Below are 106,631 nucleotides of genomic sequence, written 5' to 3'. Positions count from 1 at the left end.
TGATAAGGCTGCTGATGATGAGCTGCAGCTCCTATTGACCAATCTGCATTCACAATGATCATGTTACCACAGTAAATGTGTTAATGAAAACCAGCCCGTCCTGATAACTGTCTTTTCACACGGAAATGTATGTAGAAATCAAAATTCAGACCATGAGATAAAGTATCAACTGAGCAAATACAACAAAGCAAGGGCACTTTTTCCTGGATCTGACAGTCTTGCATTGGTAAAGATCTTACAGCATGTAATACACATTTTCTCCTTCAACAAATTGCAGGGGTTTTTCTTTTTCAAATTAGAATTTTTCTTTTATTTATCCTGGCTACCATGGCAGACATGGTAAAGAAATCACATTAGACAGTAGTACATGTGGTTGAGACAGGCAGTAATGTTTTGCTTTTATTTCAGGAATAACAATGCTAGAACATCCAGGAAAACAGCTCATACACGAACAGTTCAGTGGTTTGGAGATACCAACACTAACACGTCACATTGAACAATCAGCCTCACTATACTTGAACAGCATTCTGGCGTTCTGGACACATGTGGAACATGAGAGAAGTTACCTGCATTCACGTGCAAAACTTAAATGACACCATCAGAACAATTCTGAACTAAAAGAGAATTGTACATTCAGCAGAAGAGACATCAGCATCGTCAAAATGAGCCAGGCAGGTAATTCAAGTCAAAGGAAACATAAAATTTAGCTTAAGGATGCTTCCCATTAATCCTTAAATTTTAATTCCATGGTTTTTTATTACTTCCTAAAGAGAAGCATTTTCTGAAAAATCTACACTAAAGTGAAGGGATAATTCCAATGTTAAATCAGTGTAATACTAAATTGTAAACCAAAGCGAAATCATATTACTTCTATTGACTTCAGTAACTTGTTTACAAGTATTCTGTTTGGACAAATAGCAATGAGAAGTTTCTTCCACCAGTATTGTTTGAAAAATAATTGAAGTGCATTCTAAAAATGGATTTTCAGTTGTTTTTAATAGCTTCTATCACTGATTTCTCAGATTAGGCAATTTTATTTTGAGAGGGAGACAATTCTCTTTCATAATAGAAAACTTTGAGATCTATTGTTTTAAAAATTATTTGGAAAAGAAAACCCATACAATGTCTTCTATTAAAGGCTCAGATTTGTCAATAGCACTCTCTGTTATGGGAATACCGCAGGTTTTTTCCTATTTATTTATTATTATACAGTAATTATTTTTAAGTGCCCATTTTTTCAACTGAGACTTTGTTTTGTTGTTGTTGTTGTTACAATCCAGACACATAAAACCATCCCTATTATGAACACTACACCTCTGGGAAGAAAACAAAAGCTGACTTTTTTAATATAAGAAAACAACCCTGAGGCATGAAGATTCTGTTCTGTTGGTCACAACATTCAAAAGCATTAAGTAAACCAATAAGGTATGGGTACATGTTTCACAGTTTCTGAATTACAGATTCATGAGGTATGCACAAGCAGACATTAAGACTTACATACAGAAACGTTTGGAAACACAAGCCACAGGAAAGGAGGGTTCATCTCATGCAAGTAACTCCATGGAATTCCATAGGTCTTTCCAAATCTTGCACCAGTAGAACAAAGCAGTTGGGCTGTTGGATTGTCTCACTGCTATTAAAGCCCTTAACACATGGATCTAGAATCTGAATTCACAGAGTTGTAATGAAGTCATAACGAATGACTTCCTGGAAACAAAGGCTACTTAATCAGTAAGCACAACCTGCTGCCTTTCCCCTTCTTTGTCTCAGCTGTGTCCTGCAAAAGCCAAGAGCAAATGTGTGTTAATCACACCACAATATTTTGCTTTCAGGTGTTCTCCCCTCTCCTTACCTTTTCCCTGCTTTCAAAATACATCTGCAAGCTACTAATACTCCAGTAAAGAGATTTAACCAATGTTAGTCACCTTAAACACCATAATATCTTTATCTCCATGTACCGTATAAGGAGAGTTAGGCTGATCCTTCGAGTTTCTTATCTTTTCTTATTCATTAGGGGATTCACATTAGATGACATCTAGTCACTATTAGGTGGGTTTATTTCTAGCCAAAGGGGACAAATATATAGTAGAAAAATGCCATCTTGAGCCTACAGGGGTAAAAATTAACCAACATCCCACAAATACCCCCAAGCAATAGAATATAGGTTCTAATCCTGCAAACATATAGTTAACTCAAAACCAATAGTATTATTCAGAACATAAGAAAATAATGTGAAATGAAACTAAATAAAGCTTCATAAAAATGAACAACTCCTCTACTTTTTTGGATGGTTGGAATTCCTTGTCCAAAGGAGTGGATGTGTTAAGTAACCATTTCTAAGGAACAACTTTCCTTTTCTCTTTATCTGGCCTTTTTTCTTCCCTGGGGAATAATGAGTGTTAAGCCTCAGCACTCCAGAATGGAGGAACTGATTTTATTTGATTTTTTTTTTTTTTTTTAAGTTTTGATCCCTCCCCCTCCAATATGGAAAGAAAATTTGGAATACATGGTAAGCAGACTTTCAGGTTTTCTTTATTTGTTAAAGCCAATTCCTGTAATTTCTCCATAAAAATTACTCAGCTTGTGTCCATGGTATTCTTGCCCAAATTTCCAGTTGCTCTAAGCAGACATTAAAATCCAGACTGTCACCCCGTATGCTCTCCGTTAATACAGTCACCTTTGCCTCAGAACAGAAAACCTAAGATCTTAAAAAAATTAAACCCCTTAATCAGAGAAACATGATGACTTCTCCAATTCTCCATTCCCATCTTCAGAGTCGTTCTATTACTGTGGTACATAATAAAGAGGGTCAGGTCAGACTCTGCCAGCTCATTGTCTCACACATAATGGTTCCAGCCAACACCCTTATTTCAGATATTTCTCTTTTTGTCAAGCCTCCCACTGTTGCATCAGATATCTTCCAGTAATTCATTCAAACTCTTTCTCCTTCTGCCAATTTCTCCCTCTGCACTTTTTACAGCAGTCATTTTGCTGTCCTCTGCTGTTTCAGACATCAGGAAAAACGCACACTGAAAACACAGGAAGAGTCTCATTCCTCATTTTGGTGGCAGAGTAGCCAAGAGGAACAATTTCAGATGGACACCACCTCATCCCCCATAGGATTCTGTAACACACTGGTTTTCCAACTTTATTCAAAGACCAACCCATTAATGCATTTGTTACTAGAGACAAAATACCGTGAATTAAAACCTGACAACAGGCTTGAGCATCAAATGTATCTTGCAAGTTTCTCAGAAGCAGCTTAAGTTTCTTGCAGTGGGTCTGCGGATCACAAGCACAAACCTATCTGAGGTAGAGGGATGTTTAGGAGCTCCGCGTGTGCAATACATGTGTGGTCTCATTGGTGCCCTAGAGATTTGAGAGGAAAAAACCATTTGTCTCAGTGGAGACAAATCTTCAGAACACAGAACAAAACATGTAACAAAAGTCTTGTCTCCAACTCCAAGAGTGTTCCATTATATCCCTAACTCCAATTTTGAAACCAGAAGAGGCTCTTAATGAAATGTGTTCCCTAAATTCATTCTCATACACACATTGACAGTTTTACCAGAAACTTTACCAAATGAAAAGAAAGCCTGGCATACTTGGAGTCCAGAAGAAGGGAAGTTTGACAAGCTTTCAAGCAGCTGGAAACAGTTTTGCTTATGAACATCAGGTAATCGTAACTAAAACTTCAATACCAGCTCCACATCTGCATTAAGCAACTATTAAAGGCAGGTTTTAATGTTGAAGTTTTAAAAGGTTCTTAGGAAAGATTATTTACATAATTAAATTTGACACTTAATACTACCTTGTCCGTTCCTCAGTGGCAGTGATCGCTGTCAACCCCATAATATTGCGTATTCCAACACAATAAGCAGAGATGAAGTTAGTAACAAGAGCCCATGCTTTGTTTTGTAACCCATTATAAAACTACCATCCCACATGGAGTTGTAAACAATTTCATTTACAGAAAAAAATAAAAAGGTGCCCCCACAGGTGAAAAATAAACCCTTTTAGTAAAGACAACAAAGTACTCAAAATATAGCTACAGAATTTTGGCATGGGTCTACTTGCATGGTCCATGCCAAGAAACTGTACAGAGAGGATGTGAAAGATGGGTAGAAAAGAGAAGAACGGGGTAATACAGTTTGTTACAGGATTAAGCTAAGTGTTCAGAATTCCCCATACATATAGAAATACAGAAAGACACTCTACAGAGTGAGAGAGTAAAGAGCAATTCCATAATAGCTGGCCACAGTGCACCAAATTCCTTTTTTTCCTTAGCAGTTGCTTGAGAGATACATTAGGTAATAGCACTGCCACGCTGCTGGATAATACCGGAATTGTGGAATTTATCAGTACAGCAATTTTACTATTAGGAAAAACTGCTAATAAAGATCCTGATGAACAGAAGAGTTTTACCAATAGCATACAAAGTCATGTTACATTGATGCCATAGATATTATCTCTGTGCTTTAAAATCCTTTTAGTATTTCTAGATTCATTCCACTGGGGGGAAAAAAAAAATAAATCAAGATAAATCAAATACATACAGAAACACACTCACTCAAATGGCACTCATTGCTTTTTGTACAATTAAGCTTTAGTGAAAATATACATCTTAAAACAAATGAAGTACAAATGTACAAAAATCCTTGAACTCAGATAAAAAATATATATAATACACTTTGCTACAGAGATATAAAACATTTAAAGTTTGCTCATCCTTTCCGATGAGAGTAAAATGATTTAAAGTCGGGAGGACTCCTGCTCATCATCACTGCAATCAGATTTAAAGCAGACCTACAAGAGAAGACAAAAGAGACAATTTGGCTGCAGAACTGACACTGTCATTGGTTTGTGTGATTTAGGGGGCACACAAAGGCTGGGGGTGGGGTGGTGGATGGCTTTTTCCAGCACATTTTATTCCATACTAACTAAATACTTTGGTAATATCAAAGGAAACCACAACGCAATGCCGAATCTCAAGTCATTAAAGTTTCATTTAACCTTAAGTTTTTTCCTTCTTTTAACTTCACAGGACAATTAACTGCAGTCTTACTACTTCAAAACCAACTAAAGGCCCTCAAGCCGTATTAAGTTTTTTAGGACTCTTTCTCAATACATAGAACTATATCTTGGGACAGTATGAACTCTGCTGACTCAGTTGGAAAAAGACTACAGTAAGACACAAGCTTTCATTTCAGCTATGTGAGATTATTAGGACACTTAACCATTCCTTCTATTCCATTACTGTAAGTGGGGGAAAAGTGAATTTGAAAAGGTGGACTAAAAATGAGAGTACTATTATACATTCCATTAGCACTGTACCATTTTAGAGAGGTGAATTACCCAGCTGATGACAAAAAATATCATCATGCAATTTTAATACATGGCCCTGTTGTATGCTCCTAGCAATTTTAAAATTCCATTTCTGCTTGAAAGCAAAAGTAATTTCTCCAGAAGTGTTCTCTACTAGAACAGACTCATGCTTCTCAAAATAATTCTGCTCTAAGTGCCGGCATACTGAGCAAGCAGAATTGAGTTCAACATCTTCAACTGAAAACCTTTACAAATGGCCTATTTCTCCCAACCTAAAAACAAGCACAGTGTGCCACGCTTTTTAGGTGGTAAATACTCCATTCATATACCTCTAAATGTTTACTAAAGAGTAGAAGTTATGCATGTAAGAGAAGGCTGAGCATTATCAGTTGTGTAAACATGTATTATGTTGTTTTGGTAAAGGAATTAAACTACCTAAGATATTTTAACATTTGTTTCATGACACTTCATCTCTCTCATTCATTTAGGGGATGTTTTTACTCATTTGTGTAATACACTAAAATGATTGATTGGAGCCCAGCTTTCTGAAGGGTCAAGACCCAGGAGTTGCATTGCTCCACCACACTCCTGAGTCCATTAGTCAATGTCATTTAAGTTTTTACAGAGATGGCCTCAGTTATCTCTGAAGTCATCTCCCCAGAAGTTTTTATAAGAAACTGGCAAAATACATAAGGAGCAAGACCCAAATTAATTTATTTAGGAAAAAACAATCTATAGCGCAGCTGTTAATAGCACACACTACCTTCTCCCCAGGTAACAGCTAGCAGACACTAGAGGACGACAGATTGCTGAGGGAGGAAAAACTCATGGAGTTCTAGGGCTTGCCACTGTTTCTGAAACGCAGTGCAGGGGCAAAGCCATAATAAACCACAATTCATTAGTTTCAGCAGTATTCAGCAGACAATTTGTTTTTCCTATCACAAAATAATATAAAAGATTGAATGGATTTTAAGGCCTTACTGGTAATTTTCTTACGAAAGAAAAGAAATACCCTTACCTCTCCACTAAAAAGTCTGTGAAAAAAGCCTCTCTTTGGTTTAGGAGACCTCTCTCTGTCTGGTGACACAGTACCATCAGTTTCGTATGCATTGATATCTTCAAAGCATCCCGTTTCAATCATCTTTGAAACACATGAAATACAAATTAAATATCCACACAAGCCTCTCAGACAAGTTCCATGCATTATCTGTTCACTCTGGCTGGGTACAAACAACTTATAAATTCATCAGCCAGACTACACCACTCACAGAGCTCCATGAAGGAAGGAAGGAAGGCACAAATTCTGCATTAACTCTCCTTGTGCACTAAGCAAACTAAAGAACAGCAATTAGAGCACTGCCCTGCAGGTAAGTGCTTAGGTGCCCCTTGCTCTGGTAAGGCATTTCTTCTGCCTATGAAGCAGTAATGAGAAGTTTTTAGAACAAGAAATTGATTTTCCTTTCATCTATTCTACTCATTTCAGAGCAGTCAGCCTAACAAATATAGTATCTCTATACTCTGGACTGAACTGAATCAATCAACATGACATTGAGTAGGAAAAATGATTATTCTGTGCAGAATACTACTACCTGCATAGTACTGGGGGGATACTTTTTACCAAGGGGGTGAATTGCACTTTTGGGGGAAAAAGTAGCTGATGCCTGACCACAGTAATTTAAACATCATTCTGGTGTTCTGGGTAACCGTCAATCACGAGGAAAACACAACTAACATATACCATAATTAGAAATAAGGCAATGAGATAGAGAAGGTAATGCACAGAAAACAAAAGAATTAAAACACAGTTACTGGGTGCAGAAAGAGTGAAAGCCAAAGTGTAACAAACAGGCATGGGCAGGAGGGGGAGAGTAGCTAATGCCCACGTGTAGTTGGCATTTATTGGTGAGTGCCACTGATACACATCTATTGTAACAGGCAAGCAACCAAATGAGTATACCTCGTGAGGGAGAGAGACTATAAAGAGGACCAAGAAGAAATGTGGTCTGCTTTTGATGTAAATCAGGACATTAGGTAAATTACGGGAGGGAAGGAGGAATTCTTAAGAGTTTGAGAGTGAAGGCTTGAGGGAAATCTCAGTAACATGAACTAAAAAATAAGCACAAATGTGAAACAAAGCCTGCACAGTTATTCCTTGAAGAGAAGGAATTGCCATCACCAGAATCCCACAACTACTTTCAACTTCATCCCTCTATGTGGGGTTAGAGTTACTAAGCTGCAGTGCACTTCCTAATGACTGGATCATATGCTGAAGTTCAGAATTACAACACGGCAAAGGAAGTATGTATTTCTCCAACTGCCTAAGGTTTACCATTTCTTAGGGAAGACTTTCTATGCCAAATGACACCTTTCAAATCTCCTTCTTAACGTAATGGGGAAAAAAGCAAAAGGGAAACAAAAGGGAATGTACTTTTTTTCCTCCGAGTTGTTCAGAAATTGCTTCTCTTTTGTGTTTGAGCTTTAAATGAAATAAAAAATATACGGGGAAAGAAACTGCACAAGTAGAATTCAAGACAATACTGATTTCAGAAAGTTTTAAATATCTTATAATATTGGGAAGACACTCATAGCCAGAACTGCAATTTTAAATAATTGTTATTGAGTGTTCTTTGTGAAATAACAGAGAAGATTTGAATTTCCTAAATACAGACTGAACTGCACACAGAGGTAGTGAAATTCTAGTATGCTATGCAGAAAACTAGAATACTCCTTCACTAGGCAGATGAAAAAGCTTTAAGAGAAAGTCTGCCTCAAGCTGTATTGAACTGTTTGTTTTGAAACCTTGGAAAAGGTGAATCTGCAGTTCTGTGTTACCATTCACTCGGATACTCTATCGACACACAGGCAGGATACACAAACAGCTTGCACTGCACCCATTTGCTTTTGAACGTTTTGAATAGCATTCGTTCCCTCCTGTGAACAGCAGCATTGAATAACGTGATAGAACAACAAGGAAAATGTGGTCATACAGTTGCTAAATGCTGTTCCCTATGTGGCATCTATGATGACAAATGACATTCTGTTTGTGCAGATTTACCATAGATCTACATTTGTAGCAAGTTGTTTATGTTTTGGGAAAAACTTGTCTTTGAAGTCACTCAGCAAAGAAGTCTAAAGTAGACCTTTATTTACATCTTACAGAGAAAGTTAATCCTATAATTATATCCCTTATAAATCTTCTATATTGCTGTGCTAAAGAAAATAATTTTTAATGAAATATACAATACCTCATTTTGCCAAGGGATTGAGACACAACCCGTTACAAATTTGGAATAGAAGTCATCATCTGTAGTATCCAGGTTCACTCCTTTTACTGTTGAGAACTGCTCTATGTCCAGGACATCTTTACAATATACGGCACGTGGCTGCAGTACAAGACAAGATTGCTTCATTAAGGTTTTGGGGTTGGGGGTTTTTGTGGGTTGATTTGTTTGTTTCCCTAGATGAGCAAAGAGGGAGCAAAATGTCTGCATATATATATATATACACACACACACACACACACCAAATTACACAATACTACAAAACAGAAATGCAAAAACTTAAAAGACTCCCTTCATAAGGCACCTGAGCAATTCCATCCATCCTGCAAGTAACAGAAAAGAAACATCAAAACCAGCAACAGCATGCAACTTCTCTGGGTTTCTTAATGGTTGTCATAATTCACTCATCATCTGTCACCCTCCTTTCAACTCCAGAGTAATTTCTTCAAAGCTAATCTTCATTTGTTCAGCATCTGAGCTACAGAAGTAGACTTTTAAGGGCTAAGAAATCAGTTATTTACTGATTTATTGTAAATCGTGATCTCAGATGAAATTTGGATATAAGGAAGACGTTCTTCACTGTGAGGGTGGTGAGGCACTGGAACAGGTTTCCCAAAGAAGTGGTAAATGCTCCATCCCTGGCAGTGTTCAAGGCTGGGTTGGACAGAGCCTTGGATGACATGGTCTGGTGTGAGGCGTCCCTGTCCATGGCAGGGGGTTGGAACTAGATGATCTTAAGGTCCTTTCCAACCCAAACCATTCTATAATGATTATATGATGATTCTATGATGAAAACAATGACATTCTCCTGCCAATTTAACTAACTTCAAAGGTTTCTCTGGAGCCACATGATTGCTGACATAGAATTATGACAGTTCTTGCCTGTTTAGATACTAATCAAATCTGTCTCACCTACTTACATCTGGCAAGAATGGAGGTTCTAACATGTTAGCTTCCAGCCTCTTGAAGTTAATATTCTTGAAAATAGGATGTTGCTTTACAACAGCAGCTCCGTCTTCAGTGCAACCCAGTCGTTCCCCTGGATTTTTAGCAAGTAACTGCAAAGATACGGAAAAAAAAAAGACTGACGCAGTGATACAATCCCATAATAAAAAATAAATCAATAAATAAAGAAAATATATACAATGTCTTTAAAAATGTTTATTTTTTTTTCCACTTGGCTTTTTATTAGGTGAAATTTATCATGGTATAAAAATGAACTGGAAATCCAAACTACAACATTCTGGGAGCAAAAAGACTTTTAGTAGACAAAAGAATCCTTGAAAGCAGCCCATTTGAAGATAATACCCAAACTTATATAAAACATATTTTAATTGATGCCATACTGAATAGATTTTTCTATTGAGTACTTTTCTAAAAGTACAGACTTTGCTGTAGGCTTTACTTCCAGGAAATACAGATTTACTTTTTTTTTTCCCAATGGGCTTAGGTAATGCACATATTTTGCATAAACTACTCAAGAAAACTTAGCAGCTGTCTGTATGGCCATGCCTCTAACTAAATTTAAGAACATGCAAGATAAAAACAGCTCATCTCATACAGACTCTTTTAGGCAAGGGAACTAGTGTACTACTGCCATTTCTGCCCATGCAGTATCAAAGATAAGCATGCTAGTGTACTCCTTCTATAATTACATGTGATCCAAGGAGTTACTGGACCTTTTCATTCACATGATGAAAAATCAATTCATGCAGCCTTCCTTCCCCTTGAAAACAATTCTGATTTCTCAAAGTTTGGTAACTGAACAATTCATGGACAGTCACAAACGTCCATCTGAACGAGAGGAAGGTTTCAGAACTCCAGCTTTGAACAATTCTCAACAGAAAATGTTAAAGTAGTTCATCTCTTAAAAAGGATTAGAAATTTAATTTTCAAACCTCTATGTCTCTTCACCCACCATCCTGCAGATTGATTTTGCCTCCTCTGAGAACTTGTCTGAATATGTTTCCTGGTCTTCCTTTACTCTCCGGTCAATTTCATCCCGTTTGACCCTTTCCTTATGTTTCCTGAATGGAGACTGGCCTTCAATCATTTCATAAATCAAGCACCCGAGACCCCACCAATCCGGGCTGAATGTGTACTTCTCATTTTTCAGCACTTCTGGAGCTACAAAACACAAACAAAGAAACCCCCATGACAATTCCCTTTAAAGTGACTAATTGAATATTGGAAAAACTCTCAGGTACTCTTTTGGCTCTGTGCAGAGATCTCTGCATTATTCCTTTGTACTTTGAAGAAACATTCCTTTCTACAGTGAGGATTCTGTTTATATCCAATAGAAGCACTTCAGTTCTTTAACATTTAAGATCAGTATTGTTTACAAAATGAGAATGAGGATTTTTCAAAGCATGAAAAACCCCCGTTGTCACAGTAACTCATCTGCTTACCTTTGACCCTAAATCTCTTTGAGCCTCAGAAAAAAAATGAGATGCTTTCTTAAAGCTGTACCTAAAGCTAGAATTTCCAGAGTTAAGTTTTCAAGTTTATCAGTAGCTATCAGCAATTGACTACTAACATCTACCACCTCAGATTGTAACATTGCTTCCCGTGTCTAGTAACTAATCCGGGCCCAAAATAGTTCATTGAACAAGATATTCATATATCCACAGAAGCAAATTTTCTGCTAAAAACAGAAAGCAAAGGACACTTTACATACCCATGTAACCAACAGTCCCAACCCGTCCTCGGACCGTTTCTCCTTCTGGAATCTGCACGGCTAATCCAAGATCTGAAATTCTGATATGTCCTATTTACATTAAAATAAATTATACATAGTCAGCAAATAATACAATATTACCACTTTTAATACAAAAAATTTCTGTAGTATACCTCAAAAGCAGCCCACCCCAAAACATCAGAACATTCACATACTCACAGCACTAAGTTTATTTAACTTAACTAGAAAGGAGTGATTTATCATTATTCAGCTCTTCCTTAAATACATAAAGGAAGAGAGGCACAGATCTAACTGATTTCCTGAAGGTCATACAAAAAAGTTGCTGTTAAGCACTCTAATTCCTAGCTTTTGGCTTCCTACTCTAAGATAACTAGAAATGATGACCACTCATTTCAAATTCTGTATCTATATATCAGACACTAGTATTTTTCCGTTCTATATGCTCGCCATCACAACATCAGAATTTACTCCATTTATTCCAAATATGAGAAAACTGTATCCTGTATTGAGACACCAGGTTTTCCTCTAACAAAGGAATAATAATGCTAAGCACAAGGAATTGGAATTGCTATCTGCACTCCCACCCCGAAAGAAAAGTAGCCTGGCCATAACCTACTTAGAATTATTTGTATTCTAACATGTCAGTTCAATTTAGGGTTTCTCTTTCTCTTAGGGTTCAATTACGGTTTCTCTTTCTTAAGAATCAGTCCAATGTAGATAACAGCTTCTATGTGACTTTCTTAGCCAAACTTCCCAAGTTGACTGCCTTTCCTGTTACACATTTATGCTAGTCCCTCTAATCTAGTAGTCTGATTAGAAAAATCAGACTACTGATTTTCTAATCAGTAAATTAGATTTGTCATGATGGGGAAACAGTCCAAGAAGGGCAATGGGAGTAAGTTCACCTACCCTCCCTTAGATTCCCATGGACAGATAACAGTTTGCTGGACAGACTCAACAGCAAATGATTCAAGACATTTCAAGACAAGAATTGTATTGACATGATTCTAACTTAAAAATACATAAGGTATTTTCTTAAAAATATAAAAGGCTAGAGAGAAGAAAGGGTAACTATAATTGCAACTCAATTTTAGAACAGAAAATTGCCAATCATCTCTAGTAGAAAGGTTCAAGGAGAGAAAAAACAAAAGACAAGACATTTATTTCTAATACTGGATATAAGGACAGGGGGATACTGTCATTTACAAAACCAGCACAGGTTCACAGAATAATTCAGGCTGGATGGGACTTCAGAAGGTCTCATGTACAAACTCCTGAGCAAGCACAAAGTGTTCAAGGATTTTTAAATTCTTGTCTAGAAAACCTCCAAGAGTGGACACTGCATCACCTCTCTGGGGAGCCTATTCCACTGCCCGAGTGTCCTTTGTGCATATATTCTCTGTCATTCAAAAGCTCTGCAGCATCAGTGTTAGTTAATGGCATATTAATTTCAAGGGGTAGCGAGAGTGGAGAAAGTCAAGTGCCACTCTATATACTGGTTGGAAATAACTAAATACTCTTGAGCAGCAAATGCTATTTTAAATACATTCAGATGCTCTTCCATTCCCTGACATCTGATGAGCCCCTTTTCAAGTGCAGGATCTGAGCTCCTGAAGCGATTTTCTAATTAGTCCCCTCTGCTCTCTGGAACAAGATCAGAATATCCCCGGCAGAGAGAAAGCATTCTAGTGCAGTCCTGCAAGGCTACATTTTTTCCTCAAAGAAGCATTCAGTTTTTGCAAGACATTGCTGGAGAGAAGAATTAAAGAATGCATTTGATGTCTAAGCAAAGCTTTAGGTCTTGGAAAGTGACTTCTCCCAAGCATCACCTCTTAGAAATTTTAACAGTCAGAACATGCTGACTTGTAAAAAAACATTGTGCTAATGATCTCAAAAATGGGTTTTCTTTAACAAAAATACTCAGCAATTGCAAAAATAAGCTGGTAATATTAAATCACAGCTTAGAAGAAGGTAATTGCTGCACATATTCTACAGTGAATTCAAAAGATTCTGATAAATTTCATACAAAGCCATTAAAGAAAATAAATTGGGCTTTTGACAAACAAAAACTACAAACATTTCTTCATACTGTTTGTACTTTGGTGATTCCTTCCAGCCACAAATGCATCAGTGACCATCAGACCTGTTTTAGTTGAACTGTTAAATCATTTCAAGATGAAGATGATGTTTCAGATTTCTTTATTACTTAAACATTATTTTTACTAAGGAATATTCCAGCCCTGCATCTAACGAATCATTTTCCACAGCTGAAGATGACAAACAGAGAACAAATCTACATAAAAGTTTTAGCCATCTTGAATCAAGGGCAGGGGGGAAGAGGAACAGAAGGGGAAAAGTAGCCATTTTAAGGTGGGAAATTGACTCCTCAAACATCATAATTGATGTTCCCCAAAGACCCAGTATTTTCCCCTACTTTTAAAACACAAGGGCAGTTTTTCCTTTACTAATTAAAGCTAACATGTGTCAGTCAGGTCCCATTTATCATGAAGAAATCCTTTGATTTCTGGCAGAGTATTAATTAGATTTGCAATTCCCAGTTTAAAAATTAATTTTAATTTTTACTTACCACAGTCATCTAGGAGTATATTTTCAGGCTTCAAGTCTCTACAAAGTAAACAGAATAGAAATGTGAATTGTACAAAGGCAAAATTATTAGCCATCATCAAGTGCAACATCAGACTTCTTGGTTCTGATTCAAGTAATTTTTCCAGTTTCCATCTATATACAAAGAAAGTTGGGAAGTTGAGGACCTATAATACGAATTGAACCACAGAACTCAAAACCCACTTTTTCCCCAGCTCTCCACTCCATTTATATTAACGACAGCAATTCATATTTCACAGATGAAAAACTTTCTCTACATAACGCTAAAATCCTGATATGAAGAACCACCAATTTACACCCAAATTTGTGCTCATAAGTGAAAGGTATTTTCCTGAAAGTATCAGCCATACAACTCCACAGTGGTAAAACACATCAGTGCTTGCTGCAGTTTGATGCTCACTCCTTGTTATATTCCACCCCAGGGTGCCAGAATGTCAACAGAGAGTAATATTCCTAAGACTAAGCATGGGCTTGGCATCATCCATTCAAACTCCATTCCTTTATTTTGGACATATACCTTCTAAAGCTTACTAGACACTTCATTTAGTTAGGATTCTTTGCAATCAACTCTAACAGTCTGTACTAATTCTCTGTTAACATCAAAGTTTCACATGAAACATTTAGCTATTAAATGCTAGCAAGAATCAGGAAATACTAAAAGGGAAATCAATTCAGTGTGGAATCTTTTACATTTGTACTTTCAGAACAAAAGAAGAAACTCAATAGGATATTTGGATTTTCTCCCCACCCAAGGAAAATCTGGGGAGTCACTGAAGCTGAATCTGAAGCTGTTCAGAGATTACTTCAGGATCTATCGTCTGGCAAATTCTACTGAGAACATACATGGGTTTATGTACATAAAATATACATATGCATGAAATATATGTATAAATTTATATCTATATATATATAAAATCATGATTTGCATCAGAAAGTATGCAGACTGTAATACAGTCTCTTAGATTTATTCCGCCACCAAATATCATGAAGCCAGAAATAGACAAGCAAAAATCAGTACTAAAGATCCCGTTAGTATTGGAATAGATTGTTAAAAACCATATGTGCATATATGGGTATATGCACAGTTGTGAAAACAACAGTTATTCATATACTAGCAGAAAAGACTGAATAATGTAAAATGTTAGGAAGACCAACTCTAGAATTTACATTCAAAATTAGAGAGAAATATACACATGCACATTTGTTAACCAAGAAATCTGTATGCTCTTTTCCCAAATATTGATAACTTGATACTCTGAAGTATGTGTATTCATGTTAAAGTTTCATTATTGCATTATATTAACTGCATAAAGAAGTCAGCAAGATGCTTTGCTTCTAATACTTTGAAGTCTAGACAGTCTCCATAATGTTAATCAGTTGATGTTAAATATGAGATTACACCAGAGAGACCAGGAGAGATAAGAGTAAAGAAAAAAAATAAACCCCAAAAAACCCTAAGACAATAAATTCAGTTCAAACTTTATGTAGAAACACATCTATTTTAGAGCATATAATATATGCTCAGGTTAACTCAAGTAAACAAGTTCAAGAGTTCTATCTCCAAGGTGGCTGATTAAAACCTAACCTAAACCCCAAGGCTTAACTAGCAACATTTGCTGCTCAATAGAAGCTAATTCTGTTCTGACATGATTTTGGTTGGTCGATAGTCAAACTTGTTTCCAGCCAAAATTCCATCTCTTTAATGCAGTTAGTTTCTAGGCCTAGCAGTTCACAAAGAAGTCAGCTTCTGGAAGCATTCAGCTATAAATTCTAGCTCTGAGATGCTTGCTTTGGGGTATGAGCCTTCTCCCTCTTCCCTTCCTCCATCATGACAGACGTCAAAGTCACACCTTCTGTGACAGTTTTCTCTTATGAAGCAGAGAGGATTGCAAAACTCACAAAACTAAAAAAGAACATTACAAACAGTTAGATAAAAATATATACATTTAAATGGAACTAAACAATGACTAGTCCATTTGTGCTACAACTTACACCAGGCTTCCTACTGGTAAAATTTCTGGATAAAAATCCTTCATGGGATTTTACTGCCAACATGTCGACTCTGACCATATGTATGAGGCAGACAAGAACTACTTGGGTTTATCAGCTACAGCTTCAACAGGTCTTTGAGCCTGATCTTTGACCTTCCAGGCACATTCAGTGGCATTATGGGCACCTACATGAGTTTGTGAGGAAAATCGAGGTATTTGGTAAAAACCACTACTCCTTGAGGAGTCAGGTAACTCCTGCAGGAGAACTCCAGCAATCAAGTCCCTTTTGGAATGCAGGCACTGCTTCCCCACTCTGTCTTATGCAAATCCTGACTTTGCTCTCCGTATGATGAGACATTTTATGCAGCAGATGGATGAATAGCTCCACTACTGCCTGTTCCTGTCTGTTTGCTTATTTTTCTAATGTCAGCAACATATGGCAAGTTACAGAGAGTTTTACAAGCTTCCATTGAAGAAGCAAACTGGCTCAATCGCTCTCACAGGGAGCATAGGGCCCTCCTTCCAGCTCTGCACCTGCTCTTTTAACCCAGTGGGAACCACTGACTCTAGGGTCCTACCAACAGCACTAACGCCACTGCTTGACAGTCAGTAGTGACTGGCATAAAGATACATGAAACACACAGTAAAAATTGGTGCTAATGGAAAGTCAGGCCTAGTTTTTCCACTTATGAGGCATTTTGCTACTGATGGTGACACATCTCAAACACAGTAAGCTTAGAATACATTTTAACATGACTGGCCTACATTAAAACTGCCATTCTAGAACTGAACAAACTGACAAGATGAACTGATTTTACTGCTATCTGCTGACACCCATCTGCACCAAGGATTTCTATTTTCAGAAGTCCTGAATTTCCCTTCTTCCACTGCCTCTACAGTACACTTCACTGTGAATATACAGATGGATAGCTACAAAAACATGTTCTCCAGAAAATATAACAGTATGTAACAAAACTACAGTCTGCTTTGAACAGTTTCTGCTATTGGTCTAAAAGGACTTTAAAACTCTTCCTTTAAAGCTGGAGAACAAATGCAGTAATAGGTCCTGAGATATGGCAACAAGGGAAAGAACTAGCTCCAATTTCAGAAATACCAATATTAAATGCTTTCAAAATGACAGCAAAATAAAAACATTCCTTCTGTGTTTTCTTGCCCTGGCAAACAAAAAATAGAAACTACCATCATTTGGAAAAAATACATCACTGACTCATGAAAATGTGCTTCATGATGTTCTCCCCTGCAACACCAAGACTGGAGGTTGCCAGCATAACTTCTTTCGTAAGAATAAAATAATTATGGCAAACTTTCCCAAGCTTTGTTTCACTGATCGTATATAATCACTGAACTGCTGCTTAAATGCATCTCCATTAAGATGCCTGATACAGAATTTTGATCATCTAACACATCACTGTAACTGGTGACATACTGAAGGCTTCCATGACTACTCCAGAAGAAACCACAACCACTCCAAGAGCTAGAATTGGAGACAGAGAACACTAGGATTTGACATATGTGTTTGAAGGCCTTCTTGTAGGCAAACAGCTAACAAGCTGGGCTTAAACACAAGGGCTGGGGGTGGTGTGGTTGTGGTTTTGTTTTGTTTGGGGTTTTTTTGTTGTTGTATTGTATTTTAAACAGTCAGTTTTGTTTTCTCTTGGGCAATGTGAAACAAACTACTTGTAGCTGATCGAACCATTCATCTCTGCTTCCCTCCTACCATGGGTGCCAAAGCACACTGTGTAACATTGCAAGATGGGCCACATTCTTTAGGGAACCACATACAACATCCAGCATAAGCCTGATCTACTCGGTGGTCCTGCCACCTTGTGCTGTGTGTGTTAGTCTTCTGTACTGGCGAGTGAAAAGACTCACTCATTATATTAAAGTTATGCAGGATTATGCTTTAAATCTTCTTTGAAAACAAGTGGCACTTGGTGTTAACACCAGAAATATAAAGAAAGCATTCTTGGTCCACCACTAAGTTAATTTTGCTTCTGTAATATTAATGCCAGGGGTTAAATGAGGTATGTAGAGAGACAGAAGAGAGCAGTAAGACCATACAATCTCAATTACAATTAATAAGGCTTCTGATAGTTTCATTAATTAAAAAGGAATAAAGTGATTATTGAGGAACCTAAAATAAATACAGAATAAAGAGAGCAATGCAGATTATAACTGACTTTTTAACCTCTTGGGCACAACAAGCAACACAGCAAGGGACTTCTATAGCCTTCTATGAACTTCTACTTTTAGAGTGGGCAGGAATGCAGTGTTTACAGTTACTAATGAATTTGTTGTATAAATCGTAACTTACTTTCATTTTACAAACCAACCTTGAATCAACTTTATAATGCTTTAGAAATATAGCAACTATCTAGACTTAAATTAACAGTAAGAAGAACAAATAAGATCAGTAATTCTGAAGGACATGCTGTGAAAAGGACAACTAAATTCTTTTGCTTCTTTTACTATGAAGTATAAGCTTGTTTCAGTAGAAAACAATTAATACATGCAATGCTGAACAGACATGGAAAATTCAAGGTACAAGTGATTACAGATGACACTGACCTGTAAACAATTCTCTCCTTCTGTAAATCCTCCAGACCACAGCACAGTTCTGCAGCATAGAAAATAGCCCTTTCTTCATCAAAGCCAGGATTTCCCATGTTATATATGTGAAACTTCAAATCCCCTCCATTCATTATGGTTAATACTAAACACAGGGCATCTTTCGTCTCATATGTATAGGATAAACTAACCTAAAAATGGGGCAGGGGGAGAAGATGACCATTATTCATTCATAAACCCCAATACAATTCACAGCTCTTTTTTTCCCCAATGCAAGCAATGTATGAATCCTTTTTTCAAACAAAAAAGAACAAAACAGCCAAGTAGAGAATCATTCCTGCATATACTTGAAGACACAAAGGAATTCAGACTAATGTGCATGTATACACAAACCCTACATCACCGTGCAAGAGTTTAGCGACATATCTGTTTAGCTACCACAGAGCTCCATCCAGACAATACATTTGTTGAGGATGCCCCTCAGCTGCACATTATTTATATTACTTCTTTGTGAAGATAATGTGCACCTACACCTTATTTTATTAATACCTCAGGAATTCTGCATTATCCAACCATTTTCCTAAACTTCTACAAGATTCAAAGTTGCCCTACACTAAAGAAACTTAAAATGTTACTTAAGATCAAAGGTGTAGTTTCTATTCCTGCCCCCCCCCCCCCCCCCAATAACTGCATTTTTCCCTGGCTTAGAACTTGCCAACAGTCGAAACTTCTATAAAGCTCTTCATAATCTAAATAAGTTTAAAACAATGTAATATACTGCAAAATTTAACATGTTATTTAAGTTAAAAACCCAGTTTCAATAGAAAAAGCTAAGCTATGCTGATGATCATCTGGCAGAATCTTCAAAATACATCTTCACCTACAAAGATGAACTAAATTGTACTCTTACTTCAGAAGCATAAATCAAATACTAAATAATGAATTGAAATAAATATACAAATCAGCCTCCCAGGGCAAAGGTTCCTGTTTGAAGGTTTTAAACTGACTTCTCCATCTATTAATGACAAATTATCTACCCACTTCCAACCCAATATTACTGCAGATCCTACATCTAGATCTTCTCTGTTGCATTAAAGAAAAACATTGGATAGCAAGAGGAAAATAACTTCTGCTCAGTCCTCTAAAGTGATTTCAGATTCAACTTGGATCAATTATGGATTTATAGTATTTACATATGTTGAAAAAATATTACTCATAAATAGAAGTTTCACTGTTATCTCACATCTCTCTACAACTAGTAATTTCTGGATTCAATTTCAATGAAGTCAAGCCCATGATCCTTGTGAGAAAACAACATTAGCATATATATACAAAAATGTTATTTATAATCATTTAAAATATTAATGTACCTGGCCAGTAAATTCTAGTTTTTCTTTTAGCTGACTGTATTCTACAGGGGGTATTTTAATACAGAAAGCTTAGCAGAAAATACATACATACATATTTTATACATATATATATTTATAAATAACTTCACTGTCCTCTAACACAGGTACTTTAAACTCTCCTCTGAACAGCAATACTAAATTTATCACTAAATGGATTCAAAACCAAAGTGACGTTTATTTAAAATTAATATTTAGAGAACATAAATTCAATGAAAAGATAAGCATTACCTGGGGGAAAGTTCACTTGGTATATCTTTGATCATTCTAAGTTATTTCACTGCTTAGTAATTAGAGCTCCTAACAGACCATAATTTAAGTGATAGCATCAGGTTCAAGTATTAAGACTAAGATTTTCATTCTCTGGAATTTCTATTAAAAAGCTATGTTAATTGTTTCACACCCAAGATTCCTCTTTAAGCCTTAGTACACAGCAAAGCAATATAACTAACCTGAATTGACATAGCAGTCAGATTTCATGCTCACCTTGAAATGACTAAGCAATAGAGTAACAAATGCTATGAAAATACCTAAGGATATAAAAACTCTAATATTAGATATCACAGACATGAAGGATATGCAACTTTGATCTGCAATCAAATGGCAGACTCTCATGAAGTCACCCCTTTGTAAGTGCAGCTAGAAATGACCTCCAAAAATGAAATTAGCATTAATTATAAGAAAATAGGTGTATGTGAGGGAAGAAAGAAGGAACAGAAGAAAACATAGAGCATTGAATTGGAAGAAGAGACAGAGAAGAGAAACAGAAGGAAAAAATAGGATGGAATAAAGTATATAAAATATCCTCTTTACTAAACATGAACATTCTAAGTCATAGGCTGCAGCAGAAAGAATTTAAGCGATTATTCAAATCTGAGTACTACAGAATAGTTTAGTCACCTTTAAACAGATGACAGAGATTCAGTGGCATCAGCATGCTGAAACACAACCTGACGGTTTGGTTGTAAGTGAGAAATAAAGGAGGCAGACTAAAACCAATTCAATATTGCATAAAGTCCTGTGCACACAACTACTCCATCATACAAAACCCGTACTTCTCATCCTATCAATCATTTCCCTCAGCAGTCTGCACACTCTAAATCAATCAGAAAATGCCCTTTGCCCACAGGCTCCCAGACGAGACCGAAAGGAAGCAAACAAAGCAAGACAAACTTCTGCGAATCAGATCAGAAGCAGATACTTACTACAAACCTACTATTCACTTTTTCTAGAATTCTTTTTTCATTTAGAGCCATGGATTCTCCTTTCCTCTTCTTTATTCTCTTTTTTTCTAGCTTTTTACAAGCATACATTTTCCCTGTTGCCCGGACTTGACAGGCACACACCTGAAAAAGAAGGAAGGTGTGTCAGAGATGGGGGGGTGGGGAGCTGGGGTGTGTTTAGATTTGTTGTGGTTTGTTTGGGGTTTTTTATAAAGAAGATAAAATTTTATTTTCTGTTTTCAGACTCGTGAATGCTCTGAGAAATGAAGGTCTGTAAGTGTCAGTACAGGGCTTTCACCCAGGAAACAACTTTGAAGGGTCACGAAAGCTGTAACAGGAGTAGAAAAAGTGATTATACAGCAGCAAACCCATTTTTGTTGGGGTTGAATACTTCAGTAAAACTATGGATCTTGTGCTGGTGAAACACCTGACTGTGGTAACAGTATGTAGCTGGGCTAGCAGGACAGAGGACAAATATCCACTCCATAATTAAGCGGGAGAAAGATAATGTTAATTTAGCAGCCCTCCTTCCCCTTCAGTATAGGGCTCCAGTTAAAACATATGGAGGGAAAAAAAGCCCGATGAATTATAAACAGAATTAATAAAACCTACAGATTTTCCTATTAAGTAGAAACTACATTCTCATTGCCAAATGAAACTTCTGAATGGAGCAACTGTTGGCAGTCAGTGGAAGTTTTCTCCAGCTTTGTGCATGACCTAAAATACTGAAACTAACACATTAAAACAATTTGGATTGATGACAGTTTGCCCCATGATATGTCAAATGTAGATTGTTAGAGTTAAGAATTAAAAAACTGCTTCTCTCCTATATTAAACTCTTTTTTTCCCTTAAGGATTGCCTTGCAGAAAGATATTTCTGTACTCACCTCTCCAAATCCACCTTTGCCTAATACTCGGTAATGCCTGAACGTGTGTTTGGTTACTGGTTGCCTGATTAACAGAAAGAAACAATTACTGCAACAGGAATTACAAGAGTTAGTAATCTCCTCCCCCTCCCCAGGCCTGTCTGCATTTTCCCTTTCCTGTTCTGTGACATCTTACTGAACAACAGTTACCTTGACCTCATGAAGACAGTATTATAATAAGCTGAATTTAAAACGAAAGGAGTGTTCTGATAAGAGACATTGGCTCCCTCATGTGGTCATCGCACATTCACAATAGCAGGAAGAAAAGCTGATCAATTAGGCTCTTTGCTGTTTAGGGTTAGAGCCTTATCTGCTCTCCTCAGCAGTCAATTTTTCACCTCCAGTTGCCTCCCTCAGCTGCAGTATGTTGACACATGGGCTGCATTTCAATGAGATCATGCTTACAATGCAGCATTTAAAGGATAAACCATTTCTGATTTTGCTTAGCTGTTCTGCTGCTTCAAAACAGAAAGTGTTGTGGTATGCAACAGCAGCTCCAGAGCCACTGATTTAGTGGAAAAGATAACTGGAGGCAGTAAAGGAGTCACCTATTCTGTGCGAAACGACTCTTAAGCAAGTATCAGAGCAGGGCTATTTCATGGTGGTGGGTTTCATTGTTGTTTTTGTTTTAAAAGAGCATTCATTGTTAATAAAGCTTTGTTCTCAGGACAACAAATGGAGGTTCACTCGGTAGAGAATTTGGGTTGATTCCCAGGTTCTCTTCCTGGCTTTTACTATGAATTCAGTCAAATAAAGACACTGGATAACTGGAATTTACCACAAAATTAATACTCAATATGCGATCATGATACCCAGCAGTGCTGAATTAGAAAGAATTTGTACCAATTTGTACTAGACTTCTGAAAAAGTTTGGACACTCCTTTAGTATTGATTTAGAAGCCCAAGCTAGATTTTCATACATACATATATATCTTGGTGTCTTGTAATTACTAGATCTGTGTCTGTACCACCCTGAAAAACTGATTAGTTACAGTTTTAGAACACTGGGTTATAAAACTAGATTAATCTGCTTCTTAGCCGTTAATTACACCAAGTTTGAAACTAAAGGATGATACCATTCCCAAGAAAAACTGGTATCACTGCACACTCGACAGCCAAACATATATCCATAATAATAAATTTGCATTTACCTAATACAAATTTACCACTTGAGGACTACTGGACAGAGAGTGCTGTTGAAGTAGTGGCACTCTGACTGTCCCATCAACAACACCCTTTGCATCTTTCAGATCATAATTCTTAGACAGGCACTGTCATACATTAGGGCTCTACAGCATTTTTAGCATAACAAGCAGAACTGGCCACAAAGCAAAGAAAAATTATAACACAAACATTATAAATAAACTTACTTTTCCAGCCATTTCCACTGTAAAAAACGGGAAAAATACACACTTTCTTGGTAAGCTTCAAAAGGTCTCTTGCTTAGGTATTCATGGACAATTCTAGCAACAGGAAAATAAAATCAATCTTATACTGAAAAAACAACTAATAAGCAGGAGATGCTATCAATCTATTAAAATATACTTAAACATATCAACAAGGCTGTAGGCAGAAAAACATTGTCACTGTGCTCTACAATGGTTTTAACCTAGATGTCTCAAAGAGCGAGTGCCTGTCACAGAAAACTGTTCCTGTCAAAACACTAGTGAACTACTGTTACTTATAGTAACTAGAAAGTTTGACCTCTGCTTTCTCATTGTCTTCAAGCCCAGGTAAACATCAGGCTCTCAGTAGCTATGCAATACATGTATGACCCCACAAGTATGACCTCTGAAAGATATTTACAGGAAAGGACCTACAAGTTTTCATACATTGTCTGGAGTCTGGTATGTAAAATTTTATTCTGTTTATGCTATAACCAAACCTGAACACCAGGTGCCTTATTTCCCTTAAACTAAACACACCAAAGGGGTTGGGGAAGAAGTCATTCAAACTGTATTCGGATATTTATTGGGCAGAGGAAAGGGGATGACCTATATAACACATCTTCCATTCGAGACATGTTTTACTAGGTGTTCTCACACATCCCTTTCAATCTTATAATCTCAGGTTGTTATAAAGTATGCTTATTTTTGTTGCCAGGGAGATGACCCAAGCAATGACAAAACATGTTGTAATGCTTCAGACATGATCAAGCATGCCTTGAAGAACCAGTAATATTAGAAACATAATGGATTTAGAAAGACATGCAACACTGGTAAACATGTACCGTCCCTCCAAGAAAAGCCTTCCCTGTCTCTGCTGTGTGAAATATCACTTCATGACTTTAGAGCAAAAGCAATTTGGATTTGTTTGTGTTAACTCTCACAATCAATCCTCTAATCAGCCATTTTAATGAAATACAACTGTTGGCCTCAGTTCAGCCCGTTTTCAAGACCCATAAATTGTGTAACGTTGTTCAGAAACCTTTCAAGCTCCAGTTTATAACTTCAGATTTTTCTGAGTACCTTCATCATGGAAGAGAAGTCACTCAAAAGTTAAGAAGATAATAAAGATAAATACTATTCTAATTTACAGAATACTCGGTAGCAGGTTATAGTGTGACTTTATGCAAAAATAGCATTAGAGCTCTGCAAAAGTCAAACATCTGAGTCACATCAGAAGGAAATCTAGTCCTTCAATAAATCTGTTTCAAATTTCTTACTTGTACTTAGCTCAGACACCAAATACTCCTGGATATAATAATTTCACCTTTCATTTCTCTCAGAAACCCACAAATCTCTCTTCTGATACTCAAATTTAGCACCATGCATTTTTAACTTACCTCGTGCAGTCCATAAAAAGATCCTTAGAAGGGTTCTTTTCCAGTCTTGCTTTACATTCATTTACTGTTTCCTGAGGTATTTCTGGCAAGTGTGCTGCAGACTTTAAGTAATTAAAAACAGGTAACAATGAAAGCAATTTTGTAAATCAATAGAATGAGTCAAAGTTTTGTATTCAAAGTGAAATGAAATCTAATACAGGAAAATGAAAGGAATGGTTTGGCTAAAAAGAAAACCAACAAGCCATATTCAAGCAAAATTTGTGTTTGTTCCCTATTACACAGAAATGCATTGAAAGCTATTACAGTTATTTACTAGTTCAGTATCTGGGGAAACAAACTTGGCAATAAGTTAAATTTCTTCTTCTTTCCATAAATCTACCAGAATAAAAGCAAGTTATCTATTTGGCTTGGCAGGATGGAAGGAAAGGGAAAGAAACACACAAGTTGGGAAACTATTTCAAACCAGCCCAAGAAATGTTTTGGATTTTTTTTTTTCCTTTTGCAAAAAAATGCATGTGACTTATGGTAATCCCAAAGAAATAATCAGAAGAGATGCAGCAAGCTTGAAGTCTGTCTGCTTTTAAAGCATCTACAAGACCTTCATTTGGAATGAAATCTTCTCAGGATGGCCAAAGAGAAGCAGAAAGAGCATCTATTTATAGAAAGCAAATGTCTAATTATGCATCTACAGCTTCTACTGGGTACCAAAGAAGAGACTCTTAAAAATCGATCAGTGGAATCTAATATATGCAAAAGCTCAGCTATTAATGATCTCCATGCAAAATACAGAGATGCAGAACACTCTAGAACAAACCAAAACAAAACAGCATTTCACTTTGTGAAAACCTGCAGCAATTCCAGCCATTTACAGCAAACCAAGCAAGGCCACACAGGAGTCTGAAAGAAGCCTGAGAATTTCAACATCTTCAGACTACAAAACTCTGAATTAATTTTTTAATAAGTTTTCTTTAGATGCTAAATGAGTTTGTTCAAAATAAATCTTTACTTGAGACCAGTATTTTAATTAGAAAACATAGGAGAATAAATTGTCATGGTAGTAGTGTTATAAGCAGACATGAGTCAAGGCTTCTGCTCAAGTTGCTAAGTCTCACAACTTCAGAAGGCAGTACACCTTTCAGAAAGGCAAAAATGGGACTAATGAAGTTAATTTACTACAATGCAACCACTTAGATCTTTATTTGACATTTACAAAACACTTAAGACATATTTACCCCATTAGTGAAGTACGTCTCTAAAACTTTCAGGCCACAGTCTATGCGCTTTTCATCTGAAGATACGTCATATTCTGCCTAGGGGAATGGAATAGAAAATCAAGTTCTGTTTAGAGCTATTTGGCACTAGTGTCTTTGGTAGATAAACTTTATCATAACACAATGCTCCCAATATAAAAGAAACTGAAGGCTCTCATTTTTCAAAATATTCAAAATCTATTTAAAGACTTTTAGGCTACATAGTGAAATACGTATGAAGAACAGTCAAGAAAAAAAGCACATGGAATTTAACTTTTGGGAAACATACAGAAACTAACAGTTAATCTAAATGCAGTTACAGAAACTGCATCCTAGAGGTTAAATTAGATCAATTACAATGAAGTAGTATTTATGTAGTATTGTAGGACAGAATGATCCAGATGGGAAATAATTAAACAGAAGTACAATAATCAGCTTATTCTTCACTGGATTCTTTTTTCCTACAGTCTTGGGTAAAACCGGGATAAAGCTACTACCTTTCTACAAGGTCATGTTAACTAAGTTTTTGACTTAGTAATATATGGTATTGTGATGTAGGAAAAAAACATTGTGTTTTGCACATAAACAACCAGCAGCTTAGTAGAGCTCCAGAATTACTTCTGGAAAAAGACCCCAAAACAACAAACCATCAAATATTTACTAGTATCAAAAAACTCCAAGAACTACTTACAAATAATAATTTTATGAAATAATAAAGAAACAGACATCAGTAGTTACAGCACTTAAAGGTAACACAGAATCTGGGAAAACATGAGAAAAGAGCGATCTCAAACAGCAACCTGTATTAGCTTTACTAGCTGAGCTAACACAACAAACTTTGCCTTTCCCTTGACATCACTGCCTCACAAACAAAAAAGAGCTTGAACAAGTTTGCTGAAGTCCAGTCCAGAAAAAGGAATCAGGAACCATCTGTAAGAGATAGCAGGTATTTTATCCAACTTCCCTGATCAAGACAGCCTGCTAGCTTTCCGATCATGAGAGTCACAGATTAGAGATTATTTTAGCTTTTAAGAGCTCTTGCTCTTCTTAAGAGCTCTTGCTCTTCGAGAGACTTGATTCCCAAGCATACTTCGCCGTGTCTTTTCAAATGGGAGTTAAAGAAAAAAAAAAAAGAAAGTAGTAAATTGTGAAATCATGTCTTGCATCAGATGAGCTGAACTCTGACAGTCTCTAAGTCACAGAAGCGTTGCAATCTACATATCATAAGTTGCATATTTCAAAACAATTCAAAATTTTCAGTCAATTTAGTGTCAAACACAGTTACTTCTTAGAGACAATTTCACCTGAAAAAATGACATCTGTAAAGCAAAGACATACCTGCCTTACAGTCATGCCTAAGATTTTTTTTCTCCTTTGTGCTGCCAAAGATTCTGCTACTCCTTGTCTAAGCTTTTAAGGATTAAAAACGTGTGCTAGAACTTGTAACCATTAAGGGTACATCCACAGTTGTCAGTGGTCTCTCCATTGTGTGATGCTCATTAAAGGTTCTGGTTTACATTCACTTCAGGATATTTAGCTCCATTGTTCTGGATTTCCATTCAATCTATTCTATGTCTGCAACCGTCAAATTTGCCTCTGGAATTTGGTGCTAGAACAGCTCATAAGAGTCATAAAAGTATGAGTAAAAGCACCTGGGGAGTGAGCCTTATTGCACAAAGATTCATTGACAATTAAAAGGCAGTTCTACTTATCAGACATGAAAGTGAGTATCATAAGTAATATTCTTTGTATGCACATCCTTTTAGGCTCAAGAAGTGCCTCAGTTTATAGTCCCATAAAGGGAAGGAAGGTATGAAGTGGGGGGCACAGCAAGAATCCCATGTACTTCTTTACACCCTGCACCTTTCAGAGCCATCTTGCATTCTGATAGTGTATTTTGGGACACATGTAAGCAGCAGCACTACCCTACTTCTACCTTCTTTGGTCATTTGTTTCCTGAATATAAGAACAAAAATGGGGGGATGAGGAAAACTGTTCTTTTGGCAGCAGGCTCAGTTTAAAACTGTATTTTACTGTGCTTGGATTAACTATGAAGGACAAAGAATAAAAAGCTCTGAGCTATTATTCTCTCCTCTTAAGGACTGCTGTGTGCTTGCCTTCTTTTCTCATTACTTTCCCCCTCCCCATGAGGGTTTTGTCTGAGGATTTTTTACAAAAAATGGCTGTGGGCACATTTCCTTCCTCCCCTCATTTTTTAGCACTAGATGCCAAGATGCAAATGTATCAAGACAAAACACTTCCTTTCCTCTTGGTCTTTCAAATCTGGTTTCTTTCCTTCCATAGATGGTTCTCTAAATTTCCATCTCCATTGTATTTCTTTTAATTAGCACATTCTTTCTAGCCTAGGGCTTCCATGCGAGTTGCGACAATTTCAAGTCTATGTTTACAGCATTTTCAAGCCTGAGTATCATAAGTAATATTCCTTGTATGAACACCCTTTTAGGCTCAAGAAGTCAAGCAGCATGTCTCTCAAATTATCTCTCTCATTTCCATCGTAGCCATTTTTGTAGCTCTGAGCATACCAAGCAGCTTCTTCCCATCGGCAGGCAGATGCTCAGCCTTTTCCAGAGGAGCAGGGCTTCATCATCATGCATAATGGCTACTTGACGAGACAACAATTTAACTCTAATCTCCCTCTTTTCTCCTTCCTTCCCCCAGCTTTATATGCTGAGCATGACACCATGTGATATGGGATATCCCTTGGGTTACTTGGGGTCAGGTGTCCTGTGTGCCCTTCCAGCTCCTTGTGCATCCCCAGTCTACTTGCTGGTGGGGTGATGTGAGGAGCAGAAAAGGCCTTGATGCTGTGTAATCACTGTTCAGCAACAACTAAAATTTCCCTGTTATCAACACCATTTTAGTAAAAAATCCAAAACATAGCATAACATGACCTTCAATGTAGAAAATTAACTCTATCCAGCCAAAACCAGCACAAAAATCAAACTTTTTTTTACAAAAAGAAAATGTATAAGGTATTGCCTACTGATATCCACCTCCAACTGCTCACTGCTTACCACTGCATCCAGAAATTCAATGCATCTTTTCAAATCTGGTCTGGAATCACAGAACTGTCTGAAGAGAAGTCTTCCTATTGGCTGTTTGTCACAAAGCTGGTTATAGTCTCTTTCTGAGGAAGAAATAATAAATAAATATCTTTATTTCTTTTTATCTTTGTCATAGCATTGTCCTTACTCCCCTTTGAGACCAGGTCAGGAAAACATCACTAAAACATGAACATTAACATATTTAGCAAAGACATCTAAAACCTGCAATGATCCCAAGGAACAACGAAACACTTCCAGCCATATTTGTGTCTTACAGACTATCACACTTATTAAAAACAGATTGAATGACATGGTTAAGTTTCATTCAATCCAGGCCAGGGGGTGGAAAGCAACAATATTGTGAAATAGCAATCCCAAAGCAAACACGATTGTTTGGAAAGAAGGAATACAAGATAGTAATAGAAAATGTTAAAATATTATTACAAGACATTAAGAAAAAAAGGGAAATATGTTACCATGTCATTCAAATTACAACATGATTCCTTTTTGTAATTCATGGCTTTGTAAATTTATCCTTTAGGAGCAGTTTTCTTTAACAACCAAGGAGCTATGAAACAGCTTTTATCTCCTCATAAATCCTCCATCACATTAAAAGCGATTAATGCTAATGAGCATTCAGAAGCAAGACAGAATCCTTTCAGTTAACATCACCAAACTCTTATCCTTCCTTCTCAGGGAAATCAGACAGATCACTCTGCAGGACACCTACCGATTGAGCATCTAATACCTTCACAGTGACTAACAGGTGGCAACTTCAGCATCTCTTTCCATTTTTTACTGCGCCCACTCCGTTTGCCTAGAAAAAATACAGAGAGTAATGTAAACCACAGTGCTATGTCAGAATAAAATTAAATATAACAGTAACAGCATAAAGTCAGGTCACTTCTGCACAGATCTGCCGGGCTGCTTTTCATGCCTAGAAAGAAATCCATCTACAAGGATATCCACACCAGTAACAAATTTGAGATAGAACTTTTATATGAAACACCAAAAAATGCAGAAAATCTTTTGCAAGACAAATATTTCACATTTTGGCTGCACATACAGAATACCTTTTCAGAGACAAGGCAACTATTATATAGGTGTTCTGAAAACTGAAACATCAATGATAGAAACAAAAAAATAATTGAGAATTCTCTCTCAACCATAGTGAAGAATGGAAGACATTAAAGTTGAGTACCAAAATACATAGAACACACACATGTTTGGATAATCAAGTCATACATAAATATTCTCTTTCTTTTTTAAGGGCAGTACTAGTAATAAGAGTAGACTCCACTAATAAATGAGTGGGCACTGCTCAAATACAACACACCTATTGTAGACTATAGGTGGATACAGGACATCAGAGATAACTTAGCTGTTGTAGAACTCAGATATTTTCAATGCTTCACGTTTCACAGCACTAGTATTAAACTGATTTTTAAAAAGCTACTACAGTATTTCCCCCATTGTTTCTCAAAAACTGTATCTGTGCTCCATTTTCTATATTCAGTCGGAATTTTAGCACATTACTTTGGCCAGAAGCAGCCAATTCCATTTACAGAAGATATGAGTACTTATCAAAAAGGCAGAGCAACAGATAAAGTAGCATATGAATATATCTAATTGCAAAACATTTCAGCAGAAGAGTAATTTCTGTGCTGCAAAATATTGTAAAAGAAGATTTTACTGAGTGATACACCCAGATGCGTTTCCACATGAAAGAACAGTAGCAAAACTTCACAGAAACTTTCTAAGTGTACCAAAGCAGTACATACCGTTAACCACAATGGGAGAGAAAGGAAGGGAGTTACCCCATGTAACCCGAATAGAAACTAAGCAGCAAACAGTACTCAACTCTTTCAGAATTAAATCATTAGGGAAAAAGGAACTAAACACCTTCAGAATAATAAAATATGTTGTATAAAACCCTCTTCACTCAAACATACAGCTTTTTGAACAGTGCCACCATTGCAGCCAGAGCAGTTCCAGCTTAGTGTACCCTAGCTCAGACCAACTTTACATAATCACCACTACAGGACCAGACGTCTCACTGTACTGCTGCAACAAAACATTCTCAACTCTAATATGACTAGAAAAATAGACAAATAAGGAATATAAACCGTTAAAAAGTTGGCTTGCAGAGATTTTTTGGAACTGATACCTACTCTCTAAAAAACTCCTCTTCTGCACTGTGTTTCCTAATGTAGCTTAAGTCATTCACCTTCCAAAATGGTATAGAATACAAATATTTCAAATCTACTTCCCCCCCTCAATACTTCATGTGGTACCAGAACTAATCATGAAGCTGGAACTACCCAGCATCATTAAAACAAACTCCAACTATTTTAACAAAATATTTTTATGTTAAAAAGAAGTTGAATATATACTTGAAGAAAACCAAACCACACACAGCAAAGAGCATTTCTAGCAGAACTGAACACAAACAAAAATCAAGGAATACTAACACAGCAAGCCTGTACACATTCATGGAATAGAAAAGGACTGGATATAGATTGTGTGATCACGAAAAGCCATGGACAGAAGCATCAGCATAATTTTTCACCAGGTAACTGAAAAATACACTAAGCTGGAAGGTCCACAGAAGCTAATTTTTTTCTGTTAGAAACTGCTCAGAAACACTCCTTTGTGCGTGACACGGTGCAGTCAGTGCTGACCAGGAATGATAAACTGACCCAAATTCACACCACAATGCTGTCCAGCAAAAGTAAAACTGCACTGTGATATACAGCAAGTATATCATCTTCTGAAGCACAAAGGGAACAAAACCCAACCAAACAATACACAAACCTAACAAAAAAAAAAAAAACCCAAAACAATCCAGAAAGAGATTCTCACTGGTGCTTATACGCCAAGTCCAACACAAGAAAGTCTGCTGTATTTTGCCCCAGATATTTGGCCAGTTACTCAGGATGCGACCATTATGAACTTCATTTTACAAAGAGACCACATGCTAGAATGTAATTGAATTCACCATCCTATAGAAGTCAATAAAAACTACTCAGAATTTATTAATGTGCACAAGAATCAAGTGCTTAGGAGCATCAACTAAATCAACATGCTCTCTCTTCTCTGAGATTCTTGTATTTACAGCAAATGCAGAGTAAGTTTGCATGTCCCAATAACATAAAGAGAATGCATGACCTACCTCGTTTACAGATAAATCATCCATTTCTGGTAAAAGTTGTGGGAGGAGGCCAATTTGCTTGTCATATTATTCCCTAATTGCAAAATCTCTTCCCATTTCTGAGGCAGTTTAAAAGTATCAAATCGAATTATAATAGTTGCGGTTTATAAGTGTCTTAATATTGATTTCAGAGCTTCTATTCTGGATCCCATTCTAAAATACTTCAGATAAAATTCTTCCAGAAAGACCAACAGCTTACTTTGTAACAGAGCAGCAACAAAGCCATTAGATTAATCTGCTTTATGGTTGACCTATGTGGTTCAGATGAATTACCACTTTTGCCTCTTTCAGATGTAATTGCTGGCTAGAACGATGACCAACTTGAAGCGACTCATCTTCTTACAAAGGGAAGGGTGGATGCAGCAGTACACCATTACAGTGAGGAAACTGCGATTACATTTTCAGGTGCCTGAGAATCTTACCTTTTTCTCCTCCCCAAATTACTTCTCAGAGTTAGAATTTCAGCATTTACCTCTTTACATGTTTTTGCTTCTTAAAAAAGATACATACTCACTGGAGTTAGCCATTGCATTAGGATATGGCATGCACAAGATGTTTAGATGTTTTCATTTTTCAACTTTTCTTTTTTAAACTCCAGAGAAACATTCGAAATATGTAAGGCGAAGTGATTGGTTTATTCATGAGTAAAAACATGACTAGTTGCACAAAAAGAAACTGCTGTGTCAAAACAAAGCAATCTGGTTTAGAAACAGATTTAGACAAATATTTTTCGAGTCATCAGATGAACTTCCCACAGCCACAGTGATCTTCCTTAAGGGCAGGATTTGTAGCATGACTCTCATTTCACTGAGCACAGTGTTCACTGAACATTAGCAGTCAGTCTTCCTTGAGATAGAAAACTTGAACTGTCCTACAGAATGAAAATAGTGAGAAGCATTGTACTATCTGGTGAAGAAATGTACACAGGCTGTATGTGGTAAGATTCAGTGGCTACTACCCTGAGATCATGCCATTGAGTTCTTCAGGGACTTGCATGCTCCAGCTTTCTTGCCTGTAAAGGGCAAGAACATACCTCTGTGCTTGAGAAGCACGCAGCTATGAAGCACTACGGCTGCATGATTGCTACAACATCATTCTTGCAAAACTGATTCCACAAACCAGATTGTCAGATACCAACTGAGAAAGTCACACCAGACCACACCCAGATAAGCTCTGAAAGAATAAAACTGCAACAAGACAACGGCCTGCAGCGTGCCTGTAACTGTATAAATCAATCAATTGGGTCAGTGAAAAATGCAAAAGAATCAATGCAGAAGCTCCACATCATCTACAGTGAGATGCATGAGAATAATCTGGGTACATACAATGCATCTTTCCCACATCAGAAAAAGTTGCAGGCAAGTTTTCTAACAGATTTTAAATTCACTTGAATTCCCATGTTCTCCTACTTACACACATTTTTCTTCAAACTACTCACAATAAGGATTAAAACCTTTCATTGAAAAATCAACACATTCCTCTTTAACTGTGGCCTTATGCTACAAAGACATTTGTAAACACTGCCCACTGAGTAACAGATTTTGATGGTATCCCCTTACTGTACTTTGGGGAGGTCTCTGTGATGTTTTCCACTGTGCAGGTCAGATGTATTTTTTGACATCTCAGTTCCTTGAAAAACAAGCCTGGTCACAGCTTAATAACTAGATTTAACAGAGTGGCATCTATTTTATATGGAGAAAGCTTTTTTTCCACAAGTATGATACAAATAATCTGGCTGGCTCTCAGCAAGTTTGCCAGAAAGCTGAAAATTCAGGTTTCAGCACAAGGTAGGCACCAAACTCTCCAGCATTATAAAAGCCAAGGCATTTCTGAACACAAACAGAAGCAAAAACACAAGCAGCTCAATAAATAAATATGTAAGAGATAACTACAGATTGCAGATTGTTATGGCATTTTTAAGATAATATTCCTCACATTCCTGGATTCAGGTGCCTAAAGTTGGCCTTAAGCAAGGTAATGCTCGAGTCCTCTTGCTCATCTCACTGTTAAGAGCAGTAGCCCTGTAAGCAGTTAAAGCCCCAGGTATCTATGTGAACATTTGTGCAGCTTGTTTATATGCACAATCCTTTATTGTTCCCACAGCTATAACCACTTGAACAACTGGTTCTTCCCATCAGTTCTATATACATTTCCAGTAATCATGTACACATTTCGGAATGCTAGTGCATACATGCTGAACAGCTCACGCACTTCTTCAGAAATTCGGTCTGAAAGCCTTGTATCAGCTCAAGTTAATGTAACTAATCTAAGCCACAATTTGTTAAGCTAATCTTGCAGTCAAACAATGTAACATCTGCATACACATTCCTTTTGATACGTCTGTAACAACTTAATGAACAGAGTTTACTAGAGAAAACAAAACAAAAAACACATCAGTAAGAAAACTCCAATTTTACAGACAACTCCTTAGGAAGGATTTTTTTATCATGATGGTACATCAAGACTGCAACAGATAGAAAAGTAAAACTCCTTGGAGTAGATTGTGAAACCTCTACTTCCAATTGCCATGTTTGAAATAACCAAAGCAGCAGTGTGTATCAATAAGTAGACCTCTCGTGTTTATTTAGTAAATGTAATTATTTAGATTCCAACATGCCCACATGCATTCTTCTTACAGTTCATTAAATAAAGGACAAAAAGGCAGACATTGTGCATAATTCTGTACAAACACAGGAAGACATGTTTCCTGCCACAATGAGTTTACAGCAATTTAAAGCACAATGCAATAAGGGAGCGCAACAGAACATAGGAGGCAAAGAAGGGAAGAACAGACAAAAACAACAGCAACTGTGAAAATTCACAGCATGCTCACGTTAAAATCCCTGTTTGCTGCTGGTGAATGGACTTTCTGCTTTCTTTACACTGCAGAAGTTTTATGTGACGAAGAGTAAGTCACATATCAGAATGAGGCTCACGGGGTATGACTTGTGGTGATTATCCCAAATAATATTTGGTATAGATTTCTATTTTAGTAAGTACAGGTCGATAATACATTTGGCCTGTCATTTGTTTACTTAAATGAGATTTACATTAGTGTAAGACTGGCTACACCTATGTGATTCCACTGGCTTCAGTGCAGGATTTTGTAATTCTTATTGGTGTGAGGTCACAGTAGGGTCCACCTTTCTGGTCTTGGTTTCCCATTTGTCCATGCTCCTTCAATAATTCAAGATTTTAGTTCTGTTTCATAGCCAAACTGCAGTGAGCTGAGCAATCTTCTTCAAATTTTCTTCCTAATTACAAATACATTACAGGATAACTGCCTGCATATGGTCACCAATACCATACTGAATTATTACCTTATACTGCGAGCAAAAGTAGGATGTATTTCGCTTGCAGAATTAAGCCAGTTGGTTTTAAACTAGACAGATAAAACACACAGTTTGAGTGTTATTTTTTTTGTAAAGAGTGCTACACATATAATTTCAGTTCTGAAACAAGTATCTTCCAGCATTTGCTTAAGCCAAACTGTCATCATATTCTGTTACTGAAAGGTTCCTGCTAACTCCATCCTTGGGCTGCACCTAACAATTATCAAATCTGCAGGAGCTTGCTGATCCATCTGAAAACTAATTTTGGGAAGAAAACCCCAACCCCAAAGCAACCAACGACATAGGAAAAAACCCTACCACAACAACCCACAACCCCTAGGTTGGTTCTTAGATCCAACTAGAAACTGTCTGCAATCACAGGCTAGAACCAATACAATCAAGAGCTTGGGGAAGAGATTGCTTGAGGCATGATCTTAATTTAGCCTAAATCAATCATGACATAGAAGATATTATAAGCCTAACAGCAGACCCAATTCTCATTCAAAGTGCTCCTGCCAGAGCAGTACAAATGAACTTTAAAGTGGATGCAAATAGACCAGGTATGTTTAAAACATACTCTTGGCGTGGATCCTCAACTGGAGTAAACTGCCATTGACTTCAAAGGAACTAGATCTACCCTGTGGACATATATTTGGAGACTCTTACTTTAGGCAATGAAAAAAAAGGAAGGCTCCTAACCAGCTTAAAACATACAGCGATTAATTTCTTTCCTTCAAAAGATCACAGACTCTGTGTGGGATGCTGAAATGAATTTGGGGCTTACACATACTCAAAGGATTTCTTGAGAACCATTAAAATAACTATGAAAAACAGAAAATACAAATATAAAGAGAAAAGTGAATACAAAAATAGATTTTTGTGAAGTTTCAGATTTTTTTGCAAAATAACCAAGTTCATATTTATTATTTGTCCCCATTTATGGGATAAATTCTTCAATGTCTTTCAAGAGATACCCATTTCAAAGATACTTCTGCTAGGAGAAAATATGTTAATTACTCTGCTCTTACACAAAGCTAGAAGTCACACTGCTGTACATTGTTCTTTCACGCATAAAAATCCCTGCAAGTGAAAATCTGAGTAAAGAGATCATGAAATCATAAGCTTTCACACTATCTATCTCAACACTATCACTTAGCCCTTACCTGGTTTTCCATCTCAATTGCTGCACTTCAGTGCTCATAAGATCAACTTTGAGTTTGCTTTATAATCTCTTGTTTTTCTACTGAGTCACTTGTGCTTGTTCCACCACTGAGTTCACCTTAAGAGGAAGTTTTCCCTTCTCACATACAGGTTTCCCTCAAAAAGTAATATATGCACAGGAGGAAAGAGCTGGATTGGCACAGAAGGCCACTTATCCAAGAAAACTGGGACGAGGAATCCCAGAACACTTTGCACTACAGTTTTCACCCAGAGGCAAATCCCTCCATGGACAGGTTAGTTCAGCACGAGCTGGTCAACTGGAAAAGTGGACAAGGAAAGAAAAAACTTCCAATAGAGTTCCTGACTCCTTAATCTTTCATCCATAAAGTACCACGGGGTACTTTGTGTCATCACAGTATTTTCTAGTAGTAGGTACATACAAGAGTCATATTATGAGCCATCACTAACACCCACATGCGCGAAGAATTGGCATTTGATTATTTATGAAGTCGCATTAAAAGAAGATAAGGAATCCCCACAGCTTTCCTTCTTCACAGAAATATTGCAAATCTCTGCTGGAAAGAGACAGACTTCTATTAAGCTAATCCATTTTATGAAAAGGTTTGAAAAATCCTCTTAGAGAATAGCATAAGCATAATTTAAAGTTTTGAGGCTGAGGGGAAGCTGGGGTTTGATCTGGCCTGAAAAGGGGACTAGTAAACTCTTACAAGCTGGTGTTATCATCATGCAAATTTAATTAGAAGATTCACACCTCTAATGAAACAAATTAACAGTAAGACTATTAAGTGAGAAGGTAGTTAGAAATAGACAGCACTACCACTTTGGTTTTATTCTGTAGGAGAAGAAAGTAGCAATAAAAGATGCATTTTGCCTAAGCACACTAGTTAGCTCCTGGCTCTCTAAATTACATACTTCAAATTTACTTTCTACATATCAAATCAGATTTCAACAGTAGACATGAACCTTGCTGTTCAAGGTGTGCTAACTCTGCACACCTGCAAATGTAAAACCCAAATGATGTTCACATCCTAAAAATATTCACATTCGGAAGCATGAGCATGTAAAATGAGAGGCAAATTATGAGTACAGATCTGGGGTCACCATTTTGAGTGTTAGTTCTGGTTTATGTGCTCGGGTATGATTTGTTTAGACTTGGTGTTATTTACCAGGCATTTCTGTGTTCTCATTAAGCCTCTGCCATACCCTTTCACCAGGTGAGGACAAGTACACAACATCTTCAGTTCAGTGTCTACATTTGCAAAATGAAGATGTCCTATCTCTAGGGTTAAAAGACTGTAAAATGCTTTCAAGAGTACAACCTTTTTCTACTCTCACCTTCATCATGAAGGAATCTCAAGTTACACTGAGACTGACCCATGCAAGCCATTATTAAGCCTACACTGATTTCTTTCAACATGCCACTGAAAACTATAAAATAAGAGCACATTATTTTGCTTTCACAAGTGAAATATTTTCCAGATCAACACCTTCTCTTACCCAATCTTTAATACACCGAGGAATTGGAAAAAGGATTACTGTTGCTGCTCAGCCTATACATGAAAGTAAGTGAAGCTGCTATTTTATACCGCCTTCGGATTTTGCCTTCTTCTATGAGAAACAGTAATTCTGCACTTTTCCATGCTATCCCACCTCTCCATACACTACACAGTAAGATAATAGGAATGTGGGAAGGAAAAGGTCAATTGAAAGTCAGCTTTTCTGTCCCAGTGGTGAGGCCCTTTTAGCAAAGAATATATTTCAGTAAAGTATCTACCTCACAAACTAACTTTGCAAATTCCATTCCCTTGGAGTCTACTGGGAACATAAGAATAGAGCTGGGACAGGGATTTTATGGAATGGTCCTGACAGATGGAGTAAACCAGACATTCCCAGACCAGCCAGAGCATGCAACAGACAGAAAACACTTTCAGGGAGAGTTTTGAGAAATGCCATGTAAAAAGTACCCCATGCACAGAAACTGAGACCTGAAAAGGTTAGAGACCTTCTACCAGTTATCAACGGAGTTTTAGAGTTTCAAAGCCATAAATCAAATCTTTGTGCACACTTACACAACAGAGCCCAGGCCAATTGCAGGAACAAAAGAGTAACAGCTTATTACCACTACTTTCATAAGTTTCACATCAGGTACAACTGATCTTCACAGCAGCTGCTGTCAGACTTTCATTTAGTTCATTAAAATATCTTGTTTGGTCAGTTCTACCACTATAATTTATTTTAAACATAGTGAAACCTTAACTAAAGACGCAACCTGGCATTAAGCAGCCACTTAAAAGCCTTTCCAGATTACCACTCCACTCTTTGTGGTGAGGGTTTGGGCACAGTAAAGTTCTAAGCCAGATTCCACTTTCCCTTCGTTTCTCAGATCACTTCAATGCAAACTCCAAATACAGGCAGCACCACCACAGACATGTTACCGGCAGCAAAACCAGCCAAAACATGTCCTCTAGTTTGAGGTGGTCTTTTCAGCTATGGTTGGGAAATGGCCCAAAATTGTGATCACTGTTCTGGTTTTTAAACCCCACTTCAAAGTAAAAAAGCTGATTTTCCTCTCTCGCTGCTTAAGGCAAATTTAACTGGATACACATATGGCGTAAGTGCCAAACCCATTTAGAGTTGGAGGAACTTGCAAAACATACAGGGGCAGATTCTGTTGTTCTTACTCACTTTAAAGAGCTCCAGCTAAACTAATGGGACTTCTCAACACAATTAAGAAAAGAAGGATCCAATCCAAAAAGAATATGCACATTTCGTAGTTGAAAAACATAACTCTGCACTGAGTACAGTGGTAATCTGGGGAGGCTTTCAAGTGGCCATTTAATGGACAGTTATATACATGAAAAAGCAGCAGGACAATCTTATTTCAGGATTGTTTTTAAACAGCAGTTTTCTAAATTTCATTATCTATCCAAAATGTTTGTTAGTTGGGGGAGGAACCTTCAAGTTAAGATGTTCTGGGGAATCAAACTGGAAGTATTAACTTAATGGAATACAGCACAGTTTAATATTAGGTTAACATAAAACATTCAATTACAAAACACAGGTAGCATTCAACAGCTACGTTTTTCACAGGCAGGAATTTCAGCAAGATGGAGTGCAAGACTCTTCCAGAGATTTATGTCACTTCAGCCTTTATAGCCGCACGCATATATATTTGTAAATAAACTGAGAACTCCAGATTAAAGATCTTCTTAAAACATCCGGTAAAAACACCATGTGAACCAAGAGCCCGACGGGGGAAGGAGGAAAGGTTTGGTTGGGGTTTTTTTTCTCCACAAGAAACAATGCAGTAACTCCAAATCCAGCCCGCGGGAGGAGCGGGGCAGGTGCCTCAGGGCACTGCCCGGGACTCGCTGCCCGTCCCGGCACCACGGGGAGGGACCCCGCCGCCGCCCCGGAGGGGCTCCGCGCCCCGCCCGGACCCCCCTTGCCCGGCAGGCTCTCCTCCCTCCCCACCCTCTCCTCCTCCATCACTTCCTCTCCCCCCTTCCTCGCCGGCCCCTTTCCCCCTCACCTCAGACCCTTTTCCTCTCCCTCGGTACGTCCCCAGCCCGCCCCGCCTCGCCCTCTCGCTTCTCCTCCTCCCCCCTCGCCGCTCCCCCCCGCGGCTCTCACCCTCCCGGGCTTTCAGCAGCACCGTGTTGGCCACGATGTTCTCGATTTCCATGATCGGGGGCTCCTTCCCCTCAGGGCAGCCGGAGTGGAGGCCGCCCCTACTGCCTCCTTCGCCCCCTCCTCCAGCCCCGCCACCGCCGCGACGCCAAGCCTCCGCTCATCCGGCCCCGCAGGACCTCAGCGCTGCGCTCGCCTCTTCCCCATCACCCGCTGCTCGCCCCGGCACCGGCCTCCCCCTCCCCGAGGGCGGAGGCAAGGAGGAGGCTGCAACTGCCCGCCCCGACCATGGCTCTACCGCCCTCCTCCGCCCGCCTCAGCCAGCCCCGCCTCTGCGCCGCGAGGCCACCTCCCTCTCCCATCGCCCGGAACTACAACTCCCAGCAGGCCTCACGAGGCAGCGCCACTGTGTCCCCGGCGCACGCCGCGCATGGCTTGGTGGGAGTTGTAGTGCGTTGAACACTTCCCGGCTTCCCCCCCGGCGCGTCCCAAAGCGGGAGGGGAGAAGAGCGCCAAATCTCGCGATGGTTGGATGAATCTCGCGAGAGCTGTGGTGCTGCCGGTGAGCGTGTGGTGCTGTGGGGGTACGCCGGTGTGAGGGGACCGCTGCCCGCGATCCGCTCCCTCCTCCCCGCGCCTCCGCCGGCTCTTATGGGGTTTTAGGGGAGCTCTCGTACGTCTCAGCACCGTGTCGGAGGGCAGTAGCCGAGCCCAGAGGTATTTGGGGGGGTTTTGGGCCCCCTCCCGGCGCCATTTTGTTGGCCCTGTTTGCACCTCCCGCTCTGGCCCCGCACGGTGGGTGAGTACCGAGCCTGTCCTTCCCCACACGCATCCGCAGGCAGCCAGACCGAAAATGGGGAAGGCATCTAAGCGGAAGCGAAAGGTCTCGGCGCCATCCACAGCCAAGGGCCCTGTGAAGTCAGCTATGGCCGTGGTCAAGAGTAACCCCTTTGAGGTGAAAGTCAACAGGCAGAAGTTTAACATCTTGGGGAGAAAGACGAAGAATGATGTGGGGCTGCCTGGTGTCTCACGGTCCAAGGCCATCAAGAAGGTAAGAGGACATCAGAGGCTGGAAGGATGGCATCTCTAGACGTAGCTGTGGTGGAGAGGTGGCAAGCCTGGAGCCATCTCAGGCCAGCTGAGAGGCTGCCTCTGTTGTGCACAGAACACATTGTGCAGATGATGATGGAGAGCAAGGTGAAAATGTCTCCAGTGCATTCCACAAGGTTCACTAGTGGAAGTCTCCCTTATGGCATGTGTGGGAATGTTTCTCTTCAAACTGCTCAGAGCACAATGGCACACGTTGTATGCAGGCAGATACTGGAGCAGAGTCCAGGTGGTTGTCATTGTTCATTATGTTGGTCAGTTTTGGTCACTTCATGATGTTAAAATTCTTACAGTGATGCAACGTTGCTGTAATAGTGAAAGTTTGAAAGGGCACTAAGGTCTGAATGCAGTGAGAAATGTGTAGATACAGGGAAACTACCATTGATTTCGAAAACACGCAGATGACTTTTTGTGCAATCGTTAAATAATGTTGTAGAACTATGTTGGGATGCAAAATAATTCTCTGTCCTCATTGCTGATTAGAATGATTGTATAACTTAAGAGAGTAAATCTTCTATCTTTCATCCTTATACCATTTTAAAATCGCCTCTTTATCTCCTTGACATCACTAGCTACCTGACCAAATCTGTAATGCATGAGGGAGAACACTGTGTCATACTACACATCTGGGATTCCAGCAGCCTACCTTGTCCTTGAGTGGAGCACTGGAGTTTGTTATGATCTGTCCCTAGAGACAAGCCAGGAAAGAAAACCTCTGTCAATTCTGTTAAGGCTGGAAAAAGCAGGATTTGAAAGTATGCCCCTGAGATTCTCTCTGACATGTTACATACAAACTGTTGTTGAACAGAATTTAAAGCACTTAGTAAAAGGAGAAGCTCTTTTTTTAAAATAGTGCAGCAAAAGGAAATTGATAGTTCATCATTTTTGCATGCATTTAATATTTTATCGGTGAGAAAGGACATCAAATGAAAAACAAAAGTGCTTTTCTGTATCCAAGGTATTAAGAGATATTAAAGCTCAGGCACAGTGTTTAAGCTGCACGATAATTGATATGTTCTGTGCAAGAAGTAAATGCTGGGTAGAATTGGCACAGTGATAGTGGAACCTGAGTCCTGGTGTCACAGCAGCATCTGAATGTTGTGAATGCTCAGTGAGGCTGCAGAGGCCTGTTGTAGGAAATTTGGCCTTTTTCTTTAGTGCAGCAGTTTGTGAGTTCATGGTCATGTGAATAGCAACAGTACCTTTCTGTCAAATTCAGTTAATGTGTTTTAAATAAACATGGAGGGTTTTGGGTGTTTTTTCCAGGCTAAACACAGCCAGCCTTTTCTTCCTTTAGAAACTATGTAATATTTTCAGCATGAAGTTATAAATTAGCTTTCAGTCTTCATTAATATTTGTTCAGATTTTAGAAAATTTCGTGAATGTTTAATATCGTGTTTTAAGGTCTTGGGGTTTTAATAGTAATAAATCAGATGCTTGTTATGAGTTAGATCACTGGCATTGCAGAGTAAACCTGCTTCCTTACCCGCACCATAAGTACAGCACATAATACCTCATATATGTCTGCTAAACTTCCTTTTACTGCTTTGATGCATAACCTGCCTGTGCTCAACGCTAAAGCAGACAGTTAAATGCATGTACCTACGTGGGGTTTTATACATCTTAGATGACAAGACTGAAAGAGATTCAGCTGACACTGGGGCTTGTTTGCTTTCTTTAATATGTTATTCTTGGATGCTAAGCTTCAGACAAATCATAATTCTTCAGTGGCAATGCAGAGGTCTTGTTATGTGGTAAAATAAAGGTGAGGTACAGTACACCATATTTTGTCTTCATACGGGCAGCTTAGAAGATAACTTAATGACTCTGAGTATATTGTATGACCTTCCCATCTCTTTTCTCATTATTTTGTTTCTTCTCTTTCATTGCATTCTGATAAATTAGATTGTTGCCAGGATAACATGGAGCCTTTTTTGCCTTGGTTTTGAAAGTAATTATTCTCTCTGTCTTTTAACTTGATCTCCTTTTTTTTAATCTCTCTTTTTAATTTTTTTTTTCCTTCTAGCGTACCCAAACATTACTGAAAGAATATAAAGAAAGGGAAAAGACAAATGTGTTTCAAGATAAACGTTTTGGTGAATATAACACCAAAATAAGTCCAGAGGAGAAGATGATCAGACGGTTCACTTTGGAAAGACAGGTAAAGTATAGGAATTAAAAGAAATAACAAATCAAAGCCACAAGAAACACTTCACTTCTTAGGTTGGGTGCATCCCCCTTAACGGGGGGGCTGTAGGGTGATGCTTTCTTATTATTTTATATGCTTGAAATTTTTATGAAAAAGCAGTTTTTGTGGGAATCAAATTTTTCATGAAAACTTTTTGGTTTTACAAAACAGCTTCTCGAAGCAGAAACTTCTCTGAGCACTGATAGTCAAGAGAGCCAGTTTTAAGCAGATTCATTGATTGCTTGGATTTTTTCGACTGCTTTGGTTACTATGATTTGGGAATTGAATTAGGAAAATGCAACCAGCATCAAGTACACATTGAGATTCCAGTACAGCTGTGGAACAGCAGCCATTTCATTTGCTGACTAGGACTCTTGGTGTCATTCTGTTACGTGAATTGTATGTGCAGTAGTGTTCTTTCTGCCTCATTATGGTTAGTCTCTTGAATTGAGCAGTGTAATATCTTATTCTACTGATAATTTATATAGGTTAAACTCTGTTTCATTAGGCCTGAAATGTAGTAATTAAGAATTTGTTACTGATACATGAATAAGCCTCTTTAGGTTTTCTGACTTTCTTATACCAATGTACAAATAGAGTGAGACATCGTACTTCCTCTCTTTAAGTTTTAATATATTTGAAATGAAAGTATTGATCTGGTAGTGTTCCAGCAGAACATGGGAATAAGAATCTCTTCAACTAGCATTAAAAATACAGGCTTTCTTGTTTTGTTGTCTGAGAACTAAAAATCTTTTGGTGTTTAATTGGTTTGTTTTACTATTCTTAGCAAAATTACGGAAAGAAGAGTATCTATAATCTTAATGAAGATGAGGAACTGACTCATTATGGCCAGTCTTTGGCAGAAATTGAAAAACTAAATGATATTGTTGATAGTGACAGTGACACAGAAGAAAGAGGAACACTGTCAGGTAATATCCAACTGCTGGTTTTATTGTTGTACCTGTACATCATTCATTCAGTACTGTCTTTTAATGAGAAAGAATGTTACGTAATTGGTTTGGATGTATAAGACAGATTTGACTCCTTCTTAATCACACACAGAACAGCTGTCTGGATTTTAGCAGATATTGAGTTGCAACTCCCTACCTGGCTAGCTTCTTTCATCTGTGGGCTTTTCAGCACACACAAGTACCTTTATTTTGAGCCCTTTGGCCAGAATCTGAAGTGTGAGTTCTCTGATTGCTCTCTTGCTCCTCTGTACCTAAATGCTAGTAAAAATATTGGGGAAAAAAAACCCATATGCCTATCTCATACAAAATGTTTGTCAGTGTAAATTATGTGTCTAGCATCAATCTCTTTTGGTGTGGCCATTCACGTAGGGATGGGAGTAGTACATCATTGATGCAGTAGTTTTAATTGCTCCTATCCTCAAGGAATAGGAAGATACTGTCCCAGCAGCACTCCAGTGCTCATGTATGGATTTGAAAAGGATTCACAATCTCCTGTGGGTTTTTCTTTCCTAGCTGAGTTAACTGCTGCTCACTTTGGAGGGGGTGGAGGCCTCCTTCGTAAAAAGGCACCAAGTGGGCAGCAAGATAAAGAGGAGGAGAAACCTAAATCTAGGAAGGAACTCATAGAAGAGATGATAGCCAAGTCTAAACAAGAAAAGGTGAGTTTTTAGCTCTGAAGTATAAATACGCATGATTAAAAAGCTGTCACAATTTGTTTTTGCATAGTAGTGGCGTAGAAAACAAAGGAGATGGGTGTCTAGAAGAGTCCAAGGTCCTTGAATAAAGTCATTCTGACTTTGTAGGTGTTTTAAGATACAAAAGAATGGCAGATATTCAATGTGTATCTCCAAATCTCCCCTTCCTTGCTGTAGCAACCATTGTGCCATTCAGTGTAACTCTGTGCTGCATCTTTCACAATGGATGTTTACACCTTTAAAATAAATGTTAAATATTTAGAATTATTCATTTGCTAAAGACAGCATTTGATTTTACACTGCAGATACCATGTCATGTCCATCTGAACATAACTGGTGCATTTGGTTTGGCTCTTTTTTTTCCTAGCAAGAGAGACAAACTCGGAGAGAAAGTGCATTAGAACTCACAGAAAAGCTTGACAAAGACTGGAAGGAAATCCAAACTCTTATTGCTCGTAAAACTCCAAAGTCAGAGAGAAAGGACAAAGAAGTAGAAAAACCCAAGGTAAGGTTTTGGTTTGACTGTTTTCTTTTATTCTAATAACTTGTGGTTTTGCCTCGCAGTGGCTGAAGTATAAGGCTGAGTTTATCACTTTGTCAAATAAAATGTTGCCTGCAATTCACATTGAAGGAATGCTACAGTTTTAGGACAGGTTGGTTAGTTGGAGAAATACAGGGGTTTATCTCTTTCTTCTAATTTTAACTACCTATTGCTTTTATTAGTTAGAGGTTGCAGGTTGAACAACAGTGTTGGCTACAACTTATTTGTACAGCAAAACATTTTCTTGGAGAACAAAACTTGTTGAGAATGTTGACTTAGTTTGAATGCCTTTGCAGTGTTCCTTGGATAAAACATCTTGTATTTGGCAACAAACATTTCCTTGTTGTAAACTGGGTCCTGTATCTACAAAAAGACAACAAAAAAATTCACTTTTCAATAGATACCTTATGGCCTCAAAACTTTTTCTATCACTGGTATTTTATACTAAGGGAAATAAACTTTTAAATGTAAGCATAGGTGTTGTAATGCATTGCACAACTTGTTTTTCTTTTCTCTTGTAGAAATTTTGAATTATATTGCAGAACATTTGTAAATTTCCATTTATTCTTTGACAATAGAATTCAGGTTTTGAAAAATCAAACTAATGAACTGATCTTATGTTAAAGCTGATCTCAAATAATGACTAGAAGATACTGGATTAAAAGTTGATATTTTGATGTATCGATTTTTGGTTTTAAGATGTTTCGTAACATGCTAAATACTTGTAATATGTTGGTGATGTGCTATCTAGGCAAAAACTTTGTCATCATAATTTGCTGAAAAGGAAGATAAGATTCCTTTACTTCATGTGTGTGGATCCAGTTTAGGAATTATCAAGGACGCAAAGTGTGAATTAGTAGTGCTCTATAACATTGATGTTGAATTGGAGAAAATTACTTACTTGTGTGTAAGAAGAATTCCTAGAACTGAATTTTAGAGAAGCTGCAAGGTTTAGTGACTTAAACAGGTGTTAAGAATTCTCTATTCACAGGTCCAGGGTGATCTCTGCTAGTGACTGTTTTCCCAATTAGGAAAAAACCTTAATATCAGCATCCTTTTTGTTTTCTTTAAGATAGACACCTGTGTAACTAAGATAGCAAAGGCTTAGCTCATGTCTGACAGTATAAAGTGAAACATAAGCTACAAATTTATTAATTCTAGCTGCCTTTTGAGAAATAGTATTTTATTAATAAACAATATTTTAAAGTTTTTGAATTAATAACCAGTTTTTATTTAAGGATACTCTTGTTTTTCTGTTGTAACTTAAATAGGGAGGGGGAAATTCCAGGAGAATTTCCATTCAAGCGTTCATTCCATTTCTTGTCTTTATACTACAGAGTTGTATGTTCTTGCTTTGGAAACGGTCTTTTTTCTTACATCTTAACAGTCATTTCTTAGCTGTTAGTGTGGCAGAGGGGTGGCTGCAAAGCAGAATAATGAAACTTAAGATAATAAACAATTATATAAATATTCCTTTAGCCTGATGAATACGATATGATTGTTCGAGAACTTGGATTCGAGATGAAAGCAAAACCTTCAGAAAGGATGAAGACAGAAGAAGAATTGGCAAAGGAGGAGCAGGCACGACTCCAGAAGCTGGAGGTACACCAGTTATGGTTTTAGATTGTTTTGTGGCCTGTCTTTTGGGAGTGACCACTTATATTCATTGCTTGACCTTAGATTGAAAGTGGTTGTACTAAAGTGCAGTTTGTCAGAGGGTGAATTCAGGAAATCTGTTCGTGTTTTGGTTGCAATCTGATACTGCAACAAAAAACCATAGGCTTAGTACATGACTATTGAGGTTTATGGCATGAGTTGATTTTTCTTCAGTTTGCCTTTAAATGTTTTAAATTATTCAGAGTTGAGAGGTGCTTCTAAGTCAGTAAAGGAAATACCATGTTGCACAGCAGTTGAATTGCTGCACTGGCAAGTCGTTTATTGTTTTCTGGTGTTGCAAGAGTCTTCCAGCAATAGCATGTATATAGCTTTGTTTTGCAGAGGAATAGGCTTCTCCTGGGAAATGTTGCATGCTCCTTCTGTTGCATGGAGCTCCAAGTCTTATGGAAAGGTTGAATAATTTGGTAAATGTTTCTCTTTTATTTTTACTTTTTGTTGGGACACATTGAGGACTGCAGGGATCCAGTACCTTCAGGTTACCTCGGAACAGCTCAGTACCTGATAGCAGAACAGAAAGCAGGATTTATTTTCTGTTCTGTTCTTGTCATCTTGTGTGATGCACAGTCTATCTGGTTGCCCAGGTGGAAATCCTTTTGTAAATTATTGCTTCAGATGTTGCCCATTGAGTCTATTTAAAAACTTAGCATATCTTAAAAATCTTAGGATGTGGTTGTGGTTATTACAGACTTGTTACACATGTGGGAAACACAGATAAATACCGAAGAATCATAAAACACTTTAGAAGCTTACATTTTCTGGAATTGATGCACTGTCTCATAAGCAAAACAGATAAATTGTAAAGCAAGAGAACATAATGCTTCTGGTAAACCCAGTTTTAAAGCCGTCCACATAAGATAATAAAATTAACTCTGTGCTCTTATCAGATTGCACTCACCACAAAAAAATAAGGAATCATTAGCTTTTGCCGATAATTTCTTAAGTTGCTGGTTTTTCTCTTCATCCACTTGTTTAGTAATCCCAGTTAACTTTTTTCCTTTGATTTTCCTAGCTGTACTATTTGAGGGATCTTCCATTCTGGTGTAGTTACCTGACTGATGGCTCACATCTGTGTGTGGTATTTCTTCTAAAACACAGGCAGATCGACTACGTCGAATGCGTGGAATAGACGAACAGGAGAATAAAAAGAAACCCAGCCACGTGTCAGCTGATGATCTGGCTGATGGCTTTATTCTGGATAAAGATGACAGACATTTATTGTCTTACAAGGTAAGGTTTAAAACTTCATTTAGAGTTCTGAAAAGAAGATAGAAAAATCAGTTTGGAAATGACCTCTGTGGAGACCTTTAGTCCACCCTCGTGCTCAAAGCAGGGTTAACTGTGAAATCACCAGATTGCTCAGGGCTTTATCTAGTGTGTTCTTGGAAAATCTCCAAGAATGGAGGCTGCACACCTCTCTGGGCAGCCTGTTCCCCTGACTGTCCTTACTGTGAAAAAGTTTCCCTTTACATGGTCTCTCATGTAAGCATTGGAAGGTGGTTATTTGGTCCAGGCAGACTAAGCCCAGGTCTGCCTCTCATAGGGCAGTGCCCCAGCCCCGCAACAATCTTGGTGGCTTTCTGCTGAACTTGCTGCACTTTATAGATGTCTTTATTGTATTTGGTGGCCAAAAGTTTAATTACTGCTGTATTTAATACAGCTTCCACTAAATTTCAGCCTGAGGATGAGTGTGTTTCTGAAAAAACCCTTCCCCTGTGAAGTAGCTTTGATTAAGGTGGCAGAACGATATAATCCTAAAGCTGATGTAGTGAGTCATCCTGACTCTGCTGCACGTGTGTGCATGCTCATCCTCTGGTCCTCTCACATGTAAGTAGCAAGGGAACTGCTGCTGCACTCGAAGGGGAGAATAATTTTGTGAATGTGATTTGAAACTGATCATTAATAAGATCAGGATGGGAACAAATATTTCTAAGACGTTCTTTTAATACATAGAATTTAATACGTTTTTTTAAACCAGGAATGCTTCTGTAATTGGTGTTGATTTTCGTTTTTCATATCATCTGTCAGTACTTTTTACTTTTATGTTGATTATTCTGGTCCTCATACACTACCTCCTGTTCTTCCAGTTTCTTACAACCCCTTGGAAGTACCTTACTATTCTTATATCTGTATGCATGTTCTCTCCTTAAAATCCATCTTGACCGGCACTGCTTGGTCAGGGGTAGCAAGGCTCAGATCCTGTTCATGTGTATGTGATGATAGCTTTGGATGGTGATTCTGGTGAGGTGCTGTCACTTTATCGTGTTTTCACTGGCTTACTTTCTCTGCTTACAGGATGGAAAAATTAATATTGAAAATGAGGAGGAGGAGGAGGAAAAACAAGAGGAGGAAGAAGAGGAAGATGAGAAGGAAGACAATGAGAATGAAGAAGAAAGTGAGGAAGAATCTAACGAAGATGAGGAGGATGTTGCTGCGGATAGCCACTCTGATCTTGAATCTGACCTTGAGAGTGAAGAAGAAGCTGCAGGGAATACAGAACAGAAGAAACACAAGACAAATGAAAACGAATCACAGAATGTGGAGGAACTAGATCCAAAAATGAAAGCTGCTGAATCAGAGCTTCCCTATACATTTGCCGGTAAGCAAAGGACTGATCCAGAGATCCCTGTTGTCTTTAGGGGAGTTATATTTCTCTTCCGTGTGGGATCTTAATCTATTCCTGTTCATCCATTAAGTTTTGCTTCCTGGTTGTCTTCTATTCTTCCAGGTGTAGCCAGCAGCTGTTACTTAGCGATCAGCCCCAGTTATGCTTTGAGAGTGGGAACCAGACCTGTTTCATCCCAGTGCTGTTTCTGCAAATCCAGGCAGCCTTAGAATTGAAAAAGAAATATTGGGAAGAAAAATTCAAAGATCTGTACTCCTTTATGAACACATCCAAACCAAAGTTGCTAGTCTTTTGTATAAGAGAAGCCAGAATAGTGTTCTATTATCTATACTTAAATGAGAAAAGGTTACTTTCTCTGGCGTTTGAACTGGTATTTTTGACAGAGAAGCAGGATTCTGAGGTTTAATCTCTGTGATTGTAACATAACAGTGTTTTTAGAGACACTCAAAGTCTGCCTTCTTTTGGGTCTGTGCCTAGGAGGAAGGAGGAGGCACATATCAAGTAGTACACAAAACATCCATTAAGTACATAGTGCATCTAACTATTGTCCTAGTGTAGATTTCTTTAACAAAAGTATCTGTTGTGAGATTAAACAACCTTTCAAACAACTTCCTTAATTGCATTTTTCCATCGGAAAGAGATAACTTATTACACAAAGCCTTTTAAATTGCTTTCAGGTTTGGCTTTAACCAGAAAGCAGTCACGTTCAATTAACTCAAAAACCTGAACCAGTTAGGATGTTTTGTAGCATGTGGACTTCTGCAAAAGCGTAAATATATGCCAGGGTTGGTTTGGTTTGTTGGGGATTTCTTTTTGGGGGGCAGATGTTTGGTTGGGTTTTTGTTGGGTTTTTTGTTTGTTTAAATAGTGGCAAGTTTTTTTTAATATCCTGCCTACAGAAGCTAGTTAGGTGTGGATTAAAACAGAGATCTAATGTAATATGGTAAATTTTCCTTTAAATTTCAAGGATGAATGGAATGTTACTCATTGAAAAACATTTACATTGGTTTTTTACTTATGTTCATGTGTATAATGTTACATGTATGTTGATAGCTTATTAGTGCTTAAAAGGGGATTATTTAAAAGCTGCATGGTATCTCTTCTGAATAATAACTTATTAAAATTGGAAATTTGTTAGTTGTTGAATTCAACATGTTAAGTTTGATATTTTTCCCTGGTCAATTTTTGTTTTTACTTTCTAGTTCCTGAGTCCTATGAGACATTTAAGTCCTTATTGGCTGGAAGAACAGTAGAACAACAGCTTACAATACTGGAGAGAATTCAGAAATGCAATCATCCAAGCCTTGCAGTGGGAAACAAAGCAAAGTTGGAAGTATGGGGGTTTGTTATGCTTTGTTTTAAACTTAAAAATTAACTTTGAATTGCAGAGTAAGTTTAGTAAATATTCAGGAAGCAGAATAAAACATACGTGCTTCTGTGTTATGAGTAGCAGTAGAATCAACATACTACTCTTCATTTTCTAACTTCTTTATCACTGTTCTTTTGTGCTCTTTAAGGATATGTGCAATGAAGAAAAACCTAATAATTTTAACATATTATGCTTCTTGCAGAAATTGTTTGGCTTCCTTTTGGAGTATGTTGGGGAGTTAGCAACTCTGGATTTGCCAGAGCTCAGAACCATTGACAAACTGGTCCTGTAAGTAATAAATCCTTTGGACTTTTGCTCCTTTATGATTTGAATAGAAAAGCTACACAGGGCAAAGCATTTAGCATGTTGTTTGGTTTGAGTAGTTCCATAGGGATTGTAGGCAACTGGTAACTCTCCAGTTCTATAGTGGTTTAACTTTGTTTCATGTATTGCTTGAGCTATTATTTGTACCAAGACATGTTCAAAACCTCAGAATGTAATTTTTGCTCCACAAAATGCTTTTCATGGAGAGTGGATAAATAATACCATGTATGCAAGGAAGCTTCTGTGCATGAAGTTTGGACTGCTGACGAAGGGTTTCGGGCTTTGCAGTGGTAGCGTGCAGTTCCCTTTGCAATCTTTGGTTTTTCCATTGGTTTCTGTTCTGTGAATTCACTGGGGGAACTAGATGAAAATGGAATTAAAGAGTATTACAGTAAGCTAATACAAAAGTTCCAAGTAAACACTTTGCAGGAGGTTTTCAATTTGGCATTGTTGTCTTCAAATACCTTACAGGCAGTTACAGTGGCAAGAGAGCCAAATTTGTCTTGAGTTACAACAAAGGACAAGAGTCATTGGACACAGGCTGCAATAAGGGAGATTCCAATTAGATATGAGTTAAAAAATCTCCACAGCAAAAGTGCTGAATATTAAAGCAGGTTTCCCAGAGAGGTTGTGGAATCTCCACCCTTGAAGATACACAAAACTCAACAAAGCCATGAGCAACCTGATCCAGCTTTGACGTTAGCCATGGTTTGAGCAGTGAGTTGCGTAGAATGATCTCCAGAGGTCCCTTTCAACCAAAATTAGTCTGTGATTCCTATCTTGCCTTTGCAGGCTAATCAGCTTTCTTTCAGTGAGTTTATTTATATGTAGTTTTCAGCATATGTTTTTTATTTCATGCTGAAGTAAACAAGTTCTTAAAACCGTGTTGTGTGGAGCTTTCACATTCATTGCTGTGTTGCGTTCGTCAGCAGGAGCATTGACCCATTGATACTGTCACACGTGCTGCAGCCTTGTGAAAAACTGTAAACACATTTTGATTGTTTTCTAGAACTGGGATTTATTAATATCGCTACAGACATTTTTAACTGCAAATACTGGAAAAATTAAGCAAACAGATGCAGCCTCCTGACTGCATCTCCCTGTAGGCACTAACCATAGGCCAGGAGCTGACCTAACTTTGTGGGGATTTTTTGTTTAAGTAACAATTTTGCTAACCACATTGCTTCCTCATATGTTGTTTGACATTGCTTAAGAGTATTTAGAGTAATGACTGCCTAATATGTGCCAGCATACATAAGTGCAGCAAAATGTAGAGTTAGGAGATGCAGAAGCATATGTTTTAACCATAGCAGATGATTTGGGAATATATTTTCATGTTCTTCATTATTTTTTTTAATTTAAGATTTAGAAACCAACAAATCAAAGATTATCTCACAAGGCCCAATGAAAAATACCTGTGTCTGTAAACTAAAAGTATTACAGTAATAATTATAGAATCATAGAATGGGTTGGAAGGGACCTTTCTAAAAAAGAGTAATTTCAGGGAATTTCTTATTGTTGTAGTGTAGATGGAACACAAGAAGTCTTCCTACAGGTGCTTGAAAATGAGGTTTTAATTAACATCAATGGTGTAACTCGATTATGACTTACATTTCTTGTTACTAGGCCATTGTACAATCTTTGCCAGATGTTTCCTGAGGCAGCCAGTGACAGTATTAAGTTTATCCTTCGAGATGCTGCACATGATATGGAAGAAGTAATTGAAGTCAAAGGCCGTGCAACATTTCCAGGCTTGGACACGGTAACAAATGCATACTGCTAGGAGAAGCTCTTGTTCTTTCCGTTAGTACAGAAAGGCCAGTAAATGTGAGAAGACATTAAATCAAATTTTATATTTCAGTGTACATAATGAATTATTAGCATCTATGACTTTTTAGGTTTCTCTGTATTTTTAATGGCCTTGCTGGAGATGAGTTGTAACAAACACAACAACAAAAAAAACCCCTAAGAAACAAACCAACCACTGCACACACATTCTTCAGAATACAAGTGTGGCTCTAATATTACGAAGGGAAAGATACCTTGAAATTGCCACTCCAGCATCCATAGCAGAGCATTCTTTGTTTTCCTGATGAAATTCAAATGGGTAGTTAGGGGAAAAAGTGATATTGTCAGTTACGTCTTGATTTCTTTAATTGATTTGTGTTAAGTCCAAATAAGTGCTGTGTAGAAGTGCAGTATCTCCTAGGTTAATAAAAATAACAAGATACATTGTAAGTATAAAAATACAACATTTCTTAGCACTTTTTATATGATAATTGCTAAATCAATAACTCGGAAAGATTTGACCTTTCTTTTTTTTATATTAGTAATATTCCAAAATTCAGTGGCCATGCTAAATGTGAACAGACTCATTTTTCAGTATCTCTGTAAATGGCTGTTAGGGAATTACAGAATGGAGCACATGGAAAATGAGTGTTTGTTTATTGTTCTAAAAAGATTCAAAGACAAACTGTAAGTCAGTAATCCAAAGGGAGCTACTTGGTTTCTGTATTCCAGCTTGATAAAGCAGTGCTGCCTAATGGAAGAATTAGACTAATGAAAGAAAATAAGACTGAAGGATTTGCTTAGAAGACTTGGTTCTTGCAGCTTAGAAAATGTTTATGTTGAGTTCTTTTGAAGAGTCTTTATTCAGGATGTTTTTGGATTTGCAGGAAATGTGTTGTAGTGACATTTTAACTTCTATTTTTATTTTGCCACTGTCACCTTATGCCACCAACCACACTTCTGACTTTCATTCCCTTCAGTGGACTTCCCCAGGTTTCAAGCCATCATTATCTTTTAGGGTAGAATTATATCACTCTCTTATTCTCAATGCATTTGTTTGAATGAATGTTCCTTAGACCAGCTGTGTTAGTAGGTGTATGTGCCTGCTGTTAATCTAACCTGAAATTTGGACTGTGGTATTTGGTAACCAAAATAGTTCAGTAGAGTATTTGTTTATGACAAACTTCGTGGAGAGAAACAGAACTGAAACAATAAAACTTGCCTTGTGTCTAGTTTACCATCTAAATATCCACTTAGATAATTTCAGGCCACTTGCTCATGTGTTTGTGGTGTGAGAGTGTGACGGTGGTGGGCTGAAGGGAGTCAGAGATTCTCACGAAGCGAATGAGGTTGGGAGGCATAGTTCCTTCTTTGCTGTTCTTTCAGCTGCCTTGTTGAATTATTGCAGTGTTAGACCTATAATGGATATTCCATTTTCTCATGTAACTTAAACAGTCGTCTCAATAAATAAGTCATGTATTGTATCAGATTTCTCAAAATGATGTATGTTGTAGTATTTTTAGACTGCTATGTAGCAGTTACTCATTCATCAGTTACATATGTGGAAAGTCAAGATCCTGGGAATAATGTCTTAACTGTATTTTGCCTGGTTTGTGTATTCTCAGCTTATTTATTTGAAAATTACATCTCTGCTGTTTCCAACTTCTGACTTCTGGCATTCAGTTGTAACACCTGCTTTTGTGTACATGAGTCAGCTACTTACTAAGGTATGTCTGTGATCTTGCATCTCAGTATATAACTTCATTTCCTTGTTTCTTCCTAGGACTCCAAATACAGTGTTAGCATTAATGTATGTATTGGATATGTACGGAAAAGGCAGCTTTGTGTTTGGCGTAGTCACAGATAGTAATTGGAAGAAAAAGGGAAGAGGGAAAACCTCTTGCAGAGGAAAGTCCAACTCACAAAACCATATCTAATCATTTTTTCAAGCTGTCACACAGAATTCCTTATATGGCAAATTATAGAGGACTAATAGAACAGGCTGAATACAGTCTGAAATCATTCATTAGCGGTTTCTCTTCCATATATTGCATTTGTTCCTTCTTCAGAAAGATATTTACTTAAAAATTGGCAGTTTGTTTTCCTTGAAAATCCACCTAAGTGCATTGTAATGCATTTAGAATATGTCCTTATTTTTCTGTCCAAATACCCTGTTTGTATGTTTCAAAAGTCCTGAGCTAGTTCTGTTGCTGTCAGAAATCCAAGTTGCTCTGAGCCTTACATTTTCGTGGTTCATTTCTGAAGAACTTATTGGTTGTTGTTTAGCACCTTCTAGTGGCTAAACCAGTTGTGACAGACTTCTTACTCAGTTCTGCATATACTCTTTAGTGAGGGCAAGGGAAAGCTGATATACTTTTCATTTAAGTCCAAAGGGTGTAATTTTACATAATTTAAATGTGTACAGCTTGTTTAATATTTCTACTTTTTAGGAGATTCTGTACTGATGATAGATAGACTTCTAATGACAAATATTTTGTGCCCTTTTTTCATTTCTCTTTTAGTGTCGCATCACAACATTGCAAGATGTTATTAAAGGGCTATTTATATGCTGTTTGTTCCTGGAATATGTTTCTCTCTCCAGAAGATTTGTACCAGAACTCATCAATTTTCTTCTTGGAGTACTTCACATATCTCTGCCCAGAAAACAGGCCCAGGGTGAGTTTGTTTAGAGTAAATGAGTAATAAACTTAAGTCAATAAAAGTATTTCATACAGAATTTATCGTTTTGAACAAAAGACCAAAATAATCTGCTAATTTAGCCATACGCAACCTTGGGCATCTTATTAGGAACTAGATCCTCTGGTGGTATTGGCAGGAAGGAAACAACTGGAATTAGTAAAGGAAATGAAGTCATGTTGGCCACAGTGCAGTATTTTTACAATACTGTTGTTCTAAATAGACTGTGGTTGGACTATGCTCTGAAATCCAGTTTCTAATAGATTCCCAATGAGTACCCTGGATCTTCACAGTGAGGCAGCAGCTAATGCTGCAGGTACCCTCCCCCTTCAGCTAATAGCTGTGTCACAGAGATAAATGAGAGAAAGTGTATCACAAAGTTGGTATTTTTCTTTTTTTCTTTACTTGACGTGGATTTGTTGTAGTGGGCAGCTATCCCCACAAACAGGATTAGTCAGTGCTGTAACATAACTGTAAACTTAGCAATTTGCATAGACAACAGGAAGAATAAAACAATCTTTTCATTTGATCCATATGCTAGCAAATGATTTTTATTTATGAGTCTTCCTCTTCAGCATTTTCTTTTGGATTTGTTTCTAGCTTTAAAGTTATTCTAGATCTGGGGCTTTTTTTGTTGACTAGTGACAATAATTCACTTACTAGGAGCTTTGGCAGAGCACAGTAACTAATTCATGTGTTAGTATCTCTGTCTGGGTCACTCTGGGTCACTCTGAGTCACGTAGCACGCGGGAAGAGACTCTGCCAACAGGATATTCTCAAATGAAAAATTCAGTGATTTGTTGGCAAACCCACAAGACATCTGGGGTGTAATGAACTACAGGCTGTATATGAACATGCTCGTCACTCTTGATAAGACACCTGAAGAGTCTCTGTTCTCTAGGCAGTCATCTGTCTGATGAGGAAGGTTCAGCTTCTGTTGGTGCAGTGTTCCAGTACACCTTCAGTAGTACTGAGTGGTTGTCTTGCAGCTCCCCTTTCCTCCCTCACTTGAGGATTGTTTTTCCTTTTGAATTCTTGAGTTATTAACAATCCCTTTTCTCAACAAGCCTGGCACTGCAGTTTCACCTTTAGTAACTTGTATGGCTGTACCCTACAGACTTTCTCCCAGCTGCTTCTTACAGCTTAGCAGTTTCCTCTGAAGTGTGAGCCAAGGTTACACAGCTGGGCTGCATCAGAGCTGAGCCCTGGATTCTCAGAATACCAACAGCTGAACTCTTAGAAGGAGGTGGGAAGAGGTTATGGAGTGGGTGGGTTATGTAGTGCTTAAAGTATTTTCTCCTTGGTGTACTCTCTTAGGAATGTTTGATCTACAAAAGGGTTTTGGTACAGTCAAAATATAGGATTCTGCAAAATTAGATAAGAAACTCTTTTAAAATATGGAGTGGTAATTGATGCTGAAGTGTTAACTTTATTTTTTAATTTCCTTAGGATTTCTGTTCATGATTTTGCACTAGTTAAATCTGCATGATGTTGGTTTCTGGTAGCAAGGGAAAGCTCAATAAAGGATACCTCAGAGGCACACTGTTCTCTTTGAGAGTTTTTCAGTCAATATTGATGTTTGGAAGTTACCAAAGTATCCAGTCATGGTTTTAACTATTCGTGGTGGAGGTATTGCTGATAAAGTGATTAGGCTGTCAATACAGAGTATTTTAAAATGAGTGTACATCCAGTTCTCTGGAATGTTAATATATTGTCACACCAACAAATTTCTTGGGGTTCAATTTTGACAGTAAGTAGAATTAGAAAATAGAGCTCTTATTGTTTTAATTTTGAGCTTGATCCATAAATTTCTCACATGAAAAATTATATGGACTATAACTTCATAAAAGGCTGCAATACAGTCTGCTTTAGACTAAAAAAAACCCCAATTATTACCTTAAAAAAGAAGAAAAGCTGGAGGTGGAGGGAGTGGGAAGGAATTGTCATTGTTGATAGCCTCAGCTAATGGAATTGTTAATGAGATTTGCTACGCTCTCACAAGTAAAGCAGATAATAAAACTTAGGTATCTTGGTTCCTGATCTTGCATACGTATGTGTGTGTCAGAATCTCTCAACTTTTGGTCTCAAACTTCATGAATCTCTATCCAAACATACTGATTTCTGCCCTGTGTGTAAAGAGCTATGTGCAGGTTCTGGAGCATGTAAATAATCTTAACTTTCAGTTTGAATTTGAGGTAAGTTCCATTGCAAGCTTGCCAGGACATAAGGAAAACAAAGTTATTTAAAAAAACATCCAGCACAGACTGCAAATGGTTTTCTCCCTTAGCCATGAAATTTCTCAGATACTTCTTTCATGTTACTCTTTAAGTAGTGTTTCACAGAGCAGTTTGTGATCAGAAGCACTGTGATTCTTAAGCATTTTCTGTATGCTCTGCCCCACACAGTATATATTCTGTGTTCCCTGCTCTTGTTTTAAAATTACTTCGCTTGAGTGGGAGAGGACTCAGCAGTATGTATCCGAGGGCCCCTGCTGGACCAGGTTGCTCAAAGCTGCATCCAGTCTGGCAGTGAACACTTCCAGGTGTTCAGTGGATCCTCAACGTGGGCAACCTGATCCAATATCTCATTCACAGGAAAGAATTTTTTCCTAATGTCTAATATAAATCTCCCCTCTTTCAGCTTAGGCCATTCCCCCTTGCCTATCACTACATGCCCTTGTCAGAAGTCCCTCTCCAGCTTTCTTGAAGGCCCCTTTTAGAAGCTGGAAGCTGCTCTAAGGTCTCCCTGGAGCTTTCTCTTCTCCAGGCTGAACAGCTCCAGCTCTCAGCCTGTTCTTGTATGGGAGGTGCTCTGGCCACCTGATCATCTTCTATGATTGTACCCATGCTCCAGCGTTTCCCATTATTAGAATAACATAATGCTGATAAAGTATTCTTTAAGGCAGTATGATTAAAAACATAGAGTTGTTGGTTTTCTTCTTTCAGTAAGAATGGCTAGAATTCATCTTCTTTAATGATTATTGTTCTTGGTTTTTAGGCTATGCTGTTGTGCATCCTTTTACACCAGTGGGGAAAAATTCAGAACTGCTTTTGGTGTGTGATAAGAAGGATCTGGAAAGTTGGCAGAAGCAAAAGCTGCCATTGAGTGTTGTGAATAGATTAAAGGAAACCAGCAGAACAGAAATGAATCATATCAGGTACGTAGGAAATGTGAACAGAAGAAATATCAGATCATCTTTTGGGTAATCTTAGTGTCAGTGCTCCTTAGGAGTAGAAACAGAAGTAGTGAGTTGTTCTGACTTATTTTTATAGTACTACTCTGTAGCATATGAATTTGCTGATCATTTGCCACTTGCTGGAGTGCATAGACCTTCCATTCCTCTTCGGTACAGCTGTGAACTGATGATGTAGAGTTAGGGGAGGTGCTCAGTACTTTGAACTGTCAAGCTCTTCAGCAGAAAGTGACTGTATTTATATATAAACACTGTTAGAAAGTGTCAGTTAAGGAACAAAACACTGAAGTTAGGAAAGACCACAATTAAACATGTTTATTAACTGTGTTCAGCCTCGTTTTCCACCTTGCAGATGTGTTATAGTGTAACTTCAGAGATGAGTAAATATTTTGTTATGAAGTTCAGAAAGAAACGCCACACCCGGAATGACTAATTCTCTTTCAGTGATGTTTTAGAACTTCAGAACTAGTACCAGAACACTTTTAGAACTGGTATAAAAACTTTTTACTCCACATAAGTTGCAAAGACACAATACTAGCTTGTGCTCTATGCACTGACATATAGCTTTGTTGCGGATGGATTTCTTGGGTATTTGCTTTGGAGAGTGAAATTTTTAATCTGAATTAAATGCTAGAAACAGCCTTGTAACTTGTTTTGTCAAGCAGTCTTAATAAGAGATGCTGCTAACATTCCCAAATTTGGTTAACTTACTAATTTTATTTGAAAATCCATTAGATTTTGCAAGTGAAGTTGTTAATTCTGTGCATTAACAGGTTGTCATGTCTAGCCCTGTGTTTTGACCTTATTAAAAAATGTGCAGCTCTGTACGAATCTTTACCATCATTCCATGAAATAATGAATCCTGTGAGAATTCTCCTTACACAGCATGTGCCAGCGAATGAATATCCTGAAAAAATGCAGGTATGTATTCCTCAAGAATTAAATAATTGATATGTTTGTTTGATTAATAAATTCGGTGATCTTCATCTGTGCTTAAACAAAAACCAAGTATAAGCATCCGTGAGATTTTTTTTCAAGGGTCAGGCATCTGCCTTTTGTGCTCTTCAGAAATCATAATGATGTTTCTGTGGAAAAAACAGAAGAGCAGAGAATCATAGAATCACAGAATGGTTTGGGTTGGAAAGGACCTTAAGATCATCCAGTTCCAACCCCCCTGCCATGGGCAGGGATGCCTCACGCTAGACCACATCACCCAAGGCTCTGTCCAACCCAGCCTTGAACACTGCCAGAGATGGAGCATTTACCACTTCTTTGTGCAACCTGTTCCACTGCCTCACCACCCTCACAGTAAAGAACTTCTTCCTTATATCTAACCTGAACTTCCCCTGTTGAAGTTTAAACCCATTACCCCTTGTTCTGTCACTACAGTCAAGGTATTTTTTCATTGTATATCTTGACTCGCCCGTCTAATTGAAGAGAACAGCACTTGGCTGTAATAAAGTAACATTCCATCAGTGACCTCATTTATAAGAATAGTAGTCTGGTCATCCAGTTGCTCTTGTACTTTTGTAATGAATCTGTAAGATCTTGGCACAGCTAAAGAGGAGTATTAAATTGATGAGATCATCAGAAAACCTAAATAAAGATGCCTCGTCAGCTACCTTGAAACATGACAGTTGTGTATCTTCTAGCAGTGAGGTTTCAATTTTTAATCTGTCTCTTCTGAATGTTATCAGAAATGTCCTCCTCAAAGAGGCATCATGGATTATCGTAAGGAACACGTAAATGATGCAAAATAGCCTATATTTTTTGCTATCAAAATAAATAAAATGAACAATAACTCTTAAAATAACCCTGAAAAGCAGTCGCAGTTAGACTGGCTTTAGTCTTGCTTCCTTCTCTGTTAGGTAAAGCTACCTACAAATCTTTGTTACTGTCCATGATACCATCTTAATAGACTTCCAAAATGTTTAACAATTATCCAGCCTGGGAAGCTCACAACATTTTAGTGTTAGCAATGTCCTAATGAATAGCAGTGGCTTTACCCTAAAAAACAACATATGGGGAGAACATTGCTGTTGATTCAACTTACAATAGTTTGCGTCTTTGATATGCTTTTAAAATGGAATTTGACTTGCATTTTCAGGAATGGTACCACAGTGCTCTGAAAGAGCTGGAGAGCAAAGTAAAACGCTACACCCCACTGATATGTGAGAAGAGGAAGCCAGTGCCATTGAAGCAGTATACACCTAAAATTATGAAAGTGTAAGTAAAGCCACACTTGATGCAAAGGGAAGGTGTATTTAAACGCTAAGACTTTCAGAAATCTCAAAGGATTTGGAAAAGAGGACACAAAACAGATAACAACTGGTGTTTACACTAGATTTTTGTGCACAGATCTCAAGGGAACAGCTACTTGGATGGTAGGGAGGGAAAGAAAAAGGAAATACACGTTTATCCCCAAGTAACTGATCAGACTTTTTCTGTAGAACTCATCTGCAGAGGTCTGAAAAAACTTAAAATATATTGGGAGATTCCATTTTTCTCCAGTTTTCCATTTTTCTACTCTAGCTTTTTTTAGTCTGTTCAAAACACAAGGTCCATATGGGGGATTAAAGTGTACATGTCTGCTTGTCCTTTGCATGATGGTGATGTGCAGTTAGGTCTGGTGAGTGTCTTCTGATGTGTTTATTGGGCAGCTCCTCATTTTTGCCAGTTAATAATACATAGGAATTAAAATACTGAGCTAATGATCATAGTGAAACTCGCTCCTTTAAAACATGAGGAGGTTGTGTTTGTTAAGGGGTTTTGTGCTCACACGTACATTCTCTTTCCAGTTTGGAGTTTGGAAGAAAGCAGGCAGGCAGCAAACAGGAGCAAGAAAGAAAGCAGTTAATTCACAGGCATAAACGTGAACTGAAAGGAGCCATTCGGGAGATTCGGAAAGATAACCAGTTTCTGGCTAGAATGCAGCTCTCGGAAATCACGGAGAGGTAACGTAGCCTTTGTTTCAGCACCAGTTTGGGGGTTCTTCTGCTCTGTGTTCATTTCTTTGCTGCTTGCCAAGACAATAATGACGAACCATACTGAAATAAATCTGACAATTTGGGGAAAAGCAAACGTTTTCAATAGTGATGGTTTAAAGAGTTTTCAACTTTGCAGTTTCATTTCTCTAGTTTAAGAATATACAGAATGTTTTTATTTAAAGTGTGCGGAGGTGAAATTTAAGAGTTGGTGGCTTTTTATAAATTCATAATGATACTTGTTTTCCCTAATACAATATTTCTGAAATATTTTATATGTTGATTGTTTGTTTTGCAGAGATGCAGCCAGAAAAAGAAAAGTGAAAGAACTTCTCGGTAGCCTTGCTACACAGGAAGGTGAATGGAAAGCATTGAAAAGGAAAAAAGGGAAGAATTAATTGGGACTACAGCAGGAAACTCGTTTTACTGCCCATATAAAATAGCCCAGTCCTGGGGCTTTTGAACAGATTTTAATTGCATTCTTTGAATGCATTCCTTTTGAGGAGACAACATCATTGGATCTGTCTGAAAAAGTGAACCTGCGTGTTGGAAAAATCCACAGGTTTTCATAAAGAAAATAAAGTAACACTTTTGTATGTGGTATACTTCTGTTTATTTTAATAATAGAGAATATTTGGATGAATAATCAGAATTCTGAGGTGTGTGAGACCAGGTCTTAGTCTAACTTGAATTACACACACACACAAAATTGTACAGCAGAAACCTTTTGTTAATCTTTTTTAATCCTGAACAACAGCAGGCAGCTCTCACAGTGGTATATTTGCAAATTAAGCAGTTATGTTTTAATTAGTCCTATAGCATTGGGACATTCTAATTCATGTATTCAGTGGAGTAATGGAACTGGCTTTGAAGTAGAAGTCCTTTGTTAAAGCTGTAGGTCCATTCAGCTCTTCAGTAAGTCTTGAATTGAGCACAGCTCTGAAATTCTTAATATATAACTAAGAATTAATAATCTATTGTTATTAATAATAGGGTGGTTAACTAGGATTCCTCAGTGTATTCATAACTGTCTGAAGTGGACAGTGAAATCCTCTCAGTAAATCTGATTTAACACATAGGCCTGTTGTTTCAGACTGGCTTAGAATGTTTTCTTTGTTCTGTTTGTTTTCAAATGAGACTTGGAATGGAAGCAGGACTACAACTAGGAGGGCATGAGTTGAAACACTTAAGGCTTTACATTGAAACTAATGACAAAACTATCTTTGAAAGTTAAATCTTGTTAAAGGTTTGTCTATGTACTTAAAAGAGAAAAGCACTTTATTTGAAGGGCTTTCATTGAATCTTAGTGCACTGGTAGCAGTGAAAGTAATGTGTGATTATCATCAGCTTTTTTTGCTTGCAAAACCAGTTGTATTGAGTGTTAAAATAGGCTGGATACTACTTACATGTGGGGGAGATACTCACATCACATAAAAGTCAGTAAGATTTAGGTAAAACCATTCACGCTTCTGAAAAGAAATCTATTTTAACGTTTCTAAAATCAGTAAAGCCATCTTCTGAAACTTAAAAGGGATCTCAGCAGGTTAGTTATACCTCCTGGTTTGTTTCCATTTGACACAGTATGGACTTAAAAAAAAAAAAAAAAAAAAACACCAAAACTTTTTATACATTCAAGCCAAGAACTTAAGACTTGAATAATGAGGAAGGAGCGACTTCCTATTTCATGCTATAAATCAGCACTTTCAGTTCAGGGTTTTAGTCCCACTGTATTTCTCCTTTGCACAAATAAACTGTCAAAAAAGTATTATTATTTATCTGACTTTATTTTTCCAATAGCAAGTAGCTTCAGAGGATTTACCCAGCTGGGATTAGAATCACAGAGAGGCTGACAGCTACGCTTTGGTCCTGGGGCAGTGATTTTTGATACCACTTGCAGCTTCTTGTTATTCCTCAGTAAGGGACTTACTTAGAAAGAAATAAGGGAGAGATGCAAGTAAAATGGGATGATAGTGTTTAAGGGACAAGAGAATGAACAGGGATATTTTGCAATGCTGATGAACAAAGAAAAAGGACAGGGAAACAACATACCTGTTTAGGAATACCAGACTGAAAATCGTATTTGAAGTCATGTGGAATGAAAGTTGTTGCATGCACTTGTACAAATTGTATTGTCAATACTTAAAGTCAGATCTAATTTTACAAGCCTGGTACTAACAGCAGTGCATAACATAGAGTATTTAACATGACTGGGAAAGCAGTACTACCTAGTTTTGCCTCAGCTTAGTAATCAATATGGTCCAATAGTTTTGCCAATGCCTAACTACCATAGTAGCCATTGTAGTAGCTAGGCAGTGGTGGTGCTCTCATGTTGTAGAAGGTGGTAGGAAAGTCTGAACATTTGGACTAGAAAGGATGTGGGCAAGCTTAGAGGCAGCAAACCCTTTCTCATAGTTTCTTAAACACAATCACATTCATTATTATTCTCTTGTCTCTGTTGCTCTTCAACCAGAAATTGTAACAGGCGTTTTGACACATCTGTTAGCAATTATAAATCTGTTGTTACTTAGTGGAAAAGAAACCATTCTGTAACTAAATCAAGTCATCAGACACGAAAAAAGGAAAATTACTGTTTTGCCTTTAGTTCAGGTAATTACCTGTCAACTCCAGCTGTCCCAGAGAATAGCTATCCTGAATATGAATACTGTAAAGAATAGGGTAACAATAAAACTGTTCACCTAGAAATTGCATAAATTACCTTCTTTATGAAGCATGAAAAGCTTCCTTGTTTGTTTGGTCTTCTGGTTGTCAACTGAAAGCTGGTGTGAAGTGTGATATTCTCAGTCGCGCCTTGCAGAACTTATCACCTACTGTGGCGTAACCATATTCTGTGTAAGACACCACTTTTTGGCATCAGCTTCTGCTACATGGAGGTACTGAGGCTGCTCCTGAGCTCAGCAGGTGGGGTTTGGTGTGAAGCAGAAGCAAAGCTCTGTTGGGCAAAGGGTGGTGTTTGTGCTACGCAGCCTGTTCAGCCATGGGACCTGGCAGGGCTGCTTTCCTCTTAACGTGCCTTCTGGGCATTTGGAAAAGGGGAAAAACAAAAGCTGTGACGTAAAACATTTGCAGCTTTATCATGACTCTGGGACTGTGAGCTGTTAGGTATTGAAGGGGCCAAAACCTTCCCAGAAATGGGCTGCTTTTGATCTCTGAGTTTGTCACCCAAGCTAAATGGGTACATTCTCAGTCCTAGATGTATTGGCTATACCATCTTTCGCAGTTAAAATGACTGGTTATTTGTAAGGGGTTCTTTGGGGGCAGTTGGGGTTTGTTCGAGGAGTGGTTTTTCTTGGGGTTTTGGGGTGTTTCGGGGTTTTTTTTTGGTTGGTTGGGCTTGAGGTTTTTTTCCCTCTTCAATAAATGAAGTCTGCAGTGGACAACTAAAGCTTTTCATGCACTCTGAACATTGGCTAAGTATAAAATACTAAAATGAAGACCCTGTATGACATTAAATCCTTTAAAATATGAATGTTTGGGTCAATACTATTGCTTGTTAGTGATCAGGGAAGTAAAAGCCACAGTGGAAGAGGTGTTACTTGAATAAAAACCCAAGACTGACATAAAAAAATCAGTATCACTAAATGTAGTTTAAAACAAAAATTCAAGTTACTATCTATCAAACTTGTAAGGTTTTGGACTGGTGTTCCCCAGGGATCGGTGGGCAGTGACCTGTCCATCTAGTTCTAGAAGCAGTGCACTGTGTTTACATGTAGGACTGTATGACATGGTTGACTGCAGTAACAGCTGGGCTCAGGGATCTGCAAAAGCTTTAGGCTGGTGGGTTTAATGACAGGAAGAGCTGGATTTATTTATTTCAATTTTTTTTTTTTTTTTTTTTTTTTGTAACTGCATCTGAATTCAGATGGTGCCTGGTCAGTTACATACAGTAATTCAGAGCCAGAAGAATATATCTGCATCTATTTTTGAGACATTAAATGAAGCACCTCAGAGCAGAAGTTTGCTTCTGAGTCGGCAGCGACCCTTGCTTTGTAATTGGTTTTCAGACTATGTGCCATACCTATCAAATACTTTTTCTCACACCAAACTGAGGACATAAAATGCTCGGGTAAACATAAGAGTAGCAGCTCACTATTTGATCTAACTGGCACGTTAATCCTGATGTTACATTACATAAGCTCCTTGGGAATCCCTGACAGAGATGTCACTGGTCAGTGACAGGTCCTCATCTGAGAGCTAGTAACTATAAATCCACACCACCAACGGGATGACATTACTTTGAAGGGAACCAGAAGTCCTTTCAACACCTGCATCCATTTGCTTTGAACACTTTGTTGGCAGATCCTTGTGTATTTAAGACTACAAAGATACGTGTGCTTAGCCTACTTGTAACAGTATACTCGTGTTTTAATGAGGCAGCTTGGACACCAGACATGGCTGGACAAGAAAACAATGCTGTCAATATCTAATGCAAAAAGTGCTACCAATATCAAATCTTTCCATGTTTTCTGTGCTCATATAATCACTGTTTTAAGGGAGCAGCTTTGTTACGTCTTTTGTAACTACGCTTTTCTGTTTGTCAGATTCCAGGAAATACCGATTTATCAAACCCACAGCTAACTGCTGCTGGAACGTGGCTATGTAGCAACTAACAAAAGAAGATACCTCTCTTCTTGGAACAGATTTTTCACTAAACAAGATTTTTCACTAAAAAGATCTCTAGCGTAAGACGGAACCCTGGTCTGAGGTACGAGATACCCCATTAAGCTACTAATCTATCAGCAGCGGGGCTCTGTTGACGAGGCACGTCCCTCAGCCTGGGTTTTAAGTCCCCCTCGTCCCCGACTAGCGGCAGCTTCCCGCCTTCCTGAGGGGAGCCCGCCTGTGAGGGGATGGCGGCGGGAGCGGCTCCACCGCGGCCGGAAGAGGAAGGCCGCCGGTGCGCCGCGGAGCGCTGGGGAGGAGCCGCCGCCGCCCGCCCGCAGCATCCCCAAGGGACGGCTTCTTGGCAGGCGGCGGGGAGCCGCCCGTTCACCCTTGCGGGCCCGGCCCCCTGAGGAGCGGTAGGTGGCCCGCGGCGGGGCCGGCTCTGCTGGCGGCGGGGAGTGGGGGAGCGAGCGCGGCCGGGACCCCGGGGCTGGGCTGGGCACCGCTCGCCTCGGCGAGGCTACGGGACCCCGGGGCTCTGCCGGGCGGCGGCGGAGGGTGCTTGTATAGGGCATGGCGGGTCCTCGCCGCGGACTCCACTGTTCTCCAGCGCCGACACCTCTGCCCTCAGGTTTTGGCTGTTCTGGGAAATTGCCTTTTATTTTATCGTCTTTCTTTTATGTCTTTTTCTTCCCCATTGAAACTCGCGCTCTTGACCCGCATCAGGACTTTGGTAAGGAGCCAGCAGAGCCTTCTCAAGGCTCAGCAGGTAAAGCCAGGCCTAGGAAACTTCAGAGCAGGGGATGGGGTGGTAGGAAAACACCAGAAGGATGGAACTCTTCCTGCTGGCAGATGACAAATCTCTGTCTGCGCGTTAGGGCAGGGCCAGCTTTGCTGCTGATCCCTTCCCGAGAGGCACAGCATCAAAACCCAGCATCAAACCCGGCTGGTCAAAGGCAGAAGCGATGAGACACATCCTAAGGGGGGATGGCTGGGAAGAACCAGGGTAGAGCCAAGTGAGTGTCAGGGACACGAGTGTCCAGGCAAACAACATCCCTAAACTGAAAATCCTCCCCCCTCTTCAAACTCCTCTCACAGAAATCAAATGTCATGGTAGAGGTGAAGTGTTTTGTTTTTGCTGATGGGATGCCAGGGCTTATAAAATGTTTAGTGGTTTCCTGCCTAGCATAAAATATGGAGAGGTTTGAACAACAAAACTGATGGAGCACAAAGGCAGAAACATGTAGTACCTTGGGATATTGCGTAAGGGAAATTGCAACCACATAGCCAAAAGTGGAGCTAAATGAAAGGTCAGTGCTAGCATCAGTAGGTTCAAGCCGCACGCTAGCTGAAATGGCCATGAGGGTAACGTGTAAAGGATGTTACCCTGTGTAAATAGCCCTGGAATAAAGTTCAGCTTGGTCATACAATTCAGTGGATGAATAAACAAATTGTGAGAAAAAGCGAGATAGGATCTGTCACAATGAACCCATCCCTCAACTCTTAGACCTAGAGAGGATTTGGCTACAGGAATGGTTGGTTTTGGCTCCCGATGCTTTTATATCAGTTGGGTAAACAAATAATGCTAAATATTTATAGCGGTGATGATTTGCCATTTCATATAAAAGGATCCCAAACATAACCAAGCTGCTCTGTTCGCTAGCAGATTTAAGAGCATTATGGCAGGAGTTTAATAAATGGATTGCAGGTGTGTCCCCTTCCATGTTTACCTCATGGTGTTTGAACTTTAATAAGGCTTCAGTGCTAGTAAACAGAATGAACAGTAAAGAAATGTCACACTAATATTTATTGCTGAGCATAACAAAGTGTTACGGTCTTCAATTAGTGTAATACGATGTTAAATGCACAAGTGCCCTGCGTAGGTAATAATTTATATCAAGAATTGCTCAGTGGTTTCAATCCTGAGTCATCAAAGTCAATGGATATTTTGGTATAGATTGACTTTGTTAGATGAAATTCCATCTCATTTTTTACTCTTTCAGTGCAACTAAAGTTCAGGGGTTTTTGCAGTGGAAAGGACTGCAAATGTGATTGTTTTATTGCCAAGATACTGTAATGTTTTACAAGTCTGAACTTTTCAGTTTCATAGTGTGTGTATTACTCCTTGATTTTGATACTTGTTGAAACTGAGATTTTTTCCAGGATATGGGCTGACTTCTTTGATAAATACTGAACGTGAGATGGCCTAAATCCTTGTTTAGGACTTTTAAGACAGTTTTGGAGTATTATCAAAAAAACCTGATGGTTCTGATATTTCTGACAAACTAAAATGCTGCCTTGATCATTTGATGCCCCAAGTTTTTTAATTGTTATTGCTTTAGTCATTTCTAGTATACACTGAAGGCATTAAAAAAAATCATTAGTTACTTGAATGCAGATACTGAAGAGTGCCCTTTCTTATTTATTTTACTGTAATGCTGAGTTGAAAACATTTGGGAAAGTTGTATTAGCATTGCTCACATGTTAACCACCTTCAAATGATCCTTAATTCTGTGTTTTACTTGGGATGCTCCTATAATAGAGTTTGTTATCTTACTGCCCTCATAGCCTGTTCTTGAAGCAAGCAAACTTGTTGCTGAGCTAATAACCAAGACTAGAGAGTTGAAGTTCCTGTTCCCTTGAAAACCAAGTAGCTTAATATTGCTGTAGCTTATATTTATTTTTGCAAAGTCTGTAGAAAGTGAGAATGAATTAGCAAGATACTCTTATGAAACACCTGCAAAATGCTTCCTATTGACTGGCTATAAATGGAATTTTTTAGAAGCAGAGCACCTGGGAACATGGCCCCGCGAGAGAGAGGAACAAGCAGCAGCTCCATCAGTGACAAGCAAGAACATAACTCTAGTCGTGTTATTACAATTGTCTTCCTGGCACTCTTCATCGACTTGTTGGGATTTGCCCTCATCTTGCCACTGTTTCCTTCCATCCTTGATTATTACAGCCATACTGGGGTAAGCAACAGAGAAAGAAAGTCAGCCTGCTGAAAATGTTAGCTATGAGGTCTTTAGGGAAGTATGGAAGAAAAATCACTTGCCTTGGGGCAAACCAAATAGCTCTAGGCAGAATAATAATATCCAGTGCTTTTAAATGGTTCATGGACTGAATTTGTGACCCTGCATGAGACTCTTCCCTCTTGCTTTTTCAGTAAAACAAGGGATCTGTTCGGGGGAAAATTCAGGTACTTCCTAGGAGCTAATCCTTTTAATTACCAGTGCATTTGTGACTTGCACTAATGTTACTGCTGAGACAGAGTAAATGACAATCTGTAATGGATCTGCATACTGGGGATTATCTAAGAACCAAAGAGATGAGAGCTTTAACCCTACTGGAGTATTTCACACACTCGCTTGCTTCCACCCCAGCACCATGTTCACTATGTCTCAACTTCCATTCTTAGCAGGGAGCTAGCTGCTCCTCTGGGAACACAGGCCAGAAAGTTGTTTTGGTTCCTGGTTGTGCAGGTGCTCTCAGTTACCATTCTCAGGTGTTACTGAACAAAATGTTGTCATGGGAGAATTATTTTTGCAGCCCACACCTCCATCTTGCAACCCCTTTCTAACCCCACTCCAACTGCAGCTATAGGCTTTGTCTTTCTTGCAACCCTGTCTCTAACCCTAACGTGGGCTCTGATCTCCAGGATCTTCTCCCACTTCCAGTGTATTTCCTATAGCAAAGATCTTCACCTTCTTCTCAGGGCCCTCTTCTTCTTTTCAAGTCCTCCTCCTCTTTTCAGGAACCATTCTTTTTCACACCTCTTCTTTCTGGACCTACAAGCCCCTGGTTCTCCCAGGCTAAATAGTCTGTGTACAGAGGGATACAGTCTGTCTTATGTTGCCTTTTTGATTGAAAGATTCAGGATGTGCTGCTTTGTTTAGTTCAGGATTTAGCAAGTATGCTTTAAAAAAGTTCAACTTCAGACATTCCCCCACCCAAATTATCTGCTGCCTCTTAGCATTCACAATTTAAGCTATTTTTAGCCTATGACAACTGACGAGTGAGGAAATTGTCCCTGGGAGGAGGAGGAGGGAAGGAATCATCTAACACTGCCTCTAGTTCACTAAGTTCTGATGCTTTCTTTGAAATTAAAACACGGAAGCCGTCTTCTTGCTCCTATGTCCCACTTATCTGTTTTGCAGGATGGATTCTACTTGTCATTGCAACGTGGTGTGGACTGGTTTGCAGTGATGGCTGGGATACCTCCAGAAAGGAAATACAACAGTGTCTTATTTGGAGGTATGGAAATTCAGCAAGCTAACAGACCAAAAATAAAAAACAGAGGGAAAACTAAAGTGTTGTGAGGAATGATGAGGAAAATGCCAAGAAATACAAAAAAACATACTTGCCTGTTATTAGATTTAGCTTTAAATAACACAGAAAATGCCTCTTACAGTAGGCTATAAATGATTTTTGTTTTCATCACACTGCTAGCAACAAAGAGTTGGACAGCCCCATCTCTGTCATTTGGAGACACTTAAAGGCAGGAGGAATGGGCCAACAGGAATGTTATGAAATTCAGCGAGGACACATGTGAAGTCCTGCCTGTGGGAAAGAGTAGTCCCTTGCAATGATACAGACTGGTACAGACTGGGCACTAGCTGGTGGGGAGCACCTCTGCTGTAAAGGCCTTTGGGGATCCTGGTGAGCAGCAAGCTGAGTGTGAGCCAGCCCTGGCTGCAGAAGTGCCAACAGCACCTGGGCTGTATGAACAGAAGCAGAGCCAGTAGATTGAGGGAAGTGATCATTCTCCTGTACTCAGCAGTTGTTAGACCACATCTAGAGCATTGCACCCTGTTTTGACCACCCAGTAGAAGAAAGGCATCCATGAACTGCAGCAGGTTGAGCAGAGGGCCACAAAGATGGAGAGGCTGGGGGGCCTGGGCTTGTTCAGCCTGGAGCTAAAAGCAGCCTTCCAATATCTACAGGGAAGTTAGTGAGAAGGCAAAGTAAGGCTCTTCACTGTGGTGCATGGTGGAAGAAACAGAGGCAACAGCTGTAAGTAGAAGCAAGGGAAGTTCTGACAGGAAATAAGGAGGAACTTTTTCACAGTGAGGATGGTCAGTGAAACAAGCTGCCTAGAGAGGTTTTAGAGCCTCCATCCTCAGAGGTTGTCAAAGTGACTGGAACCCTGAGCAATCTGGTCTGACTTCACAGCTGACCCTACGAGCAGGCAGTTGGAGTAGGTGACCTCCAGAAGTCTCTTTTAACCTGAATTATCCTATGATCTTGCCAATTTGTTCTACAGATTGCTACAGAAATGCAGGCCTGCCAGCTAAGGGTCAGGAGCCTGCTGTGCTAGACCCTGCACAGTCACAGAAATTGCTCTGCCTTCACAATTGATCTGCACATGACTGGAGATCAGTCACTAGGAAACACTGGAAATAGAAGCTTGTGAGTTCAAGTCTCACCTCCCCTTTGGGCAGCTATAGTGCAGCACTGCTTCTAAATCTCATTAGTCCTATTAAAAACAGCAGAGCTGCTGACTTGCAGGGTCCAGATGCGTTTGGAGTCATTAGGGCACTGGTGTGAGTGAGCTCCTGCGGGAGAAGTGAAGGAAATCCAGCAGCATGTATGTTGTGTTACACATCAGAGGCTCTGGCTCCTTGCTGTGTAGACAGTTCTGAGGAAAGGGATTTCAGAGTATGTCTGGGTTAATTTTAATTGTTTATAAATTTTTCTGTTATACCCAAATAGACTACTAAGTAGTAACAATACATTCACACTTCTCTTCTAATAAAGCTTTGTGCTTGGTTTACATTTTTATTTTTAAAAGCCTTTTGCTTATCCTTGGGGGAGGCCTCAGCTCACTAAAGGTCTATAAAATTATTTTCCACAGCTTTTTGAGCTGTGATAAGCGGCTGTTTTCCACAAGGTGTTCAGTATCAGTATTCTGCCTCCCTCAAAACTGATGTGAGCAGAACTTCTGGTCTCTCTCTTCCTCTGCCTTTTAAAGCTTTGATAGCTGAATGAGTTGAGACAGATAACCCAGTTTTTCCTTTACAGAAAGACAGTGACAACAAGGCATTTTTTTGCCTGCTTGTTGAGAGCGTAGTGCAAATTAATAAGTGTATGAAACTAGAAATGGCAAGAGAAAAGAGGAAATAAAGATCAGAGAAGCTGGAGGCAGATTTCAAAAGACTTGGAGTCTGGAATCACTCCTACTTCTTAGGGTGCCTCACTAAGAGCAGTGCTTATGTCCTTCTTTCGATGATAAGAAGGAAAGAAAAACTAATTAAATGTGACAGAATCAGGTTTAAACAATCAAAAAAAGAATCTTAAAAGCACTGTGACTATTAAAGACTGTGTTATTTCTGCTCTAAGAACAGAAAATATACATAGTCAGCCAGGGAAGCATTGGAGCATCAGCATTCCATTATAACCAGTGAGTTTCAAACCCCTTCTCACCAATGAAGTAACCAGTGGATCATCCAGTCTATACCCGTTTCTCTGCTCTGACTGTGTATTTGCCACCTCAGTTAAACAACAATGCAAGATCTGTGTTTTAAAGGCAGCTTAGTTTCAGAGACAAAGCTGTTCTTTTGTAGCTGTTGTTTTACATTTAGCGGTGTGATGTTAAAGTGGTGTGATAGGTCTAGAACAGGTTGGCTGTGTCTGTATTTAAGATAAAAGCAGCAAGTCTAATGGTACATGTATTTCTATTTGGTTTTAGGTCTGATCGGCTCAATCTTTTCCATCCTACAGTTTTTCTCCTCTCCCCTCACTGGTGCTATGTCGGACTGCTTGGGCAGAAGACCTGTCATCTTGATGACAGTGGTATGTGTCGCTTGCTGATTTGAGTCATGCCATCTCAATACACAGTTGAAGGCACTAGGATCTTGTGGTTAGCACAAAGGATTGGGAAACTGAATGTTCTGGATCTCTTGGTTGTTGACTGTTGTTTTGCTAAGTCACATGGCCACATTTACAAATCCAAGTGCTTAAGCTGAGTTTCCCAGAACCAGGATTGTACATAGAAGGCACTAAAATACCTATCTGTTTCTGGGATTTTCCAGAATCCCTTTCCCTTGTGTACAGCAGTTTGATTTCAGATGCTGTGTTTATAAATATTAGACTTAATCCCTGTATGTTTTAGTTCCCTGAGTAATGAGGGTTGATCACTTGATGACCTGTTTCACAGAGCCTGGGGATTATTGGTTAGGGAGTGCTATACAGCAGTGTAAGATTTATTTCTTAGGAACATTCTCCAAAACATTTTCTCTGTTGCTGGTCAGCATCTGGGTTTCTAATTACAGCAGCAGTGCAGAGCAAGTGCATACATACATGGTGGAACTTGGCGGTGAATGATGTACAATTCCCCTTATCCTGGGGGCTTGTGGAGAGTGAATTCAATAAGCATGTGTGCTTGTGATTGATTATGAAATTTAAGGGCTAGAACTGTGAATAATTCTTATTTTGAACTCTGAATTCTCTTGACATTGGAAACAAATGGAGTGGGATGTACAAAAGTGGTTTTGTGCCTGGGACTGATTTAGCTCCCTCTGAACTCTTCTAATTTTGTCAGTAATCTAACATCTATGTAAAATTTGTTTTCCACTTCTTGTATATCACTGTCCAGGACATAGTGCAGTATCAGTATATTCAGACATTTCTGTTACATGGGCTTTGGAGCAGCTGTTGAAAACAAATTGTTTAGCTGGGAAATGTGCAGAAATGATACAACTTTGCTCTGCTTTATAAAGAACCTTTTCTTGCTTCTGCAGATAGGTTTGATAACGTCATACTCACTATGGGCTGCCTCTAGGACTTTTGGCGTTTTTCTTCTCTCCAGGATCATAGGTGGAATAAGCAAAGGGAATGTCAGCCTCTCCACAGCTATAATTGCTGACTTGCACTCTCCAAAAGCACGGAGCAAGGGCATGGTGAGTTACACGTGAGGTACATGTTTGGGTTTACTAGGTCACTTTTAATTGATTCAGGTGCTCAGAATGTCTTCCTCAGATAGGAATGCATTGATCAAGTGAAAACATGACTTCAGATGCTACCTTGCTTCTGAAAAGATGCCAGATCATTCTGGGGGTGAGCTCTCAGACTTGACCTGTCAATAACTTTTACCTGCAAATGAAGCACAGATTCCCTAGAGCTGGAGAAACTACCTGTGTGTTATCACTGTACTCCTGCTGATAACTTTAATCCTGATGATAAAACTTAGAAATCAAAAGGTCTTACGGCCCAATTTTGGTAGCCGCAACCCAGTTACAGGACAATCCACTTTTCTCACCTTCCCAAACTGTGGAAGCGCAGCAGTGCTGCACTGCACAGCATGCCTCCTGACTTCCTGGGATGCTGCACTGGCTCCAGGATCTGAGCTCAGCAGGTAAAGGCTGTGGCATTTGGCTGACTGAGCAGCAAGCAGTATGAACTGCTGCCTTGGCCTCTTCCAGAAGGCAGTGGCCCAGCTGGAAACACCCTGCAGGCTGCACTTAGCCTGTGAACTACCAGTTAGATCTTTTAGCTTACAAAAACCTTGGGGGTCCAAACTTCTCTTAGCAGCTTGTTATAAGCCACTATGCAGGATATCTGCTTCTCAGGAGGGGAAAGATTTCACAGTGATAACTAATGAATTTTCCAAACAATTTATTATAGTCCTGGTGAGCCAAGATATTTTTATTTGAGTAGAGGGATAGCCAAAGAGCACTAGTAAATAAAGTGGGTCAGAGCCTAATTTTAGGACCTGAGAGCAAATTACTTACTACATCATGGCTCACATCCATGGCTTATACTCTCTTCTTTTCCAAAGCAGAGTAGGCATGTTCGTTCTGCTTTCTGGGAACAGACTAGCATCTGACTGGTGCTATTCCCAAACTGTGATGGGCAGTTGCCTGGGAGAGTGCTAGCTGGGTAGGCTGAAATGACACTGGAGACTGAGGTGGTACAGGAGCATGCCCTGGCCTTGTTTAGTTTAGTATTATAGATACAGTTAAATAGACTCAGGAAAGCAGGAGGATTGTGTCCTGGGATGGCACATGTTTGGGTCCTGCATATGCAAGTGTACATCTTTGTCTCTTAAAAGACAGTGAGTCAGTGAGCCTGATCCTGCGCTGTTTTATTCTTACGCAATCTCACTGACTCAAATCAGTGCTCTTTTAAGCACTTATCCAGTGTGTACACATTCTGCCTCTTTTCCTCTGTGCTGGTTTCATAGTGAGTTAATAAATCCTCCTTAGTACCTTCACTAAACTCAGGTTGCTCTGGGAAGCCTCTCAGCCTGTGTGCTCTATGAGACATAAATTCTTAAATACAGAAATTGCTGAAGTGTTTTAGGAACTATAGACATCATTATGGTTTCCAACCACAGTGCTGTCTTCCCTCCTCCAGCTTTATACTACAAAAGTTTATCCTCTGGCTGAGCAGTTCCTCAGGTGAGAATCATCATCTCTCTTCGCAACTTCCTTTCAGTTTGGAGTTTGTTCCTGCCACTTTCCCAACTGGACAGAAAATAGAATCAGTTATTTTGGAAATAACAGGTTTTTCACACTTAATGCTCTTTGCTGTGCGCTCCCTACATCGTCAGGGTGGTTCTGTATCTGGTTGCATTTCTTTAAGGCAAATGCCAGGAAATCCAGATTGTTTCAGAACTGAGCTACCTGAACAAACTGGTGTCTAAAGCTACATGTCTGGGTTCATTGTGTCACTGCAGGCAATGATTGGCGTTGCTTTCTCCCTTGGTTTTACCCTGGGTCCCATGATCGGAGCTTACCTGGCCATGGACACAGAGAAAGGAGAAGTCTTCTATCTCCGCTCAGCGTTGGTAGCACTCATGTTTGCTGTGGCTGATTTAATTTTCATCTTCTTCCTACTTCCGGAGACACTTCCCAAAGAAAAACGGGTAAATGGACTGTCAATGTGGAGATGTGTGTTTCTGGCAAATACAGCATTTGAGGACTGTTGTAATGCTGGAAACAATGAAGAGGATTAGCCAGTGACTCAGGAATTCAGCTCGTTCCTGGGAGCAGGATTAAATACTGGATGGTGTCGCAGTGGTTGCATGATGGTCCCATCTCCTCGCGCAGTGAAATAGATGAGAAATTCTTTATAGCTAGTGTGACTGCTTAGCTGCTAGTTTTGGTGTGTTTAAATTTATCAAAACCTAATGGGAACATGGGAGGGAGAGGGGGAATTTTAAACTATGATCACACTGACTCTCTGGGGAGGAATTTCAGCTTATTATAAAAGTAAATGCATCAGAGCCTGGATTTGCTTTCATTTAGCTGTATAAGGGAGAAATTCTCTTAATCATTTTCCTGTCTTTGCTTGACTGTTTTGAACACTGAATTAGCAAATGACTCTGAGCTCTGAGCTGTGCTGTCTTCTGCAGATACAAAATACCTACACATGCTAAAATGCAGTGACTTTGCATTTGTGGGGCCAAACATTTATTAACATTACAATTTAATACTGTGTGATCAGACACTGTCCAAGATACCTGATTAAAAGCTGCTGGGAACAGTCCCTTTGTAGTGTGGGAGAGGCTGAATTCAGCCCTCGCTATCTAGGTGAAACACTTGATTTGAAGCTCTCAGCTGGATTGCAGCTTTCCTGTCGTCCCTCGTTTCCAGGGAGCAATTGGTTCTGGAAACTTCTGTTTGCAATGCTCCTACCAGGGCAAAACATTAGACCTTCTCTGAGCATTTCCCAGCAGGTTGTGTCCCATGAAATCAGTTGCTCACATTATGTTCCCAAGCACTACAGCTCGTTTATTCTTTTAACAGCTCTTCCATGTGTCATCTGTTCCCTTTTCCTATTTGGCTGTTTCTAAACATTCCAGATCAAATCCTGTTCTTAGCTAGAGCTGCACACTGGGGTTGTGGCAACATACTGATGTAGGGAAGTGCTGCAGAGCAAATCTGTGTTCTGTAGACAATTCCACCTGTAGAAGGATAAATGGCTTCAGTGCCTTTTAGGATGGTATGATGACTCCCTCCCCCTTTTCTTATCCTCTTGAGAGTTCTTCTGCTAAGCTAGTCTGTGTTAGCCAACAGGACTGAGTTTTGATAAGAAAATGAGTGCTCTGTCCCTGCTTTTTGAGCCCTGCCCCTGTGCAGCAGTGGGTATTGCATATAGGTGCCTCTCCCCCAAGGTCAGGTCCCAGTCATGCAAAACACACACAGGGTGTTTGATTGCTGATGAGACAGTGGTTTTTCTGGCATTGGAACTTCTTGTGATTGCTATTGGTGTTAGTGCTTTTGTGCTTCTCCTTTCAGCCTGTATCTGGGCAGTGGCCCCATGTGATGTATGTGTTGCAGGGCATTTGTCATTTCACTTATTAGGCTGCTTTGCTCTTTTCTCGGGCAATTTCTCCCGCTTTGAGCGGGAGAGGCGCAGTTTTCTTGGCCTGTTGATGGCAGAGGAAAGGCAGGTATGTTGCCTGCCTTTCTGGAACTTGGCTGGGCTGAGCTGGAGCAGGTGCTGCCAGGGTATAGGAGTGGATGTGTTGGAAGGACCAAGCTGTAAAAAGAGGGGAAATTATAATGATAACTGGTAAGAGGATGTGCCAGTGGCATCAGACATCCGCTTCCTTGAAATATGCTGTGTTCTCATGGTATCCTTGTTTCTCTATCAGTCTTTTCACAGGAGAGAAGTATTTCACATTTGTTCATGTTAGAATGAACTTGCAGAAAGGGGAAGTTGGAGGGAGATGGGGGGAACAAGGATGAGTTTTCATCCAAAGAGAAGACTTTGCACTATCCTTCTTCCCCTTGTTTTTTCAACTGTTCCACAAGTTTATCAGGTGAAGAGTGACCAATGAATGTATCTTTCACCTGTCAAAACCACTGCTCTTACTGGGAGGTGGTTGAACCAGCTCTGGCATGGGAGAAGGGAGGAACAGAAAGGTCTCTAGTAGCATCTGTCCCCTTTAAGACTTTTAGAGTTGATGTTTAGCTAAACTAGTTATGGACAAGGCTGCCTAGCTGGAGGAAGGGTCTACAACTAATCATGTAAGGACGGTGTGTAGGGCTGTGGAGCATCACTGGCAGGCTTATGGAAAAACAAGCTTTTGCTCTGTGCATACTAAACAGTGTCTGTCTGAGGAGTAAGGCTGCAGCTTGGAAGGCGCAGGCTGCATTCCTCATCTGGGCGGGCTGAGCCTTCAAGACGTTACTTAGTCTCTCTGCCTTAGAAGAAAACAGAGTAAACAGAGACACTGTGAGAAATGTCTGGCTTTCAAGGTGACATTTGGGGTGATCATGAAGTACAATTGAGCAATTTTGGAGTAATAAATCAGAAGCATAGGAATTAAATACAAATGAGATGTTGCAGATTTTGAACCTGCAAAGAATCTAAACTCTGTGCAGTGCAGCTGGTGACATGGACTGAATTGGCAGTCTATACTTTGCTATTTGGGGGTGGTGAAATGCTTCTGTCAGGTTTAGGACAATGTTTTCATTATGGGTCAGTGCATGAAGTCACTTGTAGATCACTGCTTCTAGGGCAAATAGAGGAGAAATTAAAAGAAGTTTGCATGCACACACATATATTAAAAAATCAAACATGTATATATTTCATAAAACACTTAAGATTTTAAGCATATACATTATCTATGATATAATGCATGTCCTCTGGGCCAAACTAAAATCAGCCTTGTAGTACAAAGCAGCTTGGCACCTTGTCTGACATGGGTAATAATCCAAACCAGGTACAACCTGCAGGGTTTTTTGTTACTGGCAAATATGCTTGAAGGGAGTTGCTTGTTACCAGATTCTCTATGCTGTAGTGTAAGCACCATCATGCCAACAAATGCAGGAACTGAGGATTGCTACAAGCCAGCTTCAGGAAATCCTCTTACAGACCTTTTAAAAACGTGAAGAAACTTCTTGGGAGTGTCTGTTTACTCTCTGCAATATATGCAGTGGAAAGGGAAATAAATATCCCAGTTTGTTCTGTGTGCATCAGCAGCTTTATGGCTTTATACAAAACCAGTCTGGTATATTGAACTGGTTGCTGTTGTGAGACTAATGGGCTCCAGAGCTCTGCTGGCGGATACTCAGAGGCTCTGACTATCAAAATGAGACAGGGGTCATGTTTATACTGTATGGAAGGTTCATTTGTATACAGCTTAATTAAATCCAGTCCGTATGAGTCCTCAGGTCATGCAGAGATTAAGTCCCAGTGATAATTTGACCTTTAATCTCTGCCACAAAGGGGTAGTAACTTTCTCCCTCCTTATCTGGGAAGAGAAGGAAGCTCATCAGATAAAGTCTGTGCAGTGCTTTGAAGTTGTGAAATACTAAGAGTGATTATTCAGGATTCTTGAGGCTGTCTTATCTCTTCCTGTGGCTGTCATGTAAAGTGACAGTCTGAATTCTCCTACTTTAAAAGGATTTGCTTCCTTAAGAATTTAGGCATCATTTCTTCTTTAGTATTTTCTTTAATTTTGTATGCCTTAGAATAAAAACTACAAAAATTCAGTTCTCTATAGATGAAAGAATAAGCATCTCCTGAGCACCTGTTGATAAGGAGCAGGGAAGAGTGCCACTAGGTGCAGAACTAGGTTGAGCTGTACGGAGTGCAAGGACCAGAAGTGCTACAAAAGACATTTTCCTCTTCAAAAAGCCACACAATGTGGCTGGGTAGAATCTCTGTAGAAATCTCTCTGAAATATCTCCAAAGAGTCTCTCTTAAAAATTACATCTTCCTTTTCTTCCCCAGGAGGTGTCACCGGCTGGCTAAAAGAACAACCAGGACCAAAACAGATTGTTGTTTGATGTGCTACACATACTGTTCTCAGACTTGCAGCACACAAGCAAATCCCCAGCTTCCCATGAGCTTGCAGGCAAATGTGCCACTGTTTTCCAAGTAAACGCTCATTGGACATGAGGGATGATGCAGTAGGTGAATAAAGCCACCTTCAAGGCTGTAGAGAATGAGCTGCTTCTGCTTTTTAAGAGCCCAAAGAAGAATCTGTTTTCTGTTTTTGATGAAAGCCCCTGTCAGTCTTCTGCCATCTAGTTAGTGCAGAAGCCGGTTCTGTGTTCAGAAAGTCTGGGCTGTTGTTAGGAGTCACTCAAACCCCAATGCCATTTGCCTCTTTTCATCTCAGATAATTTGTGTAGGTGTAGAAGCACATTTGACTGTTACTGTCAATTCCTTGCAGTAGTTATTATATCAGGTTTTTAAACAAAACTCTTTCTTTCTCCAATCAGGTCTCTTCTGTGACATCTGGATTTCAGACAGCAGTTGACTTGCTCAGTCCTTTGGCTTTATTTCGGTTCTCTGCAGTCACCCGAGGAAAGGAATCCCCTTCAGAGGAGAGTAAGTGTTATCTGCCTTTTCCTATTTATATTGTATGTCTTTTTGTATGTGGCAGTGGTTTCTTAGTGAAAACTTTAGCCAGACCATTTCAGAAGCAGCAGTTCAGTCATTTAAAACCCACTTTCCTAACTTAAGAACAGGGAATTGCAAGTTCCCTTGGACACTGGTCCTGTTATTCCCAAAAGAAGGTTTTAGAGATGAATGTTTTGAAAATTTCTGACTTGCTGCTTGGTTTTTCTTCAGGGAGTGGCTGCAGCATATGGGGTAGGCTGCAGGAAGTGAAGTGATTTAAAAAGATAGATCAAGGCATGAGTAAAGGAGATGTGAGTTTGCTTATTCAAGCTGCAAACCAGGAAACTTCAGACTGGAGTTTTATTTCTCAAATCAGGACCTGGAGATGGAGGATTTGAGTTGGCCATTTCTCTATATGAAATTTTGTAAGCCATAGAAAATAAATTGGTGATTGCCAGGTACACCAGCTTATCATTCAGTCCTTGCTGCTGCATTTGGAGAAAACCTGTTGAACCCTGCACTGGCAGAAAGGAAATCTGGCACAGCCCATTTGTAGCTTAGAAAAAGGGCTACTGTGGATTAGCCAGTAGGATCCTGAGAGCAGCATCAAGGTATTAGGTGCAATCCAGGCATTGATTAAAAAGTGAACAAATAAATCCCTGTGTCAGTGGGTGTGGGAGGCAGAGGGGCTGGATGGGGTGAGTGAGACCAGGGTGAACCAGAGAGAGATTCGTCTTTTTGACTCTCTTTCCCCTCATAAGAAGGGAGGTAATGAGCAGAACTCATGTTGGGGTATGTCTTGTATGGATATTTAAAATGAACATCTGAGGCGAGAGCTTTTCCCTGTACAGTTGATAAATGTTGCTCTGTTGTTGTTATATTCTCAGGCTATGCTTGAAAAAGCACCACTGTGTTTCTTTGTCTCTGTTTTTTTCCCTTGGTGTTTTTCCCTTTGTTTGTTTGTTTGTTTAGATCTTCAGAATCTCAAAACCTTGGGCCTGGCTTATTTCCTGTACCTCTTCCTGTTTTCCGGCTTGGAGTACACACTGAGTTTCCTCACCCACCAGAGATTCCAGTTCAGCAGGTACAGCGTACTTAGAAGATAAATGTTGTATGTTCTGCCTAGGAGAGTTTAAAAATCTGGATTTAAGGTCTCGTCATTTATTTTTAAGGAAGGATTTCTGAGGTCAGTAAAAACACTCAGAAAACAGCAACTGCCTCAGGGATACCTGGGCTTTGTGGGAAGAATTTATGAAAATACAAACTGTTTATCATGAAAGGAAATAACCCACAGCTTCTAATGACCAGAGAAAAGCAATACACGAAGCTTCTGAAATATGCACAGCTGGGTTAGTTCCGTTGATTATAATAAAATCTGTTCTTTTCTTGCCCAAAAGAAGCTTAAAAAAGGCAAAGGATGGGGGGGATAGCTGTGTGATTATATTTACTCATCAGAGTTCTGCATTGCGTATGGTTTATAGTCATTACATCATAGAGTTTGATTTCCTGTAGTCAAACACTAGAGAAGAAAGAACAGAACCCACTAACAGCAGCTCAGCTTGAAATACTTTTCCTGCCAGCTCATCAGAAGATTTCCAGCCAGGAGCATGAACTTGCAGCTTGATTCCTTATGTATGTCCTTCCATTTGAGTAGTTCTCAGGGGTTTGTCTCATCTTTCCCTGTCTGTCTTTCATTACAGTTTGTGGCTTAACTAGTATGTGCACGACAAGGAAAGGTTTTCTAGTGTATTAAGCTCCTGCACCATCCTGTCAGGATGGCCATGTGGTGAGGTGCACAATTTGATGCTAACAGTGCAGGCTGTGTGACAGACAAGCTTGTTGCAGAGGTGAGAACTTTGAGTTTAGTACATGAGAGGTGAAAGGGAAATCTGAAGAAATATTTAAGGATAGAGGGAATGATGTTACAAGCTTCCTGGTGCAGTACATGATCACCACCATGCCAGTGCCCATGTGGTGCCTTGGTGACCTTAATCCAGCTCTGCACGAGTGATGGCAATGGTTGTGAGAAAGCAAAACACTTTTTCCTTGGAAGCCAACAACTCCTGGGCACATGGCACAGGGTAGTGAATGTGCTGACTCTTTGTGGGCCACCCTAGAAACACCTAAACTACATTACAGCAGGCTAGAGATGATTGCAGCATTTGCCAGCAGCTGTCCCATCTCTGTGTACGGCCACAGAGGTTTATCTTGCTGTCTGCCTGCCGTGGAAACTAATGTCAGCGTGTTAACTTTGCACTGCTCATGCAAGCACCAAAAAGCGTTTTCTCTCTCTTGTTCAGGAAAGGGTCTGCACTGGACCTGTGAATCCCAGGGTGGAATGCTCCGTGCGTGACTCCATGCTCTGTGTTTTTGCCTCCCTTCTAGCTTGCAGCAGGGCAAGATGTTTTTCTTTATTGGAATAACAATGGCTGTGATCCAGGGAGGCTATGCTCGCCGAATCAAGCCAGGAAATGAAATCAGAGCTGTAAAAAGGGTAAAAAACACTAATAATGTGTATTTTTCTCTTCCCCCGCAAATCCAGTGTGTTAATTTTTCAGTCTAAAGGGTAGTTGGAGGCTATAACTGTACTTGTGAAATCAAAAGAAGTTTCTGTCTCATTAATCCAGCTAAATGACTTCTCAAGACCCTGCATATTGGGCACTTACCATTTTTACTGAACTTTGGAACATTACAGTCCTTTCTTACCATACCAGCTGCAGTATTACTGAACCTTTGAGTTTTTCATACATAATTGCAGTAAGGAATGAGAACAGAGTGTCCATCTGTGCAGGTAAAATGCTGTGAAGCTTGTGCTTTGTTGCAGTGATTTCTCTTGCAGTGCAGACATTGAAACTACTAAAGCTGCTTCAGAGCTGATCTCTGACTCTTTCTGGCAAATTATTTTCAGGTTCACCTTCAGGCTGGCTGTCTCTGTGCTTCACAGGCTTTTTCCCTAGACTGTATTTCACTGGTGGGCAGGGGGAAATAGGTTCTTCCTCCATTCTTTGATTTGTGATCATCAGTATTACTATTACATGTTACAGTACCAACATTCAGACCGAAGTTTAACTGACAGAGGTGTGCATTTCCTTGTTTTGCTTGCCTCTTTCTTCATAGAGATGTTGAAGCTGCTGTACCAGGATGCCAGGGAACGGTTCCCTGCAGCTTATGCAGCTGTGGAACAAGTAGATATATATGTCTTGTCATTTGCATTTGTGTGTGGAACTCAACAAAGCAGGCCTCTGAACTTTTGTTGGCTGCTTGGTAACAGGTTTGCTTTAACTGTTAAAGCTCCCATCAATGTATTATACATTACTTTGAGGCCAGTGTGGTTTTAGCACTGGCAGGGTAAAGAAGGCCACCAAACTGCACTGCATTCCAGGGAATTGACTCAGCTTTTCTTAAGTTATTTCTGCTGGTGAAACCATCATCTCCACCCTATTCCCTGGCAGGCGCAAGTGACCAGCACAGCACTCACTGTGTCACATAGAAAGTGTTTCCCTGGGAGTGAAAGCTCCCACTGCTCTGTTAGTGCTGCTTTATCCCCTGCATCAGCTTCCTCTCTGTGCTCTGCCAGCCCGTCACTGCACTGCAGTTCATGCAAACTGTGGGTTGCCCCACTCATTTTTATACTCCTTCCTCTTGCCTGCACTGGGAGGTGTAGTTAACTCCACGTCGTCAGTTTAGTTGGTCTGGGCTACTCGCTTCTTACAGACAGCCGTGTGCGCTGTGCAGGAACTCGCTGGCTCTGGGCTGCTCCTTCTGTGGATCTCAGTTGCTTTTGTGGGAGTTCCCCCTTTTGCTGAAGTTATTCGGGCAGTTTTTATCACATGTGGCTTCCCTTAGCACAGCACGAGACGTTTGGTGGGAGTGAACACACAACAGATCTTAACTTCCTGCAGAAGCTCTGTGTATGAGTGAGACAGCACAGGGCAACTGAAGTCCAGGCTCTTGGAGAAGATGAAGAATGTTTTTTGTTTCAGAGTTTCAATTCCAGATGCCATTCCCTGCCCTCGTTTTTCCTTCTTCCTGCAGCAACATGGACTCTGAAATCTAAACTCAGTTCTGCTGAGGAAAAGCGGAGGAGCTGTGGTCCTGTTGCACACAAGTATTTTGATCTCTTGTGCTAGCTCAGGAACGAAAGAGTTAAAGCTGAATTTCTGTCCAAGAGAGAAAGAACTCTGCAAAAATCATCTTCTCCTCAGTTGTGGGAAGTGGGTGGTGGGATAACTGCAGCCTGTGGTACAGGGGACTCACTCCCACGTGTGGTCTGCAGGCATGGGACAGTGACAGACAACAGCACAGTAAATTACCCTCTTGTGTGGCCATTCAGGTGAATTCGAAATGTCTACTTGAGAAAAAAGAGTTTTCTGCTCCTAACAACTTCACTGTAGTCCCATCAGCGGAAGAGAACTGGCAGGACCCCTAGAGCTAGGCTTCAACAAGCAGGGCTTAAATGTGACCGTGTGACTCCTTCCTTTTTGCAGGCTATTATATTGCTGATTCCAGCTTTCCTGCTAATTGGATGGGCTGCAAATGTGGCCATGCTGGGCGCTGGGCTGCTGCTGTACTCTTGTGGTGAGCGATTCAAAACACACTGAAAGCTAAGCACAAATGATTTTTCTTTTCTTCTCTTTATTCAGCCCATTAGAAAAGATGCATTTCTAATTTCACATTTGAAGTGACAGAAAGTTGACGTTTCTGTTTATAAAATAGGGAAGAAACAGTGTCTGGGTTTTTTTCCTGATGCTGTTTGTATCACAGGAAGTTGCCATGGTGATATTTGGAAGCATCCCCAGTGCTCCTGTTGTCCTCTTGTCTCACTGGAGAGCTCTTGAGGGTGTTGTCTTCCCCTTTTATCAGACCTAGAAGCAAAATAATCACTGAATAGCTCAGCTCAGGAAAAGAAGGGAGACAGCGTGTCTTTGTGTTTCCGTGGGGGCTGTGTTATTCCTTAGGCAACAGCTGAGGAGAGCTGTGTTTGTTAGCAGCATTGGGGATAGCTGAAATCTCCTTTCGGATAGGCTGGAAGTTTCACATATGACTAATTACAGAAGTAGAAGACTTCTCTTTTGCATGATACAGCTTGATTTAAGTGTAAACTGTAAACTACAAAAAGGCATCTAGGCAGTAGGTTGCTTGTCTGTCTAGGGGCAGCTGGGTTTGACAGGTTTCAAAATCTACGTCTTATCTACAGATTACCTTGGTTTTGAAAGCCCAACAGTGAGGGGGGTGAGAGGAGGTGTTCATTTTGTCCAATTGTGCTGCTAAGTTAGGCGCCTCATCTTCCTCGGCTCTGTACCTGGGCAGAAGACCCCATCTCCTGCCCAGTTAAGCCAGACAGAAGTGCCATTGGAGCAGCCTCTTCTCCCCATCTCTTCCTCCCTCTGCCCCAGGAGTTAGGGTGTTTGCAGTTAAGGCGCCATGTCCATCATTCCTGCTCTCCTATTGTCCTTTCCCTCCCAGAAAAGATTCTGCTTTGTATGCTTAAAGCACTTCCTCCTTGGCAGAAGAGGCCCCTATTTCAGTAAGACGGCAGTGACTGCTGAACAGCTCTTGGCTTTTGTGTCCAGAGATTTTGTAACCTCTTCTTCTTGGACTCAGCTGTCATTTCCCAAGACAGAACATAGCTGCCTCTTCCACCCGTGAGTACAGTAAAGCCTCACGCATGGGGACAGTGTGATTCTGTGAACAGCCACCTCGCTGTCACTTGAAATGGGAGCAGTTCCCTTTCCCTGCTCCACCTGACCAGACCACAGCGATTTGGAAAACTACCAGTGCTCTGATCTGACCTATCCACCCCTTTCCCATGGGCCCATGGAGTGAGAGGCACTGATGTGAACCATCTGCTCCGAGCACACATGGCTCCGGGTTCTCCGTCCAGGTTGGCTTTGAGGGTGTTTTCATTATTGAACTGGATTAAACCCGATGATCTGTTGTTGGTGCAGTGCCCCAGAGCTCAGCATATTTCTGTGCAGCAGTAACGAGTTTGGGCTGTGTGTGTCACTGGTGCTGGGTTTGAGCTCTGCTGTTCACTGACAGTCTCTTTTGTGGATTTTTCCAGCTGCGGCCATTGTTATCCCGTGTTTGTCAGCAGTGGTGTCAGGCTACGGTGAGTGTCTTTCCTGCTTTGAGCAGCAGCCCTTGGCCACATAACTGACCTGTGTGTACACTTGGCTCAGGCACAGAACTGACCTCAAGTTCAGTGATGCATCAGCAGGAATGCTCGGTGGCATAGGTCCACCTCGGATCCAAGTGTTGGACCAGCGACTCTGCTGCTTGGCTGTGTAAGAGGCCTCTTTCCACCCAGATGCATTCACAAGGACAGCAGCAGTGCTGAGCTGCTGCTCCACATTGTATGTGTGTGAGGCTGAAGTGTAGAGAAGGGCTGTTCCTACTGACCCCTGCACTGCCCTGTTTCACTTCAGCAGTGACCCATGACCACAGTCACCATCTGATGGCCCTGGGCCATGCTGAAGGGAGGCAAAACCCTGTGTCTTGCTGGAGGTGCCACAGCCTTCAACCCCTCCTCTTCTGTGGGCATCCTTCAGGGAAGGGGAGCTGACTGGGGCTGCCAGGGGTAGAAGGATAGTCTGTCCCTGGGAAACTCAGCAACATCCCACAGGGGAGCAAAGGAAACCCCAGACTGCCCTGTACCTGTGTGTGGAAGCTGGCAGCACTCCGTGGTGGACAGGTTCAGAGCTGACGAACAGCAGCCATCTGTTCAGTGGCTGTCAGCACCACACTTTAGTGGTGTAGGTGTTGCACTGCATAACACAGCTTGTTCCAATGAGACGGGCAAACATGAAGCAACCTTGTCCTGGTTATGAATAAAAAGATGAGGAAGCACAAAGAATTAATATCGTGGGCAAAGGCCACAACCAGGACTGAGAGAGGGAATGGCCTGGGCTCTCTCAAAGAGACACCAGCCACCACTGCCCGCAGTAAAACCAGTTCTTGCCAATTCCTTAGAAAACACCTTCTCAGGAACCTTCTGAGTTGTTCCGGGCTGGCAGCACTGGTTGCTACGTAACCTGGTAGAGCAGCTCTTGCTGCGGTGCTGTCTGCAGATGACACCGTCCTTTCTTTAGCTCTGCCTCAGTTGGTTGCCAGCACTACAGTGCTTGCTGAGGGGGCTGTGCTCATGGATGTCACTTGTATGTTGCTCTAATTTAACTTAAATCCCTGCTTCTGTGGGTATCACACCTGCGCCTCCTCAGCAAACCTGGTACAATGTAAAGATTGATTGTGGTGGTGTTTTGGGGATGTGGGGAGGAGAATGCACTGCACATCCCTCACCAAGCCCTCTTGGCAAGCCCTGCTGATTGGCCATGAAGCAGCCATGTGTGTCTTGGCAGAGGGGAAATAAATGGAGATTGGGCAGTGAGTGTGGAATGAAAGGAGGGGGAGGTGGGTGTGGGAAACACCTCCAAAGGACTAAGGCTCCCAGAGGCAGAGCAGGGCCCTGCCCCAGCAGCCCCCCCCACACTGACTGCTCTGCTTGCACAGGCTCTGCTGGCCAGAAGGGGCGAGTGATGGGGATCCTGCGGAGCCTGGGTGCCCTGGCCAGAGCCCTGGGACCGATCCTGTCAGCTACTGGTGAGTGTGACCTCCTGCTCCTTCCTCTTCTGCCAGCATCCAGCACTGCTCTGGGCCCCACAGCCCGGGTGGGTCTGAAGGGAAAAGGGAGCCCCATGAAGTTGTATTTGCCGAAGTAGCACCAGAAGCATCTGTAACCTATGAGCTAAAGAATCCCCAGCACTCAGGGCGTGCGCGGTGCCTTGTGGCCAAAGGAGGCTGTGCCTGAGGAGCACTGGAACCCTCTGTAAGGGGTTCGGCTCCCCCATGCTGTTACAGGGCACAGGGACAGAATAAGGGGAAGCAGCCAGGCAGTACATCAGAGCTGGAACTTGGACCTAATGTTAAATCTGAGCAAAGCCAGAATCTGCTTCCTGGCTGCCTCCATGTGCTGAGCATCCAGCTCGCTCCGGCTCACCAAACCACTGGCCCGCATGGCAGCCAGCACGCCCGTGCATGATGGCTTTCCAAGAGGAAGAGCCTGACTGGGCTTTACAGCAAAGCTGCTCCCGAGAGCGAGCTGTGGAGAGCAGCAGCTCCAGTTGACACAAATGCAGAGACTAACAAGGTAAATCTGCTTCCTTTGCAGTTTACTGGCTGGCGGGGGCCGAGGTTTGCTTTACCATCTGTGGTGCTTTCTTCCTCATCCCCTTCGCTTTGCTTGGTTCTATAAAAGAGCCGCTGAAGGAGGAGTAGGAAGGAACCACACAACTACCACCAGTTTCCCAGGACCGCTCCTCACCTTGACTCTCAGCACCCAACTCTGCTGTTCAAAGAGGAAGAGGAGGACTTTGATCTTCTGGAAGGGGCTATGCCATAACCACTTGCAGCAACAACAGACTTCAGGTCTCCTACAGCCTCCCCCAAGTTCTGTGTCTCAGCTGACCTCCCAGCCAGCTTGGCTGGTTTCACAAATAGAACCACCACCGAACACTCCCAAACCCATGGAGTGCATTGAGCCCATCAGCCAAGCAGGGCTGCCATGGCAGCAGCATGGCCCCCACGACTTGCCACCAAGTGCCAGTGGCTCTTGGTGGCTGCACTCTGCTCCTCTCCCAGCCCCTGGCCTCTGCCACCAGGGAATGGCTGATCTGCGCCCGGCTACCAAAGAACAGCCCCCACGGGGCTCTCACCAGGTACTGCTGCAGTTGGCACACGAAGGCACAGGGGGCCTGGTAAGAGCTTGACCACCTGCCTTAAAACATGACAGTCAAAACCAAAAGCAAGCAGCAGCTACAGGCTCCCCCAGCCTGATGGAGACTGTTTTTAATACACAAATTGAGAGATGTTTTATACTTCTACGTCTGTGGGATGGTTTTTGCTGACCAAGCACTGTTCTTTTTCCATTACAAATAAACTCTTCCCTCAGACACTGCTCTGCTCAATGAATCACGGTGAAGACCTTATAGCCACCTCACCATGGCAAAGCCTTGTGGGGACCAGGGCTCCCCGCGGTGCCAAATACCTCCTGGGGGACCTGGGTGCTGCCCCCAGGATGGGTGGGGGAAGGAGCCCTTGTCTGAGAATACATTAAAGCAACTGTTAATCAACACATTAATCACTGAAAGAAAAAGGAACAAATTAAACTCAGGCTACAGCTGTAGAATAAAACTGCACAAAGTTTTGAAAGCAGAGCGTGAAGGTTTTAAGACTTTTATTTGTGAGTAGAACTTAATGATACAAGAAAAAGAAAAATACAGGACTTTATTCTACCCCGAAGTGTGTAACCATAGCATACATGACTACATTTCATACTGTAATACAAAGAATTAAAAGAACAAACTACAAAATTAGAAATTAAAGAGTCATTGCATACGTGGTCGAGAGAAATGGAGGGACTCCATTAAGGAACTGAAACATACAGCAATTAGTCACTGAATTAGGACCCTGCGCTAGAACACGATTCAGCAAGGTGAGCACTGCACTGGTCGAGTGGGCAGAGGGGACACGAGGTTCAAGCACACGTGAAGCCGCTGCAGCCCGGGGCAGTCACCTGCCTTGCTTCGGCACCGACCCCACTTCCAAGTATCCTTCCACACCCAAAGCGACAGCTCCCATTCCCCTTCTGCCTCCCAGCCCGAGGCAGGCCGTGCCCCTGCTCTGCCGCTCTCTGCTGCAGCAGTGTAAGGCATTAGTTTGCTGCTATTTTACCAATTGCAACATTTACTATAGTCCTAAGAGGTGCCAGCCACATCCTGTGTTCTACAGCTGCTTGCAGCGAGGCAGCACGTCCCCCCTCTCCTCGCAGGGCTCTCAGCGTTTGCTGCTGCTGAACCAGAAACACTGACACGAGGAACCAAACGGGTTCCAGCTCTCCCTGCGAGCTTCCCCCACCCCGCCTGGCACTGCTGTTAGGATGGGTGACAGACAGAAGCATGGCAGTGACTGGGAAATAAGTGAATTCAGTGGCAAAAAGTGATTTTCTTTACCATGCTACATATTAAACGAACATTTATAGCAAACTGTGAAAATACACCTTTTAAGGTTACTTGGGGTTTCTGTACTTCACTGCTGGCAACAAAAATAAAATATTAAAGAAACACCAGTTTTTGTAAGTGAAAATAATTCATATAAAACAAGGTTACCTATTCAGTGTAACGCATTTACATGGTTATCATGGGAAGAACACACACGAAAGGCTGCAAGCAGGGTTTATGTGCAGCAGCTCTGCACCCAAACCCTCTGCTAAGGCCCAAAACAGCGGCTCAGGCTTCACGCCACCGCCGCGAAACCTCCCAGACACCTGTAGTACAGTTACTTTTAACCTGTTCTAACAGCCAAATCACCATGTGAGCAATGCGTAGGGAGGCAGGACTCAAAGTCACATTTCCCTTAAACTGCATTTGCTAGGAAGTAAGATGGGCTCTTAAAGCGCAACTGTGAGTGGAACACACCATGGTTATTTCAGTCCTGGACAGCAAAGATGATTTCACGAGCCAGTTAAAAAAGAAATGAAAGTGAAAAACACCTTTGTTTTGTTACGATGGTGAGAGGGGAGAGAGAGGAAGGAATGGATTAGCCTCAAAGCTCGACTAAAACAGGGTTTGTGAGCAGGTACTCACATGTCAGTTCAAGAACACCTCCCCTCGAGAGCGCCACTGCAATAGCATCCGCTCAAGAAGTCAGCATTTAAAAGGAAACTTACTTGTGACTTGGAACAGAACATGGGAGAAGAATGCTCCTTGTGGTAAGCCATGTGTGGTTTATTTTTAATTGTGAACATCTTTTTAATTCTTTTGCAAAGCAGCGCAGGCTTTAAATCAAAAATAGCGGTTCGATGCCTTCCACATGGAAGTCATTCACATTTGATTCCAAATTCGGGATCAGATCTGCGGTAGCTGCTGAAAACACGGGATTAGCACCTTTCTGGCCATTGGTTTCTGGTTATAACCTCAAACAATCAAGCCATAACTCGAGGGGCTGGTTGGGTTACTTGTTGCATTCATTTACATAGTACGACAAAACACTCGGTACGATCTGGTACATTCTAGTGGTTAATGGAGTTGGGAATATGACAGTGTTTCTGCAGTGTGTTTGGCCTTTAGGAGTCACTCTTCTTTTTGCTCTTCTTCAGGAAGGAAGGAGTGCGAAACTTCTTTTTCTTTTTCGATGGGGACTTCCCTGGAGATTCATCACTACCTGCATCGGCTGCCGGCCCCTCCTCCATGGTTGGTGTCACTGGCTCTTCAGCAGGTTGGGGCTGGGGTTCCTTGTTTTCCACTGCAGGTGATTCCGTTTGGCTTTTGGGCACATCTTCCTCACACCTCCCTTCCTCCTTCCCTAAGGGAGGGAAGCTGAGTGCTTCTGAAGGCTCGTCAGGGGTGAGATCTGGGAGGGTTTGCTTGAAAGTTGCAGCGTCACTGTCATCTTTGTAAGTCTGGTCCTGCTGTCTCTCTGGTGGAGGGACACACAACGACACAGTTAGTTTTACCTAAGTGTCCCTGGAACACAGAAGCGAAGTGAGTTGATGGTGAGCGCGCTCTATAAAAAAACCTAAGATATTTACTTTGCAGAAAAGCCTTTGTAATAGGCCTGGTCTCCTTTCGCTTTGGGCACAGAGGTACAAACAAGATAATCAAATGTTCTCTTTGTCTTTAAGCTTCTGACCACAGAACAGATAAAGCCAAATTCCATCATGTGGATGTAAAACAGCAAGAAAGCGACTGGTTCAGCTTTCATGTTTTACGTGTAACATCCAGGAGGTTTTAGGGCAATAAGCAGGAGCTGAACCTGCAGTTTTCACTGGCATTGAAGAGAGCATCATGCAATTCCAAATCTTAATTCTTTTTTCTTTTGGTGGAATAAAGCTGATTGCTGCTTTGCAGTGATCGATACACACAAATCCATTGATTTCTGAAGTGCTGGCTTGCCAATTTGTACTCAGAATGCCTGGATTTTTATAACATTGTTCCATGAGATCTAACAGATGTTGCTTCAAAATATGATCTCCTATGACAAAGGCTTCACTTTTGCAAGATATGAGTATATATTATGGATACCTACAAGTTAAATCCATGGGGTTTATCAAATTAAATGAGCTCAGCAGGTTATGCGATAACAGCTTTTGGTTTTAACGTATGTGATGTCCAACAGCAAAACTCACCCCTGTAGAAGGAACATCAGAAACCTGGTGCCAACTTCATGTCCAAAGGTGAACTTCACCACCGCTCCCTCAACTGTAACGCTTCCCTCCTTCACCACTATGCTTTAGGGATGTTCTGTTTACAGCTCCTCTTTGTCCATAACATGTTTAATAACCTGCAGTCTTTAAGTTCCCTGCAATGCTCCTCACTGCGCTGGAACCAAGGATCTCGTCAGCTGTGTCAAATATACCCCCGCTGATGTTACGTAAGGAGGAATTCAGAACAAAATCCAGGCCATGCTCATTGAAAGGCACAAAAGGCAACTATTTTTTTCCCCCTTTTAAAATCTTGTTCATTTTAATTTGAAAAGACTGAAGGCTTTCATAAGAATTCACAGAAAATAGTCGATACTTTCCCATTTTTCCTATGGAAATGACGAAGAGTGTTCTTTTTATTTCTGCCAGATGGGAGTAACACTCCTCTAACATTATTTTAGAGGGCTCTGTTCTGTGAATACCTGCTAGAAAACCAACATATTTTGCCTAGAGCACCATGAGCTTCTAAGAGGTTAAATAAAGAGCACACACTAGTATTCAGTGCCAAACACTCGGAATGCACGAGTTAGCAGTTTAAAAGTTATAACGCAGGCAGGATTGAAAACAGAGGAAGAAGAGAAAGCCATTATGTACATTGCAAGCTGCCCCCTAAAGCTCTGCTTTAACCTGAGTCTGTTTGTGATGCACAAACCTGTAAGAAGCACCACCTACAACTCTTTACTACCACTACACTCTTTTTGGATTTCAGTTTGGTTCTCAGGAATTAACTGAAAGCCCTGCTCATGTCTTCTCCCTGTGATCCAGGGACAGGATGCCTGGGAATGGCTCAAAGCTGCACCAGGGGAGTTTAGACTGGACTTTCAGAAGCATTTCTTTACTGAGAGGGTGGTCAAACCCTCGAGTAGGCTTCCTAGAGAGGTGGTTGATGCCCCGAGCCTGTCAGTTTAGGAGGCATTAGGACAATGCCCTTAACAACATGATGTAACTTTTGGTCAGCCCTGTCATGGTCAGGCAATCGGACCAGATCACTGTTACCGGTCCCCTCCAACTGAAATAGTCTTTTCTATTCATTAGCTGGCCCAATTTTTAGAGAGCAGGCACCATATTAGACTGCCAGTCGGTTTCGTTTTATCTTTTTAAAATAAGTTTAAAAGAAAGTTTTAAACAAAGTTTTTTAAAAAGGGATTAGAAATTCTTAAAATGAAAGAATAGGAAGCTACAGGCATTTGCCAGTTGGCCTAAGCACTGGATAAATGTAAGCAGGTTTATAACTCATTAATCCAGGACTGCTATCCTTCCCAGTCTGTCAAATTACCATCAGCTTTCCTAAATGGATTAACATCATGCTGGAATCAAACAAACATCTGTTTACCCAGCTTGCTAAGGACAGTATTTTACCAGAACTAGATGGATTTACAAATGCAGTATGCAAACACCTTGGTGTTCTACTTGATGGATTTCAGTAACGGGACTAGGAAGGTTTAAGAACACATCTTGCTGCAGAACCTATTTATAGTTTAAGATCTCTGCAGTACCTCACAACTTCTGAAGTTTTTTAGAATAATCATGCCTAGATCCATGCTTCTGCTTTATATATACTGTGACATAAGAGTTTGAAAAGTAACATTAATACTGGTGAGTGTTTACAAGTCACATTATTTATGAAGAATAAAGGTTTATGGTTTTTCCAACACAAACATGTGGACAAACATACAAACTAGGCCATAACCGAGTTAACACAAAACACTCTGCTGACTTCAGCTACACTTAAATAGAGGAAAATATGAGGTAAAAAGGTCGAGAAGCAGCTCTATAGAGAGACCATTGTCATTCAACAGAACTTCTGCCAACCAAAGTCATCATGGGCGGGAACTTCCAGTTACTCTCTAAAATGAGCTTTGTATGTTTGTCCTGGAAAACTTACACAAGTACATGAGTTTGTGGAGCACGAATCTCAGATTGAAAGAATTTTCAGGTTTTAGAACTTTACTAATAACACCACAGGTGTCTATGCTGTAGTTTGACTTTCATACCGATGACAAACACGCTGACTTTTGGATATAACAGGACATACAAACGGAGGGGGCCAAACATCCTTATTACTTTAAAGTATAATCTGAGGTAGCCCTGCAGAGCTAGCCGAAACAGATGTAGAAGTTGCTGCCACCATGTTCTTGCTGTTATTCCTTTGTTGGAATTTGGATTTCCCTACAGCTGACATGTATAACATTGGAGTAGTTCCATATCCACTCTGTGCAGAAGTCTGCTGGGTAACTTTCAGTCAATGCCAGTGGTGACACTTTTGCACTGGAATAGATGAGGAACTTTCTTCCATGTTACTACCAGGTCCATACCAGGTTATACAGGCAGCAGCAAACTGCAGGGGCAGAAACTCCCAGACCTGTTTCAGCTGTATCTGAAAGACAACTTCAGACTACTCCTTTTTAAACTGAGGAACGGGACACACAGATATGGAAACACATAATGTCACTTCCAGTGTCTCGAAGGGGGAGCGCATTTTCACGTAAGATCTGTAACTACCTCAAATTTCATGAAATCAACAACTAAAGAAATCAGAGTCTCAACTGAAAGAGCCTGCTTAAAAAAAAAAAGCAAAACCAACAAACAACCCCTTAGTAAACAAAGATGCGGGAGTGAAGCAAAGCACATAAGCAGGTCAGAGTATGGAATGATACTTACTATGGTAACAGGTACTCTTTAGCATATCCATCTCCTGTTTGTAACGCAGCCACAAGAAGAAAAAAGCACAAGTAGAGAATCTATGCATTCATCACAGCCATTGTGTTAAGTTAAAAGAATGGTTGCAACCATTCTTATAGAAAACAGGATGAGATGAAGTAGTGAATGGAAGACTAACAGACAAGTGATATATCCAATGAACAAGGTAAAGGAAACAAGACGAAAATTAGATTACACCTCTTCAGGATTGTTATTTTATCCTTTTTTTTGAGGTAATTGTGGACTTTACCAGCCCTGCTCTCATTTTAGTTGAAACTACTACATAAGGTGAGCAAATAATGATGTTTAGAGTCAAATTGAGTTGGAAAAGTATTTACTGAGGTGTAATCCAAGTACAATAATGTTTAAGAAATGTGCAATCAGCGAAGGAGATTTACCAAAGCATCCAAATTTGTGTCTGGTTCACCATCAGACACTATTTCATTTCGTAAGAGCCACCATTTCTCACAGAAAATGCACAAAAGGATAAATCAATTGAGAAACACCAAGCGATGACGAGGCAATTCTGAAGAGATGAAAATTTGTCTTTATATTAATGCACACTTCTTTATTATTGTAAACAGAACTCCCAGTACACTCACAGTTTAGTGGAGTATATTTTAGGTAGTATAAAAATAAAGTACAAGACAGAATTTACTTTTATTAGCTACTAGTTCATATATTTTCATGCGTCAGTCACTAGTGATGCAGTTATTGGGTTTCCCTGGCCCCCAAATGAGAAGAACATACCTTCCTCTATTTTAATCGGCGTGCTGGGAGGAGTGCGAGCTGAAGTGAGATCAGGGGGACTTCTCTCTTTCTGTGGCCTGCCATCTTCTGAAGGTTCTGCAGATGTAGAAAGGCAGAGAAAACGTTTCAGCATGTGAGGAATCAAAAGTCTCCTTGTGCTCCATGTGCAGAAGATTTGAATACATTTTCCTGAATCAAAATCCTGCCAGGATATGAAATAACACCAAAGCAAGCAAAAGAAAACTAAGTGATAGTCTGATATTAACAGAACTGTTCAAGTCGCAGCTGTGCTCTGTGGTGGTTTTTGTTTTTCCAAAAGGGCATGAACAATGTAATAGTTTATGAATTGGTTTATCATGCTGTTCTAAAGAAAACTTGTGGGGAAAAACCACAAGGAAGACATAAACAAATGGGAGGGGAAAATGCCTTCAGACCTACGCAAGATAATGCTCTTTTGCTTGCTTTGCATTGCTGAAACTCTGAGTAAACAAATTTGCATCCCCAAAGAAGAGAAGACTGCACAGATAATCAGAGAAACATGCAGTAATTAAATGATTCAAAACAGATTTCACAGTGGTTTATGTAATTAGTAAGGAAGGTCCCCCTTGCTTTCAGGTTTAAACATTAACAAAGAGTACACCATGTATCAGGAACAGTATTAAAACATTTTTCTGTACAGTTCACCTACCCAATTAAAAGTGAAATCAGCCCCACAGATGAGAGTCAACTGATAGAATCTCCAAATGGTGTAGCTAAAGAGGTTGTTCCTTAGATTGCAAGCACAACTGTACCATATTAATAATACCTGAGGCCTCAGCCAAAAGGTCAGGATTGGACCTTAGTGCTTTGATCACTGCAGTATGAAATTCCTTATGGGAGGACTTCTGCCCATCTGGCTCTTCTTGGTTAAGATGTGTGATGACTTGCTGCGTGGTCTGACAAGAAACCCGTGCAGCAGCAAACTGAGTGTTATCTAAAGATTTAGACAGTGATGATACGTCACGATCCTGTAAAGTCTTTGTATCTGTTCCTTGACAGGTTTCTGATCTGCCTTTCAAATCCAGAGATTTTTCTATCTGATCTATTTTGCTCACTGATGGTCTGATTTCTAAGCAATGTGCTCTGCTCCTCAGGTAGCGTCTGTCTCAGTAACACAGTCTCTCCGTATTATGGTATCTAAGAAGCATGTGGCAATGTTACTGAGAGAACAAACACTGCAGCTACACAGGCACAACAGCAGAATATCCCACCCCACACAGTCCAATACTTGATTAACTGAACACATACAATCTACAATGGCTCCTACATCATCTTAACAAAAGGCAGAAGCCAGGAGGACACACTGCAAGAGAAAAGGCACCTCTGGTTCCTGCATTGCTCAAATTCAAAACCTAACAACAGATGAGCATCTAAGTATCATCCTTTAACATTATAGAGAAGTAAAGCAGGAGAACCACTTTAGATGCAGCAACCATCTCTCATAAGTCTACAATAATTTACAGAGTCTGTTTTGGGGGATATGTGCCATTTCCAAGTAGCCTTCAAACATGGTTCTGTACCTTCCCCATTCAAAAGATTTCACAAATCCACAATTTTCAATGAGGTAGAAAACTGCAGTTTTGCTGCTGAAAAGCAACACTATTCTCTCACCCTGGACTATCTCTAGTGCTAAGGGAAACAAACTGAACAGTCTGCAATGCTCTGCAGTACCTAAACACTTTTTTGCCTGCAGTACCTGGCCATCCTGAACACCCCAGTTCATCTGCTAGTATAATTTTTAAAAGAAAATCTAGACACTTACAGAATACTCCATTAACACTCACATTGCACATTCTATCTCCAACGTGCCTTTAAATTTTTAAGTCACACTGGAAAAACAAACACACCAAAGCTGAATACTTGATCCATGGTCTTTGCAGGTAACCCACATTCTAATAAGCTTGCTGTTCTTATAGCCTATTGCAGAAAACACACACACAGAGAAACCAACCTTCTGGGCCCTTCTGCTTTCTTTCTACTTCTTTGCGATACTCTTCCAGTTCTCGATCAGTGAGTTTATTGAAGGGATTTGGTCCTGTTGTGCTCACTATGACTTTGGGTTGATATTCCTTCTCGATTATTGCCTTTGACGCAGTCACCAGTTCTCCCTGACAAAAGACAATTAAGATACATCTGCAATTGAGCAGTAACTTGCAGAACCCTGAGAAGTACAGAGGCTACAAAGCAACCAGAAACAAAGCAAAAAGATAAACTGAAAAATGCTACATTTATTTTCTTTTAAATGAAAAAGAAAAAAAATCAAAACTACTACAGATTTTAAATACATTAATTGACAGCAGGTTAATATAAAGGAGAAAACAGGTCTTGTTAATTACTCTTATGGACACATCAGTGTTTCCACCAGGGAATATCCACCATTAAGCAGTAAATCAAACAGCAGCCCAACAGTCTAGCTGAATTGTGTCTCAAGCCACAGAAGTACGAAGGTTCTTTTTCTCCCCACAAGACAAACTGGATACCAGGCCCAAGTGCCTCGCAGTCTGGGCACAGAATACCTGTAGAAGTTCACAGGACTCAGCTCCCAGGTATTTTTGTGGTTTGTTTGGGGTTTTTGTTTGTTTCAGGGGGGCTTTTTTGTTTGTTTGGGGGTTTTTTAGTAAGGGAAAAGCCATTTCTAGTAGCTACTGCGTAACACCTAACAGATGTTATAGTAAAAAGCCATCTTGTATGTGTTCTGCATACATCAGGATTAATAGTTTATTACAAGCAATTTTGAAGTAACAAAGGTTAACTGCCATCTTATACAAGTTAGATATTTACATCTGTAACATTTGTCATACAAGCCAGACAAAAAGTTATACAAACATTAGCAATTCTAAGTTCACTAAGTTCCAATGGACAAAAGCAGCTGCATCAGAGATTTTCTAATGCTAAGGTTTTTCGTTTTTCTTCTCTAATCATATGGTAAAGACTAAAGCCATATAGTAAAGAGTAAAGCTGCATCTCTCAAGTGACTTGTTTAAGCATTTGATTTTTCATTAGACATACAGAACTCTACTGACACTAGTTTGGAAATGACTAATGTGTGATCTGTGCCTCATGTCATTGTGACATCTGAGTTGCCTTCATTGTTGAAAAGAGGTATTTGAATTCCATTACCAAATAGTTATGGGGAATTGATTAGCCCACATCATCTTCATACCCAAACGTTATTTGTACCAATATGGAAAAGAAAGCATTAGAAAGTTCAAAAATAAACAGCACCTTAACAAAGGGACAAACATTCCATTCCACGTTCATACCTGATGAACAACCATGAGATCTTCACTGTAAAACTGAAGATGAAATTAGACAGAACATTGTTTTGGATGCTAAGAGCTGCTCTGGACAAGTTGTCAGCACCAACAAGGTGACAGACCAGAATGCCCAGATGGAATGAGGACAAGAGCAGTTAAGGTATTTCTGAAAGCCCCTTATCTCCAGAAATGTGGCCTAGAGCAATGCAGGAAAGTAAGAACAGCTGGTTGTTAGAATGTGTGCTGCTCTCCAGGAAACAAATACCAGCCAGAAGTACTAAAGAACAAACAGCACAACAAGAAGCCTCACTGTAAGATCCTCAAAGGAACTGCAGGAGAGAAACATCTCTAAACAATTACAGATCACCTTCGTTTATCCATAAAATAAGAGGAGCTCGTATCAGATGCAGAATGTCAGTAGGAAGTGAAAAGCCTTTTCTTAACTATTTCCATTAAGCACCAATTTGATAGTCGTGGCTTTCCTTACAGGACAGGGTATTAAAAACAAATCACAAAACCATCAACCTTCATACGAATCCTAATTATTTTGTAGAAAAGGTAAACATCCCCAAAACTACAAGTCCCAGCTTTTAACGACAGCAGAAAATTGGTGCCCGCAGCAACTCTCTCTATCTCTGCCCACTCTTCAAACTAAATGTGGAATTTTAACTGAAACATAGCGGTAAATAGGAGGGGCTTGTAGAGCACTGAACTCAGGCTGGGTTTCTAGACTCTTCTAGGATTACAAAGGCCAACAGAGGACCAAGACCCACAGTGCACATTGGTACCCCTGGAATGTTCAAGAATCTAACTTGTCTATGAGTTAAATCCAAAATGACTGGGCAGAACAACTCTCACTTGAAACAAAATTTTACCCAATACCTATTGATTTAATAACAACAAAGAGCAAGACACAGAGTTTGCAGAAAGATGACCAGTGCACTGGCATTATGTGTTCTCCTCCTTACAAGTACCTTTGTCACCTACTCAGAATAAAAGCAGCGCATCAAGCTTATCGCATTTACGAAATTAAACAAAACCAACAAACCAAACCCAAAGACACAGAAAAACCACACTCACAGGCAATGCAAACAGTATTTGTGCTAGCTGAGTATCTTTGACCTAAGAGAAATAATATTGAAAAAGATCAGAGGCAACAGCAGTAAGCGGATTATATATTACAAAGAAAAAGCATTTGTGGTTTTTGGACCTTAAGAGCAGAAAAATCACACAAGAGACCAGAAAGGCAAACTTTTGATCTGCTAAAAGCTCTTTCCAGATTAAGACATCCAATTTTGCTCAGTATTAATAATATGGTTCAAAGGCCACTCTCAAAAATTCTAAGGGTAGAGGGACTGATTCTGTGGGGACAAAAAATCATGCAGTAGTATGTTAGTAAGTTCTGCAACATGAGTACTCTAAGACATATACAAATCAAAGAAGCAGAGATGCTTTACTTCACAGAATAGACATTGGAGCAGCCTTCCAAGAATTCAAATAAAAATATACAACACCAAATGAACGAACAGAAGGAAAATGAGTATAAAGAACTACAAAGACAGTACAGGACATACTTTAGATTGTTAAATGTGACACTAAAATAGACAAGACTTTGCAGAGCTATCAACCTTTCCATGCCATGAGATATTCCTATGAACCTTCAGAAAAACTGAGTAAGAAAATTGGTCTGGAGATGCTTCCAGTATTACAGAGCCTGCAGAGAGGAAATAAATTCCTATATAAAAGACTGGCACTCTGGTTCAATGCAGAATGACATGCAGAAAATGAATGTTCTAGTGATTTCAACTCGATTATGCTGATAGTAGCTTTATTTTGATGATGATTCTAGTACTATTTTGATGACTGTTTGAAGTTTGATTGCATTTGTAAGCACCTGAATATCAACAGTATTTTCTCCACTGTGAGAAATAACAGCTAGATTACATTCACCAACAGAACATATTTTCACTCCTGAGAATTTTCTAGGGGCATATTCTCGCACAAAAGTCCAACAAAGAGAAAGTCATTTGTAGCTAATGATACACAATAGACTCTCATACTAAACTTGGACCTCACATATCCTACAAGAAATTTTAGATTTTCAAGTCATTTTGCAACCTCTCCACTCAATTTTGCTTTCAGAGAAAAACTGAGAACTGCTGTGAAGTGCCCATCATTTAACAGGCGAGCACTTTATCTTGTTCTCAGGGATAGATGAGCAAAACTGGCACCTTATACATGCCAAGTTTTCTTTCAGACATGAGGTTCATAATAGTTGTCTAAAGTTAACAAACACTCTTAACACAATCTGGCATTAATCCAGTGCCTTTGTCCAAAAAACCCAAGGTTCTTAAAGTACCGTTCATGTAGAAGTTGCCATTTAAACACAGTGCCACCTCTGGGGCAGAACTGAGAGGCTCTTCATAAAGAACAAAGCCACAGAATTTCCATTCCAAAGGAAGAGACATGAAACGGGTGATTCCCCTTTTTCTTTAAATTCTTGAAAATTCATGTGATTTTTTTCTTTTAATCAGATTGCAGAATGGTCATTAGGAAGAATAACCAACATCCCCTCTCATTCAGCCAAGACTGCAGCAGAGGCTTGGTTAACCAAGTCTGTAACACAAATTACATCACATGGTGCACAAGGAGCTCGTGTGGCAGCATGGCTAGGACTTCTCAGAACATGGACAAAGCAAGTGACAAGGCAAAAATGGAATATTTACTACTGCAGCCATAGGCACAGAAGACTCAAAGCATTACATGCATACTTTACACAAACAGAATTGTTTTCAGCCCAAATAGTGTGCACTGTGTTAACTGAAAACAATACATTTTAAGCATTACTGCAATCAGATGGAACTTTTTACTTTAACTGTAACTGAGTGTCAAAGCATTTGTCAGCTGAGAACTTGTAATTATCTGGTACCTAAAAGTCCTTAAGTCCTTGATGTACAGGTCTCCTCAAAGCTTCATTCAAAGTTTCCAATGAGGTTTATGTGGGCATCCTAAGATTGCTTATACTTCCTTTGTTCCACAACACACAACTGACTTTTGGCATAATCTTTGTAAGACATTTCTCTGGTGGGTTCTTTTGTTGTTATTTGGTTTGTTGGGTTTTTTGTGGGGTTGTTTGTTGGGTTTGTTTGTTTGGGTTTGGGGGGGAGGGGGGGGTGTTTGTTTGGCTGGTTCTGATATCTGATATATTCTGATAATGAGACGTTAGGCATGGCCTAAACCAAGATTTAAAAATGTTTTAGATAAAATACTGGAGCAGAAGAGACACTGATGCTTATTTGCACACTGTGCTTCCGTGTCAGATCACCTCTATGAAACTCCTTCAAAACCTGGGAGAGAAAGACAGCTAAGGACACTTAGTTTCCAATGTGAAAATTATTCCTGTTTAGTTGGCCTCAAAGGACTGCCCACCCCAACCATACACACCTCTCTTGAATTCATTCTGTATTTAAAGTGTATTACATAAGCACAAGCATGATTACATGTCTGAAAGCCAATCGATTCTGGAAGTGCAGGGCATTCCTCAGCAATTCTTGTAGGTAACAGCAGGAAGTTTTAAGGAAACAAGACATCTAGCAATGCAGGATCAAAAGCTGACAGTGTTTGTTAGCATGGCACGCTCTGAACGTGTGGTATCTTTGGAATGACACTGATGTAATCAGGCTGAGATTAACTCAACATTGATCTCAGATTAGAGTAATTCAACACTAATAGCACGCGCAAAGAAACCTAATCAGCACCTTAACATTAAATGTTTCCTTACCAGCTTCTACAGAGAAAGAAAAAGATCAAAATCCTTAAAAGATACTTTAACAGGGTAAAGTACCTGCTGGTATAGTTGCATATACAGAATCTGGTGATTCATCTATTTTTTTTTTTCTTTTCTAGCCAAATCATTAACTAATAGGGAAAAGGTCAGGGTAAGGAAGAGGTAAAATGAAGGGTGAACAACAGCATTTAGAGCAGTATGACAGGGCAGTACCTTTCTAACAGACAGAGATTTAGCGGGACTAAAGGCCTGCTCTGTGAGATCGAGCCCTTCAATAGATTCCGTACAGTCTGAGAGGGGAGCATCCTGCAACAGTAAATTGAGTAAACAGAGCAAACCGAGCCCAGGCTTTAAAACATCAACCAAAACCATTATGATGCTTGCTAAAAACATGCAAAGAAACGGTAACTGGCAGATGAAATTGCAAGTGACGATGGATTGACATGCACACAATATGACACCCAACATGAATAATGCTATGGTCATGATAAGACTTGCCAAACTTTTTAAAGTATATCAGAAAATACTTATCTGAGGCAGTTAAAAGCACTCAGATATATAGAGCTTTAAAGTCATTCAGCCATACAGTATAACTGTATAGCTCTAATTCTTACTTTACTTTGAGCTACAATTCGTAGATAAAGTATTTTGTATATCCAGATATACTGCTTTTAAGTTTTATTGACGTATAATAGCTTTTTTTTCCAAACTGCTCTTCAAATAAAACATTATGAAGCATGATAAAACATACTTAACACACAACACTACTGCCCCATAGTGAGCCTGCTGTGCCCAGTATTATTAGTACTTCAAGATACATAAACTCGGAAAACAAACAAACAGAAAGTTGTCACAAAGCCCAACAAGTTTGAACAAGAATCTAATCCATAGAAATAAGCCTTCTGAATTTCATGCATTACATTCAGCAAAAAAAAACAAACCCAAGAAGCATCCTCCACAGACATGCTTGGGCTACATGGCTGAAGCCTCTTAAATTTCTGACCCTGAGCACTCTCGCAAAGACAATGGTGTTACCTCTAAGACTTACCTTAAAAACAGAAACTCTCTGCCAATTAAAGAATAATTTCATAGTGATATATTAGGTGAAAGCAGAGGATATAATGGATTAACTTTAAGCTAATAGTTTTAGGCATTTTACACTCTCACCTGTACAAGACTTCTGTCCACAACTACCCCAGAAAGAACCTGGGACTGAGGGCCTGCAGTTTTAATATCTTGTAAGTTTTGCTCTCGGATCTGTAAAGGAAAGCAGCAGAATACAGTCACATGAGCAACAGAGAAAAGTTAACCCCATTTTTTGTATTTGAAAAAGGGGGTGGGTGAACCTGTCAACAAGCTGCAACTAGTGTTGATTGCTTTGGCCCTGTCCAACAAATAAAGCTGTCCCTATAAGCACTTGAAGACATGTGCTTCAGTTCCTAGCTGTTTCCTCACATTCATCAGAATTTAGTCTTTAAGTACCACAGCAGGTACTGTCCTTTGCTTTTTAGAACTGGCTCATGGTAAAACTCTACAGATCAGGTAACAGTTTAAAATATTCTGGTTCCCAGATAAATGAAGGAAAGCATGCAATTGGAAAGGCCTCTACTTTACAACTAAAAAGGACATTCAATTAATATAAAAATACATGCATACAAGTATGAAACCGCAAGGCATTATTAATATTTGGTATTTCAGAAAAGTATGAAGATCCTGCATCATTTGTACTTGTTTCTAGTTTACTACCCCTCTCATCATCAGGAAAGTAAAAAGTTCTACTTCTCTCAGTCACTTCATTCAAGTTTTTAACAAAACAATTTGTGTTTCCAACACTAAGAAGCTGCTTGGCAATTTCACTTGACTTCTCATTTCAAGTGATTATTATTTTACAGTGCCAAATCAGGAAAAGCAAAAGCTCTGTCAACTTTACAGAAATTATTTTAGAACAAATCAGTATTCCTGATGGTACCCCTGTACAGACTTTCCTATGACATAATGCTAACTCCCATATTCCATATGGCCATCAGTTAGAAGTAGCAAAACGATCCAGAACAAGTTAGGTATTAACAAGATGCCACTGCACATTTTATACTTAAAAAGAAATAAAGTGAACAACACCCAATGGACTCAATGCTTTCCTGTTGGTAGGTTGGTGATGAGAAGATCTAGAATTTAAAGACTGGAAAATTAACTGCTAGCTGATTTCAAAAAGATTAACATGCAGTTCCAAAGGCCCCAAAAT

The 106,631-nt window shown here is 39.9% G+C and overlaps 4 protein-coding genes across 25 annotated transcripts in view; 2 read left to right on the top strand and 2 right to left on the bottom strand.

Moving 5' to 3' along the window:
- Nucleotides 1–370: 370 nt before the first annotated feature.
- GRK4 (G protein-coupled receptor kinase 4) lies at nucleotides 371–40,837 on the bottom strand. Of its 2 annotated transcripts, none has more exons than XR_003992352.1 (16): nucleotides 40,523–40,837; nucleotides 29,895–29,981; nucleotides 29,135–29,247; nucleotides 26,082–26,159; nucleotides 24,850–24,950; nucleotides 23,435–23,527; nucleotides 22,026–22,089; nucleotides 21,121–21,261; nucleotides 18,510–18,700; nucleotides 13,892–13,929; nucleotides 11,284–11,373; nucleotides 10,525–10,733; nucleotides 9,519–9,664; nucleotides 8,571–8,708; nucleotides 6,344–6,466; nucleotides 371–4,806 (listed from the first exon to the last, which is right to left on the bottom strand). XR_003992352.1 is itself a non-coding variant. In XM_030492879.1 (16 exons), the coding sequence occupies exons 1-16, from the start codon at nucleotides 40,572–40,574 to the stop codon at nucleotides 4,753–4,755; spliced, it is 1,710 nt and encodes a 569-aa protein (XP_030348739.1). In that variant the 5' UTR covers nucleotides 40,575–40,837; the 3' UTR covers nucleotides 371–4,752. The 2 variants fall into 2 exon arrangements, 1 of the variants encoding a protein (XP_030348739.1); XM_030492879.1 differs by having other exon boundaries at nucleotides 9,527–9,664.
- Nucleotides 40,838–41,024: 187 nt separating this feature from the next.
- On the top strand, nucleotides 41,025–64,661 carry NOP14 (NOP14 nucleolar protein). Of its 2 annotated transcripts, XM_030492878.1 has the most exons (19): nucleotides 41,039–41,236; nucleotides 41,358–41,570; nucleotides 43,653–43,787; nucleotides 44,602–44,743; nucleotides 45,299–45,444; nucleotides 45,848–45,985; nucleotides 47,501–47,623; nucleotides 48,794–48,925; nucleotides 49,991–50,294; nucleotides 51,524–51,654; nucleotides 51,893–51,978; nucleotides 53,641–53,776; nucleotides 55,428–55,529; nucleotides 56,325–56,478; nucleotides 59,497–59,656; nucleotides 60,466–60,613; nucleotides 61,800–61,918; nucleotides 62,491–62,646; nucleotides 62,975–64,661. In XM_030492878.1, the coding sequence occupies exons 2-19, from the start codon at nucleotides 41,373–41,375 to the stop codon at nucleotides 63,072–63,074; spliced, it is 2,610 nt and encodes an 869-aa protein (XP_030348738.1). In that variant the 5' UTR covers nucleotides 41,039–41,236; nucleotides 41,358–41,372; the 3' UTR covers nucleotides 63,075–64,661. The 2 variants fall into 2 exon arrangements, with proteins under 2 accessions (XP_030348737.1, XP_030348738.1); XM_030492877.1 differs by having other exon boundaries at nucleotides 41,025–41,570.
- Nucleotides 64,662–67,247: 2,586 nt separating this feature from the next.
- MFSD10 (major facilitator superfamily domain containing 10) lies at nucleotides 67,248–90,567 on the top strand. Of its 5 annotated transcripts, none has more exons than XM_030492874.1 (13): nucleotides 67,248–67,399; nucleotides 70,082–70,271; nucleotides 71,457–71,553; nucleotides 73,988–74,091; nucleotides 75,039–75,197; nucleotides 76,976–77,164; nucleotides 81,480–81,588; nucleotides 82,573–82,684; nucleotides 83,986–84,094; nucleotides 86,088–86,178; nucleotides 87,665–87,712; nucleotides 89,110–89,199; nucleotides 89,768–90,567. In XM_030492874.1, exons 2-13 carry the CDS (start codon nucleotides 70,101–70,103, stop codon nucleotides 89,872–89,874), a joined length of 1,386 nt encoding a protein of 461 aa, XP_030348734.1. In that variant the 5' UTR covers nucleotides 67,248–67,399; nucleotides 70,082–70,100; the 3' UTR covers nucleotides 89,875–90,567. The 5 variants fall into 5 exon arrangements, 4 of the variants coding, with proteins under 4 accessions (XP_030348734.1, XP_030348736.1, XP_030348735.1 ...); XM_030492876.1 differs by lacking the exon at nucleotides 67,248–67,399 and adding an exon at nucleotides 67,441–67,715; XM_030492872.1 differs by lacking the exon at nucleotides 67,248–67,399 and adding an exon at nucleotides 67,950–68,068.
- A 248-nt stretch (nucleotides 90,568–90,815) lies between these two features.
- The window catches only part of ADD1 (adducin 1), a 58,712-nt gene continuing 42,896 nt past the window's right edge, over nucleotides 90,816–106,631 (bottom strand). For 3 of the 16 annotated variants that reach the window (XM_030492855.1, XM_030492858.1, XM_030492856.1), the window contains exons 12-17: nucleotides 105,557–105,646; nucleotides 104,603–104,695; nucleotides 99,297–99,453; nucleotides 98,112–98,279; nucleotides 97,307–97,402; nucleotides 90,816–93,072 (exon numbers count right to left, since the gene is read on the bottom strand). In XM_030492855.1, the coding sequence (XP_030348715.1) occupies nucleotides 92,720–93,072; nucleotides 97,307–97,402; nucleotides 98,112–98,279; nucleotides 99,297–99,453; nucleotides 104,603–104,695; nucleotides 105,557–105,646 (957 nt within the window). In that variant the 3' untranslated portion in view covers nucleotides 90,816–92,719. Of the gene's footprint in view, nucleotides 93,073–96,516; nucleotides 96,552–97,306; nucleotides 97,403–98,111; nucleotides 98,280–99,296; nucleotides 99,454–104,602; nucleotides 104,696–105,556; nucleotides 105,647–106,631 lie in introns of those variants that run through there. The other 13 variants (XM_030492859.1, XM_030492863.1, XM_030492857.1 and 10 more) reach the window with 9 other exon arrangements.

Source organism: Strigops habroptila, chromosome 7 (genome assembly GCF_004027225.2).
Source record: "Strigops habroptila isolate Jane chromosome 7, bStrHab1.2.pri, whole genome shotgun sequence".
NCBI classification, from domain to species: Eukaryota; Metazoa; Chordata; class Aves; order Psittaciformes; family Psittacidae; genus Strigops; species Strigops habroptila.
Note: the sequence above shows the minus strand (reverse complement) of the source record. Positions and strands in the feature narration are given on the sequence as shown.

What these genes read in the sequence shown, in the direction of transcription:
- GRK4 (XM_030492879.1), bottom strand. Translation starts at nt 40,574, where the DNA reads ATGGAAATCGAGAACATCGTGGCCAACACGGTGCTGCTGAAAGCCCGG. An exon ending in AGGTATTAGATGCTCAATCG is followed by an intron (nt 29,248 to 29,894) that starts GTAGGTGTCCTG and finishes TTTCTTCCTCAG; the next exon opens with AAAGAGACTATAACCAGCTT. An exon ending in CTTTTTATGGACTGCACGAG is followed by an intron (nt 23,528 to 24,849) that starts GTAAGTTAAAAA and finishes TCCTGTTGCTAG; the next exon opens with AATTGTCCATGAATACCTAA.
- NOP14 (XM_030492877.1), top strand. Translation starts at nt 41,373, where the DNA reads ATGGGGAAGGCATCTAAGCGGAAGCGAAAGGTCTCGGCGCCATCCACA. An exon ending in CACGACTCCAGAAGCTGGAG is followed by an intron (nt 47,624 to 48,793) that starts GTACACCAGTTA and finishes TCTAAAACACAG; the next exon opens with GCAGATCGACTACGTCGAAT. An exon ending in ACCATTGACAAACTGGTCCT is followed by an intron (nt 51,979 to 53,640) that starts GTAAGTAATAAA and finishes TCTTGTTACTAG; the next exon opens with GCCATTGTACAATCTTTGCC.
- MFSD10 (XM_030492874.1), top strand. Translation starts at nt 70,101, where the DNA reads ATGGCCCCGCGAGAGAGAGGAACAAGCAGCAGCTCCATCAGTGACAAG. An exon ending in AGCAGTGGTGTCAGGCTACG is followed by an intron (nt 87,713 to 89,109) that starts GTGAGTGTCTTT and finishes CTGCTTGCACAG; the next exon opens with GCTCTGCTGGCCAGAAGGGG. An exon ending in ACCGATCCTGTCAGCTACTG is followed by an intron (nt 89,200 to 89,767) that starts GTGAGTGTGACC and finishes CTTCCTTTGCAG; the next exon opens with TTTACTGGCTGGCGGGGGCC.